Genomic DNA, 123,206 nt, shown 5'->3' with positions numbered 1-123,206 from the left:
AATGTACTTGCTTTTAAAAATCATCTTAATCGTTTGTTTAGTTCTTAAGTGTATCCAAGGCCGAAGGCGATTTAAATAGAACGTGTCAACTACAGTAATATTTCAGAAGGAGATTGTGCTGTTCTCTTTGTTGTGATGAAAGTGTCTCAACCCTGCAGGCTCCTTCCTCCATGACAAGCCACTGTGTCCAGTACATCTCTTTGAAGAATATCAGAAAGTAATGCCAGGGTACAAAGCCTGATGGTGAGCAAAGTAAAATGTCTGACGAAAAGCAGTTTTCTAATTTTTATTTTAAATCTTTTATCTATCTGAGACACTGTTCATTTTGTGGAACATTAGAAACACCATTCAAAAGCCTTTGTTCTTCAAGAGCAGATAGATAGCTGTTTGGTCTCAAACACTTTGCCATGCTAGACTCATGATGTAAGTGGTTAGAAGCCAGGAGCCTCTAAAGGAGTTCTGAACTCTACCGTGCTACCAGAGGAGAGGTTTTTATGGAAAGGTTAGCCACTTTGTCATCTTAATTTTTTTATACTTCAACTTTAAAAAATAAACTATCTTCCATTTTTTTCAGTGAGTACCTTGAGGCACACTAGTTTTTTCTTAAGTTATGTGGAAGGCTATATGCTAAGATACTGGCAGGAAAAGCAGGGCAATGTCTCTGCACCTGCTCAGGGTTTCTCCTGCCTGGGCATCCTGAATGGTATCGTCCCTCCTCTACTTTCCTCTTGGTAGAGCAGGATAGCTGTCTTCTAGTGGGGTGGAAGGATAAGACCCTTGCCTCCCAGTGGCTGTCACAGCAACAGGGCAGCCACAATTCCCCTCTTTTACTCCTTTATGCCCTAAAGCCTTCTTAGTGCAACACTTGAGCCTGGAAATCGGTGGCCTGGGACTGTATAGGCGTGGACAGAAGGTGGCCACTTACCTGTGGGACGTGAACGTGGCTGGAGAAGCCGGAAAGAGGCTGGTTCTTGGCACTGAAGCTGAAGTTGTTCATAGGCGTTACGCGGTCGTACTAACACGCCTGCAATTTAGTTGTTAAACTCACTCATTTATTTAAAAACAAAACCAAACCACTTCTTTATTTCTGTTAGGTTTACCTTGTATTTTTAGCATTAGGTTAGGCACATACTCTGCAAAGGTATAGCTCCATCCTGCTAAGGAAACCGATGTCTAGACTGCAGCCACGTTTGCTCACTCAAAAGCAGCTGTGACACTTACTCCAACAATTGTCAGAGGTCCCTGTGGCAGAGTCCCTGAATGTACACTACAAATGGTAGAGGGCTTGCCTAAGTATGCATGGCTCTGGGTTCGTGCAGGGGTGGGAGGAGGGTGGTACTAGAGAGGGATGATGGAGCATGCCTGTGGTGTCTGCTCTCCGAAGGCTGAATCAAGAAAAGGACCAGTTGAGTCCATTCAACATGCTGAACAATACAGTGAGACTCATGTCTCCAAAAGGGTAGGACATTCAATTCCATCTCTTCGGATCCCCGAAATAGTACCTGTACAAGAGACCCAAGTCACGCCCAGTTGTGGACAGCCCTTGGCAGTTACACTTACCAGTACCACTGCCATGCTGTCTGCAGGTCATCAAAAGCAGGCTTATATCTTTCTAGTGTACTGGTGTGAATGTCTGTCGTTAAGGAGACAAAGGCCAGTGTGCAGATGAATTGAACCGTACTAGGGAAGGTTTGATCTCAAGTACTTAATGCAATGACTTAATGCAATGCTAAGACCAGCAATAAAGCCTTGTTCCAAAGCCGGAAAAATTATATTAAATGCTAGGTTATATTTATATTTGACCTTTATTACTTTGTTTTAGAAAGACTGTACACCTCTTTTAATAAAAATTTGGAATTATAAATAGAAAAATCTTTCATTCAAAATTGTGCCATTAGCTAAGGGGAAATATATATTATAATGAATTCACACAAGCTATAGACACTTGAGTTTATGTAAGAAAGCTGGTATCTAAAATTGTGTTCCTTGAAGGCCACACTGTAACTTACCAGAGTTTTGACACTCAAATAGAATGTCACAATATTAAATAGCTTAATGTTATTGTAAGAAAGTCTAAATATGTCGTTTCTCTATTTACAAATCTCAACTACAATGACATAAAGAGAGATGCAGAAGGTTGGTTAGCCAAATACAAGTTGAGCAAAGCCAGGCTGGTGTCCTAAGGAAGGGCTTGGCAGTGCCCAGGGAAGGCTCTCCACGTGCAGGCCACGCCATCCTTTCCCCTCCACAAGGGAGAGCAAGTGTCCCTGCAGCTCGCTGCCTTCAGCTGTTGCCAGTGCACACCGTCAGTTGGCTGTCTTCAGAGGGGCCTTGCGAAGTGTCCTCCTGCTGGACCTTGGGTTGCCCTTGTTCCCGGCTAGAGACTTTACATTCCACTGTGGAGACTGTGGAGGCCTGGAGAAGGAAACTATACAGTCAACAGCTCACCAAGAAAGGAAAAAGCTCGACAAGAAAAGTCTACCCAAAAAACTTACGATTTATCAGGCAGCGATAAACATAAAATGTCCCTTTCCTCATCCTGGGCTCCAATTTTCTCTGAAAAGGAGTCAACGGAAAAGAAGTTTAGTTTTCTCAGCACTTCCGAGGCAATGGACGTGGTGCCCAGAAGAAAACCCAGAACTTACCTTTCTTAAAAGACAGAGTTGATGGTGTCCCGATGTAACTGACCCCAGCTCCAAATGTGATGTCACTGATGGACTCTGGGGAAAGGGGAAACAGTGTTAATAAAAGTCCTGTAAGACACAAGACATCAACTGTAGGGACCTACGTGGATTTGGCACTGAGTTCTCTCTTTGGTTTTCATTGCTAGCCTCTACCTTACTCACAAATGGTGGCCATTCATCCAAAGCTTCTGTTTGGCTCAACACTTTACCCAGACTGAGACACTGACTTCCTCTTTCTACCAGGCCCTTCTAAGGTTGCACTGAAGCCCAAGCCTTTATTTTCACACTTGTAGCTTTTCTTCTCAGCTCACCTCTTCCTTCAGCAACGGCCCATATGGAGGTGAGCCTACATTTCCTATTGCTTCTCACCTAATTACAGTACATCTATTGTATCTCCTAAAGATGTACCAAAACACAGTCCTCATGTCCCATTGCTCCTTCTTTGCTCCTATACACTGGAAGGACCCAGACATAGTTCTCTAAAGCTTTGATTGGCCAGACCCACAGACTATATCTCTACACGGAATCAGTAACTACCCTGTCCACTGCAGCTCCTTCGTCCTTGTTCCCATCTGTGCTCACCATAAATATCTTAACTGTCTCACCCTAAATTCTCACCCTTTCATGGTGTGTCCGTAACCTTGAAGGCCTCCCCAGCCTCTAGCCCCACACTTAGAAACACACCAAAGTAGACTTGGATTGTGTTCTGGCTCTTTCACCAGGTTTGGAAACTCAAGTCATTCACGGTCAGTTTATCACAGTATCTGGTACCAGGTAAATGCCAAACAAACACTTCATTAGCTAGAATCTCTTATGGCACTGGAGTCATGCTGATTTAAAGAACAGGTAAAGTTAGTGTCTCTTGTAGGGCTCTGTCTATCAAGGGCAACCTAAAATCTATCAGTTTGAGCTAGCCGCCCCAAGCCACCTTTACAAACTCAGAAACTTCACAAATATGGTGTAATCCACATGTGTGCACTGGGCATGTGGATGACCTTTCTTTAGCCTCTATGTGCCCCACCCCAGAGTTCCACAGCTGCAGCCGTGGTGTACTGTGCACCAGCCTAACTTGTTAAAACCAGAGGCTGGGGCCACATGCTGCATCCCTGTGTGCACATGTGTGAGGTCTGCTCCAGCACACATTCCACCTCCTGTCTTCTCATGAGGAACCTTTATGGATGGGAACATGCTAACACCCACTGCAGGCTGTGTCACTGAGCCACTCAGCTCTGTTAATACTGTGGCAGACAACCCCATCCTTTGCTGCTACGATCCAGCAGCGCAGAGCTACTTGTTCCTGTCCCTGTAGGAATCTTCCCCCCTCACACACACACTGCTCTCTCAGCTGGAAGCCTATAAGCATCCTGAGTGGTTCTCACTGTTCTAGTGCATTCTGCTTAGAATAAAAGGCAGAATGATAAAAGTCAAGAAAAAAAAATTCCATTCACATTAGCCAAAAACAAAGCCTAGGAGTGCCTACTGGGGGCTGGGAGGCACCTCTACAATGACTGGTATATACTGAAGGGAAAAAACCAAAGATGCCAGATGACAACAACTTCCTGTTGGACGAAGGGATGGCTGGCTCAGCTATTAAAGGAAAGACTGAACCAAAAAGGTAGGGCTTCCCATGTTTTATGGAACACTAGAATAAATATAGATTTAATGACTTTATTAAAATTCCATTGATATTTGCAGCTACAAACTGGTTCTAAAATTCACATGGAAGCATAAAGGACCCCCAAATAGCCAAAGCAACCAAACTATCAATGCTGGAGGTTCAGCAGTGCCTGGCTTCAAATTACAGTACCTGACAAAGAGCAACGGCAGGGCTGGAGCAGTGACACCAACCCACACAACTAGAGCCACCTCAATGTCAACCAGGGGCCTTAAAGTGAAGGGAAAAACCCACCCTCTTCAAAAAGGGTGGAACACAAGGGCAACAGGCTCCACCTGCAGGACAGGGAAATGCAATCCTCTTCACCCTTGGCAAAGATGCTCTGGAGATGGATCAAAGGCCTCAAGGTAAGACTTTGAACCTGCTAGAGGAAACTCTGGGGGTGGAGGGTGTGGAGTTTCAAGATAGAATCATGGGCAATGACTTTCTGAATAGGGTTCTAGGAACCCAAGAGAAAACAGCAGCAAGACCTGAAAAGTGGGATTGAATGAAATCAGGAAGTTCTACACAGCAAAGGAGACAATAGTGAAAAGACAGGAAAGAGACAAACTCTTTGTCAGTTGTTCCTTTAAGAAAGTTAACATCCATAGTGTATGAGGAATTAAACCAAATACTAAGGAATGAAAGCAGCGGACAAATGGGCACACTAACAGAACACGTCCTCAAAGTACATACAGCAATAAGTCCATGGAAAGAAGTGTCCTCAGCCAACAGGGAGCTGCAGATCAGAACTGAAATGAGACCAGATGTCAGCCCCATAAGAATGGATGGTTACCATCAAGAAATGGGACAGGCAGCTGAAATCATGCTGAAGGACTGGTGTTGCCTGCTCTGAACATTTTTCCAGGAAGCGGAGAACAGGGGCCCTCCCTTAAGCATTCTTTTCTGGTTCAAAATATAGATGGGCAGAAACTGCACCAGCAGCCAGAGAAAGAATAAGTACTGTCCTGACCCAGGGACTTTCCATCAAAGCTGAATCCCTACATGCAAATTAAAGTAGCATTAGTGCACCATGCCAGGCTTTGCTGCTAAGTGACACATGCTGCCAGGAAACCAACTGAAGACTGAGATCAGGGACTCATGGGATATGCAAAGCTGAGATGAGGTACATGTGCTCTGCATCTACAACATATGGTACCTCGCTGCCAAAATAGAAGCACTTGGTACCTCCGAGCCAGAACACTGAACGTAAAAACCTCTCTGAAAGGGGAAGGCAATTTTACGTATCTAACTTCACACCTGCTGGTACCCAACAAGCCCAAATTACTGTCTTACTATCAAAAACTGCCACGATCCAGTTATCTAAAGAAATGTAGGGTGGGAATTCTGCTCATTCGTAATCTCCCTTAAAAGCGGGTCCTACTTGACAATTGAAAAATAGCGTCTTAAATACTGTAAGGCCCCAAAGCCCCATAAGTTAACAGAATGGCAAGTAGCCAAACTCTGGGAGGTATGCGGGGAAAGGGCATGGGCTGAAGGCACGAGGTTTCCTCAGTGCTGCACAGGACGGAAGCTCTGTTCTCATCTCAGTCACAAACTGAGAGGCAACCTGGAGGGGCACAGAGGCGGAAGTCTGGTGTTTTTTGAATAGGTCTCTGGGATGTCTATCCAGAAGCTCTGTGGCTGGCCTCAGGAAGACAGGAGTGAAACAGCTTTCAACAAAGAGCAAGGACAGAAAGAATGAAGCCTCAAGTGTGGGGTGCCGCTGTGAGAGGTCTGGAGCTTCTCTACTCAGCAGGAGGAAGCCAGGAAAGGGGCATTCTGGTTGAGGTCTTGGAGAGGGAGGGCCTCAGCCAATGAAGAGTCATTGACACAGGCACACCAGCTGGCACAGCTGGGGCAGGGAGGAAAGGCACAGTCTCTAGGTAGGCACTCAGGAACAGAGTATGCATGGCAGACAACAGGGGTCTCTACATAGCAAGCTGAACAACACCTATCTTAAAGAGTGAAAATGGGAAAAGACCTAAAATCTGAATTGTTTTCAGTGCAACATCAAGATGGAAAATTCTGCATTTGACCTCACATGATGCTGACAGTTAAAACAAACACACTACATGTACTGTATCAAATACTTCAGGCTATTCATTTGGGGATATATATGAGGCATAAGTGAAGACATCTCATTAAATATATGCAAAGATTCCAACATCTAAAGGTTTCTGAAACTGTAAACACTTCCGGTGCCAATGATAAGGGTCTTCTGCCTGAATGGTCATCTTTTGGAATGAGAGTTCCCATTAGGTGTGGGAGAATAAGAAGCTAAGTGTTCTAACTTAGAACATTAGGAACAAGCACCCAACAGGGAAGTGAGGAGACACGTAGGCGCTTGGCGGAGCTGGAGTGTGATTTTCAACACATGATTGAACCTGCAGTGTAGGTGTGCCAGCAGGGCAGAACCCCAGAGCACACAAGATAAAGGTACATAGTGTGGCCAAGCTCTGACTACAGCCTAGGGCAAAGCAGACCAGCTACCTCCACAATGCCACTTTTGGGCTCCGGCCTATGTGCCTCTCAACTCACAGAAGGTCTGAGCTAATGCATGCACACCCTGGGATGACGCTTCACAGTCAGTACCTTCTCCACTGAGTACTAAGTACTGGCAGCCACTATGAAGCAGACAGTCTGGAGAGCACGAAAGTTTTGTCACCAGAGTTACTATGGCAACTGTTGGGAAGGATTGGAAAAACTAGCCTGTTCCAATTAGTTACTTACTCTCTGGGGTGCTGATTGCCCGATTAGTTACAGATTTGACAGGTCTATCAGACTCTTGGTCCAAGCTTAAGGAAGATGCTAGAATAAAACAGAAAAGTTTATCAGCACAAAAACCCAAAGCAGCAGCATACAGAAAAACAAACAAGCAAAAAACAAACAAAAACCCCAAACCCCAAAACAAAAAAACACAATACGTGTGAAAAATAAAAATTCCCCACGCTGACATACAAGTAGCCCACAGGAATTAAGACAACAATGCAACTAAACATTAACGCTCCAGACAACGTCCACGCTCATTCAAGGAAGTGGAAAGGAAAGCCATACTATTTTTATGCTTTTGACAGCTTGGCAATATAAAGATTATACACACATATACACACATATGTATGCATATATTTAATTTTTAAATTATTGTTATTATTTTGGAGACAAGGTCTTACTCTGTAGCCCAGGCTGGCCAGAAAATCATGGCAGCCTTCCTGCTTCATCCTCCCACTTGCTGGGTTATAGGTTAGACCACCAAACCCAACTTATAGTTTTTAAATATTTTGGCCTTTGCCCCTGGAAATAATTTCAATCACAAGTCTATACTTACCAGGATGTTTTACTGTGTCATTTACACACACACACACACACACACACACACACAAAAACCTGAAAAGTGTCAGTACTCTCAAAAATAGGGTAGTAACAAAGGTCTCAGTACCTCCAGCTTAAGATGGCATGCTATCCAGCCACTGGGACCAGAATTCTGAAAAATCTCGTGGAAGCATTTTCCCTGTGTATCTTATAGGTGTTGTGGATGAAGCAAATTATAAAGCAACACACAATAAGATAATAATAAAAAATAAAATACATGTATGTGAGGAGAGTGGTGACTTTTTTCAATATGCCATTCCTCAAATCCCTTAGGACAAGAAATTTATTCTCATCCTCAATCGCAAATCTCCAATTAATGCTACTTAAGGACTCTGGAAAACATTTAAAAAGGAATGAGACATATATTCTTTTTGAACTGCTCATGCTCAGTATATCTGGTGCCAACCTCAGGGCTTACCATGGCTGCAGGGTTTTTCTGGGCTTCCAGTGTCTACATTGAAAGGCAAAGCTCCTAAACTACGACGGTGATTCCTGCTCTTCGACTCCACTGCTTTCTTGACGGAATTCAGGATTGCGATGGTACTCAGGGACATGGACCTACGGAGACAAGATGCCAGACAGACTCCAAGTGCAGACCACCCTGGAGGCATCAGTTCCTACCCATGTCTTTCCAGTCTCTCAGGGAAGCATGTGCTGACACAGTGATGAGACAGTTCTGGCCTTGTGGGAATGGAGAGATGGCTGCTGCCGCCTCAGTGGACTCCCTACCTGGCATTGGGCATTATCTTCAGGGGCCCATTTTCGGATATGGGCGGCAAAGCTGCTGTGAAGCTGGACCCAGGTGCTAAGGGCCTGCTCTTGGCTGGAGACACAGCAGCGTTTTCCTGGCTGGCAGTTGCGGTGGTGGCGGTGGCAGCGGCAGCAGCAGCAGCCAGTCCAGCTTGTAAGTCAGCAGCGACCTATCATAGCAGTAAGCAAGAGTATCATACCACAAGAAGATTCTAGGAAATCCACTCTCAAACATATCACCCTGGACAAGGACAACTATAAAATGCCACACACAGATGTCGTGGCAGGCAGGTTTGTCTGTCCCCCCCGCCCCTTTTTTTGAAGATTTACTTACTACATATATACAGTGTTCTGCCTGCATGTAATGCCTATAGGCCAGAAGAGGGCACCAGATCTCACTATAGATGGCTATGAGTCACCATGTGGTTGTTGGGAATTGAAAACTCAGGACCTTTGGAAGAACAGTCAGTGCTCTTAACCTCTGAGCCATCTCTCCAGCTCTCCTGTCTGTCTCATTTTAAAATATAGCATATCTACTTGGGCTCCTCAGCCAGAAGAATGAGGGCCAACAGCTGTACTCAGCAATGCCCTCACACAGTGAGCTCCACAGGGCAGAAACATACTAAGACATAAAGACGGAAGAGGAGGAGGAGGAGGTTACAGAAATCAGAGATCACAGGTGCTGTGTTCTGCCAGTATCCCTACTGGGAATCACACGTGCTGTGTTCTGCCAGTGTCCCTACTAGGAACGCATACATTCCAATGCTTATCACAATTTTCCAACCAAGGTTCACTCCCAGGGTCTAGGGAAAAGGAAGCCCGGAGCCACTGTGTGTCTATCACTTACCTGCACCGCCTGCGCTCTGTCACCGCCTTCAGGTGTTTTGGTGACGTCTGCATGTCCCGCCAGCGCTTGCTCCTGGGCCAGCTGCTCAGTGTATTTCTTCATATCATACTCCAGTTCAGCAGCCAGCTGCTTGTCAACCGCAAAGAAGTCCTTGATTTCATCTCGGTAGTCCTGCATCACCTCCTGAAACAGACCATGAGCATCCGTTAGTGCCTTTTCCATAAAACGGGAGGTCTCACTGGTGTAAGTCCAGTACCAGGGCAGGGGATATCGGAGGGCCACGAGTCCTAGACCAGCTCAAGCCACAGGGCAGGTCTTATCTTAACAATAACAATAAACTGCCAATACCTCCACTTCCTCAACTAACAGGTTACTCAGCATGAAGACATTTTCTGAGAAAACACTGACCACATAAGCAGCTGACTATGATTGCTAGTTTTAGCGAACAGCTGTGGTCTCTCAGGAACCTTCCTGTCTAGCCACCAGGAGAGGTCCCTGGAGAGGTCACAGAGGGTGCAGGCTGGAAGCTGCTCTGTCCACAGCAACTTTCTCCACGGGTGCCCAGGAGGGGGAGGGCTATGGCACAATGACAACCAGCCAATTCTCATAGTCTCTGTAAAGTGAGCTCTTGCCTCCCATCTGATCGTCTGTAGGATAAGATGCAAAACTGCTTCAAGAATTAGATTCAGGGTAATTTTGCTACAGCCCTTTAAGGAATTTTTCCAATTTTTCAAAAAATATTTGAGGTCAGAGGAAAACTTACTGGTGTCGACTCTCCCCTTTTACCATGTGGGCTCTGGGACGGAATTTGGCAGCAAGCACCTTTATTTGTTGAGCCATCCTGCCATTCCCAAAGGTTTCGTTTTTGTTTTCTTTTTATGAGGAAAACCAAATGTGAACAAAGAAAAAGCTGCTAAATTAAAGAAGAAAGTGTGCTGTTCCTTTTTGGATGCCTTTTGTCAGAGGCCTGAGGTCTTGCTTAGCTCTGTACTGTAAGGAAACACATCCCAGCTTTTCACGGTCCCTTGTCATACAGACAGCCCAGCAACAGGAACCGCCTCAGGATAACACCCCATCCCATGTGCGTGTTACTACCACAGGGGCGTGACTTCTAGCCCACAAACAAACACCCAACATTAAATGTGATGACCAATTTCCACCTCATCCTTACAGGATAAGCTACTATAATGTCTTGTGCTCAGCTTTAGCTGGAAACTGTTTAGATCGCAACTTGTCCCTAAGGACACAGTGGTTCAAACTATAAATGTGTGCTTGAAAAACTAGGCTGCCCAAGAAACAGAAGGAGCAACTCCAGTGGCACTTCCACTACCTCACGGCCCTCAGCAGTCACAGGCCAGCGGGGTAGGGACATTTCTACACCGACTACATTTCCTAGCATGCTGAGCTCTTCTTATCTGCCATCTAGACTAAGCAATGAGCCTGGGGCCCTGCGGCCTGGGAGGAGCCACCCCACAGGTAAATCCCTATTTTACCCTGAGGTAGTTCATGAGCTCCCGCAAAGCAGGGATCTTATTTTTCTCCAGTACAGTCTTCAGGGAGATGATGATTGGAATAATGTTCTCTATGAAGTTCCTCTTTTGAACCTGCAGGAACACACACACACACACAGCATGTTTAGATGCACACACATCTGAAGAATGACTTCCCTTGATCCGCTTCAAGTACATCAAGCCTAGCAGCCACAGAAGCCTGTCCACATGGGACAAGGACATGGGAACGAAGAGCGCATGTACAGCTTGTCAACAGACTGTGAGCAGTGCAGCACACGCAGGCCAGCACAGCAGAGTGCACACTCACACCACTTACACGTTCTGTAAGAAATAGGTTGAGGAACTTAACAACAGCTCGGATATCTACACAACCCGGAAGGACCTTCGGCTCTGGTTCCACCCCGCATCCTTCCTTTTGAAAGACAACCTATTCATTTTGACTACCTAAGAGACAATGTCTAGTTGGGTAAGCATTAAGATGGCCAGTGTGTGGGTGTACATGTGTCTGTGTGTCTTTTTAATATGTATATATGACTCAGTACACTTTTTCAAAGTGTTAATGAACTGGTGTGGTGACCTGAACCTTATAATATCAGCACTCAGGACGACAACCTAAGCCGCACAGTAAGGCAATTTTCAAAAACAAGCACACAAATGGTATGTGATTTGAATAATCAGTACCAGTATCGTGTGCAGTAAATCTTAGAATTAAAAATAATTCATTAGATTGCCCTACATATATAAGATTTATCTTTCAGAAGCTGAAATGCTCTTTCTTTTCACTGCAAGCTAACAGTGTTCCTTGCTTGGGTCAGAGTCCCTGAAACAGCATAACATGTGAAGAAATACACAGGCTAATAAACACGCATCTGAACGTACGGCAAGTGTAGCCACTGTCTCTACACGTGGCTCAAATGTTCTCAACAAGTGCTGTCAAGAGCATTCTCTGTCCTGGACACACGCTAACCTCTGGAGTCACGGAAATAGCATCAAGGATTTCTGTCGTCAACTGCTTCCAAACAGTGCGTTGGGATAAACGGTAGGAGACGGCGAGAAAGGGAGGAGCGGGGCAGGAAGACGGCTAAGGAAGCGCTGGAGAGGAAGGATGCCTGGGAAAACAAGAGTGTGCGCTGATGCTTTAGAGCTGTGGGGATGAAGACGGGCCAAGGGTAGCTGTGTGGAGAGTGAGCGCTTGGATCAGCGGTTCTCAACCTATGGGGTGCAACCCCCCACAGACGTCACACATCAGATGTCCTGCGTGGCAGTATTTACATTACAATTCATAACAGCAGCAGAATTATAGCTATGAAGTAATAATGAGGTAATTTTATGGTTGGGGGTCACCACAGCATCAGGAACTATACTGAAGGGTCCCAGCATTAGGGAGGTTGAGACCAATGACTTAGCGAGAAGAACCAGGGCCAATGGCACAGAACACAACATGTCTGAGGAGAAAGAGAAGGCATGAGGCGAGAGCAGGCAGGTTTCTATGTCTTTGAGAATCTGGATTTTATCCAAAAGGTGACAGGATACCATCAAGGTAGTTTAAAATTATATAACATCTGATACAGTTACTGATTTAAAAAAAGTAAACACTTATGTATGTGTGCTAAAGTTCATGTCCGTGTACCACATGCATTCAGGAGCCTGCAGAAACCCAAAATGCATCGGATTCCCTGGAACACAAGCTTAGGCCATTGCAAGTTACCACATGGTTGCAGGGAACTGAACAGGAAGTGCTGGTACCTGCAGAGCCCTCTTTCCAGCCCCCATAGTCACTAATTTTAATAGGAAAGTTCTGTGAGCATTCACAAAGGACCAAGTGTTCGATACTGCAGAATATCCATAATCCACCACCCCTGGAAGTTCCTTGCTGCCTCGACAGCCATTTTCAGTAGGTTTTAAAGAGAATAATTGCGTTTAAGACTTTTCTGGCCGGGTGTGGTAGTGCACACCTTTAATCCCTGCACCTGGGAGGCAGAGGCAGGCGGATTGCTGTGAGTTCGAGGCCAGCCTGGTCTACAAAGTGAGTCTAGGACAGCCAAGGCTACACAGAGAGACCCTGTCTCAAAAAACCAAAACCAAAACCAAAAAAAGAGAAAAAAGAAAAAAAGAAAGACTTTTCTGGCAGCAGAATGGTACTTGTCCGGCAAGAGAAAACCCAGAGACAGAAAGGGTGCTGACAGGAAATGGCACAGGCTGAAAGCCACAAGTACCAGAAAGGCAAAAGAGACAGGCATGCAAGCAAAACAGATAAGACCTTCTAGAAAATTAGAAGTAATCAAAATCCATTTTGTTGGGATCAGGGGAAGTAGAAACCAGACGTCCAAGCTAGGTAAGCCGAGAAGCCACTGAGGGCCATGGCAACTGGGCTTTCCCAGTCACTGACTTTCTGCTTTGACATTCTTGGCATGGCAGACTCCTGTTCTGCCTTCGGCTGTGGCACAAACTATCTAAAAAGGGACTTTTGGTGCATGTACCTTTGGGATATAATTGTTCCATTCCCTGCAATAGACTAGGAGAAGAAACCAAGCAAGGAGAAATGATGAATTCGGTTCTGACAGTAAACGTAAGACACCATGGCACAACAGGCAGGCAAGTAGACACATTCAGGCTCGTGGGAGGAGCAGTAGCTAGAGGCAGAGAGAGATTTAAGAACTGCATCGCAACCACCTGAGCACAATAATGCCACAGGTAAGATCGGTTCCAAGGCTTTGGTACCCAACTCACACGGCGGAGCAGCAGAGCTTGCACACACCTGTGAGATGATCTTCATCTGGGCTTCCTGCATGACCACATTTGCCAGAGCCATATCATCTTCCTCCAGGAGGTCCTTGCACGTCTGTGCTCTCATTGCCAAGAGCTTGATCTCCTTAGAGCTGAGGACGTCAAAGGTATCTGAGAGCAACTCGCTGGCTTCCATGTCCAGGGGCAGGACACCATCAGTGAAGCATGCTGTGAGAACATGGGACCAGCCTCTGAGAAATCCTTAGCCCGGAGGAGAGAGGGAAGAGTCACAGAACTAGGGCAAGTCTTGGCTGTGACGGGAATGGGGCTGGGGCCCCTACGAGACATAACCGATGCCAGGAAGGACCAAAAGGACCCACTGTGCTACCATCCATGCAGCATCTAAGGAACACATATACCATACATACCCAGAATACTAAGGCAGATTTTGGAAGTGACATTGAATCGCTGCTCATCTGTAAAGTGCTCAAGAAGAAACTTATAGATTCTCATTCGCTTCTCCTTGTTTGTCTTTCCCTTTAGCAGAAACAGCTGTTTCCCTCTGTGGCAGAACAGGACAACATCACTGCACTGTGCAGGTAGAGATGACAAAGATGCAACACAGCAGCCTCAAGGCTGTGTGACAAGGACACTGAGAAGGTTCCAGTGTCATTACAGGCATTGTCCTTTTGTCATCGTGCCAAGAAAACTAATGAGACATTAGGTGAGCATCAGTGTGCAGCCTCTGCGTAGGGCAGCCAGCACCGCTGGGGCCTCCCTGAGGCGCGCGCCGACAGCCGCCCCTGTGCTCCCGCTCACCTCTCCGACTGGGAGAACCTGTTATACTGCTCGTGCTTCTCGTAGCTGTTGAAGTGGAATATACACTCAATGAAGTGCTGGGAAAACACGCTGGGACTCCTCTTCAGCAGCACGTGGGCCAGGCAGAACTCCCCAAGGCTGCAAAGGAGAGAGGCAAGAGGGGACCCGCTGACGACTCGCCATCAGACTACAGACTTCTGCCCAATAGAAAAGCACAGAATTCCAAACACATCCCCACAGATGGCCCTGTCAACTCAAAGCAAGTCGAGAGTACTGCTTACTTTGTCCTGGCTCAGGGTTCCATTTCCAAGCTGAGGCCTGTACTTCTAATAGACAAAACCAGCCAGTTTCCCCCAAACTCCTTCAGGCAGACAGAGGCCCGTTTCCTCCAGGCTAATGCAATGGTAATGGTTACCGAAAATAAACATGAGGCCTTTATACACCAACTTCAAGTCGCTGCCCGCAATAAAGACCAAAACCCCATCTTAATACCGAAACATTTCTTAAGAACAGCGTTAAGAAGAGCTTTACGGTTTGGCCTAAGAAGCAAGTATACTCCAGAGAATTAATGACAGTCCCTGAGTTTTGGAATCACCATTAAGTCCTGGACTCTCTTCTTGCACCTGTGGCTCCAAAGCTGGAAGTCTTCCAACATATTTGGATACAAATACCACACACCTGACACCATCACCTATGACCATACAAAAGCAAAGGACAAACTTCTAATGGTTTCCAAAGCCTGAAAATCCTCTGCAGCCTACCTGACTGCTTCTGTTAACACAGTATGAGTGAGTGAACTCCAGCACTTGCTAAGGGGACAAGCCAGGTGCGGTGGGGCTTGCTGTGATCCTGTCTCTCACAAAAAGAGCTTCCGTTTCACTGTATAGCTCAGACACGATTCCCATCAACCCAGGAGCACCAGCCAGCTCTCTGCTGGAGAGCAGACACAGGACGGCCGTTCGGCTTGACTTGGCTTGGGAAGGCATTATGACTTTACTGGAAACTAACTTCTCCAAGGTGTATTTCTGAGGCTGACAGTAAGGCTAGTTTTCATCATGCACAGAGAGTAACTAACAGCACAGGGAGCTCAGAAGCCACAATGTAAAAAACCTTAAGTTTTCAAAAGTTCTGAGAGAACAATTGGGCACTGCCCAGAAAGTAAGGTTATCAGGGTAACTTTTTTATTATAATATTTTTTTTAAAAATGGTGCCAAGTACAACATAAAATTTCTTTCATACAACACATTTTGATCCTGTTATTCCCCTTTCCCAACTTCCCTCAACCAAACCTCAAAGTTCATGTTCTTTCCCTGACACTCTTAAAACAAAACACCAGTAAGATAAAATATAACAAAAAACAAAATAAAAAGCCCCTAAAACAAAACATGGAGTTTGTTTTATACTGTATTCTTGAGCATGGGGCCTGCCCTCGAGTGCAGCTGATAAACCCAGTGACGCCCACTGGAGAACACTGGTTTTTCCTCTTAGCAGGTGTTAACTGTGGAGACTCTTGGTTAGGGCTGTGACCGTGTCTACCTCCCCTCCCCAGTGCTGGGATGGCTGCGAGCTCATTCAAGGCTTGTGCATGTTCTCACGGTTGCTCTGAGTACATACATGTATCAGTCCTGTTGTATCTGGAAGACACTGTTTCCTTGGAGTCAACCCTGACCTCTGGTCCTTACAATCTTTCTCCCTTCTCTTAGACCACATAGTTCCCTGAGCCTTGGGGGTGGGGGGCGGGGAGAGGGTTGATGACGACATCCCATTTAGTACGGAGTATTCCAAAGTCTCTCACTGTTTGCTCTGTATTAACTACCATCTATTGCATGAAGCTTCTCTGGTGAGGGCGGAGTGAGGCACTCATCTATGACATAAAGAGTCCTTTTATTCCTATTTTCCTTTAGCAGAATAGAGTATTAGGTTTTCCCCTAGGCCCATTACCTAATTAGTCTCAGGTTCTTAGATATTTTAGCAGTGTCAAGTATGGGTTCCATCTCAGGTAGTGCCTTAAATCCAGTTAAAAAAAAAAAAAGTGGGTAATTACTTCCGTAACATTTGTGCTACTATTGCACCAGTATATCTGCAGGCAGGTCATTGTAGGTTGCAGGGTTTGTAGCTGAGTGGCATTGATTACTTTTCTCCTCTGGTAGCATGCAGAGTACCTTCCAGTACCATTAACATGAGTCAGCAGGAATGAAACTTCTAGTTGGGTACCAGATGAATTTTCCCAATTTCGTTGACATTATTAAAAGTGTCCGCAGCAACAGGGTCTTACCATTAGGATGTGAAGCGCAATCAATAGCCTTGTGATGTGAGAGTAAGCCCATGGATCCCTTTAGCCAGTGACTCAACAAGATGCAACCCATTCCGGGAACTGGAGGTTTTACTTGGCACAAGGTGTCTAGTTTTGGCATTGTTTTCCCCATAACATGGTGACTCCCTTTAAATTCTTTTCTATATGAATATATTTTAGGATACTACAATAGGTTTCCATGTGTCTTTTCAAAGGGCCTTTTAATTTCAGTTGCCCCTCTCCGTATTCTTTCTCCTACCCCTCTCCCAAGGTAATTCTCCTAGTCTAATTTCCCCTTTATCTCTCCATAATACTATATTCTATTGCTCCTTTCGCTGGGAGATCCCTCACCTTCCCTTACTAGGTTCCTAATCTCTGTGATTATTCAGATGGTAGCACACATAAAAGCTTACAAGCAAATAGCCATGTGTAAGAGGTGACATCCCATATTTGTCTTGTTGTCCGAGCTACCTCACTCAGGATGACTGTTTGTAGTCCTAGCCACTTACCCTCCAGATTCATAATCTTATTTTTCTCAACAGCTGAATACTATTTCATTGTGTAAATACACCGCAGTTTCACTATTGACTCATCCGTTGGTGGACATCTAGGATGTCTCTAATCTCTAGCTCTTAGAGGCAGAGCAGCACTGACTGTGGGTGAGCATCTCTGTAGTAAGATGCAGCGTGTGTTGGCTATATGGCTGATGAAGGTACAGATCTTGAGGTAGAACAATTCTCAGCTTTTCAAGGAGGCTCCACACTGATTTTCATAGTGGCTAAGCCAGTCTGCACTCCTATCAAGTAATGAGTGATTGCCACCTTTCCCCACACACATCCTCACCAGCATGAGCTTTGTGTGACTGTGGCCATTCTGATTAAGATGAAATTGCACAAGGGGCTTTAATTTGCATTTTCTCTGATGGCTAAGAATTCTGAACATTTCTTTAAGTGTTTCTCAGCCATTTGTGTTTTATCTTTTGAGAACTCTCTTGATTAGTTCTATTCCCTGTTTTAAAACTGAGCTGCTCTCTTTTCCTGCTGCTCTGTCTTTTTTGGTCCTTTGTATTTTCTAGACACTAAGCCTCTATCAGATGTATACCTTGTACAGATTTCCCCACCCCATTCTCTAGGCTGCTGTTTTGCTTGAGGGATGGTATCCTTTGCCATAAAGCTTTTCAGCTTCATAGGGTCACATTTATTAACTGCTAGTTTTAATGCTTGTGCTATCACTGTCCTGTTCAGAAAGGCCTTTTCTGTGCCGAGAAGTTCAAGTCCATCACTTACTTTCTTGTCTATCAGATTCGGAGTATCTGGTCTTATGTCCAGGTCTTTGATACATTTGTAGTTGATTTTATGCCGGGCTAACACACGTGACCTATTTTCATTTGTTTGCATGCAGCTATCCAGTTTCATTAGCACCATATGTTGGAAATGTTGTCTTTTCTCCTAGCTTCTTTGTAAAAAATCAGGTTTCTATTAAGTGCATGGAATTATGTCTTCAGTTCAATTCCATTGATTGATGGGTTTCTTTTGAGACAGGTTTCTCTGTGTAGCCTTGGCTGTCCGGGACTCACTTTGTAGACCAAGCTGGCCTCAAACTCACAGCAATTCCGCCTGCCTCTGCCTCCCGAGTGCTGGGATTAAAGGCGCGTGCCACCACGCCCAGCTGAGTCTTTTTTTTTGTTGTTTCTTTAATTTTTCAAGACAGGGTTTCTCTGTGTAGCCTTGACTGTCCTGGACTTGCTTTGTAGATATGTCTGTTTTAAAGTCAATACCATGTTGATTTTTTAAAAATTTGTTATTCCAGGGTTATTTATTTATTATGTCCTCTTGAGTGTAGTTAACTTTTCTTCAGACTGAAAATTTCCTTTTCATGCCTTCTATAGATTGGACTGGTGGACAGAATTCGTTAAAATTGTTTTCATTGTGGAATGCTTTTCTTTCCCTGTTGATTGTGATTAATAGTTTGGCTGGGTTTGGTAGTCTGGCCTGGCACCTGTGGTTTCTCAGTTTGTAGGACATCCACCCAGGTCCCTCTGGCTTGTTGTAATAGGCTTGTCTTTATATGTGACTTAGCCTTTCCTTTGAAATTAAAGCTTTAAAAGTCATTTGTCTGTTCTATATACTTAGTGTTTTATTATGTGCTGTGGGGAATTTATTCTCTGGTCCAGTCTGCTTGGTGTTCTATATGCTTCTTGTACCTTGAGAGGTTCTTTAGGTTGGGAAAATTTTCTTTACTTTTGTTAAAAATATTTTCTGTGCCTTTGACTGGGGTTTCTTTGCCTTCCTCTGCCCCCATTATTCACAGATTTGTCTTTCTTTAATATCCTGGATGTTTTGTACCTGAATCCTCCCCACTCCACAATATAACATTTTCTTTGACTCAGCGTTTCATTTCTTCAATCTCGTTTTCAAGACCTGAAATTCTCCTTTCTGTATCATTTCATCTGTTGGTGAAAGCTAACCTCTCAAGTTTTTGTTTCACATCCTGAGGTTTTCATTTCCAGTTTTATTTCACTTTGGGTTTCTTTAGTGACTCTCTGTCTTTCTTAAATTCTATTTCCATGTCTTGAATTGTTTTCACTATTTCATTCAGCTGTATGTGTTTTATGGTCATCATTAAGGCATTTATTCATACTTTCTTTAAGGTCCTATGACATATTCTAATTACTATTTTGAAGTCCTTTTCTTGTGCTTCAGCTAAATTGTTTATCTCAGGGCTTATTGAAAATAGTGTTGCTGGCTCTAGAGGAGGCAAACTGTCTTGGCTGCTCATGTTTGTGTCCTTTTGCTGAGATCTAAGCACCTGGAGTAAGAATGAGGCGTTTGCTGCAGAGATACCTGGTCTTGTCTCTGTTGGGTGGATGCTCTGTTCTTTGGTTGCCGTTGCCCACTTTGTGTCCTAGCTAAGTGTGGTGATGTGGGGTCTGGTACAGTGTTTCTGCAAGTCTGCAGGTGTCACCAGAGACTTTATGGGTTGAAGGAGCTGAGGGAAAGAAGAGGGACCCTGACTCTGTCTAGGAAGATTTTCAGATATAGCGGCAAACACATCTTTGTATAACAAAAGGAAGTGCCTGAGGAAATTTCACTTAAGGCCTGCTTAAAACTCCTGTTTTCTATGAGTTCTCAATACCGTCTCTTTTTTTCCCCAGAGACAGGGTGTCAAGTAGCCCAGGTTCACCTTGAACTTGATACATACTTGAATTCCTGATCTTGTTTCCATCTCCCCAGTGCTGGGATTACAAGCATAAGCCATCATGCCTGGCTCTATGTATTCTTTACAGACTGTTTTATCTAGAAATCTGCATTTGAGAGGCAAAGGTCACAACATCAGATGGAATTCTTTCTGAACTAAAGTTATTTTGGTAAACCATCTGTGACCAGAATGAAAACCATTAAGAACAACAAATCTCCAATGAAAATGGAACTCAGGAGGCAGAGGCAGGCAGATTGCTGTGAGTTTGAGGCCAGCCTGGTCTACAAAGCGAGTCCAGGACAGCCAAGGCTACACAGAGAAACCCTGTCTCGAAAAAACAAAACAAACAAACAAACAAACAAACAAACAAAAGAATTTGCTTGTGTGGTCTTTTTAATAGTTAATCTACTGGACCTTTCTTCTCAGATCTGAATTTGAAGTATGAATCTGTCAATTTATTAGTAAGAAGAGAAGTTGCTTTAATCTAACCTCAGGACAAATGCTAATCTTGGCATTTAGGCCAGGAATGCAGATCTTGGCAGAAATATCTGATGGTGAGATACACTGGGCACATATGTTAACTGTCACAGGACTGTGTGATCAGGGATGAAAGCTGCCACGAAGCTTCCCATGAGAAGAGGATGAAGTCAGTTAGGGCATGGGGTCTAACCTTGACGCTGCACCTACTGGGGCTTTCTTAAAACAGTGAGTTCCAGTCTTTATATGCTAGAGAAAAGGACCTCACTTCTTGTTTGTCTGTTGAAAAGTTAAAGGAAATGTAAATTTAGACTCAGGGAAGATGAAGCTAAGGGATGGGAGAGGGGGCAACTCGTTACAGCAACAGACAAGCAGCCAGTCCAGCACGACGGCCTCTGTGATTTATTTGTTTTCTGTTGGTCTGGTATCTTATTTTTCTCTCAATCCCAAATCATGACCCAGTGTCTCCAATGCTTATACACAGGCACCTAACCATCACTCACAACTGCCATTTCCCAGATTTCTTTTTGTTTTGTTTTGTTTTTTTGAGACAGGGTTTCGCTGTGTAATAGCCCTAGCTGTCCTGAACTCACTTTGTAGACCAGGCTGGCCTTGAACTCACAGAGATCCACCTGCCTCTGCCTCCTGAGTGCTGGGATTAAAGGCGTGCACTACCACGACTGGCTTTTTCTGACTTTACTGCAGTGCCCCACACTTGTATTTCATGTCCGCACCCTGCGACCATGCCACGGACTATATCACTAGCTTGAACTGAGCTTCCTCTGTACACGCCCTGCCAATCCTTCCCGCTGTTGGGACTCTCCCACTCCAACCCCCTGGTTCTGTAACTTCACTGTGCTCTCTACACTGCTGTTTCTTTTTCTCACACATCCAGACTTGTGGGGGCTGGTGAGATGGGTAAAAGGGCCTGCCACCAAACCTGATGACCTGGGCTTAACTGCTGGGACCCACATGATGAAAGGGGAGAACTAACTCCTCAAAGTTGTCTTCTGACCTCCACATGTGTGCTGTGGCAAGTGTGCCCCAACACTGATACACACAATAAGGAAGTAAGATACAATAAAAACGTTTAGTGAGAGATCTATGGAGAAAATATCAAAATCCTAAATGCGCTGATCGCTTCCCATGGTGTTCTGAACCAATCTCTTTCTGAGGATCTGCATTTACACTTTCTTTGTAAACGTTATGCACTGACTAATGTTCTATAAATACATTCTTCTCAACTACTTAAAATGTATTATTTTCATATAATACATATACACCGTACATATTTATGGGGTACCAAGTGATATTTCAACATATGTATGTACTGTGAAATGTTTAATTTGGATTAAACTTATCTACTACCACTTTTAAACATGCTTACGCAGAAGCTGATAAAAATGAGAGAGAAGATGGAAACCTAGGTGAGACAGACAGTAGTGCTTCCTGGGTTCATCACCTGAAAGCATTCGAGCACTTCTGCCAGGCCTGGACTGCGGACTATGTTGACCGCTGGCCACGAGGGGCCTTAGGGAGCTCAGTGGTCAGGTAGAAGTGGTGGAGCCATCTCACCCTTCCCCAGCCCCTTTGCTCCTGGCTCTAGACAGTATTAATTAGAAGGTTAACTCCTGCTACTTTGTTGTGTGAAATGTTACACCCAAAGAACTCAACAGAAATTCTACAGAAAGCAGACTAAATTATCAGTGACCAAATTTAGAACCAGAGGGAGCCATTATTACAAGCTATTTATAGGCCATAAACTCTGCAAAGACCTTTCGCCCACTGTGGTGGCTTTTGTTGTGGCACCGAGCATCCTGCCTTCCAGATGAAGATTTGCTTTGGAAATAATTATTCATACAGCATAATCTGGAATAGCAAATCCTATGAGAACATCTCCAACTCCCTTAAGAATAAGTCTTTAAGAGAAAGATACAAGGGTAGGAATCACAGAACAGCAGAAGTTAACCCCTTCCATGCGATTCTCAAGAAATACCCTTTTCCAAGGAGCCTTTGCAAAGGGCACACTGCACTTCCCATGTGCAATCCACTCTTAGTTCCTAGAATCTTTTCCTTATGATTACTGGACATAAAAGAAAGTTGGATCTTTTTGTCAACATTAGCCTTTTATGATGGCGCAATCACTAGGAGATCCCCTGCTTGATGCCTCCCACGTTTCAGTGACGGGTGTTCTTTACGAGTCCTTAGAGAGGGCAGGCAGTATCAGCGGATGATGGAATTAGTGCTGAGATCATTTAGTTGTAAATCTGGTCAGTTCTGGGTTGTTTTGCTTCTAAAACAATCATATATAAGATCTGTTCTATCATTTAGCATTTTACACTTCTTCTGGTAACTATTAGAAGCTTATCAAATCCCAAACAACTGTAGACTACTCTGAAAGAAAAGGTAGTACATACCAGTAATTAGGCAAATTGTTGAGCTATCTGATATATGACAGCAAGATTACCTGGCAATCTCTGGGTGTGAATCTACCAGAGTGCTGACAAATCGAAAGAACAGAGAGCCCTTCCACTTCACATATTCTTCCTGTACAGGATAAAAACAGTTTATTTCAGGATGAGTTGCATAGTTGTTTGTTGACTTTTCTTTATGGAATATTCCACCTGCTGGCTACTGGTCCACCAGGGACCTGAGTTTGCTTTGACAGTGTTTACTTCCTAACCACCTTGAAAGCACATAGCATTTGGGCAAAAACTTATTAAACCTATGGTAAAAGGAAAATGACACAGAACACAGCTCTGATGGGAGATCCACTGGAGCCTCTGTAAGGTACATAATGCACGATGAGATGACTTTGTGGATGTATAGAATAGATATTTAACTTAGTGAATTCCTTTTTTTGAAATACATAAATTTCCTCATTCTAGGCTAACTACAAGCTCTGAATGCACACAGAGCTACCAGATGCTCCATGTAGCTCAAGATGTTTTACAGAATGAAAGCAGTTCACTGCTGCTGTGCAATAGTGCATTCCAAATATGATCTATATTGAAAAGCAGGAACTGGGTATGGTGGCACACACCTTTAATCCCAGCACTCGGGAGGCAGAGGCAGGCCGACCTGGTCTACAAAGAGAGTCTAGGACAGCCATGACTAGATAGTTTCTCTGTCTCAAAAAGCAAAAACAAACAAAAAACAAAAAAGAAAGAAAGAAAGAAAGAAAGAAAGGCAAAGCAGGAGCCATTATGACTGAAACACATGGTCGTGGCCAAGAAGAGCAGTGGGACCTGTACTGCAGTCGCCTGTCCCCAAGCACTTCCCTTGACCTAGAACAGCACTGCCTCACAAGATTTCTGTGCAAATATGCCAGTGAGGACTGAACAGTACAAGATATTCTAAACCAGAAATGAGAACAACTGTCTGTGGATTCTATAACAAAGCATGCACATTTCCCATTGTTAACTGAACAGTCCCCTGGGCAGGCAGTGGTAGAACAGAAAATGACAGTCTGAATCCCGCACTCACCTGTAAGAGGTTGGTAAGCAAGATCAGTGTCTGCTTTCGGATAAACGGATCGGAATCCTTCAGACAAATGGAAATATTGGGAATATAATTGTCCACCATGACAGTGTACCGGATACAGAGATCGCACATCACAATGATGACGTTGTTGCGGACAGCCACGTCCTCACACACTTCGAGTTCTCGTACAAGGGCCGGGATGCTTTTCTTTGCAAGGTCTTCATGTTGTAAGCACAGTTTACCTATTACATAAAGTAAAATTATGCCCCAAATCACAAACAACAACAAACCACAGACAAATATTAGGAAGTTCAAAACACTGTTAGAAAGTATAAACTCCATCACAAGTTTCTCAAGACACGTGGTTGTGCCTTTACAACAATAAAATCATCTTTTTATAGTTACCTACTACCCACAAAATAGTCAGTAAAACCTAGAACATTCTACTTTTGATTATAGACATGCTCTACATACAGTTGCTGACTTGGAAATGCAAGACAGACATGCAGGAAAGAATGTGATCTCACTTATTTTCTCCTTCATGGTCAGAAGGAAACTACTGAATTATATTCTCTAGTGTGTTGGCTTTGTGGCCTGGGGAGGGTTCTGTTCTTACTTATAAAGTTTAGGTATTTTTAAAATAACCAATATCACAAAACAAAAATGCAACAGACAAACACACAAACAAACAAACAACCCAAACTAAACCACAGCAACAATAAAAACCACCTTCAAAACTATATGTCTATATATCTACATATCTACTACAAAACTGTGTGTCTACTATAAAATACACAGTCATTTTAAAGATAGAATATTCAAAATATATCCAGAGGTCAGAGTTTTCATGACGAACTATTTGAGTTGGAGAAATGTGCTCACAGCTCATTTGTTAGTTATGGAAAAGATTAAATAAACCACCTCCTTCTATAAACTGAACTTCAAAGTTTCCATTTCTGAAGTCCTGTGTAATGTCTAGAATACAGGTCTTGTTTTGTGTGTGTGCAGACACCATGTGTATACACACATGTGCACTGGTGGGGGCCAGATGACAGCCTCATATGTTTCCTTTGATACAAGGCTTCTCATTGGCTTCAGGTTTGCCCAGTAGGCGAGGCTGGCTGTCCAGTGAGCCCCAGGAATACAGAGAGCTACCAGTCTCTGCATCCCCAGCACTGGAATTATTTATTTATTTATTTTATTATATTAATTTATTCATATTACATCTCACTGGTTATCCCTTGTATCCTCCCATTCCTCCCTCCCTCCCATTTTCCCCTTACTCCCCTCCCCTATGACTGTGACTGAGGGGGACCTCCTCCCCCTGTATATGCTCATAGGGTATCAAGTCTCTTCTTGGTAGCCTGCTATCCTTCCTCTGAGTGCCACCAGGTCTCCCCACCCAGGGGACATGGTCAAGTATGAGGCACCAGAGTACGTGTGAAAGTCAGACCCCACTCTCCACTCAACTATGAAGAATGTCCTGTCCATTGGCTAGATCTGGGTAGGGGTTCAAAGTTTACTGCACGTATTGTCCTTGGCTGGTGCCATAGTTTGAGCAGGACCCCTGAGCCGGTACTAGAATTTATAGGCATGCACAGTGGACTTAGCTTCCTTAATTCTTCTTTTATATTTTATGTACGTGGGTACTTTACCTACATGCATCTCACTTGTGCCTGGTGCCTGCAGAGGTCAGAAGAGGGCATCAGATCTCCTGGAATTGGAGGTTCTGGCAGTTGTGAGCTGCCATGTGGGTGCTGGGAACTGAACCTGGGCCCTCTGGAAAAGTAGCCAGTGCTCTTAACAACTGAGCCATCTCCCCAATGTCTGACACACACTTCTTGATAAACTTACTGAGCTACACTGTGATTTAAAATAAAATAAAATAAACAGGTATAATTATAATTAACTACCATAATCCTACAAAAAAAAATCCTCCCCGTATATTATAATGGTTTATATATACAAAATGTTCCTAAGCATAGGCTTTGTGAAGTTAGAAGAGAGGCAGGAGGCACACGTGGATCATGGCGGAGGGATTCTGAGGACCTATCTCAGACTGGCTACTGTAAGGACCACTGTGCTTTCACTCTGTGATAAGGACGGCAGCACCTCCTGAAGCATGCACTAAAATGAACCTCTCTTCTGTGCAGTTGTCTCTGTCAGGTATGTCATCTCAACAATAAGAGAAGTAATTACTATACAGAACAACAGTCTCAAGGGCTCTCAGGGGAGTTCTCTGTTAGATCTACAGAGCTTAGACGTCACATCAGAACCAACTCTTACAGCCACAGAGGCCAGCGCAGGGTTAGCCTCAACAGTATATTACTGCTTACGCTTATTTGATTCAAAGGCACAGACAAGCTGGGTGCAGTAGTGCATGCCTGTAATCCCAGTACTCTGGGAGGCAGAGGCAGGAGGATCTCTGTGAGTTTGAGGCCAGCCTGGTCTACAAAGCAAGTCCAGGACAGCCAAGACTACAGAGAGAAACCCTGTCTCAAACAAACAAACAAAACCAAAACACAACAAAAAGCCACAGAGTACAGCCACATTTCCCCATGTGGCACCCTTACCTAAAGTGATGATGGCATGTGCTCTGATCACGGAAGGCATGGCGGAGCTTCTGACTTGGAAAGGCAGCTCACTGGCCAGGTTATCTGTGGTCCCCTGAGATGATGGTACTGCAGGGAAGGAAGAGAAAATGACTTCTTATTGAGGCACTTAACTGAGCGTCAGGACAGAAGGGTGCAGAGTGTGACGTCAGAGGCCTTACACTGATCCGCGTGAGCAGAAGAAGCCAGGATAGACTGGATTAGAAGGAAGATTCGCTTCTCTACTATGGCTGGACATAACTGGGCTATATCTCCTATGGTGAAAATATATTTCACCTGCAAAGAGAATTTTGCAGTTAAAAACAAGGCAGGCAAAAAGAAAATAAACTCTAGTTAGAGTAACAGTCAAAAGAATATTATTTTGTCTCAGAAATTATAAAAAGATTATTAATTTTGAAGAAAATAATGCATGATCATTAATAAAAATTTGGTTGCTACTTAAGAAAATTCATTCCAAATTATCATTTTATCATTTAAATCCAGACATTTCTGTGAATAACTGGGGTTTCTATTAATAGTCATGTTGTGATAGAAGGTGTCATGCCTTTATACTAATACACACAAGAAATGTTTAAAGATTATAAAGAGGCCATGTAAAAGCTATGGATTTCGTGATAACTGTACTGAATGTTCTACACTTTGTGGACATCTATTTCTAGAATAATCCTGGGCCTAGAGGTTTGAGGTCAGCCTGAGCAACACAGCAAGATCTTGACTCAAATTAACAAAACAAGAATAACTCCTGTGAAACCTACTGTTTAGTTTTCCTAGTGGGAAAGCCACACTGAAAGAGCACGTATGGGGCTGGGAGTCTATAGCTCAGGTACAAACCACTGGCAACCATGCTCAAGGCCCTGGGTTTGATCACCAGTCCTTCAAAGTAAACTTGTTTTTAGAAGCATGTAAGCTCACTCTCCATTGTAAAACCTAATTCCAATAGTTCACTATTTAAACTTCTACTCAGAGCACACAAAAGTCCAACACCGTCACAGCCAGCTATCACGATTCACGTTTTCTAATGCCATACCCCTTTAATAAATGATAGTGTTTTTCTTTACCCCAAAGATAGATGAGCATCATCAGGAAGCCAAATGGCAGGTAAGAGCTTATTTCAGAGCTTGGACAGTTGTACATGCATGCCTCCAATCTTAGCTACTGGGGAACAGGGGAACTGGGAAGACCACCTGGGCCTAGAGGCTTAAGCTCAGCCTGGGCAACACACCACGATCTTCACTCAAACATAGCAAGAGCAACCCTAAACTTTGAGGTAGTAAAGCCAACAGCACATGTCTTGAACATAAAGCATGTTATTTTTTCCAGTTGCTGTGGCTTTGCTCTGTGTAATATTGGTGTGGGTGGTGGCTGACACTGGGGAAAAGCAGAGTCGCTCTGCAGTCCACTACACCCAGGCTCCCACAGCACTGATGGCGTACAACCCTAACCCTGGTCTATACTCATTAACAACTGCAGGAGCCGAGCTGGCAGAGCAGGAACTGCACAGAGATGAGATGCTGTAGTCATTGAAACCGGAGAAAAACCAGGCAGGTTTGGTTAAATGGCAATCCATACTGAAGGGCACCAAAACCATGGCTGCTTCCCTCTACCAGACAACGTCAGGACCTGGTTACTACCCTACCTCCTGTGTTCTCAGGGGGTCTCTTACACTTGTAGGGGTGTCCATTAAGATAGCCAGCTCAGCCAAGGGTATCTGTGTCCTCAGTGATCAAATCTCCCCTTCTATTCCACACATCATAAAAGCTCAGCTCTACCCGCCAGTGTTTAGATCGCCTGGAAGACACTTTACAATTATTAAAGTAGTCAAAAGGCCAAGCAGGGGCTGGAGGGAGGGTTCAGCATCCACATTGAGGATCTTACAAATGCCTGTGACTCTAGCTCCACAACATCTACTGTCTTCTGGTTTCTACCTGTATCTGCATCCACATGCATGAACCCCTCCCAGAAACAAGCAAACATACAATGCAAACAAACAAACAAAGTGAAAATGTAAACTATAAAAGCCTGTCAGCAGCAGGTGAATTTCACATTACACAGTCATCCTGGAAAAAGCCCTGCTATGTAAAGATGACAAGAAAGCTGCTGCTTACCACCAGGTCTTCGTCCATGTTCCCAGGCCCGTTTTCCTTCAGAAGGACGTTAGACAGGTGGTGCTCGCATGTGGAGAGCACGTCTGCACACACCTGCTTCAGCAGTTCCTGCAAGTCACATACAGGTCAGCTCTGAAAGATCATGTCTCGGGTGACTCACCAGGCCCGGCTCTCACACCTCCAGGCTCCTGGAAGGCATGGAAGACCCCAGCCCCCACACTGGTCACTTTCACCTTTCCCACCACTTGTCCTGCGTCACTTTCAGGAACCTGCCATGGGGAGTGGCTAAGGCAAGTGCTGCAAGAGCACTGTGTACGTCATCTCTCTTCCCGTATCTGCTCTAGAAGAGCAGAAGGAAAACAGGAAGATCCAGTGCCCCTTCACCTCAGGCACACTTCAGTAGTTTTCTCCAGTTGGCTGCAATCTGCTAAACACTCGTATCCATCGGGCATCTGAGTACACCAAGTAAATTCAATTCTTTTATGTCGGATTCGTCATATCTCTGGATTTAGCTGGGCAGCCTGTCTCACACAGCTTCTGACGCGCTATGCCGTGCACCAGGCCTCGGCTGCACATTCTCTTCCTCTAATTGCCTTCCACATAAAGTCCTTCTGTCAGTATGTTTCCCGAAAAAAGTCACTGAGATTAAGTTATAGAAAACGGCACCTTAAATGTAGGTGGGACAATGAGCAGGCCCACCGTCCCTCTTAGTTGGGATATTTTCTTCCCCTAGGAGTATGTCCACACGCCCATCAAGACTTTAATGACAGTCACAGAAGACTGACCCTTAGCAAGATGACAGACACCAAAATGTCCGAGGCCAAAGTTAATCATCTATTCTCAATCATTTCTTGTTCTCAGCAAAATACAGAATGCTTACTCACAGAGGAAAAGAGAAATGTGTTTACACGAACTTAAGCACCATAGGTGCCAGAAAATTCTCCAGGTCTTACACTACTGCTGACCACCAAGGGAGATGGTGGCAGAAAAAATGTGGCACTTCCCTACCACCGTTAGTTCCCTCTTGGCTCTGTTTCTAAGTCTGTCGACATTTTTAATTCTCCCAGGCTCTAATAACAATATAACCAACCAGCCTGATGACCAGAGGTATTCGCAAGCAGAACCTGCAGCAGAGATGACTTTTCCTAGCACGTGCTGGTGGTAAGAATGCCAGGAAGGGACCGGGGACCTTCCTTCTCTTGACAGCTCTGAAATCAGGAGGGGGTACACCACTGATCCTCACAATCTGCCACCAATGTCCCCAGATCTTATGCTAAACAACACAGAACGAACTACACTTTTTCATATTGTTTCATACTGTTTAACTGTGCTCCAAGAAACTGATGGCCCCATTACACGCAGCACTCACTCATACAAACACACAGGGATGTAGAAAATCAAGCACAAGAAAAAAAGAGAACATCTGAGGACAAAAGCAGAGGACAGTGATAAAATGATTGTTTAGAAATACTGATATGGGGGCTGGAGAGATGGAGAGTGGTTTTGGACACTGGCTGCTCTTCCAGAGGACCTGGGTTCAATTCCCAGCATCCACATGGCAGCTGTTAATTGCTTCTGTTCTGGAGAATCTGACACCCTAACACAGATATACATGCAGGCAAGACACTAATACACATACAATAAAAATAAAATAAAAAAGATTCTTCTAAACATAAACAAACAAACAAACAAACAAACAAATATTGATATGGTTGAAGTCTGACAATCTGAGTTCCACCCTGGGGCCAACCTGTGGAACATCAGAACCGACCCCGGAAAGCTGCCCTCTGACCTTCACACCTGCGTTATCAGTCACATTAAATACATAAAACTTAAAAAAAAAAATACTGACGAGAAAAATTTTCAGCTATGATCAAAGTAATTGGCTTACATAACACACTCATTTGGATTTAGACTTTTTGTTTGTATAAAAATCACTAGAATTGATAAAATATTTATAAAGAATTACCAGTTGGCTAGGCTTCTCTGGAGCCACAGTAACAGCAGGGACCCTTTGCGTGACATAACAGCACAGGCATTCCCAGGAATATCATATAACAAAAGACCAAAACCATCTGCTGCTCATGGGACTCCACAATTAGGTAAAAAACAGTGTCTTAAATGCTCTTGCAATGTTAAAAGATGATCTTGCAGATCTGTCACTAGAAAGATGAGTATTGTTCAGGAGGTACACATTAGTAAAGGACACTTGTACCTGGAGCCAAAGTGGGGCTGGGTGGCTAAGGGAGCTGTGTTTTCAGCAGTCAACTCTTACAAAGTTGGCTGCGAGACACTGCCGCTGGCCTGCAGCAAGAGGCACTGGGCACCACACATGTTCCCACGCACTCTCTTCCTAGAGACTTCTCAAGACTCCAGATGAAGTAGCAAGCATATTTGAGTAGAAGTTGGAAACACATGTGGCCATACCTGCTCTTCCAGCAGCGTCTTTGCAGATGCTCTGCAAAGCCCTTGCAAGGTGTCAACAGATGAACTGATCAACTCTAGAGACCACTGAAATCCAGTCAGCTTGCCCTTGACAACACCTAAGAAAAGTAAAAGCCTTGAAACGTGTGCCTAAGAAAATATGCAGCACTATAAAAAGAGTAAGGCCTTTTCAAGACAGCCTCTATTACACCCACCGGTTATTCTGTCCCGGGTGCTCCTGGGAAGGTGCTTTGCAATCTGCCCAATGACACACAGCATATAGCCTAAGGTGTTCGGATTGGGAGATTGCTCTCTAGAGAAAAGGAAGGCGAGGGTGACAAATTAAACAGCATGCTAACAAAAATCAAAACAAAGCAAAAAACCAACCACCAAAAACCCCAAACCACCACCACCACCAAAAAAACAAAACAAAAAACCAACAGAACAAAAACCCCAATTTCTTCTGAATTATAAGTGTCAGAAGTCAAGTAGTTAAGGAGGCTTAGCTGTGAGGTCAGGGAACACTGAGGTGCACCCTCCGCTTCGACAAAGGCAGACTGCTTAGGCGGGGTTCCTATTTTTCAAGCTTGTTCTTAAGCCAGAATCTACAGCGACAGCTGCAAAGTCGGCCATTTTCTGAAGACACAAGCTTTACTTCCAGCAAACTGGGGTCTGCAGGGACTCATCTTTACTTGCACGCAGACCTGCTGAGCCTCTCCCAAGACTCCATTATCTTGGTGTAGTCCAGCTTGGGTGATGAGCAGGTGATCTTGGAGAGCAGCATCCAGGCTGGTGCAGAACGCTCTGTGTCAGTGTGGGATATCACACTGTTTATAAAAGCGGATGAGAATTTATCTTTCTTGGACCAGATATGAAAAGCCTTATTTAAATAGCGGCTGGAAAAAAAGAGATGAGAAAGGAGAATTGTAACAATAAATATACAATTCTTCTGACCAACCCCTCACTAAAGGGCATTAACTTCCACAGCTCCAGGATTTCTTTGGTACATAAAACATCCATGTGGGGGGTCCATCTCTTTGCACTTCTGATACTGAACAAGGTTCTTCTTAATTTCCCCTTCAGAGTAAGTTGTCCTTATTCCTCCTCCCTCACAAAGTACTCCTTACAACAAGAAGAAAATTTCAAAATCACCCATCTAATATTTCCACACATATAACTTACCATAACAGGTATGTCCATGTTGATAGGAATAAAATAACAATAGAACAGATACACTGCCCTTTATTTAATGAGAGACTGGAGAGAAAGTACACCATAGCATTTAAATGGCATAGCAAATGACCTGGAACTAGCTGTGTCTCTTAGTAATGTATAAATAAAATGTAAAATGCTTCAAATGTACAAATATCCATGTTACCGTGTGTCATGTGTGTATGTACATGTTCTTGAGGGTGATGCTGAGTGTCTTCTCCAACCATTCTCCACCTTATTTTTTTGAGTCAGTGTTTCTTACTGAACCTGGAATTCACTGTTCAACTACACAAGCTGGCCAGCAAACTGGCTGCCTTTCTGGTGAATAGGTCCAAATGCAGGTCTCCAAGCTTGTGGGTCAAGCACATTACCAACTGATGTACTCCCCGCCCAGTACCCGTCACTGCTGGGTCAAATCATCTCTCATTTTCTTTCAGTAGCACAGATGGTAAGGCTCATGAGACAAGCCACACCATGTATGTGAAAGACTACAACACAGCTCCTGGGGCTGCAGAGATGGCATGTCTAAGACACTGGGTTCAGTCTCCTGCCAAAGGACGAAGAGAAAGGATGGAGGGAGGGAAGTAGAAAGAGAAGAAATAATAAGGAAATTTGATGGTATTCTTCCTTTGTGCTCTTGTAATAGACTTCCTATCAAAACTGACTTTGTCTTGTGAAAATTCTACTAGACTAAGAGCAACCTAAATAGAGTAAGGCGTTAAGCCTACAACTAGTTCCAGCACTTAGATCAGGGCACTGAGAATGAAGGCTTTCCTTCCTCCAGGTCCACTGCCCCATCCTACTCTGTCCTATCACCTGTGACTTAAATCACTTCACACGGGCCCGTGTTCTCAACGTCCAGTTTGATCCTCTTGGTCTCCAAACACTAATCCATTTTCTGTATTTCCTAAAAAGCAAACTCCAGCCCTCTCTCTCTGTTCACGTTCATCAGCAACTTCCTTGTCACTCTGCTTTTATCATCAGGTCAAGCTTCCCGGCATGTTGTATTATAAAGCTCCAGTTTAACTGGGTCCCAGGCTCCCTACAGTCCGATCAGCCATCTGTGTGCTGAGGTGCCAGTGCAGTGCACACAGACTTACGAGCCCAGGGCTGTTTCCTCTGCTGGCTGCCCTTTTGCTCCTTATTAGTGTTCAAGGGTCAGTTTGGGGAGCTGCAGAGATGGCCCAGTGCTGAATAAAGCAGAGAATCAGAGTTGGTTCCCATAACCCGTGTTGAGTGGCTTACAACAAACTGTCTCTCCAGCTTGAAGGGATAGATCTGAGGCCTTCCAGCTTCTGTAGGCACCTTCAAATAAGGGCACAAATCCTCAGAAAAATATACAGACACACATACAATAAAACAAAAACAAAACAAAACAAAGCAAAAAAGAACAGAACAAAACAACAACGCCTCCAGAAATCTTAAATAAAAGTCACTTCAAAAGCCAGATATCCTTTAAGGCACTTGCTCTCTGTTTGCATATTATTGTTTATAAGGCTCTCCATTCTACCAAGACTACTACTCTCAATAGTGCTTTGTGTGTGTGTGTATGTATGAGCTTGGGTGTGCACCTGTGGGTGTGTGTATTGTGTAGGCCACAGGTCTATGTCCGGAGTCTTCTTCCATCTCATTTATTTAAACACGGTCTCTGACTAGGGGTGGAGCTCATCAATTCAGCTATACTATCTTTCCAGCAAGCTGGAATTCTCCTGTCTCTGCCTCCCCAGAGCTGGGATTACCACACCTCACTTTTTAAGAGTGCACTGTCCATGGAAACTCAAGGCCAGAACCTGACTCTGGTCACTGCGCTTCCTTAGCAAGTACTTGACCTTTAAGCCATCTTTCCAGCTCCATCCATCTTAGTTTTTTGAAACAGGGTCTCTCCTGTACTGAATCTGGAGCTCACTGAGTCAGCCAGGCTTCCCAGCCAATGAGTTCCACGTCCAGCTGTCCCCACCCCTGTCCCCAGCATCACATTGAGAGTCATCATGCTGTGTAACAGGGACACCATTCAGCAAGCTATCTCCACAAGGCCCCTATTAGTGCTTTTGGCTTTTCAATGCAAGACCTCTTTAAATTCATTCACTCATGTATGTATGTATGTATTTTTAGTGGAGCTGAGTCTTGTACACACTAGGGAAGTACTCCTACCACTGGGCTACACTCTATCTAGAGAACCCTTTAAACTCTTTAAAATTAGTGTTCACCCCCCCGCCCCCCCCCAAAGAACTTTTGCCTATGAAGAATGGAGGGATATGCCATATTAGGAATTTAAATATATTTATCAGTTATTTAAAAATTAACAATAAGCTGACCTGGTAGTACAAGCTTGTAACGCAGAAGGCTGAGCCAGGAAGGTTGCATAGTCAAGGACAGTCTGGGCTACAGAACAAGCACATGGCAAGCTCGAGCAACTTAGAAAGATCCTATCTCAAAATAAAATGGAAAAAGGGAGGTTGAGGACACAGCTAAGTGAGAGGGCATTTGTCTCGCAGAAGCTTAAATCCCTACTTCAATCCCCTTCACTGAAAACAAAACCAAAAGCAGCAAAACCTAAACCCAGCAGACCCAGTTATGTAAGTATAAGTAATAGCACTTTTACAAAAACAACTCTTCCCAAATAAAACAGACGGGGCGAGTGGTTATCATGCCCTCTGTAGACCTATTAACCCTGGCTCGGACAGAAGGGGGCTCCTGCATCTGCTTGTTTGCGTTACCTGTTCCAGGATCATCATATTGCCTCTGTAGCTTCCATTTTATAATCACAGACGAACAGGAGTAAAAATGAAGAAACCTCTTGGTATTACAACGTTAAGCTTCACTACCCTGGCCCATGTCACCACAGCAACTCCAAATGGTCATCACACTTAAGGCCTCTACTCTCCATTCCTCCTCACTTTGGGCTAAATCTGATAGCTAATATTAAGGAAAGAAAGACCAGCAAGCTCCAGCGTTCGATTGTTCCCCTCTCCATTTCTCTTTACCTCAGAAGTTCCCTCCCTCTCTTCACGTAACTTTCCCCACAGGGTCCTTTATTACTACCATCTTTCACTCACACTCAGTAGCCACCTGCCTCTGACCTCTGACCTCTGACTCCAAGGTGGTTTCCTCCATCTGAAAATGAGGAGAATGCTTACAGAGGCAGCTGCGATGCTACAGAAGCATAAGGTGAGCCTCAATTTCAGACATACCCGTGCCCCCACACACTCACGGAACACAGCGAGTCAGCCAGCTGTGATGGCTGTTCTTGGTTGTCAACTTAATTACATCTGGAGTTAACTAAAGGCCAAATGGCTGGGCACGCCTGTGAAGGACATTTCTTAACTGAATCATCTGAAGTGAGAAGACCCAATTCCAGATCTTTGAGGTAGGATGATCTTTAATCCAGATCTTTTTGTTTGGTTTGTTTTGTGTCTGGAGACAAAGTTTTGCCACGTAGCCTTGGCTGTCCCAGAACTCTCTCTCAGTAGACCAGGTTGGCCTTGAACTCACAGAGATCTACGTGCCTCTGCCTCCTGAGTGTTGGGACTAATGGCATGCCAATCCAGATCTTTGAAACTGGTAAAAGCCACCTTTAGTCTGAGCCACACCTTCTGCTGGCAGCCTATGTACAAGAAACAGAAGAAGGAAGACTGCGCCTTGTCTGCTTGCTCTAGCTTTTCCTAGCAAGCATGCCACTTCTTTCCCTGGCATGAGAACCCACTTCTTCCGGATCCTGGCATACACCGAGGACCAGCTGAGACAGCCAGGGTACTGGTTTCAACTTCACACGAGCTAGAATTATCTGAAAGGAGGGAACCTCAATTGAGAAAATGCTTCCATAAGATCCAACTGTAGGAGCCAGGTGTGGGAGTACATGCCTGTAATCCCAGCACTTGGGAGGCAGAGGCAGACAGCTGGTTCAAGGCCAGCCTGGTCTACAAATCAAGTCCACGATAGCCAAGGCTACACAGAGAAACAGTCTTGAAAAACCAGAAAAGATCCAGCTGTAGGGCATTTTCTTAATTAATAATTGATGGTGGAGGACTCGGCTCATTGTGAGTGGTTCCATCCCTGGGCTGCTGGTCCTGGGTTCTATAAGAAAGCAAGCTGAGCAAACCGGTAAGCAGCCCTGCTCCACGGTCTCTCGGTCAGCTCCTGCCTCCAGGCTCCTGCCCTGTTTGATTTCCTGCCCTCACTGCTTCTGATGATTAACTGTTATAGGAGTAAAATAAATAAGTAAATAAATAAGCTGTATGAGTGAAATAAACCCTTTCCTCCCCAAGTTACTTTTGGTCATGGTGTTTCATCAGAGCTCTAGTCACCCAACTAAGACAATCCAGCCTTGTGGACCGAACAGCTACTGGATTCTCAGACCTTTCAGTAGTAGACAGCCATTGTTGAACAAGTTGGACCACAGTCATTCTGTCAGTCATTCTAATAAATCATGCACGCACGCACGCACGCACGCACGCATGCACGCACGCACGCACGCACAGTGAGTTCTGTTCCTCTAGAGAACCCTGACTAATACACTAGAGGAACCAAGAAAGATTTTCAGAGGTAAGTAAAGGAAAATCACAGTGCACATGAGGAATCACACAGAAGCCCATACGAGGCAACGGTAGGGTGATATGACAGAACATGATGCTTCCTGGAGAGACCATGCATGTAGAAAAGTCAATGGGTGGATTGCAAGACACACGAGACAGAAGAGATCCTGCCTGGGTGGGCCGGGGTGCCAGAGAGCAAGGGAGGGAAACCCAGGGCTGGGTTGTCGTCTAAGCAGGTTCTGACGGTTTATACACTCTTCCAGCATGCAGAAACTGTCACTTTTTTTTTTTTTTTTTCAAATTCTCAGTAATGCCTGGTTACAGTATAGACTCTCAAGTCTCATATTTTAACAAATGGGGACTTGTTTTACTTTTAACTCTTTTGACTGTTAGAGAGGTTTAATGTCAGATACAGTATCTATTTATTGTTCGTCTCCACTTCGATTTTTGTGAGCTGCTTATCGGGCCATCTACGCTCTATTAGGTGCCCTCTCGTGAGTGAGAGCAGGAGTATAAAGATAGGTGGTCATTCTTTGTTGTGGGTTACAGTTCTCCAATCTGTCCTTTGTATGTTTTTTATGGCGTCACCTTAGTCTGGCTTCTGAGTGGCTATAGCACATCTGGGAATGTGTAATCGACAAAGAACAGGTTCTACTGTTCACAATCCTGAAAGCTGGGGAGTCTAAGGTTAAGGTTCTAGGCTTAGTGTCTGCTGAGGCCATTCTCTGCTCCAAGGTGGTACCCTGCATGCTGCATTCTCTGTAGAAAGAAAGCAAGGATGCTGGCTTGGCACAGACTCACAAAGATGGAGCAAAGCAGCCCACTCCTGAAAGCTCTCCCTCTCTACCAACCTAAACAGTTCAGGAGGGCACAGCCTGGCTGCCCACGCCCTTTTCACAGGACCCTGTCCTTGATGCCCGTGTATTTACTAGTTTACTTCAACATGAGCTTTAGAAGGGAGACTTGCTGCCATAGCAGCTGCTGTTGGTCATTCTAACCTATATTCACCATGCCACTGTGACTCAACTGCTTACACTTAGTGTTGGAAAGAGGAACACATTTTCCCTTCAGAAGTGAGTGATGGGCTGGCCTGTGCCCTTCTGAAATCTCTAGGTCAAAGCCCCGAAGCCTCTAGCGTCAGAACACGACTGCGTTTGTAGACAGTGCCTACAAAAGAACAATCAAGTCAAAAGGAGGCCACTAGGGGGCACTTTAAGCAAATGTGACAAAAAGGACTCCGACAGATTCCAGGAAATACCGGCACAGAGAAAAGACGCTGAGGGCACTGCAAGACATGGCAGTCTGCAGAAAATACTGATGAGATGAGTAATTTTTCAGTGGTGAAGTTTTAATACCAGAAAGATAAAAACCATCAAGTGACTGATTAGCCGCTCTTGGAAGTAAGGAAACTCAGGCCCAGAAATGAGTTATCTGCAGAGGCCACCAGGCAGGTTGGTGACAACGGACGACTTTCTACTGTATAATCCTTGTATTGCCACATGTAAGAGTCTGTGCTTCTTGAATGATAAGGAGATGTAAGGAACCAATCGTAAGATCAACGTGGTCACGGTACCACCACAGTTCCTAACTCCTCAGCACAATGTTCACCATTCACGGTGCATCTTCAATGGGAGGTAGAGGCAGATGGAGTTCCAGGACACGGAGGGATACATGGAGAAACTCTATCTTGAAAAACCAAAACCAAAAAAACCAACCACCACCAATAACAACAAAAACCCCAACCAACCAAAAAGCAACTGACAGCGAGTAGCGGGAGCACAGACGCTACAATGCCACACCGTGCTCAGTACTGAACAGCACTAGTCTAGATCCTGAAAAGGAGTTGGAAGGAAGCAAAGTGATCAAAGGTACCACAAAGACACCCACCACCACAATGCTAAGAGACGTGAAGAGCATCAAGGACAAGCTGAGATCACAGGGTCTTCACATATGCTAAGAATCTGGACAACTGATCTTTACTATCAGTGGAAAAATATTATTAAAACACCATATGGGGACCAGAGATAAGACTCAGTGGTTAACAGCACTGGCTGCTCTCACAGAGAACCCCCATTTGGTTCCCACTACCAATATGATGGCTCAAAAAGCATACATGACTCCTGTTCCAGGGGATTTGCTGCCACCTTCTGGCCTCCATAGGTATTGCGTGTACACACAGAAGGAAAACATTCATACACAAAAAATAAAAACAAATCTTTAAAACAACACAACAAAAAAACAGCACATAGCCTTCTATGAGACGTTTGAGGGATACAGTTAATGTACCTCAGATCCTGGCTTTCTATGGTGAGGAGAGCAAGTAGGGCCCAAGCAAGCACCTGGCTTCTGTCCTCACTGTGAAATTTCTTGTGGTGCTTAATGTTCTGCAACAGGAGCTGGTCCAGGCACTCCAAGGCCTTCTCTTGCACCGTGGTCTCACAGTCCATCACCACTGGGATGACTCCCATCAACCAGGCTTTCTGGACTGGGACACATGTAGGTTGGGCCTAAGGTTCAAAAGAGTATAGTAGAAAATATGACATTATTACAAGTCTAGATACAAGCCAATGAAGCTGCAATCAGGATTTCAGAAGGCATGCTAAACACAATCACCTACAGTGGGTAGGGCTACAGTTTAATGTCAGGAGGTATTCTTTGTGTGTTCGAAGTCCTTGACATTATACTTAGTAATATGTCCAAGCAAAAAAATGAAACCAAAACCAAACCCCCCAAAAATCTAACATTCAAAGATAATGAAAAACAAACTGTAACCTCCAGCTTATGATGAATCAATGTATATTGAAATTTAAACTTATAAATTAGAGCCATTATTTTATTATTAGTGATCAGCATTATTTTTGTCATTCAAAAACAGGAACAAATATATTTACTTCAAGGGAAATGTGCTGATGGAAAAAGCCATAATAGGCATTGCTGGGGCTTGGGAGATGGCTCAGAAGCTAACTGCACTAGCTGCTCTTCTAGGTGACCCAAGTCGGGTTCCCAGTCTCATGTCAGGCAGCTCACAAGCCAACTACCACCACCACATTTAGAGGCTCTGATGTCTCTGGCCTCCAACGGCACTGCATGAGCATGCACATACTCACATGCGAGTGCACACAGGTGCGCACACGCACACACACACACACACACACTTAATAAAAATAAGTATGCATTCTTTAATGCCTTCCCTGAAAAAAATAATCATCCTTAAAAAATTTTTCAACAGCCAATTAATTGGAAAAATAAATTATATATTATATTACTGCATATGCTCTTCTGGTAATATTTACATTATCTGAATTGACAAAAATTAATCTAGGCATTGTTCAATGGAGTTGATTGGAAAGTTTGTTTCTGGTGTTAGAACGAGCAGTGTCCCTTAAGCTCAGGCATTGGAGAGCTCACAGTGGGGAGGGTACAGGAGGGTAGGGCCTTGCTGAGGCCTGTCCCTCTTCCAGCTTGTTCTTTGCTTTGTGACCGTGGGATCACTAAGCTTCTGGGTCATCACAATACCTGCTGGTTGTTGCCACGCCTCCCTGCCACAACAGACTCTTACCCTCTGGGACCATAAGCAAAAGTAAACTCTCTTAAGTTGCTTTTGGCTATGGTGTTTTGTCACAGCAACAAAAAGGAACAATCAAGATGGCTCAGTGGTTAAGAGCACTTGCTGCTCCTCTAGGGCACCTGTGTTCAGTACCCAGAACCCCTATGGGGTGGCTCAGGATCGGCTGTGGGATATGACCTCTGACCCCTGTGGACACCTGCACACACGCTCATGTTCTCACAGACATGAACACATACCCATAAATAAAACTTAAAATCGATTTAAAAATTTAAATTTCTTTTCCTAGCTGAGACAAGAAAAAAGTCAGGGAGTAGCACAGCGCTGCTTAGCACTAGTTCCTACCTGAGGTTAAGAAGGGAGTCATCTGCCTGGGACAGCTCTTTATTCCCCTGCAGATGGCAGTTTAGTCCTTCAGTGGGCTCAGGCCAGTTTCTAAATGCTTTTCTTAACATTAGCAACAGGTAATTACTGCGTAGAGTTACTCCTGCTCCATTCTGGTGACTAAACCCAAGTACTTTGTGCTTACAAGGTGTATGCTCTATCCCCAAGCCTATATCTCCAGATGGCCTCAACTTTACAGTAATTCTCCCGCCTCAGCCTTACGAATGACAATCACCAGGGTGAGCCATTAAAGCCAACTCGGAACTGTTTCTGAAGTAAAGCACAAAGCCTCCTAGACGCAGCACGCAGCTTCTCACCACAACAAGCTCCGTGAGGGACTGTAAGGCTTGCTTCCGCACAGAGATGGCAGGGTCTCGGCAATGGTCCTGCAGGATCAACAGGTCCTCCTCCATGCCCAAGATGTCACAGTGTTTCAAAATATTCATCAACACCTGAGAGGCACAAAATGAAGTAGTGTGTACAGGGCACAAATACAGAAAGAGTAAATGTAGACAAAGTTGGCAGTTTTTAACATTTTGAGGGTTATGGATCAGCTATCCTTCCTTACAGTACCCTATCTTTTGAAAAGACTCTCCAGAGAACAGTGAGCATCACAACCAATTTCACAAGCGTACAGAAATCTGTCTACAGTCCCCTAGGGAAAACAAATGCATAGAACAGGTTGTTTGTTTTTTACACTATTGTGGAGCCCTGGTTAGTTGGAACTCACTATGTAGATCAGACTGGCCTCAAACTCAAATTTGCTTTAATCAGATGTCTGCCTCTGCCTCCTGAGTGCTAGGATTACAGGCGGGCACATACCACTACACCCCACAGAAGTGTATCTTAAAAAGTCACCAAGTACTTTCGAAAGCTTAAAAATTAGCAAATTCTTTTAGTTCTGCTCTTTATAACCAAGGCCAAGTATGAAAAGCAAGCTAAGTAATAAATATGGCATTTCTGAGTTTTCATGCTTAAAGTATATTTCAGTAGACAGCCCCTACCTGGAGTGCAGACTTCCTGACATTGGTCTTCTCGTCCTTGGTTCTTTTTCTCAGCACTGTCATGAAGCTTCTCTCTGTTGACCGACACCAAAGAGTCACAGCCTTGAGAAACACCGGGCACAACCTGCCATGTCACAATACTGAGAAGACAGGATTGGCTGAGAGACACACTAATTACTCTAAGTCCTAAGAAAGGAGAATATCAAAAAGTCTTGAAAAGGAAAATTTAAATAATCAGGTATTCACTATAAAAAAGTGAATATTTCGGAATTTGATCTTAAATCCTGGCTTCTATCATTAAATAAAGTTTTAAAGATTCAGTTTACTTTTAATTATGTACCTCCACCTCGTGTGTGTGTGTGTGTGTGTGTGTGTGTGTGTGTGTGTGTGTGTGTGTGTGTGTCTGTAGACAAAGGTCAGATGGCATCAGAACCCCATCACATGGAGCCTAGAGTCAAAAGCAGTTGTGGGCTGCATGAGGGATGTTTGGAGCTGAACTTGGGACACCCTGGAAGGGCAGCAGCCTCTAAAGCCCTGAGGCCCAGCAGCCCTCCACACCTCTGAAGCACTGAGGCCCAGCAGCCCTCCACACCTCTGAAGCACTGAGGCCCAGCAGCCCTCCACACAGGGTTAGGGTTAGGCTTCTATTTTGCTTGGATGCACATCAGAGTTTTCATACCCCAGCGCTGCTTCACAGGCTTGAGGAGGCATCATGTGACTACTTTCACTTGCCTCCTAGAGAGGGACAGCTGAGCACCCACAAGAGGTGTTCTCCACAGATCTTGTCTTTAGCACAAATTAGAAACTTGAACTGAGAATTGTAAGAATGTTTACTGATTCATTAAAAAATAAAAGGAGCTGGGAAGATGGCTCTGTGGGTATAGAGGCTTGCTATGCAAACCTAGACATCCTGCTCTTACTTGAAAAATCTTGCTTTGAGTCCCTAAAACCCATGTAGAGAAAGGAGGAAGTAACTCTCCAAGGCTGCCCTTTGATGTGTGTCTCTATGCCCAGACACACACCAACAATGTTTTTAAAATGAATTAAATAGAAATTAGACATGTATAATAAGTAACATGTTTTTAAAACCCAGCTACTTTCTAGAATACAAGAATGGCAACTGTTTAACATTTCTGTACACTCTGCTGCTTGGTTTAGTAAAAGCCTGCTGAGCTTTCAACCATTGTAACTACACATTATGGGACTTCTGGGAAATGTCAATTTACTCTTGTGAGAAGATCAAGCTGTGAGAAGTAACTGATACCTTGAAAATAATATGAACATGGGTTTCACATCAAAGACCCTTGAAAGAGGTCCCAGGCCAGTGACGGAAACTGCTTAGATAAAATAGAGTTAGTTCAACAAAGCCCAGCTAATAATTTGAAAATACACACAAAATTAACAAACATTAACTAGACTGACTATGTAAATAGTATGCAAATTGTTAAAACCAAACATGCAACGTTATGACATTACTATCAGTTTACATAGCACAAAGGGATATAAGAGAAGATGGATATTCAAAGATGACTTACTGAGCAAAAAGAAGAAAATGACTACATCAAGAAACATAAAGAATCGACTACAGCAATAACTTCATACCTTATATACAAAAGCCAAAGACTAGATGGTTTTACTAGGAATTCTACCAAATGATGGCACAAAAATGAGTGAGAACCCTTTAATGCCTTGAAGAAAAGGTAGAAGAGGAGAATTCACCCCCGCCCCCTAACACTGGGCTGATACCACTGACAGCAAGCCAGACACCTCATCACAACAGAACCCTTAAGACCGCAGACAGCAACAAACTCGGCAAAACACTAGTAAGTTGAACCCAGCAAGGTAAAAGAAGGATTATACCATGTCTTCTATTTAAGGTTGACTCTAACGTGAGAAATCAGCAAAGGAAAATATCGGCATCAGAAGAAAGGAAAGCCACACAACCACTGTAAGAAATGAAGACAATATGCAGGGGAGGAGGTCCTCCTCAGTCACAGTCATAGGGAAGGGGAGTAAGGGGAAAATGGGAGGGAGGGAGGAATGGGAGGATACAAGGGATGGGGTAACAATTGAGATGCAATATGAATAAATTAATAAATTACATTAAAAAAAAAAAAAAGAAACGAAGACAAGTGTTTGTAGCCTCGAGGACTGGACCACCCAGCAGCTCTAGAATACAAGGCACCTCCTCCCGACAATGAAGGGTGAAAGCTGTCCTGAAAGCGCTTACCCTGACGCCATGCTCAGCAAGGAGCGCTGTGCTAGCTACTGTTGGCTGTCAGCTGGGCCACACCTGGAATGAACTACAATCCAGAAATGGAGGGCACAGCTGTGTCCCAGATCATGAAGCAGGAAGACACCTTTCATCTGGGCCACACATTCCTCTGGAAGTCTATATAAAGACAATGGGAGGGGTCGCCAACAAGTCTCAGTCTGCTGGACTTCAACATTTTCACCTTCCCATCCTCGGAAACCTAAAGCTGCATGCCCACACCTTCATTTTTCAACAAACTTAAGGGTTTTTGTTGAAGACATCATATAAACGTAAGCCGTGTTCTGATTTTTCTCTCCCATGACTTGCACCAAGCATGCTAGTAAGCCTGATTATAAGCTGTTGTTTGCTTTTAAGAGTTTGAGTCACTTACTAAGGAAGGTTGAGAGGGGAATAAAGGTTATTCTGGAAAGATCTGCTTGATTCACCTCAGGCAGCTGGAACTGAGCCCAGCTGGGCATCTGGTTAAGACGGGCTAAGCTGCTATAGGTGGGATGGGTGCAGCGGTTTTCTGAAGGCTTCCGTGCAGTGGAAGCAGTCTCCTGTTCCTGCTGTTATCACATACCAGGCCAGGTGGTCCGAGATCCTCTGGGGAGCTTCCTGTGTCTATCTCGAAGCTTGCTATGCAAATGCTCAGATTACAGGCACACCACTACACATGGCTTTAAAAAAAAAATGGATTCTGAGGATTGAACTTGGGTCATCAAGGCTTTCCTGGCCAGTGTTTTTAACCTGCTAAGCCAGCTCCTAGCTCTGTGTTTATCATTTTTGATGTTGGTACTTTCCCTTATAACAGTCAAGTTATTTTATTCACTCTATGCCTTCCTTCTTTTTTTTTAAAAACGCACTTATGAACTTCACTTTCTACATTTTGAATATTCTTGATTGTTCCTTTGCTTTTCATTTCCCATTTTCTTCTCCCTAACTTTTCCCTTTCCTTTTCATTCATCTTAAAACTTTCTGGTTAAGAGCACTGGCTGGTCTTTCAGACAACTGTCCGTGGTTAAATTTCCAGCACCCACATGGTGACTCACAATTGTCTCTGGGGATCTGACGCCATCTCCTGGCCTCCAAGGGCATTGTGTGCATGTGGTGGGCAGGCATACATGAAGGAAAAAAAAAAATCCATCACACAAAATGATAAAACATTCAAGAATTTTTAAAATAAAACTTTCCTGTTTAGGGAGCCACTGGGATAGAGCAGGCAGACACTTGCTAAATTGGAAAACCTAAGTTCAATGCTTGGGACACACATGATAGGAAGAGAGAACTGACTTCCCCAAGTTGTCCTTTGACCTTCCTTATGCTCCTGTGGCATGCATGACTACCAACACAGACAGACAGAGAGACAGACAGACAGACAGGCCCACCCAATAAAAATAAAAATAAAACAAACAAAACATTTCTGTTTCAGAATACTCCTATTCCACCACTGTTGTTACTATCGTGGGTATGGAGGGTGGTACTTGGTTTCTCCTTTACATCTGTATTAATTCACTGCTACTTGTTGCCGTTACTGTTGGCTAGCGAAGTGCTTTGGACTACATTGTATAAACTGCTCGCTGCCACCGAGCTCCTTTCCCAGCCAGGGCAAGAAAATACCTAGCTCTCTGCCCAGGTTGCCCTTGGTGAACATCAGTGAACATGGCAGAGACAAGCTCAAGCTGCTGCCCAGGATACCAGGGGACGAGGCTGGAGGGAAGCAGCTGACAGCCGTCCACACCTTCAGCAACAGGAGACAAACAGGGATACTGTTCACTTCATCTATCAGGAGCTGCTGCATACGCTGCTCCCATAACCACGCATTACTGAAGACTAAAAGAACTATAGAGAAAGTGCCCAACAGACTTGGCTGTTATAGCACATCTGCCTCATCAGTAAGACTCCATTCCTGGGAGTGGTACAAAGAAAGCAGAACCCTCAAGTTCTGGCATACATGTGTCAAGCTCCACCAAAATACACCTATGCCCATCAGAGAAGTAACAAGGAAACTACACTACAAAACCCAACTGGAAATATTATTTAATACTCCACAAAAACATGATATCCTCCGATGAAAATAATGAGGGCTGTCTTGGTTATGGTTTCTTTCTTTCTTTTTTCTTTTTTGGTTTTTCGAGACAGGGTTTTTCTGTGTAGCCTTGGCTGTCCTGGACTAACTTTGTAGACCAGGCTGGCTTCTAACTCACAGTGATTCGCCTGCCTCTGCTTCCCCAGTGCTGGGATTTAAGACATGCGCCACCACATCCGCTTGGTTATGGTTTCTATCACTGTGATTAACATCTTGACAAACAATTTGGGGCTGAAAGGGTCTGCTTCAGCTTACAGCTCTCAGGCCACACTCCATCACTGAGACGTCAGAGAAGAAACTCAAGGCAGGAACCTGGGGGAAGGAGCCAAAGCTGAGGCCATAAAGGAGTGCTGTGTACGAGCTTGCTCCTCATGGCTTGCTCAGGACCATCAGATCAGGGGTGGCATGGTCCACACCAAAAATCAATCAAGAAAACACCCCACAACTTTACCCAAAGACCAATCTGATGGGGGCATTTTCTTAGTTGCAGATCCCTCTTCCCAAATGACACTATCTTTTTAAAAATTATTATTATTTAATTGATTTATTCAGATCACAATTAAATTGTTATCCCATCACTTGTATCTTCCCATTCTTCCCTCCCTCCCGCTTTCACCCTATTTCCCCTGGGTCTATGTCCAAAGGGGATCTCCTCCCCCACTTTATGGTCATAGGCTATCAAGTCTCATCTTGGTAGCCTGCTTATTCTTTCTTTGAGTGCCAGAATATTTTGGCTGTTTTTTTTTTAAAGATTTATTTATTTATTAATATGTATGCAGTGCTCTGCCTGCATGTACACCAGAAGAGGGCATCAGATCATACTATAGATGGCTGTGAGCCACCATGTGGTTGCTGGGAATTGAACTCAGGACCTTTGGAAGAGCAGTCAGTGCTCTTAAGCACTGAGCCATCTCTCCAGCCCATGACACTATCTTTATGTCAAATTTTGATGTAAGACTAGCCAGCACTAGGAGGTTCTCACACAAAAGTGGAAGGTTATGTCCATCCCCAAAATGTATAAATCTCCAAACAGAAATACAGATGATATTAAAAGCAAAGGCAGTAGTGGTGCAAAGACTTTAATCTCAGCACCCAGGAGGCAGAGGCAGGTGGAGTGCAGTGAGTTCAAGAACAGCCTGGTTTACAGAGCTAGTTCCACAACAGCCAAGGCTACATAAAGAAACCCTGTCTCAAAAAATCAAACCAATCAATCAACCAAAGCCCAAAGCTCTATGACATTTCCAGAAGTTTCTAATTCTTTAGAAACTGACTCCAAAGATACTGATGTAGATGACATGACAGACAAGGAATTCAAAAGAATTATTAAAAAAAAAAGAGAGAGAGAATTAAGAAAAAATATAGAAACATAACTGGACAGATTAAGAATAATGTATTTTATAAATAATAAATTCAATAAAAAGAAATTTTAGAAAAAAAATCTTGGTAAGTAAAATAAAAACAGTAGAATGCCTTACCAAGTGATTGGACTAAGCTAGAGTATTTCAAAGGCTTGAAGACAGGGTAGCATCCCAACAGTAATAAAGACAAAAAGAGGAAAAAAACAAAAGCAAAAACCAACCGAACAAACAAAAAAGCCAAAGGAAGCACCTGCACTCCAAGCCAATATGACCAGATAAAAATTTAAGAGCACAGAACAACAACAACAAAAGAGTATGAAACCCATGAGACGTGCCAACTCTCTTGAAGGCAAACCAACCAAAGAACGAAGAAACAAACCAACACCTTGAAAATGAGATCATCATAACCAGAATAATTCGCTTCAGGGGAGAGGGAGGGGTGGGGGAGAGGGGAAGAGGAGAATGGGGAAGGGGGAAGGAGAGAGGGAAGAAAGAGAGGGAGAGAGGGGAGGGGGAAGGAGAGAGGGAAGGAGAGGGAGAGGGAAAGAGGGAAGAAAGAGAGGGAGAGGGAGAGAGAAAGAGGGAGAGGGAGGGGGAGGGAGAGAAGATGGGGAGGGAGAGAGGGGGAGAGGGAGAGTGCACTTTGAAGACAAACAAGGACTAGAGAACTTCCTGACCTTTAAGCCAACACTATAGGTAAGACAAAGAAATCCCTACAGAGAGATAAGCACCTTCAAGAGCATGGGGGGAACTCTGCAGAAGAGTAATAAGCAAACAAGGTTAGGAAAGAATCCAACATTAGGAGAATAACAAATGATAGGAATTACTATGCACCTTCCAATAAGAAACAACCTTAAATGTAAATGGTTTTAATTCTTTAATGAAAACACAGAGGCTGGGCTGCGCAGTTGTGGTATGTGCCTTTAATCCCAGCACTCAGGTGGCAGATGTGGGTAGATTTCTTGAGTTCTGAAAGCTTGGTCTACAAATGAGTTCCAGATGTCAGAGCTACACAGAGAAACCCTGTCTTCAAAAACCAAAATCCAAAGCAAACCAAAAACCCCATAGGCTGGCTGATTTATTTCTGTCCAGGAAACACATACAAAGACTAAAATAAAAGTAAAGTAAAAGGGTGGAAAATGATATTCCAAGCAAATGGAACCTAGAAGCAAACAGAAGTAGCAATACTGATATCGGAAAGAGAAGATTTCAAGCCATAATTAGTCAGAGGAGAAAAAGATATTGGTAAAATAAAGAATCTATCAAAAGATGCAATCATGAACAAATATATACCAAAAGCCATTGTATTCAACTGCATGAAAACAATCACTTTTGACATAAAGGGACATATAGGCTCTGATAGTAAAATAGTAGGTGACCCTAATGTCCCACAACTGCACATATTCCTGTGACCCCAGCACTCAGGAGCTGGAGGATTTAGGAAAGTACAATGTCTTCCTTGGCTACAAAAGACTCTGTCTCAAAAAAATATAAACAGAACAATCAATGCTTGCAAGGATGCAGAGTGAAATGCAATCCTAATACATTGACAATGGAGTCAATTTTCTTGGCTGGGCATGGTGGTGCATGAAACAACATAGTACGACCTTGTACCAAATATACACATGGTAACAAGTAATTCTTAATAAAAATAAAAAACAGAACTTTCATATGACTCATATATATCACATGTATGTGGGCTTTTAACTGAAAGAAATCTGGGTCAGTATATAACAGATATATCCATACCTTCATGCCTACTGTAGCATTATTTACAACACTGAAGCCATATATTGACCTCGTGTCTACAATGTTTAAAGAGAAAATGGGACAAACACAAGTGGAGTTCTATTCAACCACACAGAAGAACAAAATGGTGCCACTTGTTGAGAAATGCATGAGACCAGAAACCATATCGAGCAAAATAAACTAAGACTCAGAAATATAACATCACAGACATTCCCTCACACTTGTAATCCAAATCATACAAAATGTACACATATTCAAAATATATATTTCATGAAAGTAGAACAGGGCATATTTGAGAAGAGGCAGCAAGAGAGAGTGGGAAAACCAAGTGTGGGTAGATACCTCTCCTATCTCCGTCATCAGTGCTGCTCTGCCTTGACTGCCAACTTTCACTGGTTAACACTATTAAAAAAAAAGAAAGATGAATGTAAAAGTCCGTCATATTTTCAATGGCATAAGCACTGCATGTTACTCAAGCAATGAAATGGCAAAAACAAACAAACAAACAACCCAGCTTCTCTGAGGAAGAAAGAGCAGCAGCAGCACCAGCGGGCATGGGAGCAGGAGGCATTCTAACAGCACATTTATTTTACTTTTTTGAGCCAATTCAGTATTTGGGAAATACTGATGATTTACCTGTTGAGGTTCTCTGTGAGATACCAGAGTTACTCTGTACTCCTGGAACTAAAATACCTGAAAGCAAGCAGACAAATAAAGAGATGTACCATAAATCCCAGGGGAATACACACAGGAGCCACAGTTAGAGTAGACACGGTCAAAATTGGTGGCCACTTTCTTTTGTTTCAGAAAAGTTTCCAATGTACCAGCCTTCCCTACTTAAAAAATGATTTAAGGTTGGGAGATATGCTCAAATTGTAGAACATATGCTTAGCTGTGTGAGGTCCTGGGATGGAGCCTACACACAGAAATTTAACAACAATTGGTAAAGTGGTTTGTGAAGGTTAAATTTAATCACACACGAGTTCATTTTTTGACTTTTTTTTTCTTTTCTCTTTTGGCCATAGATAGTGGGCCTCATTTACAGCAAGCAGGTAAGCTCCGAGCCATGCCTCTAGCCCCTCCCACTCACTGTTAATGAAGACTGTTGACGTGTTGTTAGAGGGCAACTCCAGGCAATGTGCAAAGCTGGACAGTGCCTTGCTGCGCACAGTCGGCGCCTTGTCTAAGCAACGATCAAGTATAATCTCTTGCACAATGAACTTATGCTTTAGGAACTTCTGATGCTCCAGGAATACTGTGTCGTCCACCTCTCTTTCAGGCAGCTCTAAGAGAGCTAAAGCAACGTCAAGGGTGAAAACCCGGTGTGGAATCTGGCAAGGCACAATTAGAGGAATCCGTCACTAGGAGTAAGAGTCAAAGTTAAAAACTCTCCTGCAAGCAGAGCTGGCTGCCATCAGGTGTCCAAAGCCAGCACCCAAGCTTGGCTTCGGATACATCTCCTACCTTGCAACTTCGTGAGTATTTGTAAAGCCAGGCAAGGAACGAAGCGTACTCCACAGAGGGAAGCCGACTAAGCAGCTGGACCAGGGACTGGGCTGCATAGGTCCGATACTCGGCTTTATCTACCACCTGGAACACACAAAACGAAAGCTGCTGGCCACCACCTGCAGAATGACGGAAGCTCATGACTCCGTTGAAAATTACCAAGTGTGATCGGCTCATTGAACTTTAAATGCTGGGTAAACGACTAACAAGTTTTATGTTTTATACCCCATTGAAAACTAAACTATAAGCCTCTCTGCAGAAAAACATACAACTTCAGAGGCTGTACACCTCTACAGTACATGGAGTTCAAATTAGCAATCGCTTGCTTAAACAGTTCCACAAATTTATGAACCACTGGTAAAAATTTGAAAATGAGGCTAGTGAGACGGGTCAGCAGTACTCAGTGCTCCTGCAAGGGATCTGGGTTGGACTCTCAGCACCAACACGTGACTCAAGCTGTCTAACTCCAGTTCCAGGGGAGCCAGCAGCCTCTTCTGGTCTCCATGGATGCCAGACACACACGTGCACATATATACATGTAAGCAAAACTCATACACATAAAACCTCATGTTAAGAACTGAACATGAAAAAAAAAAAAAAAAAAAAAAAAAAAAAAAGAACTGAACATGAGAGCAGCACCGTGGAGGTCCCAAGGATGTGTGTCTTGCTTCAACAGTGTTTGGACCGAACAGACCCCAGGACTCCCTCTTTGTTAGCCTCCATCCGCCTCACAGTCTCTCCAGCCTCCCGGCCGCCCTCGGCTCCTAGGGGCAGCCAGCACCATCTCTTTGCGGTTAACTCCATACTGCGGATCAGCCAATGACCTCCCAGGTTCGTCAGAATTATTCCACCCAAGTGGAAGCTGCCATGAACCACCTGGTCAATTTGCACCTGCGGGCCTCCTACACCTGCCTCTCTCTGGGCTACTATTTTGACCGCGATGACGTGGCTCTGGAGGGTGTGGGCCACTTTTTCCGCGAATTGGCAGAGGAGAAGCGCGAGGGCGCTGAGCGTCTCCTCAAGTTGCAGAATGAGCGTGGGGGCCGCGCACTCTTTCAGGACGTGCAGAAGCCATCTCAAGATGAGTGGGGTGACACCCAGGAGGCCACGGATGCTGCCTCGGCCCCGGAGAAGAACCTGAACCAGGCCCTCTTGGATTGTCATTCCCTGGTTCTGCCCGCTCAGACCTCATCTCTGCGATTTCTTGGAAAACCACTTCCTGGATGAGAAAGTGAAGCTCATCAAGAAGATAGGCAACCACCTGACCAGCATCCGACGGCCAGCTGGGCCGCAGCCAGCACAGACTGGTGAGCCCCAGGTGTCTCTTTAAGGGGCTCACTCTCAAGCACGACGAAGAAGGCTCCTCACCTTCCCATGGGCTCGCCCTTCAGCTCTGTACCAGCCTTAGGACCACCACCTGAATGAACGTCTCAAGCCACTTGGCCGCCTTGGAACCCATCCTGGAGCCCCTCCCAAGTCTTGGACCAAGTAAAAATAAAGATGTTTGAAACAGGGGGAAAAAAGAAAGAAAGAAAGAAAGAAAGGGGGGTGGGTTGAGCACAATTAGATAATTTATATTAGTTTGTCTTTTAGGTGGTAAATATTTTGTTCTTTTAAACGTTCTTATTCTTTATAGAAAAATACACTGAAATATTATGAATGAAAGAATATGGTGAGATTTGCTTCGGAAGGAAAAAAAAAACCAGTATGTGCATTGGGATATATAAACCGAACAACACTGATGCATGATGGGAATGTACCGCTCTCCCTGCTCCTGTGCATGACTGTTATAAAAGAACACTTTGTTAGCTGGGTATGGCAGTGCTTGCCTTTCCTCTCTGCACATAGGAGGCTAAGAGCAAGAGGATCCGATTCAAGCCGACCTGCAGCCATGGAGCAAGACCCTGCCTGACAACACCTCAAAACCCAACCAGCCAAACAAACAAACAAACACCCGCCTTACGAGAGCACCTCTTAGTACAGCTTCCCCTGGCGCGGATACACACTGGCTCTCAAGAACAAACACGTGAAGCGCACGGTACCTGGGCACAGATATGCTGCAGTAAAGTACCAAGTACTGGAAATACAGTCTCCCGCAGTTCATCCACAAGTGAGCTGTGTCAAAGAGAAACACATATATCCAGTTACACTGTATCTATCATGACCACACAGCAGTAACTTCTTAAGTCTCTGTTCAAAACCCAGTACATGGGTATTTCTAGCAATTTCAAATATTAAAAACATTCTACTTACTGGGTTCAGCAAGATGAGTCAGCGGATAAAGGCATTTGGCCTACAAGTCTGACAACCAGTTTGATCTCCAGAACTCATTTAAACATGTAAAGGTTTTTAAGATAGAACTGACTCTGTTTTCTGAAACCCGCCTGTGCTGTGGCACGGGCATGAGCACACACCAGCATGTGCCTGTGTGCACATGAGTGCGCGCGCACACACACACACACCACACACACTACACACACACAATGAGGCACACATGCAACAGTAATAACTAAAAATTGTAAAAACAAACTATCCCTTTTTGAGTTGTTTCAGTAAAACAATGACTAAAGATACACTACATCAGATTAGAAAAAGACGCTGCCTAGTCAGTTCCATAGAGTTAGCACTGAGAAGTTGAGTCATTAGGGAAGGACAAAAGTTCAAGCCTCGTGGGCTCTTTTAATTATGATAAATCTCATAGTAAAATGTAAAGTACAACACTTTAGGATAACTGCATCACTAAGACATAGCGCCACCTTGTGTTAGTTAGTTAGTTCAATGAGGTGCTCCCAGTTTAATGAATTCTCCTACGAGAAGATTTACTACTCGATCTGTACCATTATATAAGCATTCAGCTGACAATATGAAAAACTCTGTTTTTTGTAACACGCTCTCTTTACGTAGCCCTGGCTGTCCTAAACTCACAGTGTAGAATAGGCCGGCCTCGAGCCTCCCTCTGCTTCCTAGTACTGAGATTAAAGGCATGTGCCATGAGCTCTTACAGAAAAAACAATGTTTCTACTTAACACACCCTGGATATTTAATGTTTTGAAAATTCTTATCCATGAAGCTAATCAGTGGGTAAAGGCGCCTCCCAATCAAGCTTGGTGACCAGAATTCAATCACTAGGACCCACATGGGGGAAGGAGAGAACCGATTCCCCCAAGCTGTTCTTTGAGTTCCTTGTATTTGTTAAGCACACACACTCATATGGAAAAAGAGGAAGAAAATGTCCTAGCTAGGCAGTGGTGATTCACACATGCACACCTAGCACTCAGGAGGCTGAGGCAGGAGGATTCCTACAAGGTCCAGGCCAAGCTGGGCTACATAGTGAGTTCTAATCCAATCTAGGTAAGAGTGAGAGCCTGTCTCAAAAACCCAAACCAGACAAATCAAGTGTCAAGAGACACTTGCTCAGGCAAGACACTGCAGGCATGAGCATATGAAAACACACACACACACACACACTCACTCACTTTCTACTGCGTGTCAAGTAATCAGTGACAGAGGAATGAAAAGTGGGAGACTGTAAACCTTTCCCTTTTCCAATACAGCAAAGAGGGGACTTTTAAGTGGAGTTAAGCAATTCATGACACAAAACAGTCTATCAATCATTTTAAGAAATTAAAAGCAACTTACTTACTTTCATTCTTCAGCAAGTACTTTTTGTTGTAGAGGGTGGAACAGAAAAAATGAAAACAAAAAAAATGTGCAAGAAACAGAAATATAAGTAGACAGAAAAAAGTAGAAGAGGCAGATTTGCTCTGGAGAGGTGACTGGCTAAGCAGACACGGACAGGAAGAAAGGGGGCAGCTGTCCTCTCAGGTGACCACACAGATGATGGAGTTAAGCTGGAGGCTGACTCTCACTCAAGAACTACAGATCACCATGCCCTTACCAGTGCCAACATGGAAGCTGTCAAATGTGACTCAGGCACAGGAAAGAGATTAAATTTTGACCTACAAAACTACTACTACTGGGCCTGACACTCCAGTGCCACAAAGTGTCAGACACGTTGGTTAGTTCAGGGCTCAGACTTTCAAGGAAGAGTGATAAACAACAAAAATTCAAGATGTACGAACTTTACCTGATAAATTGGACTGCCTGGTTCCTACAATTGATGGCGTGTGAGGTTATGGTAAGGGGGGCACAATGGGACCTTTTCCCTGCTTCTAACATCAATATTATATTCAGCATTTGATGGAAAATAGAACCAATAACCTAGAAAAGAAAACTTGATTTAAACCATGACAGAGAATCCAGCAGCCCCAAAGGTTTTTGTGCTGACCACTAGGCATGTGTTTCTTGGACAATGACCAGGTACAGGAAGTGCATGCTATGTATTAGGTTATTTACAGTAATAAGCTACAACAGCTAACCCTAAGAATACCGTCTTTTTCCTCAATGTCTTCATATCGCAACACAGAACATAGGGTGTGTGGCAAACCGCAGTTCATTAATAGTAAATACTAGTATTGCCATACCTTAAGAGAGAATACATTTGGATTTTATGAAACATCCAATATGTTATTGCATATAATTTATTCATCTGTAGGTATTAAGTACTTTCATATATGTAACTAGACTTAAGAATTTTTGTTTCTTTGTTTGTTTGTTTTCAAGACAGGGTTTCTCTGTGCAGCTTTGGCAGAGGCAGGCGGATCTCTGTGAGTTCAAGGCTAGCCTGGTCTAAAAAGTGAGCCCAGTACAGCCAGGGCTATAGAGGGAAACTCTGTCTTGAAAAAAAACAATTTACGCATGTGAACAATTCTTTGAGGCAGGCAAAACAATGAATGTATAATTTCCATTGTTATAGGTAACAAAAGAAAGTCCAAAGGCAAGCTGCCCGAAGTCAAACAATTAAAGCTCTGCCAAAACCAAGGTTGTCTCATGTGAAACAAAATATCCTTACAATTGATAATCCTCAGAGACATGGTATAGCTATAAGGAGGAACTTTCCCTCTGACCACATCTTCTAAAATGCTTTGAACGACATGGAAACACTTCTGTGAATTCCATCACAGTCATAATTCGAGCACAAAGACATGCTAGATTTAATAAACGTGTGCCGTGTTGCTGGGCGTGGTGGTGCTCGCTTTAATCCCAGTACTTGGAAAACAGACACAGGTGGATCTCTGTGACTTCAAGGACAGTGTGCTCTACACAGAGAGTCCCAGGCCAGCCAGGATGACATAGCATGATCCTGTTTGTCTTTTACTTTTTTTTTTTTTTAACAAGAGGAATTGCATTCTGTATTTAGCATAATTTCATTTAACTCTGTAGCAATTTTAGGATAAAAATCTTACTTTCTGTCCTCCTTGTCCAGATGGGAAACTTTCCCAAGGTTAAGTAACTCATAATAGGACATACTGCTAATAGGAAGTAAAATGGGAATTTGAACATAGATGTGCAGAATCCCACAATGTGTTTAACTACACAGTACTGCAACACATAACTGTATCACAGGAACTGTAACTATAACTATATCAAGCCACAGAAACTTGACTGACCATGGTTTCCCCAGAATATCCTGCTTTTGTCATGACATCTAAGTTTACTGAGGTTCCCTTACTACAACGTTTACTGGAAAAGGTTAAGTCAGAAGGCAAAATATAGGTTATCGACACTAACCACAAATGACAGCCTAAAAATGTCTGTAGACTACCAATAAGAAAATTACAAACACTAACAGATATGCTCAAGCACACATCAATTATAGTCAGAAGAGTGCAATTTTTGATTGTTTTATTTTGAGTTAGGGTCCCACTGTGCAGTTACGACTGGCTTGGAACTTGCTATGTAGACCAGGCTAGGCTGGCCTCGAACCCGGCCTTTGCTTTATGAGTGCCGGGACTAAAGGCATGTGCTACAAACCCAGGTCTGACTGCTCTCTTTAGGACAATTTGTCAGTTTCTGCCTAAAAGTGTTCAGTCTGTGTCTCCTAATTAAGTCATACCAAAATTTGTTTCTTCTCAGAGATTTAGAAATAATTTGTTAGGACCATCAAATATTTTGGCTATCTACTAGGTAAGAAGGCTGGCTAGCAAGCAGAAACAGTGCCCTTTTACTATGGAAACAATATCAAGTCCTGAAATGAAATAGTAAATCAAGATGGTATCACAGTCCGCTGCCCCTCAGCCACAAAGCATGTGTGCCAAGCCACTTCCCCAGTGAATATCTAAAAATGTGCCAGTTGCAACCCTGTATCAGTTTGTCTACAGACATAACTACAGTATAACTTAATTTGTAAACCCACATACAAGCTGGGCAGGCATACAGCCCACCTGCAACCCTAGCACTCAGGTAGACACAGAGGAATTGCAGGACAAGCCGCTAGCTCAACTAACCGCAGTATACATAGGTTCACAAGAATGAGATGAGCAAGAATTAAAAAGCACAACAGCTATAACAACACACTGTTATAAAAGACACGCGGATTCTCTCTGAAAACGGATTCCCAGGCATCTTTGCACTACGTGGTCTGCCCACTGTCAATTCAATTATGGTATTAGAGTATCTTTCTCCCCTACCTTAGTTCCTTCTCCGTGGAGTGGTGAGCACAGCAAGTACAGTCCGTAGTAGGCCAGCTCTGATATGTGCTTTGCTTCATTAAGGTTCCTAAAGACAAGGGGAAAGCATGGCTGCTGGATTTGACTTTTCTAGGAATGTCCCTTAGCCTGCAGCCTTCTTTAGTCACTTATCCGTTTCTTCCCTGTGTGTGCTGGCCTCAACCTCCCCAGCGGCTCAGGGACATGGTGCCACACCAGCATTTTCTATAAGCTGACTTGAAATGAATACATCCTGCTTATATACTAGTTAGGATAAAATAGCATTCAGTTCTGAAAACAAAACAAGACAATATCATTAGAGTGTCACGATGCAAGAGTAAGGCTCACCTGGCTTGTGAAACCACAAATTTATGAGGAACTGGCTCAAAGTTAGTTAGCGCAACAAACACCTGGAAGACAAATGTCAAGAAAGGTGTGAGCTTTGTCTACTCAGTAAACACTAGGTGTAACAGTGGTTTCAGCCTTCCTAATGTTGCTACATTTTAATGCAGGTCTCCATGTTTTGGTGACCCCTCCTCACTATAAAATTATCTTTGTTGCTACTTCATAACTTTTAACTTTGCTAGTTATGACTTGTAATATAAAGTTTTGGAGATAAGAGGTTTGCCAAGGGGGTCGCAACCCACAGGCTGAGAACTGCTGAGCCCTAACTTCGTTCCCTGAAGTTACCCCAGTCTTGGGAATTTTCACTCACCTCTATACAAGTCTGAATAGACTGTGGCTTTTCTTTAAGGGAGAACTTGGGCAGGAGCCTTAAAAAACTCTTTAGAAGATGAAATATGGCATTTCGTATTTGAGAAAGGTCCCGGGCAGAAAAATACATCTCCTCTTCTTCCTCTTCTGACAAGTCATATACCTGGATCACGGAGCACATGCAAATTACTATGATGTTGTCTCACATGCGTGTCCCATGGCTTCATTTGCTCAAACGAAGTAAATACCAGTCATAGCCGTGCTCATCAGATGAGGTGGCTGTGCAGGTCCCTGTGTTGTTCTAGGTCTCCAGGACCACAGCAGTCTGGTCTGCACTGGTCCACCTGACTAATCGTGTGTGTGTATGTACATGTGTGTATGTGCGTGTGTGCGTGCGGCGTGTGTTTTGACAGTTTGTTGCTCTGGATGTCCTGAAACTCTGTAGACCAAGCTAGCCTCAAACTTAGAGACCTTCCTGCAACTGTCCCCAGGGCTAGGCTTGGAGATGTGTCCTTATCCACCCACTCCTTACCTCGTAATCCTCCTTCCTTGGCGGTTTTCCTCTTTTTCTGCCCCTCCTATGGTTAACCTTAGAACCCCTGGGTTGTTCCTTTTTTCTTTTCTGATTCAAGTTGGAGTCTTGAGGCCAGCTCTTCTTCAGGATCTGAATGCATTTGTCGAACATCACTGGGTGGAACACTTGATTGACTATGCTGCCTAGTCACAGTGAAGAGAGAATAAGCCGGTTAGGTTTTTGTTTGTTTGTATTTTTAAAGACAGGGTCTTTGGAGTGCTGGGATTACAGGCATGCCCCTCCATCAGTTTAAGCCAGGCAGGTTTAATTGCCTTAAAATATGTTTATTAGGTGGGAGAGATGGCTTAGTGTATAAAATATCTACTGTGTAAGTGTGAGGACCGAGATTCAGATCCTTAGAACCGACATAAAAGCTAGGCAGCAGGAGTATCCTGCCTGTACATCCAGCACTCAGGTAGACCTGGAATCCCTAGGACAAGCTGTTAGCTGGACTGACTAAACTGATGAGCAACTGTGAGCTTTGGGGTCAGAGAGGCACCCTGCCTCAACAGAGTCGGGTGATCAGGAAGTCATCTGAAGGTAACTTCAGGCTTTATACACATGTGCATACATGCATCACAAACACACACCAACGATGCACACTAACAACAGCTGCAAAGTTGAAGAAGCGTGAGCTGGCCTTCCAACCTGGTGCTGAAGGGAGAGTGAGCCTTTAGTAAAGATGTGCCACTTTGAATTTCAGCCCTAGAACAGAGTGACAATGCTGATGAAGCAGGGATAAAGAACACGATTCTAAGACCTTTTAAACTCATTTTACACCTGTCTCCCACTGAAAACGACTGTTAAAAATTGGACAAAGGTATCTAATATAACCAACGTAAAACACTAAGAAAAAAAGGGTGGGGTACAGATAAAACTTGAAATTGCCCTAATCTTGTCTTTGTAGGCAATTTCTAGGTCAGGAGAGAAAGGGTAAGTCCAAGCAGACGACAGCCGTGCAAAGAGAGGAATCAGAATTAGAAAGGCAGGCCAGCTGGGACATACGGAGGGGACTTCTAGAGGAGTGGCAGCTTCCTATGTAAAGCACAAGCTCCAGGGTTCTGTGCAGGCTGACATCCTGTGCACCTGTCGGGGTGTAAAACTCCATCACGGTGAGTGAACAACCATTTCCAAAAACCAAAAGAAAAATGATTTTTCAGACTCCACACAGGGCTGACACATTTGAGCTCTGCCCAGCCAGAGAAGAGACACTTTAAACACTCAAAGCATCAAGCAAACATGGGAAACAGACACTAGCAATAGTCATAGTAATACAAAGAATAGAGTACTGGCACAAACTCAGGCATGCAGATCAACAGAACAAAATTGAAGACCCAAACATGAGTACATACAGCTCCAGCCATTTAATATTTGATAAAGATGCAAAAACATAAGTTGGAAAAAACAACATCTTCAGCAAATGGTGCTGGGAAAGTTAGATGCGCACACACAGAAGAATGAAATTAGACACATGTTTATCACCTTGCACAAGCACTAATTCCAAATGGCCAAAGACCTATGCCTGAAGCACTGGAACTGCTAAAGAAAAGGCAGGCAGTGCCCTACATGATATAGAGGGGACTTTCTGAATAGAACTCCATTTGCCCAAGAAATAAGGCCAGCAAGTGACAAGTGGGTCTTCAAGAACTAAAAAGCACAGCTAAAGAAACAACTTGGTGAAGGGGAAACACACAGAATGGAGAGGTTCTCTGCCAGCTATAAATCTGACAGAGGATTAATATCCAGAGTATATAATGCATAAAGAATAAAAAACAAACAAATAATTTAAAAAATGGGCCAGGGACTTAAAAAGAAAATTCTCAAAATTACAAAAGAAAAGGGTAAGAAATATCTTAAAAAAAAAAAAAATGTTGCTGGTCCCTAGCAATTAGAGAAATGTAAATCAAAACAATTTTGAGATTTCATCTTGCCTTAGTCAGAATGGCAAAGATAATCAACAAAAAACAAAAGCAAAAGCTAGAGAGTGTATAGGTAAAACGGAATCCTCATTCCCTTTTGCAGGAATTGTGAATTGGTGGAGGCACTACGGAAGTTTGTGAGAAGAATTCTTAAAAAACTAAAAAATAAATCTACCACCTGACTCGGCTATCCCATTCCCCAGCATGTGCTTAAAGGACTTGACATTCTCCCCGACAGTTATTTGCTCGGCCATGTTCACTGCTGCTCTAGCCACAATAAATAGGGCAGAAAAACAACCGAAACAAGCCGGGCATGGTAGCATGCACCTGCAATCCCAGTACTCTGGGAGGCAGAGGCAGGCGGATCACTGCTGAGTAGGAGGCCAGCCTGGTCTACAAAATGAGTCCAGGACAGCCAAGGCTACACAGAAAAACTTTGTCTTGAAAAACCAAAGCAAACCAACCAAACAAAACAATAATCTAAATGTCCTTCAACTGATGAATGGATAATGAATGGTATATCTACACGATGGAAGAATATTTAGCTGTAAAGAAAAATGGAATCATGAAATTTGAAGGTAAGCCAGAAAGGATCGCATTGAATGAGGCAATCTAACTACGCCCCTCCCCCCAGAACAAATGTTAAATGTTGCAAGTTCTTTCTCAGGGTAGGGGAATAGGAAAGCTAGGGAGAGAGAAATTGCAGGGCACAAGTGATGTGATGGGGAAATGGGAAAAAAAGGGGGAGGAGGTTCTAGTTAGGGAGGGAGGGGGAGATAAATATCTAAAACAGAGTAAAATAACAATAAACACATCTGAAAATGTAACAAGGACTCATACCCCCAAATCTGAGGATACTAACAATCAGGTGCCTTATATAAAACTTTGAGTAATTATTAACTTTGTTTCTCTTTGAAGATGGCTATTAGCACATAAATGACACACGCCTTTCTGCATACTTCAGATCACTTCTGGATCTCCAATACAATGTAAATACTATGTAATATCTGCTCTGCTGTATGGCTTGGAACTGAGAGAAAAGTCTGTCCATGTTCAGTACACATCCAATCACCAGAGGCTTAGGAACACACACACACACACACACACACACACACACACACACACTATCAACAATGCAACATTTTCTTTTCAAGCATTATTTCCACCCAATTGGTTGCATACAGATGTGGAACCTCAAGTACAGAGAGCCAGGTGTATACATACCTGGTACTTCTAGTAGCAAAAAATAGAGTCCAGCAGCAAGAAGACCACATTCTCGATACTGTGCACTGGCATCTTTTTTATGTGCTTCCTGGACAAAGTGACAGAGCAATGCCACCAGTGTATTACTGGAAATATTATTCTCAATGAAGAAGGTCCAGATGCTCTGGGAGGAGAGTGCAAATCACAAAAACCGATCATTAGATGAATTGGGAAAAAAGCTTATTGCTATTTACAAGGGTCTAGCTTCTCAAAATAGTAAGAAGGAGTGTAAATACAGCTCAGTGCCTGCTGCGCAAGTGTAAGCCTTGGGCTGGATCCTTACACACAAACACACACAAATCTGTGTGCATGTGCAAGCACATATACACAGTCTAGTTCCTAATTACAAATGTTTGTCATCTCCAAAGAAACAGAAACAAAAACTAAGTTGTTTTTGCCTGAATCTGAGCCACCACCACAGGCTTGTGTGCTCAGCGTGTTCTCCTGCTGCTGCTGTTGCTGCTGCTACTGCTGGGGAGCATTAGGAGGTGGGGCTTGGCTCACAGAAGGAGGTCATTAGTGGCAGCCCTTTGAAGATTACATGGTTCGTAGCCATCCCTGCTATTTAGTTTATAATAATGAGAGAAGTACTCTACTTTGTTTTCTGTTGCTCTGTAAACATCAGGACGAAAAGCAACCTGGGGGGGAGGGGAGAGTTTACTTGGTTTATACTTCCAGGTTACAATCCATTACTGAGAGAAATCAGGGCTGGCACGTGAGTAGAGACTGAAGCAGAAATCTTGAAGGAATGCTGCTCACTGGCTAGCTCTCTGCCCTCTGTCAGGCTGGCTTTCTTTATACAGCCCAGGGCTGCCCTCCCTAGTTCTGGTACCATCCACAGGGGCTGAGCCCTCCTATATAAGTTAACGATTATGAAACTACCCCACAGACAAGCGTCCGGCACTGGTTCCCTCCTGAGTACAAACATGCACCAGTACAACAGGCCTTGAGTATCTTTAAAAGTAACAAAGGCTAACAAAATCCAGGAAATCACCCTGCATGATTGTTTCCTCCTTCCTTGAAAAATTAGGGCATGTGGCACACACCTTTAATCCCGGCACTCTTAAGGCAGCGGGTGGATCTCTGAGTTCAAGGCCAGTGAGGCCTATGACAGCCGGAGCTAAATAGTGAGACTCTGTCACAAACAAAAAGACAATCCAGCCCCAAACAAAAAACAAACCAAACCACTAACAAAAGGGTAACAGGTAGGCGATGCTGCAGAGCAGGCACACCGCATAACACAAACTGCTTTACAGATTGGTGACAGTCCTAACAAAACTGGGCATGGTGACATATGTCTGTAACCTCAGTGTTTGGGAGGCTGAAGCAAAGACAGTTTGAGGTCAGCCTGGACTGCACAGCAGGACCCTGCTGGGGAAGAATGAACAGGAGGAGAAATCATTCAGTAGTCTGCTTTCCTTGACAGTCACACTCTCACTGCCAACGCAGTGGCCACTGCTCTGCCCATACTGTCTAGTCACCACTGCTCTGCCCATACTGTCTAGTCACCACTGCTCTGCCCATACTGTCTAGTGACCAGAACTCCCCTTGCTGTCACCTCAGCAGATGTGGTCCTACGGCTGCTGTCTAGTCTGCAGGGCCTGCACTCCCAACGCCGACTCCCCTGCAGCCTCACTCGATACGTCTCCACTCCTGCTCTGTGCTCTTCTTGCCCTTGCTAGCAGCTTGTCTGTCTACTCGCACCTTGGCCCATGACGTTTCACTCTTATCTTTTAGCCTTCTGGCCTGCATTTCTAACTACCAATTATACCTTCCTGGGACCCTCAAATGTACTCTCACTGTGGTTAATAGCCTTCTCCTGGTTTTGTTGTTGCTCTGGGTTTCTCCTGGCAGTCCTGGGGACTGAGCCCAAGGCCTCACGCAGGCTGGGCAAACTGTGCTACTGAGCTACGGTCCTAGCCCTTCCTCCCTTATACCTAATCTGGCAATTTATGTCATGCCCGAGATACTTGGCAAAAACTTCTTAGTTCTAAAAACTCTATTCATTCTATCTGAAAAACATTCATGGTTTTAGCCTTCCTTTCCAGCTTCTACAGCTGAAACTCCAGAGTGCACCATTAGCACTCAACCTACTATTCTAGCAGTCTCCCAAGGGTCCTCCTGGCGCAGTTTTCCCCATTGTAGTCTGCCTATGGGCTAGAACATTTGCTCGAAAGCAGATCTATTCATGCTGTGAGCTAATATATGCACGCTACTTAAAGCAGAACCTTATACATGACCATGCCTTATTAAACGTACCAAACTCCAGGAACAAAGCCCATTTATGCTGGCTAATTTTATGTTACCTTGACACAAGTGAGAGTTGCTTGGGAAGAGGGGACTGCAACTGAGAAAATGTGCCCACCGGCCTGGCCTGTAGGCAAGCCTCTGGGGCATTTCCTTGATTGATGGTTGATGTGGGAGGTCCCAGATCACTGTGGGCTGTGTCACCCCTAGGCTGCCAGTCCCAGTCCTATAAGACAGGCTGAGCAACCCACAGAGCATGCCAGAAAGCAGCATTCCTCTATGGCCTCTGCTTCAGGTTCCCGCCCTGGCTTTCTTCAGTGATAGACTGTTACCTCAAAGTGTAAGACGAAATAAAACCTCTCCCAAATTGCTTTTGGTCATGGTGCTTTATCTCAGCAGCAGGGACCTAATTAGGACAGCATTCGAAATCACCTGTAATCTGTTTTCCGCCTAGCCTACTGCCCTATGTCTCCCATGTTTTGAAAATTCTGGATGCCACTCATAACACACTTTCATGATTTTCAACATTCCTTGCATATTCCCACTGTCACTCAACCCCAACCCTATTTTCTAAAGTACTAAACGAAATGCTTAGTATTACTCTAGAGGAACGTGTAAATAGACAGTTTATTCCTGAGCAGTCCTGTTTGGCCCGGAACTGCAACTCACAGTGATCCACCGGCCTCTGCCTCCCAAGCACTGGGATTAGAGGTGTGTTTATCACATCTAGCCTGTATTAAGGTTTTCTTATTCTGTTTCTTAGCCTTTTGAGTTTTTTTTTTTCTCCTTTGTAAAAAACCTTGTTAAGTTACATTTATTTATTTGCTTATTGTATGTGTCTCTGAACACTTGTGAATTTATCACAGCTCATGTGTGGGGGGGTTGGGGGACAACTGCAGGAGTTGGTTCTTTCTATTGTGTGGGTCCTGAGAATCAACTCAGGTTGTTAGGCATGGTAGCAGGCACCTTCACTCGCTGTGCACTGAGCAGTCAGCCCTCTTGCTGGGCCCTTTGATTTTTTTTTTTTTTTTTAAGAATTTTTAATGGAGGATTTTCTTTATAGCCCTGGGTGCCGAAATCTGCAGCAACAATCAATCCCCTGCCTCACCCTCCAAAGTACTGGGATTACAGGTGTGAGCCACCCAGATTGCTTTTTATTTGTTTATTGTTTTTATTTGTTTGTTTGAGACAGGATCTCACTATGTAGCTCTGGCTGCCCTGGAACTCACGCTGTAGACCAGGCTAATGTCAAAGTCACAGAGATCTGCTCACCTCTGCCGTCTGAGTGCTTGGACTAAAGGTGTACAAAACCACATGCAGCTGACTTGATTCTTTTAAAAAAGAAGTTAATGATCGCAATATTAATAAACACAGGAGAAAACATGTAAAATACCAGAGACAGGCAGATTCTGGAAGAAATCCCAAGCTAGCAAGGGACTACTAACTCAAAGACAAAGGTGGAAGGCATTTGATAACCACGGTTAAATTGTCCTCTGCCACATCTATGCCCCACTAGCACACTAGGCAGAACACAGTATTAAGCCGTGTGCAAATCACCTAAGTACTTTTCAGTTTACTCCAAGCTTTCTTAAAAGTTAAAGCATGCCAGAATTGTTATTTCACTTTCCATGGCCATTTTACTTGGTTTGTCTGGTTCGCTTCCTTTTTGCTTTACCCTTCAAACTGCTATTGTAAAAAGGTGGTCATGTCTTGAAAACAAAAAGCAAAGGTACCAGGACAGTTCAATGAACAAAGTATAGCTTTCACAATACTCTTATCCAAGAAAACCATTTTTAACTACATTGTAATAACTCTCCCCCTCTATAACACATAAAGATGAGTTGCTTGCTTTGTTTCTCATTTTACCTCTAAAGATCCATTTTCATCAGTAGCAAAGGGGAAAAGGCTTCCATAGAGTTTGGTGAATGCATCTGTTCCAGTCTCTAGGATCTCTGCTACTATCCTGGGATCCAAAGGCTCAGTCTCCGTGAAGTCCAGTTCCCACACTGTGTTCACCCAGTCTTAAGAGAAAATGAGGTGGAATTAATAAATGCTCTGCATCAGGTAGAAAACAATCACCTTTACCTGCCAGGTATATTCTAGAAAACAGTCGCTATTCACATTTAACTACAGTTATACAGGTGTCATGTAATAAAAGGAAAGCCATGAAGATTAAGGAAACCTTTTTTTTTTTTTTTTTTAAGGAAACCTTTTTAATGCTAGCATGGTAGATGGGAGTAATCCCAGCACTTGAAGTCTGGTGCAGGGGGACTGCCACAAATTCAAAGCCTAACCAGAGCTACACAGTGAGTCCCGGAGTAAATAGAGCTGCTTAGCAAGACTGTCTCAAAAATCCAAAGGAAAAATATGAAGAAAATCTCTTTCTAAAATCATAATAGACAGCTCACCTATTAGGTTAATTACCTAAATATATAGATGGCTTGGTGGTTAGGAGCACTGGGTGCTGTTATAGAGGACCCAGATTCCAGTCCCAGGACCCAGGACCATCTGTAGCTCTAATCTTTGGGGATCTGATACCCTCTTCTGGCCTTCTGTGGGCAGCTGACATGCATACAGTGCACAGACACACATGCACACAAAACACCTGTTCACATAAAATAAAAATGAATCTAAAATACCAAGAAGGAAACATGAGCTATTAGGTGTAGTAGCCGCAGGGAACAGCTTGTGAGCAGACTTAGTGATCAAGTGTTCTTGTAAGTTCCACTCTGAAAGGACACATACATCACCGAGATCTCCAGCCACTTCTCTGTGAAAAATCTCAGGAGCAAGTTACTAAAGCCAAATTAAAACTACAGCATTTCACTGGCCCCTTGGACAATAATCTCATGTCCAAACACAGGAACCACTTCCTCAAACTGTTTACACTAGAAGAGACAAGCCAGGCTCCTCAGCAGCTCCCAAGCACACTAATGAAAACAAAGAGTCAAAGAGACAGCACCGCAGCCTTCCGCGTCGCTCCTCACCAGGCTTCCCAGCCCTAAGCTCAACTCATTTTCCTCATCGGACATTTCCCTACCCCATCTAAAACTAGGGCCAGATGAGTATGTGGATAGTTCAAATTATTAGTCAGGTACGTCTTCAAAGTAATATTCAAGTTTACCATCATTTAGGAGGATGTTTAGGAGGAAGTCGGAAGAGTACGAATGTAAAGACAGAAGAAAGGAGGCAGCGATGAGGTACCACAGTAGGCCCATGCCAAGGTGTGACCCTGAGAAATTACATGCCATGTAATAGATCTGGTATAAGGGGGTTTACTGAGTTAAGAGAGAAGAGGGCCTAGATACGGGTAGAAGTAGCGAGTGAGCCGTGAGGGCAAAGAGAGAGAGGGGGGAAGGGAGGGAGAGAAGGCAGTGCCCAGAACAGAGAAACTGGACTTGTGTGTGTGTGTGGGGGGACGGATTGGGGTGTGGGGAGGGTGGCTGCCACGTTATAAGGGCCCTGAGGGAAGGGCAGCAGAAATCGCCCGGCACAAGTGAACGCTGCAGCACTGTACTGGTATCCCACCTCCTACATACCCCAGCATACCCCCTTCCCCAGGACTACAGCAGCTGGGGCAGGGATATATAAAGCTGGGAAGGGGGAAGGGGAGTGGCTGCAACTTCTACGGGGGGAGTGAGGGGGGTATGGTCTACTGACACTCTCTTCCCTTTCTACCTCTGTGATGGTCTCCTATGGATAATCAGAACTGCTGATGGCAAGATGGTGGAGATCATGTCATGCCTGCAGAACAGACTTCCACAACTCCTCTTCTATGGTAGGCCAGTGATCTGGTCATCTAGTTAGAAAGCAAATGGGAAAGTCCCAAAGGACGGACACTTGCAAGCCTGTTCTTTCAAAAGGGGTAATGCAGGATGTACAGGTGACAGTGACAGCATCAGGAAGCAGTTAGGAGTATCTTGCAATTGCCTTGATTGACTACAAGGACTTGGGCCTGGACAGCAGCATTAGGGATAGAGCCTGATGTGGGGACTGGGTGGGGGGGTGGGGGCGCGGGGTGGGGTGGGATGAGCATGAAAGGAGAAACTTTCCTTTGTGATTCAGCTGGTTCAACTAGCTGGCTTTGGGAATCTCTATATCATTCCGACATCTAATGACGTCTGCGTGTGAATCATCTACTTGAACTTATGGCCACAAATTTTAAGAAAAAAACAAAATCAATCTGAACAAAGAGACTGTGCAAAAACCACCTGGAGATGGGAATACACTTAGTAAGTCCAGGTAGTTGGCAGAATAAAAGTGACAAATGGGAGGAAACAGATACACCGGCACTAGAAGAAACCAACTATTAGCTTTTTAGATGGCGGCTGTTTTGTTTTGTCTGAGCCATTCCCGTACTGGCTTGAACTCATTTGTGTAGGCCAGGGTGGTCTTGAACTCATGGCAATCCTCCAGCCTCGACCTCTCGCATGCAAGAACAGTGTAGGTCTTTTTAACAGTTACTCTTCTGAACCCAGATCCCACTGCACATCTGGCTGCGCGGGACTGTCACAATCTTGGAGCTCACGCAGTCGCTGCAGAGAGTAAGGCTCCCCTTACCCAACCCCCACCCGCCCCGGGCCGCGCGAGCTGAGACGCCTCAGGCGGAACAAAGCACGCCAAGCCCTGAGCCCAGAACTCGCGGCTACGTTTCCTCACCGACGCTGAGATCCAGCGGACACCAAGGCTGCAGGTCTCTTCCAAGATCCTGCAGCGCCATCGCGACCATGGAGGTACCGGCTGGCATCCGCTCCCGCGCGCGCTCCGAGACGTTTCCGCGAACCAGTCACAACGTTCGGGATTTGCAATCGACCAATCACCGCGCTGAGCCGAGTTCGTAACGTAAGCCAATGGTCTGGGTCGTCCGCTGCGTGCGCGGAAATGGGCGGGGCGAAGAGTGGAAGCTAAACAAGGCTCCTGGAGATTGTTCTTTAGCATTCCAGTTAACGTTGGGGTCAGGACGCCACTAGTATTTTCGTTACCGTCTTGTCTTTTTTAAACGACAGGAAACCTAGAGGCCAGTGGAGACAGGATACCTTCCTGTAATAGTCACCTTTGCCCCTGCCGCTGTACGTGTCAAAAGTACCTCCCTTCGTCAGACAGCATGCAGATGTTCATATTCGAATGAAAGCAGTCCGGCGTTTATCGGGCTAGGAAATGAGGGAAATGCAACCAAATTATGACAAGGACGCACCTCCAGAGCCAGGACTTTACAGAACATCTGGGCCCGAGCTCTGCTGGAAAGAGGCCAGGGCCGCCATGTTAATTAAGGGAGAGACAAGGCGCACTTTGGCACTGCACATGCGCGGATCAAGGCAGCGCTTGAGGGCCTGGAGGCTGGGAGGGGAGGGAGGGGGAGTGAGAAGAAGACGTGCGCGTGCGCGTGGCATCTCCTTCGCATCCGGGCCGGAGTTCTCCTGCCCCCTCCCCCGCCCGGCGCCGCCGTCGCACTTCGGTGCGTTGCACCGCGGGAGTCTAGGCAGTTCAGAGTGTGACTGGGCGCTGCACCCCACCCGGTGGGCGACGGCACGCGTGCTTGCGCCTTTTCGCCGGGGTCCTAGCCGCTGCACCGCCGGGATCTGGGGAGGTACGGTGCCTGGCCTCTCGGTGCATCGCAGCTCTGGGCGCCGCAGCCCGCGGCCGCCTGCCTGCCTTCCTCGGCCCTGCCTCTCCCTTGGGGCGCAGGCCGTCGGTGATCAGCGGAGCGGGGCTGCGGTGCGGCGTCCAGCGCATTCCCGCAGCCGGCCCTCCGGCCTGCCTTCCCCGCAGGCAGCCCGCGCCTTGGAGGGAGGGAGCAGTCTGTGCCGACACCGGCGCGGCCAGGTGGGGAGATGAGCTTCTTCGGCTTCGGGCAGAGCGTGGAGGTTGAAATCCTGCTGAATGATGCGGAGAGTAGAAAGCGAGCGGAGCACAAGACCGAGGACGGGAAGAAGGAGAAATATTTCCTCTTCTACGACGGGGAAACCGTCTCGGGGAAGGTGAGCCTGTCTCTGAAGAACCCCAACAAGCGACTAGAGCACCAGGGCATCAAGATCGAGTTCATTGGACAGATCGGTGAGTCGATTCCCTGGGATCTCCCTAAGCCCCGCGACGTCAGGCCTCCCCTGGTATCGAGTGTGAGACGGACTGGGAGCAGAGATTTTTCCGGGCCCAGCTCCTGCGAGGCCTGTGACAGGTTCTTGTCAACTGCAGTCTAAAGCCGGAGCTTCACCCACGAGTCCCGCCCGTGGGCGACTCCCCCATGCATTCATTACCTCTTCCATTCCAAAAGTGACAGCGTGCTGCTGGGGAGGTGGGGACAGCCTTAGATACGGTAGGGAGCCCCCTGCTGTATGGTCGGACGCTCACCTGGCGCCTATCTAGCCCTATTGTCTCTGCAGTATGCTCCCAGCTTTGCCTCTGGTACCCGGGATTTCCGAGTGAGGTGCTTAAGCAATATCCTGCAGGTGGGTTTGACAGCTACAGCTGTCAGATCCAATCCAAAGTTAAGCGGTGACCCCACCCACCCCGTCCATCTTTTTCCCCCTTTAAAAAAAAATGTGGTGTGGTAGACAGGGTTCATAAATTCTGTTTGGCTCACCTCTACTCTGAACTACCTTTCATGGGCATGTTTTTAAAATACCTTTAGCCTGCCTCTTTTTGACTACCTATGTTTCTCAGGCTTCATTATATGCTAGTTTTAATTGTATAATTTTCTCCTTAAAGTCAAAGAAGTGATATTGCAAGGACTATAATTAAATAACCAAAAATTTGTGGTGCTCAATAATCTTCAGATATTGTTAATTTTACTAGAACTGGACAAGGGAAGGTAGTAAGAAAAAATGGGGGCGCCAAGTGAGTATGGTGGCACATGCCTTTAATCACAGCACCTGGGAGGCAGAGACACATCGATCTCTGTGAGTTGAAGGCCAGCCTGGTCTACATAGTGAGTTCCAGGCCAGCTGGCATTGCACAGTGAGACCCTGTTTCAAAATAAAACAAAACCCCACAAAGATTTGGGGAGCTGCCCATCATGACTGGGTTGTCACCAATTCGAAGTATATGGAGTCTTTTGTGTTATCAGATCCCTTGGGTACTTCTAAAATAAAATATTTGTGTTATGAAGTCACCAGTAGGTTATTCTCCATGGATGATGAACACCCCCCCCCCTCCCCTGTACCCTGTACTGCACATATGGACACTGATTTTAGTGACTTCCTTGGGAAAGCTTGATAAATTCACATGCTTAAGAGTGTAGCATAGCATCTGTTTTCTCCCTACTACAAAAGCAGGGAGTACTGGTAGGAGGAACCCTGGGGAACAGAGCCCTTGTGGGTAGATTAGCAACCCACTGTCTGGCCTTAAGCATCTTCCCTCTGGTATTTAGAGCTATGAAATCCAGCTGAAGACTGGCTGATTATAGAGGAATTTTTTGTTTGGTTTTGGTTTTTTTTTAAAGCCAGGATGTGAAAGATCTGCTGCTGTACCAGAAAAGGAATTGGAGTGTGCATTTCACGCTGCTGCTTGCCCTCCTGCTGCTGGCGCAGGGTGGCAGGACAGGAGCACTGCCCTGCGCATTTGGAGCCTGGTGGTTGTTGTCTCGCGCTGTTAGCTGTATCCTTGCTCTCTTCCGAACTAGAAACCAGTGGCATTCCTGACTTTCTACACAACAGTGCCTTGAGATACTGCTGTGTGTCCCCTGGGAGGATAAAATCAGCCCTAGTAAAGAGTCATAGGTCAGATTATATAAATCCAAAGCATTTCGTGCTAATATATGGAATAGCCAGTGCTTGCCTACTGAGAATTGGTATTTCAAGTAGGAGATAAAGTTACTACATCGGTTCTTCTGCTCTGTAATACCAGGATACGCAGGTATGCTCTAGTCATTGTCTGTACCACCACTCCCTGATTGTAACTCAGAAAGGCCCCTGCTTCAGTGTGAAATGAGCCATTCCAGAAGGAATGCATGGTGTTAAGTCAAGGTCTCTTTCTCTTTTTATTTAAACGTTAAGGTAGCCAAAGAGGCCTTTTGCTGTAATTGCCCCACCTGGTCTCTTGCCTAACTTCTTCTTCCAATATTGCAACCTTACTGAATTTTCTTAAAACCTTTTATTGCCAGGGTAATAATGTTCCCTGGGCCCTTGGCACACTGACCTGATGGGGCCCCAGCTTTGTCAGCTGTAAATCAAATATAATAAAAATCACCTGGTTATTGTGACGAGAGACACTGGGGGACTCTGTCTCATGCCTCAGATAGAGGGTTGCTTTATAAAGGTAAAAGTAGTCAATTTAGTAACACTTCCATTTCACAAACCGTATTACAGCCGCTGAGTCAGTCTCCTCCCTGCCTAGACTTCTATTCTTTCCAGTTAGCTGGCCCAGTTAGCTGGCCCTGTGGACTTTTACAGCGTACATGTTTCAGCTCTTTGCCTTACAGTGTGTTCTTCTGCCACACGTGGTTTCACAGCTAGCAGTGGGTGTGGTGCTAACAGCATATAGTTCACCTTCATTCACATGCATAAATTATAAAGTATATTTATTACTTGGCCTTGAGATATATTTCATTGTCAAGGAGAAGCCATCAGAAAAACCTTTCTAACCAGGTGTGATGGTGTGCATTTATATAATACCAGGACTCCAGAAGTTAAGCTAGGAAGATCTCGTGTTCAAGGCCAGTCTGGCTACAGAGCAAGTCCTTTTCTCAAAAAGGGGGGAAAAGCAATAAAGCAAAAAGCCTTTCTAGATATGTTCGGTATACAAGTTTCACTTCCCACTTTGCCCACCACGCTCTCTCTTGCTGTAATTGACAGACATTAAAGATGTGCCAGCTTGTTCAGAGGCACAAAGCGCTTTCCCTGGCCTTCATATGTCTTTATTTTCTTTGTGACTTCCCCAAAGAATCGAGGAATGACATATTGTGTCATACATCTAAGGCAGTTGTTCGGAAGTGACTCCAGGGCACCAGAGCAAGGCCAGTGGGTAACTTTGTTGAAGTTGTGGTTCTGTGGTTTTCTCCTTCATTGCATTCTTTGACTATGTATCAAGTAGGTGGAACTCCTGTCCTGTTACAAGGTCAGGCTAGATGGGTAACTGTAGCTACGGCCAAGAGTTACCTACCCTCCCTGAGTTTTGCCCTCCTTCCCACTGAACCAGGTTGTACACTAGCTTGTTTGTTGCTTGCTTGTTTGCTTGCTTGCTTGTTTATTTGGGGTCTTGGAGGAGCTGGAGGTATATTGTCCCTTGTCTCACTCTCTAACCTGCTCAGGCCATCTCTTCTATAGCCTTCTCATGATCTTCTGCAAGGATGACCTTCCTAAGAGGCAGTTCTCATAGTGTGATCCCTTAAAAGCTGTTTTATTTTGGTTGTTTTTTTATCAGCTCCTTAGAGGGAGTATATTTATTTCCTTCCTGGAGCTTATCCCAACCTGCCTTTTCAGATTCATCTCTCAGTAAGCTCATCTTCACTGATGGTAGCTCCTTCAAATAGTATCTTCTTCTCCTAGGGCACGGTGGTGGGTGGTGCACACCGATAGGTCCAGCACTGGGAACCCCGAAGCAGGAGAAGCATGAGTTCCAGGCCAGCCTTGGCTACATAGTGAGACCTTATCTAAAAATTAAAAGAGACAGAGATTGGGCGGGGGGGGGGGGGGGGGAGAGAAAGAAGAAGAAGAAGAAAAGAAGAGGAAGAGGAAGAAGAGGAAGTAAAAAATAGGGACGAGAGAAGCGGCTCAGCAGTTAAGAGCACTGGCTGCTCTTCTAGAGGTCCTGAGTTCAGTTGCCAGGACCCACGTGTCAGCTTACAGCCATCTATAACTTTACTCCCATGGAATCCAATGCTCTCTTCTAGTAAGCAGACATACATGTAGGCAAAACACCTAAATACATAAGTAAATCTGCTTTGTCTTGTTTTTCGAGACAGGGTTTCTCTGTGTACTATTGGCTATCCCAGAACTCATTCCGTAGACCAGGCTGGCCTCGAACTCTCAAGAGATCTACCTGCCTCCTCCTGAGTGCTGGGATTAAAGATATGCAATGCCATTGCCCAGCTATGACTCTTTTTTTGGGAGGACAGGACTTCAAGACAGGGTTTCTTTGTATAGCCTTGGCTGTCCTGGACTCCTTCTGTAGATCAGGCTGGCCTCGAACTCACAGAGCTCTGCCTGCCTCTGCTTCTCAAGTGCTGGGATTAAAGCTATGTACCATCACACCTGGCTTTTTTTTTTTTTTTTAATATGAAGTATAATAAAAATTCCCTTCTATATGAGGCCCTGGGTTCAAACCTCAGTGCTGCCCCCCACCCCCAAAGAAAATTCTGTTCCTTCTAATGGTTTGGTCTCTTCCCCTTGTATTTTTCTTTCTGAAGAGTATAACCTACTTAATTTATACTTTTTCTTTAAAAGCTTACTAATTCCTTCCTCTACTGTTCTAAGTCCCAGGTTTACCTCTTTTCAAGTAGGCTATGACTTCATGATTATTGTGTTTATTTTGTTTCTTCAGTTGTCTGACCTTAAAGGCCAGGCATTTCCTTCAGCCCATCACTAGTCCAGGGGTGACTCTCTAGTCTCAACAGCTAGCACATAGAAAGTACTCAGAGACTCTTTGTTACTGGGATAATACTGGTCCAGATCAAAGATTTTCCAGAAACTGTTTTCTGGACTTTTTTTTTCCCCCTTCTCATCTTTTTTAGAATCCAGGAACAAACTTAGAGCCACGGCTATGCTGGGCAAGTATTTCACAACTCTGAATTCTGGTTCCTAGAATTACTTTAATGAAAGAAAGGAACAGTCTACACAGAGCAGCTAGGTTTCCTGCACTTGCTTGTGAAGGTGTGAGCTAGCTAGGTGTTCCTTTCAGTTAGGGCCACTGAGAACTTAGGTGGGATTATGACCATATGCACCGATTAGAACAACATCTGGAGGGATCTGGAAATGTCAGGGCAGTACGTTGATGTCAGCTTATTTGTTTTTGCATATCTTTTGGTCATTTTCCTATTTCAAGTTCAGATTACCTCTCCCTGTTGAAAAGAGAAGTTACCAGGCCTGTGGCTTACAGGTCCTGCAGCAAAGGCTCTGAAGTTACAGTTTAAACATTGTTTCAAGAGAGTAACAGGTTCCTAGCCCTTAACTTAGATACATGCTTTTGTAACCCTCTGTTTTTGGCTGCATGGCTGTCCTCCCTAGACTAGCAAGCTTCTGCTGATAGCGTAGTCATGCCAGTAAATGTGTGGTAAAGGAAGTCGTTGGCTAGGTTAGACCACTGGGATTAGGAAAATAGGTAGAATTCAGAGAGCAGAGAGGGAACTCCTGCATAGTTATAGGAGAAGAGGCCATTTTCCCGCTGGGACCCTTTGGAAGACACTGGAGGAGGAGGTAAGCTAGACTTGGGAACCTTGGAGGCGAATGTGGTCAGATAAACCAAATATAATTAGAAGGTCAAACTCGCAGAGTTGGGCAGACACAAATATTGTTAAACCCCAGAGCCAAATAGGTAATTTTTACAAAGTGTTTAGTGAGTTCATCAATACCAATAAGCCTGTCCTTTTAAAAACTCCAGAGACTTTTATTTTTAACTCATTTACTCTCCAAGTACCAATTGAAAGAAGCATGTAGAGGTTACCTGGGTCAGTTCTGGCAGACTTACCAAGTTGCCAGCCAGGCGTAGATTTGCACAGAGCAGAGCTGGAAATGCACAACCCAGAGGTGCCATCGTCCCTATGGGCCTACCAGGGCCGGGAGCAAGGGTGGAGCTATGGCAAGCAGGACTCTGGATCACACAGTCAGCAAACAGAGGCTGGGAGAGGCAGGTGAAAAGGCAGCTCTTGCTGCTGTCTATTTCTCCCAAGTCCAACATGAAACCTACACTGCAAGTGGCGGAAGCCCAGCAGCAGGTCCCAGGATGACTCAAAGGCCCAGCCTGTGATGTAAAGCTGGCTCAGTTTCCTTCTACAGTGACAACCTCACTTCTTGGCCGTTGGTGGCGGGTATTACCATGAAAACATCCTGAGTGCAAAAATCATTTCCTCCTTTTGAGTGAAGACGAAAACTAATGACAGAAGTTAGATGAACAACAAAGGATGGAGTGAACAGTTCACTTTCTCGTGTTTGGGATGCCTCTAGCTGTTGCTTTGGGATGAAAGAGACACTTTTATAGTCTCTTTAGGGTCCAGGCTTCTTGCTAGAACACTTGGATTTTCTTTCTGAATTCATTCAAGATGAAACTAACCTTTCTGGCAAATAGCAGTGTAAAGCTACTATTTGTGCACTTTTGGCCACAGTGTTTGCAGAAGCATCCCAAGTTGTTTATAAAATTACAAACCAAAAAGGCCATTCCAAGCTAGATATGACAGCATATACCTACAGTCCAAGCCAGGAGAATGACCACAAATTAAAGCCATTCAGGGCTATGTAGCAAGACCCATCTTAACAGAATAAAACAACAAAAGGCTGTTCTAGCTCTCCTGAGACCACGGTGTTCTCTTATGGAATTTCATGGAGGCACTGATTCTGATGTGATATAGGAAGAACAGCACTGGGGCAAATGTGATGCTGTACAGAAAGATGGGCCAGGCAGTGTTCGTGTGTAAGGTTGCTAGGACCCTCAGGTACCAGCAGCCTGGCCACGCTCTGAATCTTCTGTTTTGTTTATTTCTCATGTTGCCTTGGGCTGTATGATCACCGCCTTTGCTTTCCCCGCCCTCCCCACTCCCCTTCTCTTTCCATTTTCCTCTTGATGCTGGAACTTTTCATTGGAAGTTTATGGACATTGGGGCAATGTGCTTATATGAATTCATTGCAACTGAGACAAAAATCTTAACACGTGGGAGCTGAGGTACAGGGTTCCCAAGTTAGGAGATCAATTCTCACATGAGCCAGCACTATCTACCAGGCTATGTAGCAAGACTGAGTGAAGGATTTCCTGTCACTAAAGATGGCCAGCTCAGTCCTGCCCGGTCCTTTTCTACATGTTCTTACTTTCCTGGGGGCACAGGTAGTTACTGGGTTACTCACTTTCTCCCACATAATTTGGAACTGTCACGTCCCATAAGTGGATTTGTGCATTATTACTCACTGCCTACCATGCCACCCACTGCTGAGATCACTTAGTATTTGGAAAAGGAAGTAGATTATTTTTAATAAGAGACTGATGGCTGGGCATGGTGACACATGTTTTTAATACCTAGCCCTCAAGGCAGAGGCAGGTGGATCTCTGTGAGTTCAAGGCCAGCCTGGTCTACATAGTAAGTTCCAGGACAGCTGGAGCTCCAGAGAGACACTGTGTCAAAAATTTCAAAAAACAAAAAACAAAAAAACAAAAAAACAAAACAAAACAAAACAAGAACCCCAACCCATTGATCAAAATATAACTAGGTAGGAAATAAGCCACATATATTAGCCACAGATACACTGTAAATTTGTATGGAAATAGTATCCCTACAATAGAATTATCTATACTGTCACCACTTTCATGAATTGGATAGATGCACTTTGCATTTTGTTTGCTTGTTTGTTTAGTTTGGCCTTTCTTTCTTTTCCTAATGCTAGTGTCAAACCCAGAGCCACCTCATGTGTGCCAGACAAGTACTCAACCATGAACTGTACCCCCAGCTCAAGTTGGGTAAATTTTACAATAGCTCACTCAGCTTCCAAATGCCCCTAAGCCAAAGACACGCTCTGAGGGATGAGCACATCAGGGGAAGCTTGTGGAGTGTTGGGGGATTTTGCAGTCAGGTTACAATTGACAGCGGAAATGGTTTCTCTTTGTGAAGAGATGGTCTTCTCCCCAAGACAGGGCTGGAGACTGTGTTGGCACCAGAGAGGCAGGATGTCTGGTTTCTTGAGCCCATTAGGGTTTTGATCGCAGTCAAGGCTTTAGATCTTATACTGTTGGAGCTGGACCCAGGGCAAATACACTGCTCAGCTGAGAGACAGATGATGCTCTAGAGATACTGGGAGCCAGGACCAGGCCTGAGAGGCAGCTGCTCCATTGCCCCTCCTGTGAGGTACAGCCTGGCAGAGTGCTTGAACTCAAGAATCTTTGAGGGCTGAGGCTTGACCTATCATGTGGCCATATAGCATCGCAGGCAGAGTTAAGTGTGTCCAGCTAGGGGCCAGGAAGTTGGCGCTGTAGGCTTCCTCTTTCAAGGGCCTTCAGTCCAAAGTAGAAAAGAAAGGCCGAAATCAAAACTTAATCTTAAGTTGTAGACTACAAAAAGACAGAAAATAAGATGGGTCTGATGATAACAGGAGCTTATCATGAAGAAATATCAGCTGGGCCTGGGCTCATCTCACAGGTCCAGGATTTGGGAGGATAGGACAGAAGGATTGCTGTGAGTTTGACCCTAGCCTGCCCTACATAGGAAATTCTGGGCCAGGTTGGGCTATGGAATAAGAAGGCCTGATCTACTCATCTTGCAGGGTTATTGTAAGGCCAATATAATAAAGTAACTGCATAGCCTACAAATATTAGCAAGGTGCCCTGTTTTTTTATATTGATTCTCTTGAGACATACTGAAAAGCCGCTCACTTAGTCTCTTTTAACCATCTCAGAATTTCCTTGCCTTTATTGGTGCATGGTTAATGCGTTCCTAACAGCTGACAGGAGCAATAGCCTGGGGCATCACATCGGTATTTATTTACTTACTTACTTATTTATTTATTTATAGGTAGCTTTATTTAATGAGTCTTTTGCCTACATGTATATATGTGCACTGCATGCTTGCCTGGTGCCCATTGAGGTCAGATGAGGGCAGTTGACCCCTGGAAGTAGAGTTGCAGATGGTTGTGTGCCAACATGTGGGTGCTGAGAAATGAACCCAGGTCCTCTGCAAGAGTAACAAGTGTTCTTAACCAAAGAGTTATCATCATATTGGCTTTTTTTTTTTTTTAAATGGATTCTCACTCTGTGAAGCGGAAGAGTCAGCTGGGCACGATGGTGTACGCCTGTTAATGTAGCTATTTCAGACTGAGCCAGGAGAATTGCTTATGCCCGGGAACTAGTGGCCAACCTAGGAACATAGAAAGACCCTGTCTCAAACAAACAAACCAAAAAGGAAGGGTTTTTGGAAAGGCATGTGTATGGGGAAGTCATTGGAGGGGCTGGAGTCAGGGAATGAGAAGAGACCCTAAAACAAGGCCACAAATCTAGTTTGGGAGCCAGGCGTATGGTGCCTCCAACCTGTTTAAGTAGCCCAGGTCGGCTAGAGAAGGCTTTCTTCTCTCTACAGAACTCTACTATGACCGTGGGAACCACCATGAGTTTGTGTCCCTGGTGAAGGACTTGGCTCGGCCAGGAGAGATCACCCAATCACAGGCCTTCGACTTTGAGTTTACTCATGTGGAAAAGCCGTACGAATCCTACACGGGACAGAACGTGAAGCTACGGTAAGTGGTCTCTGCTGTTTATGCTGTGCCCCTGAAGCTGTCCCACAGAGGCACGGCCTGAAGCTTCATGGCTTTTAAGGGTCTCTTATGTGGCTACTGAGAAGGACAAGTGGTGCCCTAGCACTGGCTCCCTTGGGTCTTTGAACTTGAATGTAGTCACCGTGACCTTTATACATGTTACCATTCCACGGAGTCCCTCAAGACCTTGGAGAGAGTAGGAAAATGTTTATGAAGCAAAGGAATTTTAGTCTGTATTGCCTTTGTTTCTAAGGTAATTCATTTCATTAGAAGTTTATATAATTTAAGTCACACTCATTTTTTAACAGCTATTTCTTAAAAAATTTGTAAATTTCAGTAATTGGCTTTCATACCTGAGGTGGCCACAGACAGACCCTCCAGCTTGTTTTCCAGAGGAACTGACCCCTCCCCATCTGGCTCTGACACACGACAGCAATGTCATTTTGGACTCTGTAACTTAAAAAGCGTTGTCTTTTGAAAATACATCTGAGTTTAGGATTCTAACGCCAGATCTGTCGTCTCCTCCATCTAGAAGGAGATAAGACAGCAGTATCACACAGCATAACAGAGCCTTTAAAACATGGACACTGGGCCGAGCATTGGGCATGGGGGCAGCCCTGCCTATCAGAACATCGGCTGAGACCCATCCCAGGGGTAGTAAACAAAAAACGCTAAAGTGGACAGGAGCACCTGAGATTGTTTTCTCTACTGCAATCTGGGGAACTGAGGAAGGAGACTGATGCCTGGGCCTCTTGGGTTAAAAAATAAAGCCCACAGCAGCCCTAGGCTCGCAGATATGACATCACAGGGAGGACACAGACTCTCCTGTCACTCCAATCACCCGATCCCATCTCAGGAGATCAACTTGTTTTCACTACCCACAGGCTTGGGCTTCGGATGGTGAGGATTTCAGCAAGACCAACATCTCCCCTTCTTTCTCCGGGTTTCCCTCCATCCATCAGAGCTCTGTTTATAGCTGTTTTTGAAATACTTGCACCTGAATTCCCACTAAAGACCAAGTCATCCTGCCACTCTGCAGAAAACGTCAGTGAAGATTATCCATCCAGCAGTGCCTCAGCTGGGCTACGGGAATCGTTAAAAATAAAGGGGGAGGGCAATGCCTTGACATAAGGTCTTGTTATGTTGCCTAGGCAGACCTCAAACTCAAAATCCCCCTGCCTCAACCTCCTGAGTGCTAGGATTACTGGTGTGTGCCACTGAAGTGACTGGTACAGACCCAGGACACCCAAGACCAAGCTCTTAGCACAAAGGAGATACATTTGCCCCAGAGGGTCAAGGGCAGGGAATACAAGACAACGACAGGAGATAGAGGATGAAAGAGGGGACAGGAACAAGGGTCGGGATGGGGGTGTTTGTCCCAGAGGGGAACAGGACAAAGGACTGCCTCTGCATAGAGGAGACAGAAGTGGCCCATAGGCAAATGACAGTTTATAAAGGTGAAAGGGGAAAGCCCAGCTTAGGATGAGGTGTTTAATTTCAATTATGCATATTAATCAGGTGGGCCAAAGGGGGCTTTTGATTGCTAGATTTCAGTAGTTTGATAGATAGACCTTGTTAGTCAGCATTCATAGTTCATAGTCATGAGCCCCCAAATGGATCTGTGTGTAGGTTGTAGGCATAATTTTTTCTAAGGAAAGGGCCCATAAATTCTCAGAGCTATAAAGGCCCAAAGGGACAGACATTACTTACTGTAGGGTTCTCTCAGGTGGGCTATTTAGCTCTCTCCTTTATGTAGCATCGAGAATCTGGAAGTGCTCACTTAGGAGGACTCCATCTCTTACAGCTACTTCCTTCGAGCCACCATCAGCCGCCGCCTCAACGATGTTGTCAAAGAGATGGACATCGTAGTTCACACACTTAGCACGTACCCGGAGCTGAACTCATCCATCAAGATGGAAGTCGGGATCGAAGACTGCCTGCACATTGAATTTGAGTATAACAAATCCAAGTAAGTGTCCTTCACCACAAATAATTTATTCATAGAGGCCCCATGACTGCACAGCTTCATGGTGTTGTACTGTAAGGGGGGACATCACAAAGTAATATAGTAGATGTTAGGCTCGTTATGACTAGACACAGTAGACATTTCAAAGTTCAGCATATTAAATTATTTCCTCTTTGGTTTTGTTTTGTTTTGTTTTGTTTTTCGAGACAGGGTTTCTCTGTGTACACTTTGCTGTCCTCAAACTCATAGAAATCTGCCTGCCTCTGCTTTCTGCTTCCCAGAGTGCTGGGATTAGAGACATGTGCCACTGCACCCAGCCAGTATATTAAATTATTTAGGATCACATATTTAAGCATTAAGATGCCTCTCAAAGTGAAGGTAAACTAGCTTTTTGGTTGTTTGTTTTGGATACTGGGTAAAGCCCCTTCCTTCCATGGGTGAGAATAGTTGGAGAACACAATGCCACTATCATTTGTTTCCTCCTGCTTTAGGGATCAAAGTGAGGAAGGAAACCATGCACCAGCAATGGACTGCTTCCTTCCTGAGCTAAAACGATGTACCGTCCAGAATACCTGGTGCCCTTTGATAAAGGCCTTAAAATAGCTGTACCTGGCAAGCTGGGAAGCCGTGTTTTAAATTATGTTTACGATTAGAGCATCAAAATATTTGTTTGTAAACCACAGATTCTCTGGCAGTCTTATCTTTCTTTGGAATATAATCTATTCCTGAGGGTATTTGGGGGTCAATTCAGAAGTGAAAGGATGATCTTCTCCAGGCATTTATTAGTCTTCTTACTGTCGTGACTCTCCCCAGGCCCACTGCCAACCAGAGACCAGGATTTAAGGAGAGCCAGTCTGTTTACTAAGGCCTTAGGAACAGAAGGAATTCTAAGACTCAACTGTGTAGACCAGGCTGGCCTCAAACTTGTGATCCAGTTTTGACCTCAGAAGTGCTGGGATGGCAGGCACATGCCACATGTCTGATGGGAAGAGTTTTAAACCAGGAGCATACCTGGACTCCAAGAACAACTGTGAAACAAAGTGACATGTTTCTCTGCTCTCTGGCTTGGAACCTAGTGAGGCCTCAGAAGATGACCACTGTTACCCCGAGCCAGTGCTGCTTGTCCGGGCCCACCTGTTGGATAGGGAATAAGTGCTAGAAAGTAGCATGACCCCCGCCCCCAAGTCTCTGTACTCAGCTTGGTCCTGTCCACTAATCCCCCAACACTCTGATGAAGACAGCAACTAGCAGCAACGCTTTCTATCAGTGAGAGCCTGGAGCAGCCACTGGTCAGCGGCAGTTTTGGATAAAAGGTGTTTTGGAGTCAGTTACATGCAGACAGGAATAGCTACTCCTGGTCTTCCAGTCTCCTTGTACAACAGGTGATACTTTAAAGGACCATGAAACATGTTTCTCACACGAGTGTGCTCCTGTGTAAGGGTTCAATATAGTACAAGAATGCTTCTTTCATAAAAGTACAGGAAACCTTAGCATCCAAGCATTGGCTATAAATAGCCCTAAGAAAGGCTGCTGGTGGCCCCCTGCTGTGTCTGCAGGTGTGGAGTTTCCTGCTCAAAGCTTGCAGCTTTTCTAGGAGACTGTAAGCAACAGTACTAGAATCAGTGGGGAGCACTAAAGCCTGGAACTACAAATTGCCTATTTGAACCCTTTCACAGCCAGTTGAATGATCGAGTCTCTCCAACTTCTTTTTTCCTAAATGCCAAGTAAGGAGGGCCAAGAGGCCCAATTCTGAAGCCTGTGCTAGGGTCATGTGACATTGAGTCTGAGCTTCATGTTTGAAGGGTGTGTTGGCTTTCTGGCACACCTGACACAGGGTGTGCATACACAGATACCAGCGCTCTTGGCTAGCCCACAGGGAATGACTTAAAGGGTTGGAAAGTGTTATGCAACGTGGCTGGATTCCTCGGAGCCCATGGAGCACAAGTCATACAGGCAGAGCGCAGAGAGCAAGAAATGGTGCAGAGGGAGATTGACTTCTTTTATCTTCTGCGTCTGTCTGGGCTGTCTAGCACAGAGCAGGCAGAACCATTTACTAGGAAGTGTTAAGGCCAGTTCCCTAAAGACACCGTATGGAGAGTAAAGTGGAAGAAAGACACTTGATTCCTGTGTTTGTTGTATTGGCCCAATACATTAGAAAAACACGTACGTTAAAAACTACTAACGACTGCCCGGTGTGGTGGTGCATGCCTGTAATCTCAGCATTGGGGAGGCAGAGGCAGGAGGATCTCTGTGAGTTCAAGGCCAGCCTGGTCTACAAAGTGAGTCCAGGACAGCCAAAGCTACACAGAGAAACCTTATCTCAAAAAGATAAAAAAAAAAAACCAAACAACAACAACAACAAAAACCTTCACTGTATAGCTGGTTAAGAAGGTATACGTAGTTAATCCTAGCTCCCAGGAGGAAGAGACAGGCAGCTCTGTATGAGTTTGAGGCTAGCCTGATCGACAAAGTGAGTTCCTAGACAGCCAGTAGAAACCCTGTATCGAAAACAAAACAAAACAACAAAAAACCCAACCAACACTAAAGGTGTATCCTGTGGAGACAGAGCAGATAAACAAATATTAACGGTTGAAATAACATGTATCATCATTTGATCAGGATGTGGAAGAGGAAAGACACACAGATTCCAATGAGGGACATACTGGGAAACTATTCCGGAAAGTGAGGTTGAGCATATGCTTCCATTATACGTCTCACCAACAGGGGCCTCCTAGACAGGAAGAAGCTAGCGACTACTGCTGTCTGACTTCCTCTTCCTCCTCTTCTCCAGGTACCACTTGAAAGATGTCATTGTAGGGAAGATATACTTCCTGCTAGTGAGAATCAAAATCAAGCACATGGAGATAGACATCATCAAACGGGAGACGACTGGCACAGGTCCCAATGTATACCACGAGAACGACACAATAGCCAAGTATGAGATAATGGACGGGGCACCAGTTCGAGGTGAGCCTCCTGGCCCGGGCCAATGCCAGTATTTGCTCCCAGGCTGTGTACAGAACTTGGGAAGGGCTCAAATTGTTGAAGTTAAAAAAAAAAAAAAAATATATATATATATATATATGTAAATATATATATATATATTTTTTTTCCTTTGAGACAAGGTCTCACTATGTAGCCCAGACTGATGTGGAACTCATGGGAGTCCCAGTGCCCAAGTGGGAAGGGGAGGGAAACACTGAGTCTGTGGAACTTCGGCATCCTACCTCCTGCACAGCTACAACAGTCCCACACTGACCCTGTTTATATATTGACTTATACTTAAGATTTCCCATGGCTGTCACTCCCTTGGGGTGGAGGCAGGAGTACCAGGAGTTCAGTGTCATCCTTGACTACCTACATAGAGAGTTTTAGGCCCTCTTAGGCTACATGAGACCCTGTGGTTCCTGGGCTCCCCCCTCCTTCTCCTGCCCCACCACTACCCCCTTCCTCGTGGCAAGAAAAAGTTTGAAACTCATTTAAGATACACATGAATATTTAATTGGTTTTTCCTCTTGGCATCCTGGCATGTTTTGTTGCTCAGGGCAAGAGATCCGTGGACTCCAGCCATTTTCATTGCTTGCTTCTGGCTATAGTAACATGTTTCACTTGAGGAATTCATTGGCCTGCCATGAAAGTGCGCTACTCCATTGCCGGTCCATACTACAAGGGCTTCAGACAACAGCAGGAGCCACTGGAGGTGGTCCTCCTTGAGCACTGCAGGGCCCCTGGGGATGAGGTGGCTTGAAAGCTCTTTGCTGTTTGGGAATCTGGAAGATTCTGGGAAGTAGCAATCATTTCCATTCCTGATTGGCTCCGTAACGATCGAGGACGAAAGTCTGATCTCACTTTGAAGTGGGTGGTAGTACATTGCCAGTGGGTGTTCCAGGGGGAAGGAAGATGTCACATTGAACAGCGCATAGCACTGGAGACAGCATAGGCCCTCAGTGTTCCCACTATCAGCCCCTTGGGAGTGTTGGGACCCAGCCCTCTTACCTCTGATGTTTCATATTTCTGACCAGTTGTGCAAGTACAGCGAACTGTCCTTTCTCCCGTACAAAGGAAATGGGGCACAGAGAAATAGCACCGAACAACCCATGATTAACGCTTCACTTATATTTAGCCTACGGTTGGCCTTTCTCAGTAGAATTATTGTCCTCCTTTTGTTCCTCTTACTGGAGTATGATAGGATCTAAAATATGTCACTGGATTCTCCGATTTCCCACATGAGAGCTACAGATGCATTCAGAAGTAGACTGGCTACTGGGGAACAGGGCGCAGAATGAATGTTCTGTTTTCTAGGCCGCCCTACTGTAGGTCACCATTGGAGTGGAGATGTGTTCTGGGGCACACAGTGACTAGTTTCAGGGAGGGATAACCATTGGAGAGAGAGCTCCGTGGTTAGGAACACTCACTGCTTTTGTAGAGACCTGAGTCCTCGCACCCGCACCAGGCAGCTCAGTCTCTTCTAATTCCAGCTTTCTTCTGGCTGCCTCAGACACCTGCACACACATGTGCATAGTCACATATAGATACAAACACACACACACCAATAAAAGGAAATGAAAAGAAAAAGACACCCAGTAACTTAACAGACTTATTGGGTCACACCTCTGATTCCAGCACTTGGAAGGTCAAGGCAGAGGGATTGCTGTGAGTTCAAAGCCAGCCAGAACTACATTGAGACCATGTTTCACATGAATTAAAAACAAAAACACAAACAAACAAAAATCCCAGGAACAAAGCACATTGCACATAGCAAATGGTGCCTAATGACTCCCCTACGCCATCCAGCCAGTGTTCCTTGCCTGACTCAGCTGCAGGCTGACTTACGGTGGCCAGGATGGCTGTTGTAGGACAGTGTCTGTTGTGTCCCTTACCCTCATGTTTGCCTCACCCCTTACAGGTGAGTCTATCCCCATCAGGCTCTTCCTGGCAGGATATGAGCTCACACCCACCATGCGGGACATCAATAAGAAGTTCTCTGTGCGCTATTACCTCAACTTGGTGCTGATAGATGAGGAGGAGCGGCGCTACTTCAAGCAGCAGGTGGGTGCCCTCTCCAGGACCCCGAGTCCCCTTGGATACAGGGCAGAAAGGCCACCATTCCCACAGAGGGCTATCTTTACTCTTAAAGTCTCTATCACTTGTTTTGTTTTTTGTTTTTTGTTTTTAAAGGTTTATTTATTATTGTGTATACAGTCCTTTGCCTGCCTGTACACCTGCATGTCAGAAGAGGGCACCGGATCACATTATAGATGGTTGTGAGCCACCATGTGGTTGCTGGGAATTGAACTCAGGACCTCTGGAAGAGCAGCCAGTGCTCTTAACCTCTGAGCCATCTCTCCAGCCCTATCATCAAGTGGTAGAAACAGGGGATTGCCTAGAACCTCACAGCAGGAGTGCGGATTCCCACATGATAATACCTAGGGTCTGCTTTCTCAGGCCTAATTGATAAGGCTTTTGTGCTCACACCAGCAACATGGGTATAAGTATCCACGGCTTAGATGAGAGATTCCCTGGGACCAAAGTGGGAACCCCCGAGAAAAGCATCCCCAAACCTCTTTCAAGTACCATATTGCCCCTTCTTCCAACTCCATAGGAAGTGGTGTTGTGGCGGAAGGGTGACATCGTACGGAAGAGCATGTCCCACCAGGCAGCCATTGCCTCACAGCGCTTCGAGGGCACAACCTCCCTGGGTGAGGTGCGGACCCCCGGCCAACTGTCTGACAACAACAGCAGGCAGTAGGCCCCTGGGGCCAAGAAGTTGCTGGGCTTCTACTGCAGCACCCCCATCTACCAAACACCAGCGACTGGGGGCGGGGGAGGATGGTGTGAGGCTCAACTGGCCGTAACTTGCAACATTGAAAACAAATCATGTTTTTTACTTAAATTCTTTTTTCTGAAGAACCTATGGGGCTTGGGTTGGGCAGCAGTCTCCCTGAGAGTCTGCAGCCTAGATAGGGATAGGGAGTGGGAACATTCTGGAAACTAGTACCTCCTTTCGGAGGAACTGTCTGTTAAGGCTGCCTTAAGCCTTAAAGCAGAGTTGAGAGCACACATCCTTGGCTCCCGGTTCTCTGGGCTTCCTGATACAGAAGCTGAGTGTGTCCTGCCAGCAGGGCTCTGGGTAGTCACGTCCTACACTCCCTTCAACCATTCTGAGGTAGTGGCAGAAGTTGTTGGGCCTGCCTCATCTAAGTTGGAGGAAGATTCAAGATCAGGAAGCTACCTCTGGGGCATCTGGGACGTGGTGCTCTGAAGTTTCCAGTCACCTCTGGCCTTTCACTACTGGGACAAGACACCTCTCTTCTCATCTTCTGTAGCTTGTCAGGAACCATACAGGAGCCTAAGGAAGAGCCTGGGGCCGACTGTCCTCTCACTTGTGAGGAACAGGGCCACAGAAGCCATGAGACGGTGTCACACATGGATGGCCAAGGGGCTAAGCTAGGGGAAAACATCAGGCAAGGTAACTGCCTGCCTTCACATGACTCCATACGGCAACCCAATGTCTGGGTTGTTCTAGGGAATTATTTTCAGTTATCCACAAGCACTAAGCAGAGGGTCTGTTTCCTTTAGTATAGACCCTTAGAAGAGGCGGGATCTATTTGCGTCCTTAGAGTGATCTGTCGTTACCCCTTGCCCTCCACTTGATTTCTGGAACTGGGCTTGGTTTCAGGCATGTAGTTTTGTTCTTACTATCACTCCAAACCCTTTCAACCCACTGTCTACAAATTAAAGGAGGAAGGGCCCCTGCACAAGACCCTGCCACTGTAACTTCAGAATAATTCTGCTTGCCAAATTATATCTTTGTCGTCATCAATTCACTGACTCAAATTTAGGACCGCTGTTTTTTTTTGGGGGGGGAGGGGGTTGTTTTTGTTTTTTAATTTAAAACAAAATAGGGAAACTTTTGTGTATGTTGGAATGCTAGAGAAAAAGCTGTTCTTCCTCCTGCTCTGTGCTTGGGCCTGTAAGTAGTAAAGGGGTTAACTGTCCTTTCTGCCTTGTCTGGGAATGACCAGGGATTATCTCCTGTTGGACGATTAAGTGGACCTGATGCTCAACACATACAGTATTCGCTGGTCTGTGTTCTCTCTGATTTGGAAAGTAAAGGATTTTTTCCTGTGTCGTCTTTCAGTTCATGTGAAAATAGGAACTCTTCTTAGAAGTCAGTGCAATCTCTGGCTTTGATGGGACAGGGCTGATGGATCACAGGTGACCCATCACATGATGAAAGACACTTGGGGTGACTCGGGGTAGCAGATTTAAGGAAAGTAAAATTTTCCCCATACCAGACCCCAAGTTCAGGTGTGACATGCAATCCCTATGGGAACAGGTTCACCCACCCAGCTGTCCTTGGATCTCAAGGCTGGGGCCCCAGCATACGAGGGAGGTAGGTTCTGTGGTCCTTCCCTTTTCAGGGTAAAAGCCTAGACACTGCTGTGCCTCCTAATAGCTCATTAAAAGCATTTGTCAATTTCTCTGCCTCCCAGCTGACAACACAAACTCACTTTTCAACTTTGCTAATATTTTAAGCCGTTCTCTTGGGAGAACTAGAAGGTATAATGTGCTGTTTCCCTCAGGAGCTGTGCAGGCCAGGTCTTGTTTTCTCTGACTCTGTCCCCATTTTCTTCTCTGCCAACTGTGAAAGTATGGGAAGGCTCCCATACCAGTCCTTTAAGGTTCCCAAACCTGGAGTGCATAGGTACTAAACCAAGCAGTGCAACTTGTAATTAAGAAGCTGCAGTGTTTACATGTTTCTTAATGTGTTGTCTTTTCAATGGCTGTATTTTAAAAGAACATTTGTTTTAATGGTGTCTCTAATTAAAGGAAGCCCTATGGCTTTGGAGGCATTGTGCCCACGGTCCACCAGATTCTGTGTTCTTTTCTTCTTAACTGCCTCATCTCTGACACACTGGCAACAAAACATTCAGCCTGACTCCAACCTTTGCCTTCTTTTCCAGTGGATGGTAAACATAACGAACACTGCTGTAATAACCACCCATTTTAGGCATGCATGGCTCCGTTCAGGTGAATCTAGCAGCTTGCCTGAAACCACTCATGTGTTCAACTTTGGTGGGACCCAGAAGACTTAAGGCAGATGAAGAAGACGAGTGGCATAGAAGTATCAAGACAGGTTTCCTGAGTGCTTACAGACAAGTCCTGCACCCTCGTATTTACTACCTAACTACAGAGGCAGGGGCAGGTGACAGTGGACAGCATCTTCCAGTTGGCAGAAGGGACCACGCCTGAACATAAGACATCTACAGTGGAGGGTTCTACCATACCCAACACAGGATTAGAAGAAAGTGCTTTCAACATTGTCATTAAATCTTTTATTAGGAAAATTAACAAACTCCCCACGCACATGATCCCAGATAGCAATACCATGCTTTCTCCTTCTGTCTTACAAAATCTTGACTTTGTGGATCAATGGTTTGTTCACTCCATCAATACAGCCTTCATTAACTTGGTTCTGTTTCCTCCAGGCTCAAAATAAAATCAAACTCTTCTAAAAAAGAAAAAGTGGGGGTCAACGGGGAGGAAAAGGGAGAATGGGTGTTGATCATCTCCTGCATAGGAAGCTGATGACGGGCACTGGCCGGCTACTTGACAAGTTCCTGCAGCAGGTAGTTGTCCATTCAAAAAGTATGGAATAGGGCTGGAGAGATGGCTCAGAGGTTAAAAGCACTGTCTGCTCTTTCGAAAGGTTCTGAGTTCAATTCCCAGCAACCACATGGTGGCTCACAACCATCTATAATGAGATCTGGTGCCCTCTTCTGGCATGCAGGAGTACATGCAGATAAATAAATAAATATTTAAAAAAACAACAAGAAGTGTGGAATATCTTGGGGTACTGGCTACAGTGAGCAACTTAAGAGCCTTCCTCATGGTTGGCAAAGGTCAGGACACCAGCTCAGGGTTAATACTTTCTCCACATTTAGGTCTTACCTTGAGTCAGAGGCTGAACTGAAAGTCTCTGGCGAGTGAAGAGAGTCATGGTTTTTAAGGGGCCACCAGTAGCCTTGTGGGCCTGGTGATGGGCTTTCAGTTCATCCAGGGAGATGAAACGCTTCATCATTCGAACAAACTGTACATCCACCTGTTGGACAGCATTGTAGGGGACAGAAATACGTTCAGCCAATCCTAAGCAATGGGTCACCATGTTGCCGAGCCTGTCCTTGAACTCCTGTCCCTGAAACAATTTTCAAGCCTCGGCCTACTGAGTGGCTAACACTACAGTCTTGCTTTTGTGCCCACCCAGAGTTTTTGCTATTTGTAGGAGGTGCCTGGTGTTAGGGCTGCCAATATTCTGTTCTGTTATCCCAATTAAGTAAAACTGTATCTAACTGTGAGCTGGGCTGCACTCCTTGACCCAGAATCACCCCACACTCTTTCTCGCCTTTTGACCGTTCTCCCCTATGAAGCAGGAAGAACAATTAGTACTCACCATTGACCATTTAGGATTGTCCTCTTTGCTGGATGGGTCATAATGGGGATTGTTTTTCTCAAACTGTGTGTGGTCTGGGTACGCCTCCTTTACAATCTGAAAACAAATCCCAAATGTGCAATCATTTTAGCTCCTGACTTCCTATCTCTCTCGGCAGAGACAGCTGGTAGGTAGGTACTCAGATATCTGGAAATGGCAACCGAAGCAAGCATAGCTAGGAGAAAAATCCTACTTTTACAAAGTGTCACAGGTATATGCTAAAACTGTATGCTAACAGTTATTGTCAGAAACCATGGGTTTTTATTTTCTCCCAGCTCCACAGTTTTATCCTGAAAGTCTTAGCAAAGCAGAGCTACCTCAGAGGACAGGAAATATTAGCAGGGCCTGAAAGAAGGCCTTTCTTCATAGTCTAACCTTCAGCACACAGGTGATGGTCACGGCTCTGTGACAGGCAGTGTGGAGCGGAGTACATACTTTCACTGTTGCCTATTTAAGCTGTAGGCTTACACGAGTAAGTCCCTGAAGAGAGGAATCCTGGCTAAAATGTGTGCACCTGACCTTCATAAGTCCCGCGATGCCTGGCTGTTTGCAGTTGCTGTGGTAGAAGAAGGCTTTTTCCTCCAACTTCATGGCCCTGAGGAAGTTCCGAGCCTGTGCCAGGGAAGAAACAAGGATTACCCGCCTACTGGCTGGGAAGAAACCAAGGCTGTTTTCACTAGATTTTTTTTTTTTTTCCTGTTTTGCAGCTTCTCTCTGATTCATAATAAGGCCCGTCTCTTTGTTCAGCGTCCTAGCCTTGTTCTAGGACACTAGCCAGAATCAGAACCAAGCCACTTGCAGACTGCATGCTGTCACAGTGATTGTGATATTTCTGAAAACAGTTTCAGATAGAGTTCAAGGAAGAGCAAGCGCTGGCTGAAAAGGCTCTGCTGCTGCAGAGCTCAGTGGAGGGGGCAGGCATAGACCCTAGCGTAGGCTTCAGGGTCCCTGCCCCTTATCTCCTTACCTGATAGTTGCGAACACCATCCCAGCATGCTGTCTGCTTGGGCTGTGCTTTGAGATCCTCGATGCTGAACTAGGCAAGAGAAAATAAAATCACTAAATAGTCAGTGGCCAATCGGTAAGTTCTCTCCGTGCCCCTGAAGAGTGTCACAGACTCTTCCGGAGTGGGATGGGTTGCTGGGAATTAGTTCCAGGGAGCCACTGATGTAGAAGGTAAGTAGGGTTTTACCTTGGGCTTTACATCGTGGTCTTTGCTAATTAAGATATTAGTTGGATGGATAACCAGAATAATAAAGCAGTCTGCTGGTTCTCTGTGTTTCACTTATTAATGTATCCCAATTCTCTAATATTTCTATTTTCCTCCATCTATTAAAATCACCTATTCATTCCTTAAATATACGGCAACACTTGTCATGGAGACATAGGAGCATGGAAAGTAGTAAGAAAAGAAAATCAAACTAGTGCCAGGTGTGGTGGTGCCCTCCTGTAAGCCTAGCCCTCCTAGGGAAGGGGAATCTTAAATTCAAGGGCAACCTGGGGTACCTCAAAAGTTAAGAGGCCAGCTTGGGCTACATAGATCATCTCAAAAGCAAGTAACAGCCATATCAAACTAAGACTGATACTAGCAAATTGAACCATAAGGCTGATTTTATAAATAAGAGTTTACCTGAACATAGCCACACCTTTGAATGTGTTGTTTGTGGCCACTTTCTTGTTAGAGACAGAGCTGAAATGCAAGACTATAAAAACCCAAACGTCGTTGTGGCTCTCTGCAGAAAAAAAATCTGCCAACTCTTGCTTAGATAGGATATCCCAAAAACAGAGCCAGGTAGGGCATGTTTTTTGTTTTTTAATTCTTCTGTCATATATTGCATACTTAATGACTACAGTTTCCCTCCCCTCTTCTCCCCCCAATCTCTCCAGCATCCCTCCCCGCCAACCCCTGCCTCCCCTCAGAAAAGAACAGGCCTCCCAGGGACATCCACCAAAACATGGCATAACAAGCTAAAATAAGACCAGGGCATGCCTAATCTTAACATCTGAAATACAAAATACTCTGGAATATTCTAACATTCAAAAAGTCAAAAATACATGTGTATCTTATTAAAGTATTTAGATTTGGGAGTCGGGGTAGGTTGGGATATTCAAATTAATTGCAAAATCTAGAACACTTATGGTCCCAAGAATTTGATAAGGGCTGTCTGGCCTTAGGTTAAAGATAATAAATACTATTGATTCTACGCATTTTTGCTTTTCCTTTCACCTTCAAAGATAAGCTGGCGTCGGAACCCTATGGTAAAGCACACTCCCCACTTTTTAGTGGAGTCACGTGCATCTGGAGGATGTGTGGTGAGAATGCAGCTTTCAGGTTCTCCCTTCACAGTGGGTACCAGGCCACCAGCTTTACCCACCAGCCCAGGGCAGCAGCATGACAGGACACAGGGCTAGCCTCACCTTCACGTCTACACCTTTCTCCAGGCGGCTTTCTGGCTCTGACTTCATCAGCCAGTAGTTGCTTACATTCTTGCCACAGTTGTTAGAGGCTGAAGTCTTCTGAGGGCTGGTACTCTCTAGCTTAACTGATGTAGCTTCTGAGTTTTCAGTTTTAGCACGTTTTTCTGATAGCTCCTTCTTGTCTGCAATAGGAAAGCAAAGGAAAATAGCAATCACCTTGCTGGGAGGCAGTGCTCCATTGTGAAAAACTAACAAAAAAAAAAAAAAAAAAAAAAAAGAAGCAAACAAGCAAAAAATGTACTCCTTGGTGTCATAACTGGACTCAGAGCTAGGCTCTGTAAACACTAGTTGCAGTACCACAAACCTATATAGAAGTAACTTCGCCTCCTCTGTAGAAACTGCACAATACCTGCACCTTAGGGGATCAAAAATGACATCCTCTTGACTGAAACACTCAAACCATCAACTCACATCAACTGCAACCACCTGCACTGGGCCCACAGAAGACTGGCCCTGTCAACAGTCATTTATGAATGGGGGCGGAGCTCACAGGGCACTATCTTACTGCTAAAACTATTGGCTACTGATAGCCTCTAGGAGAGGGGGAGACACTGCTATGAGTTTTGTAGCCTCTAGGAGAGGGGAGACACTGCCATGAGTTTTGTAGCCTCTAGGAGAGGGGGAGACACTGCCATGAGTTTTGTAGCCTCTAGGAGAGGGGGAGACACTGCCTTGAGTTTTGTAGCCTCTAGGAGAGGGGGAGACACTGCCATGAGTTTTGTAGCTTCTAGGAGAGGGGGAGACACTGCCATGAGTTTTGTAGCCTCTTGGAGAGGGGGAGACACTGCCATGAGTTTTGTAGCCACTGCTGAGCCCACCAGCCTCCAGTAGACAGCTCCAAACCCACGGCTTCCTAGATGCCCTTGGTTAAACTCAGTAGGCCACAAACCAAAATGAATGCATTTTGTGCATGAGGTTTGAAGGATACAGGTCTAGGTATAGTAGCGAGATGGGAGAGGGTAGGATAAAAGTGGTCTTAGGGCTAGATACATAGCTCTACTTAAGATTCCATAAAACTCAGGTTCAATTCCCAGTACCCACATGGCTCACAATTGTCCGTAACTCCAGTCCCAGGGGATCGACCCTGTGGCCTCTGCAGGTCCTGCATGAGCATGTTGCATAGACATGCATGCAGACAAAACACTCACACATACAAAATAAACAGTAAAACCCTTTAAAAGGTGCTTGGTGGTGGTGGCGCACGCCTTTAATCCCAGCACTTGGAAGGCAGAGGCCGGTGGATCTCTGTGAGTTCAAGGCCAGCCTGGTCTAAAGCGAGTCCAGGACAGCCAAGGCTACACTGAGAAACCCTGTCCTCAAAAACCAAAAAAAAAAAAAAAAAAAAAAAAAAAAAAAAAAAAAAAAAATCAAAACAAAACAAAACAAAAAATAGCCTGCTTTCATTCTGTACATTTGTGAAATTGTCAAACTTAATAAAAAAGAGTACACTCTTAAAGGATATCTTTTAGGTTCCTCCACAGGGGCCCTATTGAATTAATATTCAAGGGTACTGTAGCAATAAGTATGCCCATCTTAAGTCTGTGCCTTTAACCAGGCTATTCTTTCCTGTGACGCAGTGAAGCACCTACTTGAAACTTGCTCAATGATTATTTGACAACACAAAGGAAAGACTCCATCATAATGTTCTGTAAGTATTAGCACTTTTCATCGTTATCTTACACTGTTTTCTCCCTTCATACATGCCTGTCTGGCTCTTGAAGATGTCAAGGGAAATTTGAAAGAAGTTTAATCAGGACTATGTAGAAGTGTTTTTTGTATTTTTAAACAACAAACTAGTTTGTTTGTTTTCTCCAATGATGGGGACTAAACCCAAGGGTTTTACTCATGCCAGACGAGCAATCTGTCACTAAGCTATACCCCACCCCTTTTTTGTTTTGTCTTTATTTTGAGGCATAGTCTCACTAAATTTCCATGGCTGGCCTTCAGCTCACTCTGTAGTCTAGAAAAACTGTAATTTACAACCATCTACCTCCTGCATAGCTTGGACTACAGGTCTTTTGCATCAGGCCTGATTTTCCCACCTGTGAAGTTCTAAAAATTGAACTTGGGGCCTCAAGTATGCCAGGCAGTGCTCTACCACTGAACTACATCTCCAGCCCTGAAAACTGGCTTTTACTAAGTGGATAAAAGAAAATGTGCTTGAGACACAGCACTCACTCAACATACCAGGACCAACCCTAATTTGGTAAGTCAACACAACCTATGAGGTGTTCTGTCTGTCTGAACAGTGTGCTGCAGGTCACGGTCCAGTCAGTAGAACATAGCTATGAAGTAGTCACAGCGGGTCATGTAAATCTGCCTGAATCTACAGTTCACTCTACTATCTCAGAATTTAGTTTGCTACTCTAGACGTCTTCATTAAATATCATTATGGATGCCTGAGGCTCTGAACTTAGCATATCTTAGCACAGTTTCCCAGCTGTCCTTAAGAACAGGTATGCTTATGTTCATGTGCTTACACCTTGTCCAGTCGTCATCAGAGAGGCCTCAGGCAGCAGGGTCTGAGCGCTCCATCAGGTCCCTTCCCTAGGAGCTGGGGGAACCCCAAGGAAGAAACTTCTGTAGGAGTCAGCAGGGATAGAAGACACTAGGAGATCACAGGCCACCAAATCAACTAAGCAGGGCTCTTATGAGCTCAGAGACTGAAACAGCAAGCCCTGGGCCTGCATGGGTCTGCAGCAGGTCCTCCGTGTAGATGTTATGTATGGCTGTTGGCTTAGTGTTTCTGTTGACTCTTAACTGTGGGAGTGGTGTCAGTGATTCTTTTTGTTTTGTTTTGGAGACAGAGTCTCTCTGTAGCCTTCGCTGTCCTGGACTCACTTTGTAGACCAGGCCTCAAACTCAAAGTGATCCACCAGCCTCTGTCACCCCAGTGCTGGGATTAGAGGTGTACGCCACCACACCTGGCCCTGTATCATTGATTCTCCTGCCTGCTCTTTTCCTCCTGTTATGTTGCCTTATCCAGCCTGCACGTGAGAGCTTTTGCTTTGTCTTATTGTATCTTATTTCATCAAATTTGGTGGTTATCTCTCAGAGGCCTGCTCCTTTCTGAAGGAAGAAGGAGGGGGAGTAGAGGGAGGGGGAGGAGGAGGAGAGATCTCGGAGGAGTGGAAGGAGGGGAAAACTGTGGTAAAGATGTATGAAAGAAGAATCTATTTTCTATTTAAAAAAAAAAAGAAGAAGGGGCCTGGAGAGATGGTTCAGAGGTTAAGAGCACTGACTGCTCTTCTGGAGGTCCTGAGTTCAATCCCCAGCAACCACATAGTGGCTCACAAGCATCTCTAATGTGATCTGATGCCCTCTTCTGGCCTGTGGGTGTATGTGCAGGCAGAACACTATATACATAATAAAAAAATAAATAAATCTTAAAAGAAGAAGAAGAGGAGGAGGAAGAAGAGGAGGAGGAGGAGGAGGAGGAGGAGGAGGAAGAAGAAGAAGAAGAAGAAGAAGAAGAAGAAGAAGAAGAAGAAGAAGAAGAAGAAGAAGAAGAAGAAGAAGAAGAGGCATACTACATGTGATTAAATAACCACAATGTGTTAAAACCCGTTATTCCTAAAAGAGGCTTCCTCTACCTTCCACTGATTAATTTCTGCTCTTTATCCACATAGCATACATTCTTGTGAATGAAAAAAAAAAAACATGTTTTCTGAATTCTAGAATTTTGCTGGTGGAAAGTCTTCCCATTCTTTTCAGACTGGGCTCAAATTCTGCTTCCTTCTCAAGGAATTCCATGGGATTCCTCCTCTTCTATGCCAACACAAACCTGTCTTAAGGATCTTTTCACTCATGTATACCTGCACTTTCCTTTGGAGAAGGTAGTTTCTTCACTGTTCTCACTTTACAGTCAATTCATTGCCTTTTCCTCTTAAATTTTAACTGACACAGAAAACAAAAACTGTACATATTTAATAGGCACCAACTGCCATATGGTGTTTTCATACCTGTACACATTGTTTAATATTTCAACCAGTTTGACTATACTTCCTGAAACATGTATTTTGAGTTACGGTCCTTAGAACTCTGTAGCCCAGGCTGGCCTTCAATTTGCAGCAATCTTCCTGCCTCAGTTTCGCAAGCACTAAGATGACAGGCAGGAACCATCTATTGCACATTCTTGTTTGTTTGTTGCAGCCCAGGCTGGCATAGAACACAGACAGTTGTCCGGATGACAAGCACAAGCTGTCATATTTGGCTCCAGCGCTCCTGTGTTCTGACATGTACGGTGCATCATTGTCAGGAGGAAATAGAGCAAGTTGCTGCCTACAGCAATCTGAGTTGAATTTACAACCTGGGATTCTTACACCACACAGAAGACCTTCAAGGCCAGTAAGAGTGAAGCCAAATTGGGCTTTAAGATTTTAAACTGGGCATGTTGGCGCATGACTGTAATCCCCAAACATTAGAGCCTAAGGCAGGAGGAGACTTGCTACAAGTTCAAGGCCAGACTAGGCTACAGCAGTCTGTCTGAAAACAGTTAAGAGGTTTAACATAAAATTAAGCACAAGCATTAAGTGACAGTCGATGATGTGTTGGTAGGTAAGGGCACTTACTTCTCAGCCAAATGACCTGATTTCTATCCCCTAGGGCCTATGTGATGAGAACCAATTCCACTGTACCAGCACACGGGCCATGACACATACACACAAAATCTGATAACCAGAACACAAGGACCACAGAAAAGACCTACGGCAGACAGCTTCTAAGTATGCCTGTAGTACCTGCCTTAACAATAATTACAGAGAAGATTTGCATAGCCTCTGAAGTCACATTGTTCAGGAAATATAAGGTTAAGTGAAAATGTCTGTTGATTAGCAAACCTATAAGCAAAGCACTTGGGAGTGGGGACAGAGGGTTCAGGAATTCAGGTCCCCCTGTGCTACTTAGCAATACCAAATTAACAGGCTGATAAGATAGAAAAATGAGGAAAAGAAATCTCTCCATCCCACCCACCACTGTGTGTGTGTGTGTGTGTGTGTGTGTGTGTGTGTGTGTGATGAGAGGTGGAGGTCTCCTGTAGTCCAGGCTGGTCTCAAACTCTCTATATAGTCAAGATCTCGAATTGCTGACCTTTCTTCTACTTCTAGCTTTTGACTTTTTTACTTTTCACATGAAACCATGCACGACTTTCTGTACTTAGCTTATTACATTCAAAAGAATGATTTAAGGGTGGCTTAGCTGGTAAACGCTTTTTTTTTTTTTTTTTTAAACCAAGCCTGATGACCTGAGTTTAAACCCTGATTTTCACAGTGGAAAGGGGGTACTGATTCCTGCAAGTTATCCTCTGACCAAAGTGTGTGTGTGTTTGCTCACACTGCAGACACACCGTAAAAAAATGTTAATAAATCTAATTTTAAAAAGTCTGTTTCCACACACGTTGTAAAAGATATTTATCTTTGGAGACAGGCTCCTGCTTATGTAGTATTCACTTGATACCCGCCACAATGTAACCCAGGCTTGTCTTGAACTCAAAGCAATGCTCCTGCCCCAGCCTCCTACTAAAGGTGTGGGCCACCTTAGTGCTTAAGCTGTTTCTTGAATGGACAAACAAGTGGAAGGGACTTCAAGTGGAAGTTTGGTGGAAAGAGTAAAGATGACGATAAGCAAAAACTTTCAAGGTCCCTCCAAAATCAGGGAGTGGAAAAATAACAATGCATGCCCCCTGAAAACGTTCTTCACGTGCTGCCGTTTGCAGCCTCGGAGCAGCTCACCTGGGCCAGCAGGGGCAGTCAGTCTCTTCCGGGGTCTTGGCATGGTCTTTTTGCAGTAGGCTAAAGATAACCGGAAATGTAACAAGCACTCTTGTCTTCCAAAACCTGCACGGTGCAAGATGGAGGCAAGGAAGCCTAAAAGACCTGAGACTTGTGAAGAAAAGTCACGATTAAGCCGTTCTACTCCTTCCCTCCGTTATCTCTGCCCTTTCCATTTCATATAGTCTGCCCCTAACCGCTCCTCAGTCTCTTCCTGATTTGGCTTTTCCCACCATCATTCTCCCAACACACCAGCCTTAATGAACCAACCACAAGCAGATCTCTAGAGAGTTTTGAGTAGACTAGCGCGCCCAGGCGGGTTTGGTAGAAGACGTAGCGCAGAGACGCCGCCCCGAGGATCTCTGGGAACTGTAGTCCCAGCACGCCAGTAGTCCTCTTGGAGCTCGGCTTTATGGCCTTGATGGACTACAACTCCCAGAGTGCCACGGGGATGGTCGCGAATCATAAGTTCTGGCTTGGGTCAGATGGCCTGGGGGCTGAGACTGGTTAGTGTCGGTGGCGATGTTGCGGTGCGGCTCTCGGTGCCTTGGCAGTCTGCGCCCCGCTCTCCGGTCCCTGGCTCACACCGACCACCGGAGCGTCACTTTCTGCATCGATCGTAAGGCTCGTCTGGGCTAGGGGAGAACGGGACTTTTGTGGGCGTCTGTGCGGGCCCGGTTTCCAACAGCTTGCTGCCTCTGACCTCGTCCAGACACGCACACCGACCCGCCTCGATCCAGTCCTGGCGTCCCTTGACGGACTCACTTTGTTCTCAGACTCTGTCGGTCCGGACCCGCTTCCCTCTCTCCGACCAGTCCTGTCCCTCGAACTCGTTTCCTCTTATAACCCAGGAGCTGCTGTCGGGACCAGCTCCGAGTGGTCCCTGCCATGGGCTCTTGAGTCCAGTCGGGGCCAGCCCAGTGCCCGCTCCCCTTCCTAGCCCCGGCCCATGCTTTATAGAGGCGAAGAAACTTGTGATTTTGGTTAGTTGAAGTCGTAGGAATAGATTCCCAGGGTATCGAGAACTAAGAATATGGGTGCTGGTCGAGATAAATGAAAAGCAGAAAGATGTTCTGCTCACAAATACCGATTTCATAGCTTATATTGAAAAAAAAACAAACAAAAAACTCATACTGTAGAAACTGCTGCAGGAAAAGAAAGATAACCGCGATTGAGAAACCCTACCAGAGATTACAAACTGATTGCTTAGGAACCTGGCAGAAAACTTAAATATAACAGGGAGTGATTGCCACCCACACAGACTAAGCCAGTTTCTGAGGTCTGTCAATCACTTAAAATAACAAACAACAAAAACCAAAGCCACTTTTTCTTCTTCTGAAACAAATTAAAAAATAATTTTTATGTGCTTAAGATTCTGTTGTTTATAGCAGTATGACCTTGAACAATGGAGAACAGATTTATAAAGTACACTAGAGCATAGGAGACTATTTTCTTTAACAAAGCAGAGAGGCACTGCCCTACTTACGCACCTAGAACTGAGCAAACAAGGTAGCCCTGTTTGATACCAAAGCTATTAAAGTGTGTGTCCCAGTAAGGAATGAACGAAACAGTGGGAGTTTCCCTAGTAGATGGTGCTAGGGCAACTAAGATTCTTGAGATGGGGCTTCTTTGTGTAGCCTTGGCGGTTCTGGAACTAGCTCTGTAGACGAGGCTGGCCTCCTGCCTCTGCCTCTGGAGACTGGGATTAAAGGCATGTCCCCCCCACCGCCTGACCTGCCTGACCCTCTTTCACTGTTTTTAAAGAAGATATTAGAGCTGGCCACTTAGCTCAGTCAGTTTGAGGTAGGAATCCACAAAGCCTTGGATTCCATCCCCAACATCGACTAAACCTGCCAGACCTACCATGGTGGTATATGCCTGTAATCCCAGCAATTGTGACATAGAAGCTGGCGGGTAGGGGTTCAAGTCTAGCCTCAGTTACATAGGAAGTTGGAGGCCAACCTGGACTACATGAGGTCCTGTCTCAACTGAAGAATTATTTTTCAGTTGTTCAAGTGAAAGATCCTTGTCTGCGTGTAGGTTTGTATACCATCTGGCCTGAGGTGCTTAGAGGTGGATCACTTGAGCCTATTTAAGGCTCTAGGTTTGATTCCCCAGCACCACAAAAAAAAAAAAAAAAAAAAAAAAAAAAAAAAAAAAAAAAAAAAAAAACCAAAAAAACAAAAAAAAAAAAACATTGATAATTAACACCTACCTCTAGAAATTGTTTTGTTGGCTTGTTTGAGGTGTTTTAATTGTCTCACTTGGTAGTTCGAGCTAGCCTGGAACTTACTATGTAGTCCTGGATATACTTATTTTAAACTTGAAGTGCAAGCCATATTTTAAGGTTAAATAATTTAAGAGAATTAAGACTTTTATTATGAGCAGTGCATATATTGTTTATAATTTCCTCATTTCATATGTGAGGAAGTTTTGTTCAATGTCTAATGCAGCCTCAGGTTACAGTGGGCTCTAACAGTAAGTTTAGAGAAGTTGCTAACTTACTGAAATAATTCTTTTTAATTTTTATTAATAATGTTTTTAGACAGTGTCTCTACACACAGCTGACCTGGAACTTACTGTGTAGTCCTGGCTGGCCTCAAACACACACAGATCCTCCTGCCTCTGTCTCCCAAGTGCTGGAATTAGGCTGTGACACTACTCCTGGACTTCATTTAACCATTTCTGAGCCACAGCTCAGCAGCTTGGTTTGCTGCGGCTGTCAGACACTCCTTGAATACCTGCATTCTCAGGACTGTTATTTCTCGGGTTAATTTTATTTCATTTGAAGTTGCTGGTTTTATTTAAAGGGTTGGGGGACTTTACCTTTTGCTAATAGTAAAGACTTTTCTGATTTTCCTTGGTCTAGTTATGTTTTTTGTTTGATTTTTGTGGACTCTTCATTGCCATTGTTAGTCTGTATTGTTTTAACAAAATCTCAAATGTTCGATTTTACCAATAAAGACCCTGGAGCCAGATTCTGGGGTGAAAGCCTGTTACTCAGAGAGGTAGAGAAAGTACCCAGCTGCCCTTCTTCCTCAGCCAGTGTTCCAAAAGGAAAAGCTCCTTCCCCATGTCATCTTAAAAAACTCTCTAAATGAATATTCTTCCCTTCTTCCTGTGCATCTCTCTATTCGACCTCCTAACTTCCTTTTACTGCCTATGGGGCTCCCCCCCCCCCCCCCCCCCCCCCCCCCCCCCCCCGCTCCATGTTCACTTCCTGTCAACTGGTTGGTTGTTCTGCCTCTTGACCTATGGTTGACTTTATTTAATCCTGTTCAGCCAGAAAGCTCTTAGATTAAAGGTGTGTGCTAAGGCTGAGTCACACCACAACTAGAAACAGGTTTTTCCAGTAAGCAACAAAATCTGGGGATTCACAGTGTGATCAAATATCCTATAACAGCTATGTTTGCTGCTAAGAAAGTGTCTCTCCATGTTGCCTCTGCTGGCCTGGAACTTGCAGTTTTCCTTTGTCAGCTTCCCAGCACTGTGATACAGGTGGGCTACCACCCCTAGCTGCTCTGCTTTTCTACTTATGTTCACCTTTTTGTGTGTGTTTGTGTTCATGCTTTGAAATCTGCCGTTGGATTTTTATTGTTTTCTAGGAATTGGGATGTTTTTACTTAGATACTATATAATTTATTTTTGTTGTTCTTGTTTGCTTTTTAGAGTCAGGGTGTCATGTAGTTCAGACTGGCCTTGAATTCATGATCCTCTGCAACCTCTCTAGTGCAGGGATTATAAACCTGACATTATGCAGGCTTCAATTAAATATTTAACTTGCCATCTCCGTTTTTTCTCTAAGCAATGCTTTCTTTTTCTAAATATCAACTATATTTGTTATGTAAGAAGAATATGTGGCCATATTGTATTTACTACATGCTTACTATTATAACTTACATAAAACTCTTTCTAAAATGAAATTTTAAACTTTTAAGTGTTTGGTTACCTGAACTGCTTGTCTTAGGAAATAGCCTTTTACTTTGTCAAATAATATAATATTGATTAATATATATTAAGGCTCATATCTGTAATCCTAGCATCTAGGAATCTTAGGCAGAGGATTACCTCAAGTTTGAGGCTAACCTGACCCACATAATAAGTTGCAGACCACCTTGGACTATAGAGTGAGACTCTGTCTCAGAAACTGGAACCAAACAAAACAAACAACATACTCTATATTGAGCTCTTGCTAGAAATAAAATTCTGTAGCACTTCTTTATACCTTAAGGTGCTTGATTTATTACCATTTGAGAGAGAGAAAGAGAATACTATATGCTTGTAACACAGCATTGCCACACAATTGATGCTAAGTATTTGGTGGGTCAGTTGTCCTGGTATTCAAACTCAGGGATTTGTTGTGGCTGGACAAGTACCTGCCGCTGAAGTAGGACTCTAGTTCCTTTTGTTTTGTTTTGTATAGATAGTGAGTTTTTCGTTTTGTTTTATTTATTTATTTATTTATTTTTTTTTTTTCCTAGTACAATAAGTTGAATCCAGGGCCTCATGCATGCTAGGCAGGGGCATTACCACTCAGCTATAGTCTCCCAATTCTTTTGCAGATGAGCATTAATCTATGATCTATAGCAGCAATTGTACAAGAAAGAATGGAAACATGACAGCCCTCTCCAGCAAGAAAACCGTGAAGTTTTGTCCCACGCCATGTTCCTAACAGTGATACCCTCGGCTTTCTGTTCTAGGTCTTAGGGAAGCCTTCTCTAGAAGCCTTGTGGCTTTTCCTCCCCCAACCCCCAGATTACGTAGCCCTGAAAATTCTGGAACTCTATGTAGGTCACACTGGCCTCAAACTCCCAGAGAGGCCTGCCTTTGCCTCCTGGATGCTGGGGTCGAAGGTGTGCACCACCGTGCTGGGCATTTTCTAAGTGTGATTCCCACATCTTCCCCAGAGAAACAGACTTAGCTGCCAACACGCATGTGCTATGAGAAGAGCTGTGCATAGCTAGCAGGCACCAAAGTGAATTATTGTCATGAAGGGCTCATACTGTTCCTTAAAGTCTAAAGTCTACGTCCATACCGCTCAGATATGCCCCATCTCTTCCTCATAGTTTTTCTTCAGAGTTTGTTAGCATCATAATGACCAAACTTTTAGCACTAAAGGGCCATCCATACCTTAGAACATATCTACAGAGTATCTTCGCACCTGCCCCCACCCCCCACAGCCATCATTGTGCCCTGCTTTTTACTGGGCATCTAAATGTGGGCATGCACTCACTCTTTCCTATAGTTTGTGCCAGCACATCTCAGGCAGTGGCTCTCACAGTGAGGGAGAAATGGATGTGAGCAATGTGGGTCTGTCCATTCCTATACATGTTGCTGGTTCTGCTCCTGTGCTCTGGGTGATGGAATTCATTCTGTCTTTTCAAGTCTTAAACGGTCATTGCTTTTCACAAGAGTTTTGCCTCAGTTCTTTGCTTTCAATGCCTGCCCTGTCTCTGTTGAATTCTCCTTCATCTTAGAAAGTATGGAAAATACTTAAGGCTTTCCTGACAAGCTATTTGATAGACAGTCCTACTTTTCAATTAAATCCAGCTATCACCCAAATAATTGAGACTCTGTTATATTATTTTAACAAGTTTCACAGCACAGGAACTGAGCAGTTTTAGCTCTATTCTTAACCCTCTAAGCTAATTTGGCTTGTTCTAAGTGTGTTTTTCAGTGATACTTGCACTTTGTAGCTTTACTTGTTGAACTCTCTCTCCTGGTCCCCCCAGACATCTCCCATGGCTGAATCCCCTGTTTCCTCTTTTAACTTCTCCTTTGGCTGCAGGAAGTCCAACCCTGTTCTCTTCCCTGCTCAACGATGGCTATAAGCTGCTTTATTGGCATATCAGGGGACAGTTTGGGAGCAATGTTTACACAATGTTGAGACAGGTGATTCTCAGAACAAGCACTGTAACCAGTCCAGAAATCAGCATTTGAATTATACAATAACTTTATGCCTACACTGCTGAGCTACTGTTAGAGCGAATTGGTCTTTTTTTTTTTTTTTTTTTTTTTTTTTTTTTTTTTTTTTTTGAGACAAGGTTTCTCTGTTTAGCCCTGGCTGTCCTGGGACTCACTTTGTAGACCAGGCTGGCCTTGAACTCACAGAGATCCACCTGCCTCTGCCTCTCAAGTTTTGGGATTACAGGTGTGAGCCACCATGTCCGGCTTACAGTATAGTCTTTATAAGCTTTATTAATTTCTAGAAAATTTTCCTAATCATCTGTCCTGCTTGTCTATCATCATCACTTTCCCAGTTTATTCTCCTAAGCTTCATTTATCTCAGTCAAGAAATGAAATAGTTGCCTAAACTCATTACTAGTGGTTAAGACAGAAAACTTTCTAAGAATGCAATTTCTCTGTTAGAGACTTAACTGTGTTTCAACACAAGAAAGCTTTCTTTCTTTCTTTCTTTCTTTTTTTTAAAGATTTATTTATTTATTGTGTATGCAGTGTTCTGCCTGCAAATAACATCTGCACACCAGAAGAGGGCACTAGATCTCATATAAATGGTTGTGAGCCACCATGTGGTTGCTGGGAATTGAACGCACGCCTTTGGAAGAGCAGCCAATGCTCAATGGCCTCTGAGCCATCTCTCCTGCCCCTTTCTTTCTTTTTTAAATTGGTGTTATCTATAGGTTGTATAGCCATATTATCTCACTTCTTCCTAAGTTGGAAACTAAACCAAAGTATACAGATTATGATTTCTCAATTGATGTTTTAAAGGGAAGGTATTAGTGGAAACAGTGACTGCTGACAAATATGCAGAGATGGGATGGGGACTTTCCAAGGAATTTATGCAGAAAAGCTAGGACAGCCTATGAGAAAACATGTCATTTGAGGGCAACTATTTTAAATTTTTCTGTATTTTTTATTTGTTTGCTTTGTGTTGCCGAGCGTGAACAGGGACCTCAACTAGGCAATGCTTTGCTTTGGCTTGTATCCCTAGTCCTTCATTAAATTAAAAAAAGGAGGGGGGGGGGAATCTATGAGTAGAAAGAGGTAAACAATTTTGACAAGCTAGCTGTCCCACTTGGAATTAAAGGAAGAAGAATGGTGGACCACCAAGATACTTAGTCGAGGTAATGAGACCTGCCACTGAGCCAGATGTCCTGAGTTTAATTCCCAGAACACACTTCCCAAAGTTGTCCTTTGACCTTTGCAGGCACACATACACATAGAATAAACAAACAAACAAGCCTGGTCTACAAAGCGAGGCCAGGATTGTTACACAGAAAACAAACAAACAAACAAAAACCCCCAAAAAACCAAAACAACACATTTTAAAAGGAATAGCAATGGTGTTTGAGTTAGCATCTTTATGCATCCTTTGATTCTTTTGTATCCTGGTTCTTCCCCAATGTGTTCCCTGAGGCCTCTGCCTGTTTAGCCTATAACTTTGTCTTACTAAGAGACCAAGGAAGAGATGTCTGGGAGTTGCCATGTTTTATCTTAGGATAATGTTAGTTTAGTGCTAGAACTATCCCTTCTTTACCTGGGAAACTAGTAATGATTTTAGCCCACGAGTAGTAGAGGCAGGATGGTCACGAGTTTGAGGCCAGGCTGGACTAGAACATGAATCCCTATCTCAAAAACAAAACCAATGAAACACACAGTAGGTGGCACCATTCCCTTGCTGTTAAGTGCAGGAGATGCTGTAGTTGGTCCAGTCTTGGCTTTGAGGCACTCCTTGTTAATGAAACCCTTCTCTCATTGCCACCCTAGAGTCGAATCTGTCTGCTCTTGTTCACAGCTTCCTTGGGACTAAATGAAGAGCAGAAAGGATTTCAGAAAGTTGCCTTTGACTTTGCTGCTCGGGAAATGGCTCCTAATATGGCGGAATGGGATCAGAAGGTAGGAGTCTTCCTGTAGCCAGATGTTCCAATAGACGCTGTGTACAATGAACGATGACTTCTCCCTCCCTCCTCCCTCCCTCCCTCCCTCCCTCCCTCCCCCCCTCCCTCCTTCCCTACCTGTCTCTCTCTCTCTCGTCCTAACTGCTCAGTGTCTGCTCTCTACTCAGCACCTCTTACTGTGAGTGTGCAGGCTGGCGGGAGGTGTGCAGGATAGTTCCTGTCAACCTGGCACAAGCTGGAATCAAATGAGAAAATGCCTCCATAAGTAGCACTAGATGTGGGAGGGCCCGGCCCGGTGTGCTGGGGCCACCTCAGGACTGGTGGTCCTGGGCTCTAGAAGGAAGCATACCGAGCAAGCCAGTAAGCAGCACCCCTCCATGGCTTTCGCAGCAGCGCCTGCCTCCAGCTTCCTGGCCTCTTGAGTTCCTGCCCTCGCTGCTTCTGATGATGAGCTGTGATATGGAAGCATGAGTGAAGGAAACCTTTTCCTCCCCAAGTTGCTTTTGGTCATGGTGTTTCATCTCGGTACCAGTAACCCTGACTAGGACAGTAGGTGACTCCTTCCATAGAAGTCACCCAGATGTCATGTAGGTGCACCTTTTCCTATTTAATTGAACAAGGATTTAGACATACCTAAAATGAAAGCACTATAGAAAAAAATTAGAGAACATATAACTGTAACCTATGATAACTGCCACTGTAAAATGACAAGGGCATTTGAAGCTAAGACAAGTCCTATAGTCTCCCAGGTGCAGACATCCTAATCCCTTCATTGTCCCCTCCAAAGGAAATCTGTTTCAGATCTGGTCTCTGACCACCTTGCTCTCTCTTCTATTTAGGAGCTGTTCCCTGTGGATGTGATGCGGAAGGCAGCACAGCTCGGTTTTGGGGGGATCTACGTACGAACAGATGTGGGTGGGTCTGGACTGTCTCGACTTGATACTTCTGTCATCTTTGAAGCCTTGGCCACAGGCTGCACCAGCACCACTGCCTATATAAGCATCCACAAGTGAGCACCCACACAAAAGCACGGTGAAGGGCTGTGCTCACGCGGGCTGGTAGGGAAACTTCAGGTCTGTAAGAAAAAGATGAATCACGGTGGGTTGATTGTCCTTGAGAAACTAAACTGTTATCGGTGCACAGTAGGCCTGCTGCTGCCTGCTGGTTTTGATTCTCTTGCCTTCCTTCTGTGGCAGTGCTTAGAGAACTGATTCTGTTGACCTTCTCCCAAATTTCAGTTTCGGTACCAGCAGCCTTCTTTGGTTTTCCTTAGTCTATAGCTGAAACCTCCAGTAATTTAAGAAAGTAGTAAGAAGTACATTTATCTCTGAGTTTTGGCCTCACTTAATGTGCAAACCCCTGGGCCTCGGGTATAAGCATCCCAGGGATGATTTTAAACTAGTCCCTTCCTTTCCAATTGAATCATCTCATTGGTCTCTTCTCCCTTTTCACTCCCTCCTGCTTTCCTTCTGCTGTGTTGCCTTTTGTTTGTTCTTTATTTCTGTCAATGGCTTTCCTTCTTGGTGTACCTATCAGCATGTGTGCCTGGATGATTGATAGCTTTGGAAATGAGGAACAGAGGCACAAATTTTGCCCGCCGCTCTGTACCATGGAGAAGTTTGCCTCCTACTGCCTCACTGAACCAGGTGCGTTTGTCCTCCCTGCAAGTGAGACCTCGCAAGGACAGAAGTGGTACATACGTGGTCGCTGAACATCCTCATCCATTGGCACATAATATGGTTTAAAAAGCAGTTTGGTTGTAGAGTCATAAGGGTACTTGTCCCAGGGCCTTTAGGTCAGAGTTCCTCCTGCCTGCAGACCACTGTTAGCTGGTTTGTTAGAGAAGCAGCGGGCTGCTTGGTAGTGTTTACCCAGCATGAAGAATTCCTTGACCTTGTGGATTTAAAGTAGTGCATGATGGACTCTAAGGAAGACCTCCTTGGATGCGGAACTGTGCTGGGCTCCTTTGACCTCACTGACTTCCTTACCTTCGGTCCCTTTTGGTCCCTACTTCAGGAAGTGGGAGTGATGCCGCATCTCTTCTGACCTCAGCTAAACCACAAGGGGATCATTACATCCTCAATGGCTCCAAGGTAAGAGCATGTATTCCCAGAGCAATGGAGGCTGTTCCCATACGCCTCCTGGCAGGCCTTGGTTCCTTGAGTCTGTGAATTAATATTTCTATATAGGAATTTACATTGGAAAGAGAATCTCACTGCTTATCTACATAATCACATAAACTTTGTGTCATTATATTCTTTTTCTTTATTCTTCTCTCCTCCAGTACATCCTGAGTGCATCTGCCCCTCCTTCTGTTCTTCTCAGTCCCATCTTGTCCTCCCCCTACCAGAAAAGAGCAAGCCTCCCATGATATCAACTGAACACAGCGTAACAAGAAAAAGAAACTAGGCACAAACCCTCATATCAGGGCTGTATTTGAGGGAACCCAGTAGAAGGAAAGGGTCCCAAGAGCAGTGTCAGGCATGGGCTCCCTCTCATGGCTTGGTGTGGGCCTCAAGTTTAACCAGTCATTGGTTGGCCACTCCCACAAGTTCTGCTCCACCATTACCCCAGCACATCCTGCAGGCAGGACAGATTTAGGTAGAAAGTTTTTGGATGGAAGCCTTGCCTGGTTACAGAAAATGAACAGTTCAGGTTTCTTATTTTCCATTACTAGGAATACTCACTAGGGTCATCCTTGTAGGTTCCAGGGGGTTTTCACTGTACTAGGTTTCTACCTCACACCCAAATGCCCCCTAATTCCCATCCCCACTCATCCCAGTCCAGCCACAAACTCTGCTCTATTTTCCTTTACCGGGGAGATCCATGCGTACCTCTTTGAGCCCTAGTTGTCACTTAGCCTCTTTGGGTCTGTGGCTTGTAGCACGATTACCCTTTACTTAGCAGCTACTATCCACTTATAAGTGAGTACATACTGTGTTTGTCTTTATGTGTCTGGGTTACTTTGGGATGATTTTTTTTTTTCTAGTTCCACCCATTTGCCTACAAATTACGTGATGTTAATTTTTAACAGCTCAGTTATACTCCATTATGTAAATGTACCACATTTTCATTTTCCATTATCCAGTTGAGAGACATGTAGGTTGTTTCCAATTTCTGGCTATTATGAATAAAGCCACTATGAACATGGCCTAGCAAGTCCCTAAGTAGGATGAAGGTTCTTTTGGGTACATGCCTAAGAGTGGTATAGCTGGGTCTTGAGGTAGATTGATTCCCAAGTTTCGGAGGGACTGCCATATTGATTTCCATAGTGGTTGTACAAGTTTACACTCCTACCAGCATGGAGAAGTGTTCCCTTTGCTCTGCATCTTCGCCAGTATAAAGCTGTTTCTTGTGCTATTGATCTTAGCCATTCTGACAGGTGCAAGATTGAATCTCAAAGCCACTTTGATTTGCATAACCCTGATGGTTAAGGATTCTAGACATTTCCTTTAAGTTTTCTCAGCCATCTCTTGAGAATTTTCTGTTTAGATCTGTATACATTTTTAAATTGGGTTATTTGGTTTGTTATCTAGTTTCTTAAATTCTTTACATACTTTGGATATTAGCCCTCTGCTGGATGTAGGATTGGTGAAGATCTTTTCCCAGTCAGTGGGCTGCTGTTTTTCTGATTGACATTGTCCTTTGCCTTACAGAAGCTTTTCAGTTTCATGAAGTCCCAGATATTAATTGTTGATCTTAGTGCCTGTGGTATTGGTGTTCTGTTCAGGAAGTTATCTCCTGTGGCAGTGCATTCAAGGCTCTTCCCCACTTTCTCTTATATTAGGTTCATTGTATATGGTTTTATGTTGAAGTCTTTGATCCACTTGGACTTGAGTTTTGTGCAGGGTGATAAATATGGATCTATTTGCATTCTTCTACATGCAGTTAGAGCATTTGTTGACGATGCTCTCTCTTTTTACTTATATATTCTGGCTTCTTTATAAAAAATCAGGTTTCCATTGGATGTGGATCTATACTTGGGTCTTCAATTCAATACCATTGATTAACCTGTCTGTTTTTATACCAATACCATGTGGTTTTTTTTTACTATTCTTTTGTAGTACAGCTTGAAATCAGGGATGGTAATACCTCCAGAAGTCCTTTTATTGTACAAGATTGTTTTAGTTATCCTGGATTTTTTTTTTCCGAGACAGGGTTTCTCTGTGTAGCCTTGCCTGTCTTGGACCCGCTTTGTAGACCAGGCTGGCCTTGAACTCACAGCGATCCACCTGCCTCTGCCTCCTGAGTGCTGGGATTATAGCCGTGCGCCACCATGCCTGGCTCTATGCTGGATTTTTTGTTTGTTTGTTTTCCATATGAAGTTGAGTATTGTCCTTTCAAGGTCTGTAAAGAATTGTGTTGTAATTTTGTTGGGGATTGTGTTGAATCTGTAGATTGCTTTTGGTAAGATAGTTACTATGTTAAGTCTACTGATTTGTGAGCCTAGGGGATCTTTCCATATTCCATCTTCAATTTCTTCAAAGACTTGAAGTTTTTGTCAAGCAGTCTTTCACTTGCTTGGTTAGGTGTACCCCCAAGACATTTTGTTTTGTTTGTGACTATTGAGAAGGGGGTCTTTTTCCCTGATTTGTTTTCTCAGTTCACTTGTCATTTGTATAAAGGAGGGTTGGTGAATTTTCTTTTCTTTCTTTCTTTTTTTTTTTTAGTCACTTTGCTGAAGGTATTTATAAGTTGTAGGAGTTCCCTGGTACATTTTTTGGTGTCATATCAGTGTTACGAAAAGTATCAGTTCAGGACACCCAAGACAAAATTCTTAGCACAAAGGAGATTTATTTGTCCTGAGGGGCAGAGGACGGAGAATAAGAGACAAAAATTGGAGGTAGAGGGTGAGGGAGCAGGGGAAGGGAACAAGGGAGAGAGAGAAGGGGTATTTGTCCCAGAGGACAAAGGACTGCCCCTGGATAGAGAGAAGACAGGCATAACAAACATGAAAGTGGCAGTTTATAAAGAAAGGTATAGTTAGGATGACATATTTAATTTTAATTGGGCATGTTAATTAGCTGAGCCAAACGGGTCTTTTGAATGCTGGATTTCAGTACTTTGATACCTGGATCTTGGTAGTCATCCTTAGAAGGAGGAAGTGGCCAAATAAGGGACTAGACCTTGGTGGCTGGCTTTAGAAAGGCAATCTAACAGTTTTTAGCAAGGCAGAGGGAATGGGTGAGAAAGGCAGTGTTTGCCAGAGCCATGTTTGCCGTGTGAGCTGCCCAGAGTCCCTTTAGTCAGATGATCTACAAATAAGGACACTTTGACTTCTTCATTCCCAATTTGTATTCTCTTGATTTCGTTCAGTTAATTTATTGTTCTGTCTATAACTATGAAGTACTATATTGAATAGGTATAAAGGGAGTGGACCTCCTTGTCTTGTTCCTGGTTTTAGTGGAGTTGCTTTGAGTTTCCCTCCATTTAATTTTGTTGGCTAGCAGGTTGCTTGTGAGTTGCCTTTATTATGTTTGGTATGTCCCTTGTATCCCTGAAGTCTTAAGACTTTTATAATGAAAGGATATTGGATTTTGTCAAGGTCTTTTTCTGCATCTAATAAGAAGATTTGTTTTTCTTTCAGTTTGTTTATATAGTGGATTACATTTACTGATTTTCCTATGTTGAACCATCCCTGCTTGAACCATCATGTAGGAATGAAGCCCACTTGATCATGGTGGATGATCTTTTTTATGCATTCTTGGATTCTGGTTGAGAGTTTTTTGATGACTATTTTTGTATCAGTGTTCATAAGGGAAAATTGGTCAGTAATTCTCTTTCTTTGTTGAATCTTTGTGTGGCTTGGATATCAGGATAATTGTTAATTTACAAAATGAATTTGGCAATGTTCTTTCTGTTTCTAGTTTCTGAAGTAATTTGATGAGTATTGGGTTTAGGTCGTCTTTGGAAGTCTGGTATAATTCTGTACTAAAACTGTTTGGTCCAGAGCTTCTTATTCTTCTTTTTTTTTTTTTTTTTTTTTGAGGGAGAGCACTTTTAATGACTGCTTCTATTTCCTTAGGGGTTACAGGTCTATTTAAATTGTTTAATGACCTTGATTTAACTTTGGTAAGCTGTATCTACCAAAGAAATTATCCATTTATTTTAGCTTTTCCAATTTGTAGAATACAAGTTTTTAAAATATAACCTAATATTTTTCTTGGTGTCTGTCATTATCTCCCTCTTTTGTTTCTAATTTTGTTAATTTGGATTTTTTTTTCTCCAATTTTTAGTTAGTTTAGATAAGGGTTTCTCTATCTTGTTGATTTTTTTTTTTCTCAAAGAACCAACTGTTTATTTTATTGATTCTTTGTATTGTTTCTATTTTATTGGTTTCAGCCCTTGGTTTGATTATTTCCTGTTGTCTGCTCATCTTGGGTGTCCTTGCTTCTTTCTGTGAGCTTTCAGCTGAGCTGTTAAGTTGTTCATATGAGAACTCTCCAATTTCTTTAGGAAGGCACTTAGTGCTTTGAACTTTCCTCTTATCGCTGCTTTCATTGTGTCCCATAAGTTTGGGTATGTATTTTCATTGAATTTTAGGAAGTCTTTAATTTCATTTTTCATTTATCTCTTGACCCAGTAGTCATTCAATAGCCTCTCATCCAGCACTTAGGGATAGAGAGGATTGGTAATAGTGTTGGGGGTAGGAGCAGCAAGAGAGGGAAGGAGGTCTTGGGGTGGCTTACCTGGAGCCTCGGTGGCTGATGTGGCCTCTGGCCCAGCAGGGAGTCACCACGTGAGTTGGGGGCTAGGATATGGTAATGAGGAGGGCAGAGCCACTGGAGATTGTATCAGAGTGGGGGTGCACTGAGAGAGTGGAGGAGGTAGTCTACCTGATCTTCTGGTAGGGGTAGGCATGGCCTATGAGTTGGCAGGGCGTCTGTCTGCTCTTGTTTATATTCTTAGCAACTAAATCCCTGATTCTGTAGCACTGCCAGAGCCATTTACTCTTTGTACTTCTCTGCATTCCGCCTGTGTTCTGTTGTGTTCTGGATGTGTTCCAGTGCTTTTCCCAGATGTCAGGCTTAGCAATCATGCTTTGGCTGATCCTCACACACCTCCTCTCCACCCACAGGCCTTCATCAGTGGGGGTGGTGAGTCAGACATCTATGTGGTCATGTGCCGAACTGGAGGAGCAGGCCCCAAGGGTATCTCCTGCATAGTTGTTGAGAAGGGAACCCCTGGCCTCAGCTTTGGAAAGAAGGAGAAGAAGGTGAGTATCTACTCAACTCTAAGCAATTCAAGTATGTGTCTCTGCCATTTGTTAGCCACTCCTGCCCGATTCATTGAGTAGACTCACAGCCCATTTTGTAGCAAAGGAGAAGTCATTGCAAAAAACAAAAAACAAAAAACAAAAAAACCAGGGTCCTAGAAAAATGACGTACTTTGTCAGTTGGTTTCAGCTGTTGACTATTTAAATTCTCTTATTTTTTTCTGTGTCCACTTTTGTCTTCTGTGTGTATGTGTGTGTGTGTGTGTGTGTGTGTGTCTTTGTGTCTTTGTATGTCGGCTGGTAAGTGTTTTTATGTATGTGTTGGAGGGGAGTTGATGTTAGATGTCTTCCTCAATTGTTCTTTACCGTATTTTTTTGATCAAGATCTCCTTTAATGTAATTAATTTTAGTGTTACTGTTTTTAAGGCAGGGTCTTATTATGTATTCCTGGCTGTTCTCATATGTAGACAAGGCTACTCTCAAACTCACAGAGATCTGTCTCCCTCTGCCATCGTGCCTGTTCAGATAGCATCTCCTAATGATCCTGGAACTCGCCTTTTCAGGGAGACTGGGTGACCAGCAAGTCCCAGGGATGCTGCTGTCACCACCTTCTGGCTTTTTATGTGGCCACTAAAGAGTGCACTTGGGTTCATGCATGGCAGGCACCCTACCAATTGAGCCATCTTTCCAGTCCTCATCCTATATTTGTTAGCCAGCTTTTAACATACTCCATTATCCCAGAAAGAGATACATACAAAGACCTGCTGTTTGTCGGAAGTCTCAGGAATATGGAACACCTTTCTTCTCTAACAAAAATAAAATGAAGGGGCTGGAGAGATGGCTCAGAGATTAAGAGCACTGTCTGCTTTTCCAGAGGTCCTGAGTTCAATTCCCAGCAACCACATGGTAGCTCACAACCATCTGTAATGAGATCTGGTGTTCTCTTCTGGTGGGCATGTACACATGTAGACAGAGCACTGTATACATAAATAAATAAATCTTTTTTAAAAATTAAATTAAATTAAACTCATTGACAAGTAGGGCTGTAGGCATTTCAACTGTCTAAGGACAGTGTTTTCATAAGTGCTGTGAAAAATAAGATACTCCTAGGATTAAGAGTAGGCTGTGAACAGGAAACTTGTGATAATGTAATTGCTGATAAGTTAGGACCCATTGAGTTCTTAGGACAGGTGATCAAAATAGGAGTACAACTGTCGCCTTTAGACTAGAGCTTTTGGAGATATGTCAGGTATGAAATGAGCCCTAATTATGTCCTGCATCCCTTAGGGTTTCCACGTTTTTCTTCAGGATGATTTCTTGCCCTTAACAATTGCCAACGGGTTTGGTGCCATTTCTCTTTTGTAGCATAACAGGCGTTTATTAGATGCCTCCAGTGTTCAAAGCTATGTGCTGTCTCCTGGGAGGTTGCAGGATCCTAAGTCATTCCTAGCTCTATTTGGACTTAAAAATACATATAGCTTTTTCTGTATAAAATTCCTATAGCTGGGCATTCTGAACGCTAGGAGATGAAGATTGCCTAATAAGTACTAGGCATGCTCAGGCTGTGTGACACACACACACACACACACACACACACACACACACACACACACACTATAATAACAAAAAATATTTGCCTGTTTGTAGAAGGAAAAAAAAAAAGATGTGTATGGGTGGAATTGCAGTGAGCAAGAAAGGAGCTGAGTTCTTTCAGTTAGCCTATTTAACATATTATTTTTAATATTTTTTTAACCTTCTACTTTGTATTGACTTTACTGGAGAATAATTACTGACTTTCCTTGGATTTAATTACTAAAAGTCTTTATATGGAAGAATGAGTTTTATCATGGAAGCCTGGAAGTGAGAATACTGTACAGAAGAGTAAAAAGTCTGAGCAGCAATAGGCTGTACAAGCAGTTGTCTGGGCATGCAAGTCTTGAAAGGGAGATCATTTGCCCTCTCCTCCAGCCCCCTACAGCTTTTCTAGGGCATTTGGAGAAGAATTCTATCTATATAGGACAGAAAATAGATTGTATATCTGTGGGCACATGTGCATCCTTGCATAAGTGTGTATGGAGGCTGAGATTAGCTTTCTATTTGAGACAAAGTTTCTTACTGAATCTAACACACATGGTTTAGCTAGACTGGCTAGCCAGTGAGCTATGGGAGTCTGTCTCATGCTTACACACACACACACACACACACATGCACACGCACACACCCACACCCCCTCAGTTGCAAGTGTGAGTATAATAACCCCTGGCTTTTTACTTGGGTACTAGGGATGCAGACTGAGATCCACTTGCCTGGGTGGCATGTATTTTTACCCACTGAGCCGTGAAGATACATATTTTTTACAATAAAGATTTTATAGGTGTGAGAAGGTAGCAGCTATTTGTACTTTGTTTCTTTGATGATTATTCTTACTTTCTTTCTGTTGTTGTTATTGTTTTTTAAGACAGGGTTTCTCTGTGTAGCCCTGGCTGCCCTGGTACTGGTTCTGTAGACCAACTCAGATTCACCTGCCTCTGCCTTCTGAGTACTGGGATTAAAGGCGTGCACCACCACTGCCCAGTATGATTCAACATTCTTATGGTCAACATTTTCAGATACATTCTTGCTTTCAGATGTCTGTATTTGGTTTGAAGGGATGAAATGCAGAGATAGCCATCGCCCAGGGGAGTAATGGGAAGTTTTCGACTTTTGGTAGAGAATTACAGAAACTTAAAAGAGAAGAAATTAGGTTCCAGTTCATTTGGTTTTGGTTTTCTCAGACTGGATCTCATTACCCCAGACTTGCTATAGAGTGAAGGCTCACCTTGAACTCCTGATCCTCCTGCCACTTTGTCCCAAACACTGGGTTTGCAAATAGGCACCACCATGCATGGCTAGAGGTTTCATGTTACAAAATTATGTGAAGCAGTGTTTAAGCATTGACAGACCTTTACATTTGAACGTTTTTCTTCTTCTGTTTTATGTTCTCATGGTTCTAAGTGCCAGGTTGCTGGAACCCATACTTTACAAGCTTCTGTCCACAGGGAAGGCCGCCCTGCTTGGGGAATCGCTGGGCAGCCACCAAGACCCTGATTTTTGCCAGGTGGGGTGGAACTCGCAGCCAACCCGAGCAGTGATCTTTGAAGACTGTGCTGTGCCGGTGGCCAACAGGATTGGGAGCGAGGGGCAAGGCTTTCTCATCGCCATGAAAGGACTGAACGGAGGGAGGATCAATGTCGGTGAGGCCAGAAAAGAGTTAGTTGGGGAAGGAAAGCAAGGGCTGAGCCTGGCAACTGTCATTCAGGCTCAGCTGATGTCTGGGCTCTTCCTCTCCAGCATCCTGCTCTCTGGGGGCCGCGCATGCTTCAGTTATCCTTACTCAGGAGCACCTCAAGGTCCGGAAGCAGTTTGGAGCACCTCTAGCCAGAAGCCAGGTAAGGCACCTGGGGACTGCATTTGATTTCTGTTCATACCTTCCTGAGGACCCACATTCTTGAAGGTTCAGGGGACGACACAGACACAGAATAGATGGGATGCAACAGGACATGATATCCCTCGAAGAACTTGCCACCATCTTAATCAGAATGTACATTTTGCATGTACTGGTGCCTTTTTTTTCAGGAGGCAGTAATACCAAGGCAAGCAAATAGACTTCTTTGGAAGTGGCAAGAGAGTTTGATGTAGTTAGAAAAGGCACCTAATTTGAGATATCTTTGCACTTGTGTGTGTGTGCGCATGTGTGTGTGTGTCTGCCATAGTGCCTATGTAGAGGTCAGGGAATAGCTTTCAGAAATTGGTTCTCTCTTGCTACCCATGGAATCATCTGGGAGTGGAACTCACTGTTGATGTCTGTGTGTGTCTAAGTGACTCTACCTGCTAAGGCAGCTTGCCAGCTCAGGATGCCTTATATTCATGGTTCCAGATCATCCCAGATGACCTGTGTAAACCCATGTTTGTTTGTTTGTTTTTGTTTCCATTCTTGCCCATGGCTGCAGTACCTGCAGTTTCAGTTGGCAGATATGGCCACCAGGCTGGTTGCTTCCCGGCTGATGATCCGCACCGCTGCAGTGGCTTTGCAGGAGGAGCGGGAGGATGCTGTGGCCCTGTGTTCCATGGCCAAGCTGTTTGCTACAGAGGAGTGCTTCACTGTAAGTGGGAAGTCTGGCCTTCCTGAGACAGACAGGAAGCAGCTGCGAGGTTTAGGGATTTTGAGAGAGACGAGTCATCTGTAGAACCCTAGCCTCCTGAGGCACTGAAAGAGTCACTTTGGGGCCTCGAGATACAGAGGAGTGTGTGAAAGGTCTGCATGGGAGCTCTCCCTGCTGCTTCTGCAGCCTTCCTCATTCTACTAAATGCATCAGCAAGACTGTCTTTCGGATGTCTTCTAGATGAGGCACATCTTTGCAAGGTTCAGAACAGCTCAGCACCACTACCCAAATGCAGCACTAATTACCATGTTTCCCTTGTCAAGCACACAGCTATTCCCATGCTGACACTCCTCTGTCACTAGGTGGCATCTGAATTTCCTGTAATCACTAGTACGGGTGGTTGTAGGCAGCTTTGCGCCCAGGACAGCATGAAGGAGAAAAGCAGACCGCGTACACTGGCTGGCTGGCAGGCATTGACTGCTTCAGGAGGAAGACTTCCTTTACATCTGACCATTTAGGATCTGGAGCTCCTCTCCGCCTCTGTTCTTTCTCTCCTTCATTTATAGCAGGCTGTCAGACTGAGATTTGGAGAGGGGAGGGAAGCCGGGTTCTCCACAGTCTCCCTGGGACCAGTGACATCTGTCCCCTCCCTGTTTCCCAGCAGATCTGTAACCAGGCTTTGCAGATGCATGGGGGCTATGGCTACCTGAAGGATTATGCTGTTCAACAGTACATGAGGGACTCCAGGGTCCACCAAATCCTAGAAGGTAAAGCTTGGCAGAGCTTATTCTCTTCTGCTCGGAGCAGTTGTAAGATCTTTGCTTTCCTAGCCCAGCTCAGAACTTCTGTGCTGGCTGATCCTCGGGATCCTGCCAGGTCCTGGCCTTTACGTCCACTCTTCCTTTCCTCAGCCCTGCTTTGCCAGTGGCCTGCTGCTACATTAGGAAGTGCGCTGGCTGAGGCCAGGAGACTCTGCTTCATCTTCATGCGGGGGCATCAGACTACTCCTTTCTGTAGATTTCAAAGAAGGCTCAAACCAAGCTAGTGTGTGAGAAATCTTGTTGAAAAGCACACTGGTGACTGTTTTCTACTGTTCCTCAAGGATCCTAAACTTCCAAACAGCAGTTTAGTAGCCACATTGTCTAAATGTCATATGTGTCACTAGTGCTACTATATTGTTTAGTAAAGTTGTCAGCTTGTGGTTTTCTTCCTTAGCTACAGACACTCTGTCCGGCAGCCGTGTGAGCTGTTAGTCATGCACAGAGTACAGCTCACACTCAGCACTCAGTAGCTAAGTCTGGAAGGCTTTTGTTCCCTTGGGTGTAGGCAGCCGGGGCCGTCACACGACTAGGGCAGCGTGGGAACAGCTTTCTGCGGGCTTCTGGGCAATCAGGGTAGAGGTGTTTTATTGGGGTCACAGAAGACGGTAAGGATTTGTTCCCTGCCTTCAAAGGAGCCATGTCATGCCTGAGTGGGCACCGTGATCTTCTGGAGGACTTAGAGCAGGTTATTGGCCCCGCCCTCAGCGTTTCTGCTCCATTGGGCCAAGTGAAGGCTGCAGCCACTGGTGTGGGAACAGCTGGAGTCCCACCGTCCCTGTCTGAATCACAGTCCTAAAGGGCTGCTTGCTACCCAAACTTGAACTCTAACCTTTATTTGGCTCAGACCCTTATGCTGAAACCAAACTTCCCAGAGGTTTTGAGTGGGAAATGTCACCATTTTACAAGGAAGTTTGGATTTGCCTTTTTTGAGATTTTATGATTATCAGTTCCTCAAGGACTTTATTTTGTATTTTGTTTGTACTGAAAGCCAATCTGTTCCCTCCTTCGGGGCAAATTTATTCTTTAGTTTTCTGATTACCAAATGAAATATATATTGTTGAAAATATACAAAATATGCAAAAAGAAAAAGATCACTCATGTTTCTACATCTAGGGTGTATATATTTTTTATATATGTTTGTTAACTTCTTCAGACTTTTTCTTATCTTTTTACAAGTATAATTAAAAATTTAAAATTAGAGTTATATAATTTTCTTCTACATATTAATTTAATACAATCATTTTTATCACTAGGAGAAGTCTTTAAAAATGCAAATATTATCCTACTGAGCCAGCAAGATGGCTCATGGGTACAGGCACTTACTACCAAGTCTGAAGGCCTGAATTTGATCCCTAGGATCCACATGGTAGAAGGAACAAAGCAGTCATGCAAGTTGTCCTCTGACCTTCACATGTGCACAGTGGCATGGGTACACTCACATAATACACGCACACATGTGTACGTAATAAGTACACATACTTTTAAAAAGTTAAGCCATAAATACTGCTGTAGTCCTAGTGTGGTAGAGGCAGGAAGATCAGGAGTTCAAGGCCAGCCTGGGCTACATCAGACCCTGACTCAAGCCAAACAACAACAAATGTAAATACTATTTCTTACACTACCATTTTTCTGTAATTACAAAAGAAGTCACAGTTGTTGTTTAAGTCCATGAGTACTCTGTTCTTACTGAATTCTTCATTGTTCCTCTTGCAGGTAGCAATGAGGTAATGAGGATGCTGATCTCTCGAAGCCTGCTCCAGGACTAGCTCCCACAATGGAGAGTCTAGCCTAGAGTGCCATGTGCAGCTGGAATCATGTTGAATGTTCAATTGCAAAGGGATCATGACTGAAGAGCTGAGCTCTTCAGATAGAGACCCTGAGCTGTAGTGCTAGCACTAAGGAGGGAACAAAGTTCTCATCAGAGCTAGAAGGACTGCCCTGAGGAGCCCTGCCAAAAGAAGACCTGCCACACTGCTTTCCTTATTTTGGAGGGACACACAGTCAGAAGTGTGGCTTGGTTCCACACCATGTTCATTTTGTTGATTCTTGTCCTAGGGTCTGGTTACTTCAGTGAAGCCTTTTCTGGTAGTTATGATGAAGTATGGGGCGGCAAGGGCAGTGGATAGCCCTACCCCTTTCTGTTCTCTGTTCTGCACTTAGCAGAGTCTCAGGACAGTACTTTTAAACTCAGATCATGATGAAGTGACCATTTGGGAACCTACTGCTAAGCTATGAATTAGGGTGCACCTTCACTCCTGCAACCACTAAATAAATGTCAAGGGCTAAGATTATTTGGAATATTTGGATTTTTATATGGGCTTTTATTTCCTCTTGAGGGCTCCTTCTCTTTTTAAGTACTTTTAATTAATTCCTTGGTAAGTAAAATCTGTCTCTTTACTCTCTCCTTCAACTATAAGCCTTATAGTTATATTTAAGATTTTGTATTATATTTGGTTAAGTATTTAATTGGATTTTGGAATAATTAGGAATCTCTCCTAAGGCAGTTTATCTTTTAATGACTACATCCTTTTATTAATAACTTAGCAAACAAAGCATTATTTGTCATGCATGAAGGTCTAAGTATTAGTCAATGATTAGGAGTTTGGGGAAAACCTTCTTACAGATGATTATTTAATCCATCTTTTCATGTTTAGAAAAGGAAAAATTGCAAGATATTTTGTTAGCCACAAGTCAGTGATTATAGAAAAGGGTCTTTGTCTGTAGCTATGACAGACATTTTTTTGGTGAAAACACACTTTGTCTTTGAAACTGTCGTGTGCGCAGGAACAAGGTGTACTTTGAAGTTAAAGATGGTATTCTGCTGTCCACAGCTGTACTAGCAGACGATGAAGTAGTGCCTGGTCACAGTGTCTGGACAAGACAGAATAGCCTGGCAGAAACGGGAAGGTCCACTGCCTCCATTTCCCCAGTGAGGACCTAGCTTCCAACTCATTAAAAAAAAATAGAGGCTAACAGAATAGACAAAGATTCAGATTAAGCTTTTATGAAAATGCCTGATTACTTAAAGGAAAACTGTTTTACAGAACCCAGGGGAGGGAGTGTAGCACTTGTGTGGATTGTCAACTTTGTGTTCATTGTGGCTTGCATAAAACAGAAAATACAAGTTAAATTGGATAGAAAATGGAGACAGACAGGGTAGCGTTTTATCTGTCTGTATCTATCTATCATCTATCTATCTATCTATCTATCTATCTATCTATCTATCTATCTATCTGTCTCTCTATGTGGGGGCGTGTATATGATGTCCATGTGTGAGTACCACTTTGTGTGTGTGGAAATCAGCATAACTTCTGATTATCAGTTCTCTTCTTTCATCATTAGGGGTTCCAAGAATCAAACAGATCATCAGGCTTCAACAGCAAGCACTTTTACCCACTGAACAATCTGTTTCCAAATTTATCAATTCTTGAGAATATTCTGGGGTGTGTAGGATGAATATGAGTGTGTAAAGACAGAAGAAGGTAAGGCATACCCAGTTCAGTGGGTTTTCAAAATTGTCCAAGTGTGAGAGCCTCTGAACCCATCTTTGGAAATAGAGAGGGAAGGGCAAGTGAAAGCCTAGAGAGCTTGTCATTAACCAGGCTGCTTGCTGGCATTGCTGAGGTTCCTATTCCTCCCCACAGCAGTGACAGTGCCTTTGAAAGAATGGTTATTGAAAAGTGCAAGTTGTGGGACTGTAATGATGGCTCAGTAGCTACGTACTTGGTGTTCTTCCAGAGGACCCAAGTTTGATTCCCAGTGCCCTCATAGGGTGTCTAACAACTGCCCATAAGTATGGCTTCTCTAACTGGCCTCTCTAGGCACCTGAATTTGTGCACACACCCTCACACAGACACACATGAAATACACATAATAATAAATTAAAAAGAATACAAACAGGATGTGATGCTTTAGTCCTGTGATCTCAGCTCAGAAAGCTAAAACAAGATAATTGCCATGAGTTCAGCTATAGCCTGGGCTACATACAGAATGCACGAGCTGGCAAGGTAGTTCAGTAGTAAAGACCCTAACAAGTATGGAGGCTCCAGGGGTCTACCTCCAGCACTGAAATAAAGTTCTTACGTGTCATTTTTAGATATTACTGAGAGATTTCATATTCCCAATCACTGATATAAGTTGTCAATGAACTTTTAACTAATTCCCATCATTGTTTTATATCGTAAATCAAAGCAAAAGTACCACAGTAATATT

The 123,206-nt window shown here is 44.3% G+C and overlaps 4 protein-coding genes and 1 pseudogene across 5 annotated transcripts; 3 read left to right on the top strand and 2 right to left on the bottom strand.

The window, feature by feature from the left end:
• Positions 1 to 2,306: 2,306 nt before the first annotated feature.
• Positions 2,307 to 68,693, bottom strand: Ncapd3 (non-SMC condensin II complex subunit D3). The gene is made up of 34 exons (XM_051156802.1): positions 68,534 to 68,693; positions 65,741 to 65,895; positions 61,589 to 61,751; positions 58,404 to 58,588; positions 57,873 to 58,034; positions 57,506 to 57,567; positions 57,140 to 57,227; positions 54,697 to 54,830; positions 52,652 to 52,724; positions 50,568 to 50,693; positions 50,147 to 50,434; positions 45,443 to 45,648; positions 41,654 to 41,777; positions 40,967 to 41,101; positions 38,987 to 39,207; positions 31,661 to 31,852; positions 31,172 to 31,269; positions 30,960 to 31,075; positions 28,533 to 28,640; positions 26,589 to 26,703; positions 26,389 to 26,496; positions 23,819 to 24,057; positions 22,800 to 22,879; positions 14,365 to 14,502; positions 13,974 to 14,107; positions 13,577 to 13,773; positions 10,801 to 10,911; positions 9,308 to 9,490; positions 8,440 to 8,630; positions 8,129 to 8,268; positions 7,072 to 7,149; positions 2,646 to 2,720; positions 2,496 to 2,556; positions 2,307 to 2,415 (listed from the first exon to the last, which is right to left on the bottom strand). Exons 1-34 carry the CDS (start codon positions 68,619 to 68,621, stop codon positions 2,307 to 2,309), a joined length of 4,683 nt encoding a protein of 1,560 aa, XP_051012759.1. The 5' UTR covers positions 68,622 to 68,693.
• Positions 51,429 to 52,117, top strand: LOC127198242 (ferritin light chain 1-like; annotated as a pseudogene).
• Positions 68,694 to 69,281: 588 nt separating the features above from the next.
• On the top strand, positions 69,282 to 89,087 carry Vps26b (VPS26 retromer complex component B). Its single transcript, XM_051156101.1, has 6 exons — positions 69,282 to 69,928; positions 79,077 to 79,233; positions 81,056 to 81,220; positions 84,009 to 84,184; positions 86,124 to 86,266; positions 86,820 to 89,087. The coding sequence occupies exons 1-6, from the start codon at positions 69,706 to 69,708 to the stop codon at positions 86,964 to 86,966; spliced, it is 1,011 nt and encodes a 336-aa protein (XP_051012058.1). The 5' UTR covers positions 69,282 to 69,705; the 3' UTR covers positions 86,967 to 89,087.
• A 404-nt stretch (positions 89,088 to 89,491) lies between these two features.
• On the bottom strand, positions 89,492 to 99,000 carry Thyn1 (thymocyte nuclear protein 1). The gene is made up of 7 exons (XM_051156102.1): positions 98,918 to 99,000; positions 93,129 to 93,310; positions 91,678 to 91,746; positions 91,230 to 91,322; positions 90,672 to 90,767; positions 90,173 to 90,323; positions 89,492 to 89,732 (listed from the first exon to the last, which is right to left on the bottom strand). The coding sequence occupies exons 1-7, from the start codon at positions 98,958 to 98,960 to the stop codon at positions 89,686 to 89,688; spliced, it is 681 nt and encodes a 226-aa protein (XP_051012059.1). The 5' UTR covers positions 98,961 to 99,000; the 3' UTR covers positions 89,492 to 89,685.
• A 412-nt stretch (positions 99,001 to 99,412) lies between these two features.
• Positions 99,413 to 121,285, top strand: Acad8 (acyl-CoA dehydrogenase family member 8). 2 transcript variants are annotated; one of them, XM_051156100.1, is made up of 11 exons: positions 99,413 to 99,575; positions 106,713 to 106,813; positions 107,655 to 107,824; positions 108,352 to 108,461; positions 108,832 to 108,908; positions 113,894 to 114,031; positions 117,129 to 117,264; positions 117,362 to 117,459; positions 118,021 to 118,173; positions 118,838 to 118,940; positions 120,708 to 121,285. In XM_051156100.1, the coding sequence occupies exons 1-11, from the start codon at positions 99,479 to 99,481 to the stop codon at positions 120,758 to 120,760; spliced, it is 1,236 nt and encodes a 411-aa protein (XP_051012057.1). In that variant the 5' UTR covers positions 99,413 to 99,478; the 3' UTR covers positions 120,761 to 121,285. The 2 variants fall into 2 exon arrangements, with proteins under 2 accessions (XP_051012057.1, XP_051012056.1); XM_051156099.1 differs by having other exon boundaries at positions 118,835 to 118,940.
• Positions 121,286 to 123,206: the final 1,921 nt, after the last annotated feature.

This window comes from Acomys russatus, chromosome 14 (genome assembly GCF_903995435.1).
Source record: "Acomys russatus chromosome 14, mAcoRus1.1, whole genome shotgun sequence".
Taxonomy (NCBI): Eukaryota; Metazoa; Chordata; class Mammalia; order Rodentia; family Muridae; genus Acomys; species Acomys russatus.
The sequence above is the reverse complement of the archived record's forward strand: the minus strand, read 5'-3'. Positions and strand labels throughout refer to the sequence as shown.

Bases quoted from the DNA above. Each gene is read 5' to 3' on its own strand.
- Thyn1 (XM_051156102.1), bottom strand. From the start codon at position 98,960: ATGCCAAGACCCCGGAAGAGACTGACTGCCCCTGCTGGCCCAG. The intron at 91,323-91,677 runs GTAAGGAGATAA...TCCCTGGCACAG, and splicing joins ATGGTGTTCGCAACTATCAG to GCTCGGAACTTCCTCAGGGC. The intron at 90,768-91,229 runs GTCAGGTGCACA...ATTTGTTTTCAG, and splicing joins GCATCGCGGGACTTATGAAG to ATTGTAAAGGAGGCGTACCC.
- Ncapd3 (XM_051156802.1), bottom strand. From the start codon at position 68,621: ATGCCAGCCGGTACCTCCATGGTCGCGATGGCGCTGCAGGATCTTGGA. The intron at 31,270-31,660 runs GTCTGCGTGCAA...CCTTTTCTCTAG, and splicing joins TCTTGGGAGAGGCTCAGCAG to AGAGCAATCTCCCAATCCGA. The intron at 31,076-31,171 runs GTGGGTGTAATA...TACTTTTCTTAG, and splicing joins CACCCGGGACAGAATAACCG to GTGTTGTCAAGGGCAAGCTG.
- Acad8 (XM_051156099.1), top strand. From the start codon at position 99,479: ATGTTGCGGTGCGGCTCTCGGTGCCTTGGCAGTCTGCGCCCCGCTCTC. The intron at 108,909-113,893 runs GTAAGAGCATGT...CTCCACCCACAG, and splicing joins ACATCCTCAATGGCTCCAAG to GCCTTCATCAGTGGGGGTGG. The intron at 118,174-118,834 runs GTAAGTGGGAAG...CCTGTTTCCCAG, and splicing joins CTACAGAGGAGTGCTTCACT to CAGATCTGTAACCAGGCTTT.
- Vps26b (XM_051156101.1), top strand. From the start codon at position 69,706: ATGAGCTTCTTCGGCTTCGGGCAGAGCGTGGAGGTTGAAATCCTGCTG. The intron at 69,929-79,076 runs GTGAGTCGATTC...TTCTCTCTACAG, and splicing joins CGAGTTCATTGGACAGATCG to AACTCTACTATGACCGTGGG. The intron at 84,185-86,123 runs GTGAGCCTCCTG...CACCCCTTACAG, and splicing joins GGACGGGGCACCAGTTCGAG to GTGAGTCTATCCCCATCAGG.